Genomic DNA, 114,839 nt, shown 5'->3' with positions numbered 1-114,839 from the left:
CACAAAAATTCCATGTTCTGTGAGCTGAAATACATAAATTTTCGGCTCGCTCGCCCAAATAAGGTAAGAACAAAACGTGATGATGACAATATAATGACAGTGTCTATTGTGTTCACACATATCATCAGTACTGCATGTCATTTTATATTTAGCAGGCAAAAATGTTTCACCGAGCAGCGGCTGCAATTTCATTCGTTCTGAAGCGATCGCCAATTGGATCAGAAGAGGGCGTCAACGGTTTCGAACATACGGGGGGGGGGGGTGCAAAAAAAAGCAAATCAAACAAGATAAGAACAAACGTAATGATGACGCGAAAATATACAAATTTCGGCTCACTCGCTCGTACTAATTTAGAGTATTTTTTTTCAAGTCCTCAGTTTGTTGGTATAAATCGTTATCTATAAGGTCTTCACTATAATTATGAGATTTGATAAGCAAAAACTGACAAGAATTCCATGTTTTGTAAGCTGAAATACAAAAATTTTCGGCTCGCTCGCTGCGCTCGCTCGCCAAAATTTATATATAAAAAAGATAAGAACAATACGTGATGATGACGAGGACATTTACAAATTTCAGCTCACTCGCGCGCACTAATTTAGAGCATTTTTTAAAGTCCTCAGTTTTTTGGTATAAATCGATATCTATAAGGCTGTCACTATATCTTGATTAGAATTGTAAGATTTGGTAAGCAAAAAATGACAAGAATTCCATGTTTGTAAGCTGAAATACAAACATTTTCGGCTCGCTCGCTGCGCTCGCTCGCCAAAATCTATCAAAATTCATTACATTTAAATCACCCTCAAAAGATCCCTTTTAAGTGCTGAAAAAGTATCATGTGGACTGTGTTTAAAGTCCCTACCGGGATGGGGTTGGGGTTGAACACTTTTTCAGAAATTAGGGGCGCAATTTGCGTGCTTGCCCCGGGCGCCGTTTCCCTAGATACGCCACTGCACATTCTACAAGCATTGCCTTTTTAGTGGGTCTCCCCACTTTTCGATATTTTGTGTAATGTTATATCGTCTATATCACTTCAGTCAATTTTCATTACAACATATTTGTTACCCCAAGGTTTCACAATTATGTTTTCTCAATTTACTTTGTTTTGATTATATGCAACCTTATTCTCTGTTACCAAAGAAAGTGAAATGTTTATGTGTTTTTTTTCGAAAATGAAATAAAGTTTGAATGGAATTGAATTGAATACTGTATGCTTCAAAATATTTTTATTTAGATGTGTTATGGTTGCCTACTTACGAAGTGGGGAGAAAAACAGGAAATGACGGCCATTTTCGATTTTGGAAAGTGTTTTACTGGCACTGGTTTGTTTTAACATCTGTAAATAATGTTCTAGTAAATGGTCCGTTGTGACTACAAAAATATTTCAAGACAGTCATTTTGAGTATGCAGTGGCTTGAAAAGTTATGACAAAAACGGAATTTGTACTATTGTGGGGTACCACTTTGGATTTTTGAATTAACTCGAGCGGTTTAATTAGTTACAGTGTTTGGTTTTAAAATTTCTTTAAAAGTAACTTATTAAGCGTATAGACCAAGCGCATGTCTTATAGAGAGCACATCAAGACATTTTTTTTTTTTTTTTAGGGTGTGGACATGGGCATTAGTATCAAAAAGTCTAATCGTGTTTCTGTGGTTTCATTGCACTCCTTTAATACAGATGATCTTTGTTTGACTGACTATATGATCAAAAGGGGACATTTTACCTTTCTGCTCGCAGAGAACCCACTGTTTCATAGGCGATGCCAGGGCGGAGGTTTTCCCTGCTGGTTCTAAAGATGAGTTCTTCGCCACAAGCTGTACGGTGCTTCCATTTACCATTTGTCTTTTGCCGCAGATCGTCATTATCTCTTTGCAGTGCTGCGCGGCTTCTCAGCCATTTAAGACATAATTATGTGAGAACAAATCGCTGTTGTAAAACCAGCAAAGTCGCATATAAGGAAAGAAGTAATGTCTTCGCCGATTGGCACAGATAATAATAAGATTATATACTCAAGACCCTTATCTCGATTGTATTACCATGGCAGTCTTGTTACATAGTGGTACCTTACTACACGTCTGAATTAATTCATTTTCGTTTCATTTACTTATACAGCCTTGTATTTGTAACATATTACATAGTGCATGTCCAGAGATCAAGGAATGGGCTTGACATCTGCACAACAGTACTTGTTCAGATTCATTCTTCATACTGAATGCTGATTTACAAAGAAAAAAAAAGAAGATAAATTGGAAAATCCAAATTCAAATGGCCAATAACTCACCAAATACGCATGCTTCTCATATCATTTAAACTAAAATAATTACAAGCAAATTCTCCATCGTTTGACAAAAGGAAATTTTAAAATCTCCTGCATTATTCCTAATTCTTTCTGTACCGCGGACGTTGGACAATGTGTACTATACTAGAAAAACACACAAAACAAACAAACAGCCAAACACTTGCCCAAATGATATATACCAACTAGATATACTATGTGAGAGATAATCAGCAATAGAAGAGATAATACCTTTCAAAAAATACCAACCTGACTGTAATACTGAAATTCATTCATTCATTTTTATGGTATTCTTCCGGTAAAAGCAAAATAACAAGCATTATATGAACACAACATGTACAGATATGACAATACTGAAAAACTGTTTAGACAATCAATACCGTAAAACTACACTATGCTTTATAATCAAGAATACTGATCAGTGTATCAGTAAAAGGATAATGTTGCTTGACAGGTAGATACACCCGTGGTCCCGTTATGGCATTACAAATGCGATGTGCCGCACAAATTTGCTAATGTCCATCGTGTATAGTGTGTGTGTGTGTGTGTGTGTGTGTATGTGCGTGTGTGTGTAGAGGTGGATATATGAGAGACAAAAGATCAAAATTGTTCTTGGTTTTGAATGAATTCATATTGCTTAACTATTGAGGCAGGGAATTCCACATAACTGGCCCAACAAACCGAGTTGAAAGGGAGTGGGAAGTTGCTAAAATACATTGGTGAAAAAGTTGTCTACTGGATCTGGTTATATCATAGTTGTGTTTATCCAGGTTCAACGAAAACATTTCCGTCCAATAATCCGGTAATGTTTTGGAAAAATAATGATGTACAATCATACAAATATTTTAATTAATTTACATCATACACTTTTAACGTGTTTAAATTGTTAAGTGAAGGCGTGGATGGAGCAAGTAACTGGGTAACTGAACAAAATGCGCACGGCCCTTTTTTTAAGACAACGCAGTTTTGAGAGTTTGTGAACCGGTATGCAGTGGCCCATATAGTGTTGCAACACATAATATAATTATGTAAAAATAAATGCATTACACATGATAGACGTAGATAGAAAATAAATGCTTCATAATATGATGAAGTATACCAATATTTCGGGAAACTTTAAATCGAACTGAAAAATGGGGAATGTGAATATCCAATAGAGAAGGTCTAATATCAAGCCCAATTACGTAACTGTTGAACAATGGTGTCAATGTCAGCATTTATAGGACCTATGCAATAATAATTATGGTCACTCATTGTTTGTGAATGACGAAATACTACATAGTTTGTTTAAAAAAAAAAATTATATGATAATCTATTACAGAGAAGCCAAATATGAACTAAATGTAAGTTTTCATTGATGGGACCAATCAAAGCTATGAAGTTTGAATGAGATATTACAGGAGTAGTGTCATCTGCAAAAAAAAAAAAAAAAAAAATGAAAAAAATGGTGCACATTTCACCTTTGTAATATTATACCTTTGAGCGTTCTGCATCTCTACGAACCGCTGTCACAAAAGTCACCTGTGCATTACTTGTATTGCAATGCAGTATTATTTTGGTTATGAGCTCTCTTAATAAGTACAATATTGTAGAAACTTTGCGAGTATAGCAAACTTTAGGCACGAGTAAAGACTCAATTAGACACAGCGAACGTGTCTTTGTCATGACATCTCCTAGCACTTTATCTACCGTAACAAAATTTTATTAATCACGCCAAATCCTGAAACTCTGTTATTTGTTTGTCCATAAAACCAGATACAAAGCTTTAAACACTTTCGTTTGTATAGCAACAATACTTAATAATAATAATATAGGCTTTTTTTTTACTGTAACAACGACGGAAAGACATGTTGTAAAAAATAAGTATGCCCGCAATAGAGAAAACTATTGAAGAGAGTGCAACGGAAATTTACTTATTTCAGCAAGGAATATGACTCTGCTTCAGAAATTTCTGAAGCAGAAACGTACATTCAATGTACAATACGATTCTTCTCTAATGTTGAAAGTTATCCCTTGTATATGCTTGCCTGAGGAAAAAAAAAACCTAATACGACAACAAAACGCACATTTTAAAAATGTAACTGTACATCACAAAAGCAACAAAAAGTCGCACCCCTTGATTTTACGTGATGACTCAAAACAGGTGAAATGGGTCACCCAGTCAATCTTGAGTTTTTCAGATTTTCTGAAAGAGCTTTCCTTCTACATTTAATTCTTTAATTTGGGATCATAGCATGAATGGGAAAGTGTGTTTTCAGCAGTTTTTCTACAACCCTTTCGGGGGGGGGGGGGTGATCAGGTATGTCTTAGACATACTCTTCACTTTCAATTCTATTTACTTTTAAAGAATAGCGCTACTGCTTTGAAAGTCAGCACTAATAATGGAAAGAATGTGTTAACAGAACATGCTCAATTTCAGCTTAATCTGGAAATCCCTTAATTGTTGTTGCTCCGGTGGTTTACATCCTGTGTTTTGTCCCTTTCATCACACATGAGTTAGCACGGCTTGGAAAGATTAAGCGCTTGAATAGACCCTGTACTTCAGCGCCTCTTTCCTCAGTTCACACTTTTCCAGAGTGTGTGCTTTATTTCCAGTATTTAAATAGGTTAGGGGAGTCCATTACAATTGTGTTATGTATCATTTTAAAGCTTAGAGTCTGCTCTTTTGGAATCTGCCCCTTAACTAAAAATACATGTCTGGCGACTTTTTGTTGGTTTTGTGAAGTACGGTCACAAATGTTCATGATATCCATTTTATTTATGTGGCCCCAAAGAAAAGAGAGTGCGAGGGAAAGTTACTTAATCCCGCAAGGATATGACTCTTCAGAATATTTCTGGAGCAGAAACTTACATTCAAAGTACAATAAGATTCTTCTTTGCTATTGAAAGTTACCCCTTGTATATGTTTGGCTGAGAAAAAAAAAATACCTGTCTAAACAAACAACAAGAACACACATTTTATTTATGTTCATGAGAGAAAAAAATCATATACGCATATGTCACTTATCTACTTCATGGTTTCTATATTTCCATTCTCGAGTCTCTCCCTCTCTCTCTCTCTCTCTCTCCCTCTCCCTCTCTCTCTCTTTCTCTCTCGTGTTGTATCCTAAGGCATAATAACGGTGCGTCATAAATTTTTGTTCCGAGGCTTACAGCAGTAGCGATTTAGGAAGTGAATCCTCCAGACTTTTAATGATTTTACAATACATCCTTCATACCGCAAAAACTTGGGTTTGTTTACTTTCAAAACTTATTACTATCCATTGAATACATCAGATATGTTTAGTATAAACAGTAGTGTTCACCATTATAACAACCTCATAATATGAAATGGTTTTTTTCTTGCGACTGCTTACGGTTTCGAGAAGTCGCACGCGGTTCTCGACCGTATGCGACTTCTCGCGACTTGGAGGCGTCCGTAAGCCTTGCGATCTCCTTGCGGCTGCTGTCAAATTTTGAACATGTTCAAAACCTTGCGATCGTCTGCGGTTGCCTCTGCGATCCCTTGCGACCGGCTGAAATTTCGCAAGCCTTGCGGTCGTTGCGCTCACACTATGCGACTCGATGATTGCGATCTGGCAACCGCAACAGATCGCAAGCACTGCGATCGAAAAAACCGCATAGTGTGAGGCCACCTTAAGATGGGCGTGTCTTGTCCATTCGTTGTAAGTGTTCAGCACTAGAATTGCCCAACTGGTAAAAAAAAATAATAATGATAAAAAATAATGTTTGAAAACCACCAATATCAGCTAATCAACAAAAAAAATCTGAGTGTCGTTTATGATACGATGCCTAATCCTCATCACTATCACAGCATGATCGAGATGCCATGTCTTGTCCACTGATTGTTAGTGCTCAGCACTTCTGCATGCAGAGGAAACAGTACTAGTAGAATAATCTTGCTATGATTCAACCACATCATATGGTGCTCTCGAAGGGTCCATGATTGCTGACACATTTCTCGTATCATTTCCATGATGTTATATGATGGACCTGCAATATTTGCTCGTTTATTGGTTTGTTAGCAGATTTTATTTTGAAGATGTTATATCAAAATAAGAGCGGCAATAATACCTCTTTTTATTTTGTATTTACATATACATCACTATCCACTTGTCACATAATCGAACTGTTTGCAAGTGCCAGACTTTCATCTCATAGAGGATGTTCATAAACTGTATACATATCAGCCTTTTTAGTATAATACGCATGGAAAACATGTGGCGGCCAATTTGGGTACCATTTTTTTTTTTTTTTTTTTTTTTTGGGGGGGGGGGGTATTATTCATTGTTCCATATTCCACATTACCATGAAATTTCCATTCCATTCCATTCCACAACATTTCATTTAATTTCAAGAGGGAGGCATATACAGCACAATGTAGTCGATTTGAGATGGAAATAAACAAATAAATAGGCAAATATGAATAACGTTTAGCATGAGGAACTGATTTAAAGAAAAAGATGCCCGTAGAATAATATGTTCGATAGTAATGATTTAAAACTTATATATATATATATATATATATATATATATATATATATATACTGTCTTATTTATCCAGGGTAACCTCTTCAGTGTTGCCACTGCTCTACCAGAGGGCCCTGCCATTATTATTACCCCAGCGTTGCCAGGTACCAATTTATACACCTGTATGGGTTGAGAGGGACATTGTGGGTAAAACGTCTTGTCCAAGGACGTCAGCGCTGGGCTGGACGGATTCGAACTCGGGTCCTCCGATCGGGAGTCGGGAGTCCACTATGCCACAGCGCCCGCACTCAATATATGTATTATATATAATATATATATATATATATATATATATATATATATATATATATATATATATAAATATATAATGGTATTATTATCCGCTTGTTGGAATAAGAGCATGAAGACGATGAAGACAAACAAGCTGACATAATGCATTAGATTCCAAATTACAAATAAATGAAATTGGAATCATCTAATGCATTATGTCAACTTGTTTGTCTTCATCGTCTTTATATATATATATATATATATATATATATATATATATATATATATATTGTACTATATTAATGGCGAAAACAAATCACGAAATAAACTTAAATTCAAAATATCGATAATGTAATAACGTTACGTTATTTGTGTACTCTTGATGTTAACAAACTTTTAATAACAGAAACACACAGTTTAAGCGAATTCTTTATGAAACCCAAGTCAAGCCAAGAGGACATAGTAGGCCTATAAGCGTTAAGGTTATTTAGAAAAATCGTAGTATTATGACCACTATATACATTATGTTTCATAAAACTGACGCCATGTTTTTAGGCAAAAATATAATGCAAAAAAAAAAAACAAAAACAAAAAAAAAAACAAACGCGCTACCACACAGTATCCACGTATAATAATATAGTACTAATATAGTACTAACAAGCATATATTGCAATTGTCTAATCAAGTTAATTGTTGTAAATAGTGTGATTCTGTATAATTTTTCAATTAAACATAAAAAAAATAAAGCTTTTCAATAAAAAAAAAATCTCCTTCTATAATATGGAAAGATATAAGATAGAAGGATATATCTATATATATAAAAGTCTCGAACTACTGCTGCTGCTGCTGCTGCTGCTGCTCGCACTTGCTCGGTGCACTCAGGCGGAACGCCAAGGGCATTCATAGGTCATTGCATTGAAAAACTGCCTGTGTCATTCCCACTAGGCAGGAGGGATGATGCGTGTATACTCGTGCGAATGTGCACTTAGTTGACACAATACAGCACTAGTTTATGTCAATTTTATGAAAAGAAATAATAAACTGTGAAGGCATAATGAAAAAATATTATGTTTCTGTGTATTTTATTCATAAATCATCTTCATTTCCACCTATCTGTAATCACATCTTACCCACTTGCAAATCGACGTGTCCATAGTGTCCTCGAGCCCCCGAGATAGCGCTGGGACATTCCATTCAATGACGGGGTTTTTGTTTTGCAACGTTATCAACTAACTCTCATGTAAGCAAGTTCTTGCTATGGCTAATCTATTCTATAATGTATCATAATCTATCTATGCTTAGATAGTCTAATTCCATTTTGCAGAGACATAGAAAAAGATTTGTTTTACAATCGTGATACGTTCATCTACTCATTTACCCTGTGCTGGAATCCGCATGTCTGCTCCGCACGTGTTATTGCTATCGCTCAAACTTCGATCGCGATGGCTTGTATGTTGATACACATGGCATGGTACAAACAAATCGGACGTAAGAAGTCGTACATTCAAGAGCTAAAACAGACAAATAGCGAAATCAATGTCCACTGAAAAGGTCTTGACACTGTAATGTATGTTCCAAAATCATGTTTGGCTTAGTTTTGAGAGGATTTTCAAGGTTTTCCTCGCTCGAGATCAGGAATGAGAAGGCTGTACTAGGTACTCATACAACGTGTACTGTAACATGTGCAATGTATGTGACGTGACTGCTGCATGCATCGAGTGCGACAAGAACGCTAGGAATGCACCAGCTACGCGGTGTGCTGCAAATTCTTGGGGCGAAATTAGACTTCATTGTTCAGCCCGTCTAGTATTTATATTTTCATGATAATTCTAATTCTTCATAAAATCACGATTAACATACTTAATATATTCGTTGTATATTTTAGAAGAGTAATATGAAATATTTGGGGGTTTTTTTCAGTCCGAGAGAAAAAGACTTTTGAATAAAAAAGTAATAATAAACAAAAATTCTTAACTCAAGTCTAAATTCCATGCGCCTTCTTGCAGTTCCCCGCAGTTGCCCATGGATACGATGCATAATCAACTGTTTACAGAAGGCGTTTTCACATCAGCCCGATAAAAATCCTAGCTCGAGATATTTGTTTTTATTCCCCAAGTCAGAAAATAGCGCGCTATTTCGAAACATCAGGCTGATGTGAAAACGCCTAGAGTCGTACCTACCCTACTGCTCCTGTTAGATTGTAATTGAGAGCGATTGTGATTTTATCGGTGGTGTTTATAGCTTTATAACCCTAGCCAATAAAAAAAGACAAATTCAGACATCAAATGGTGTGACAGTTTTAGTCAGAATTCCCTATCGATATCACTTGTTGCCACGATAGTTTTCAGATTTCACTTGCTTCATTATCGAAGCTGTTGGACGTTTGTAAGAACTGCTTCACAAGAAATCACCTTTGATTTATCATTCATATATTTCTTTTATTAGTTTAATGTCATAATATTTCATTATGGTATGTGTTCTGTCTTTACATGGCAAGATGGGATTTTTTTTTTTCCATCCAGGGTCAAAGAAGAAAGTGACAGCAAGGAAACAAAAAGGATAGGGAGGAAATGAAGAGGACAGAATGAAATACCTGCTCAGCAGGCTCTTTTTTTTTAATTGATTTAACACAATGGTGAACGCAGTACATCAGATTATAAGTACAATTCTAAATAATTTATCAGTTGAAAAATTAGCAAAGAAAACGGGATTTCATCAAGTTCTAAATGAAAACTAAATAAATTAGCCTCGCCATTTAGATCTAATGTTCACTACAGAATAGACTTAATGCAAACTTATTGTCAAGCTTTTGGTTGAGTTTCTTTAGAGACACAAATTTTGGTAGCACTAAATCCGAGTGAACAAGCAAAATGAAAAAAAAATGATAAAATGCAGGTCTCTAGACCATTCCTGTCTGTGCACGAGCGAGCATCAGCACCGTTTCAGTGTCACTCTCGTCATCGGCCTAGGCTATTCGTGTCATGTCGTACTCGCCATCAACGTCATGCTCATGGTCACACGAAATAAATTGCATCATAAGGGTTCGTACATCAACATCACCAGAATCATGGACATTATCATCATCATCACTATCATCTCAACCACAGCAAATCCCTGAATATCACTCCCATCATCATCTTCATTCTCACAAAACACATCAGCAAACGAGACCTAGCTAGACATTAGTTATACACAAAAATGAAAAGGAGGTGGAAAACAAGTAATGAATACACGAAGACTATCGACAGTGGTATTTTACCGTAGAAAAAAATACACAGAACATCTTGCACCGGAAAAAAAAAATCGAGGTAAAAAACTACGATGAGGAAAACTAGGGTGAAAACCCGATGCCTGGAAGACGAACGATGAAAACACTTTACGGTAAAAATGCAAACTCGAAAACAAACGAGTGGGTACCATACAAAGAACGATGTTCTCGCACACACGCAGATAATCTACATCGTGTTCAATCAAAAAACTCAATAAACACTCGAACAAAAACTCACCTCTAAATTGTTGCAAACGAGATAATCACTTAAAATAATGAACAAAACACTCTCAGAAGTACGATTGTACTCTGAGAATAAAAGATATAGAATGATACGAAAGCAAAAGAGAAAAAAGAGGGAGATATGGACGGGAAACCTAGAGAAGTTACGCAACACTCACTAACGTAGATGGAATTCGACACACACAGATAGCTAGGTAGGTACTAGGTAATCAGATATCCACGCACTCTCTGAGGAGATCGATCGATATCACGATACCGCGCGTAAGAAATCACTGCAGTTGCTGGGGCAACAAAGATACATGCGCGCTGTAAACATGAATATTGATTACTTTCTCAGCAGGCTCGAACCACAGAACTCTGTGTAAGAGTTCTGTGGTCTGAGGTCGTAGGACGCCCTCTTTTGGTCATAAATAATGCAGCCCACGCTGGATGTTTCAGATTTTCGCGAAAAACTGTTCGGTTTTCACCACAATTTGCTTGGTTGTGGTGGCCCTGCCAAGTTTCCAGCGTACTGAACACATTCCCGGTCATAAATTTTTGTTTAGTGTGCTTAACACAATTTTAAGCGGGGTGCGGTATTCGGGCCCCTGACGAGGTGCGGGCACCTCGCTATACTTGACAAGGGACGCCGAGGCGCGTAGCGCCGAGCCTAGCTGCCGAGGCGCGCGCGCAGCGCGCGCCGAGGCAGCTAGTATTATATAATCGCGGCCAAGTCGCGGCCAAGTCACGGAGACTAATTTTATTCGTCAGGTCGCCAGGTCGCCAGGTCGTCAAAGTTTGCGCAACTTCGACATTCTCCACGAAAAACAACTCTTTTTGTGGAACCCTAGAAAAAAAAAATATATATATATATTGCAATTGGAAACAATTATATAATGACATATCAATGCCAAGTTAATATTTACTTTTATTCTAAAATATGCTGGACTATAATCATGTGAACATGCATCACCAACACCCTTCCTCCCCCTCCCCCCGCAAAAAAAAAAAAAAAAAAAAATCGCATGGGATGATATTGCAGTAGGCCTTAAAACATTATATACTTGGGTAAATCCGGCTATTTGGAAACGTGGAAGTACGAGCGACTCAGTGCACGTTTAAAGGCATAATTTACCGTTTGCAGATGAAAGAAAAACCCACCATTAGTGCTTTGAAATAGTTCTAAAATGTGAGTTATGGATAGAAACAACCAATGTAAAAATTTGAATCCGTAAAATCGATGTGAAGTATTGTTAAATATACAAAACGTGAGCAATACTTATAATAAAGATGTTTCCAGACTAAACCGTGTACAATTACGGTTTATTGAGAAAAATATAGATATCTCCTTATATTTTAGGCTTTATCGCAAAAAAAAAAATATATGAAAGGACGTTTTGTGGCACAACAGACCTACACATACGCATTAAATGTCATATCATTATTTCTTTTTTAAATCACTGTTCCCAAAGGTAAACTGGACCTTTAAAGTAATATCATTACAAGTTTCATTTCAATCAGGTATTTCAGTAGCTTGAGATTATTTTGAACATTGCCTTATGTTTTGAATGCCAAGAATTTCAGTGCTTATAATCCTGTCAGTGGTTGGGCCTAACTTTGTGGAGTTCCATCAGCAGATGTTCATGTTTTGGAGATGCAGAGTCACAATAAAACGTGTGAAATTACTTCATGTATGCACTTCATTTTTTTTTTAATAATTCTTATGCCATCGCTTTGAGAGACTGTCTTAATGAGCATACGTTATTCAAAGGAGCAGGCAGGTTTACTTACCAGTGAGATCAAACAACATGAGCACTACGAAGACTCCGCCCTTCATTTTTAAAGGTATAGCCCAGTTCCACAACGAACGAACACAAAGCTTGTGCGTGACTGATTACCCCGTTTAAACTGCTCAAGACTTTAAATAACTTCAGTCTGGCATAAGTTGCGTGAGAGACCGATTAAGTGTTTTGTCAATGCCCCCCCCCCCCTCCCCCACTGCCGCGCTTCTTGCAAGAGCGAAAAATTGTTTATGTTTCACTTAATACGAGTTCGAATTCAGTTCGTTCCGCACACATCACATCGATTTAGTCTAACATTCGATCTAATCGATCGATTTAATCATTTTTATGTAAATCTTTGATTATCTGTCAATAGATACTGGTGCAATTCTGAAGAGCTGCTTATAGAATCACTGCGGTGACCTATTTTAGTACGAGATTACCTACAGAAGTGGTGTCAGGCGGTAGTCGACTACCACACTAATCACAGGCTTAGGCTCAGCTCCTCGGAATCGCGCCATCTATTGACGAGCACTCAAAGAATGTACATTGTATTCTGATGATTGTCGATCTTTGCTGAGACTTTCTTCTCGTAATAAGGATACTAGTAGGCCTACTCGGCCCCCGGGGATTCCCCCTTCCCCACCCCAGGATTCAGTCTGGGCCCCCTGAGCCACTTTTAGCCCATAGGCTGGCGGACCAAAAGCAACTAGGGACATTTTACCATGGGGGGAGGGGGGGGGGGGTTACGTGCTAATACAATGTGATCATGGGGGGGGGGGGGGCAAGGCCCTACTGGGCGAGGGAGCTTTTGCTAGCATTACTTATTAGAATTAAAATAACCGTCTGGTCACACTTTTAGGTAGGATATGCAGCCTACTACTACTACCATAGGCCTACTAGGTTGCAAGTAAAAAAAAACAAAACAAAACAAAACAAAACAGAAAAACCGACCAACAAAATTATGTGTACAGCCTGATGTATCATATCATTTAGGCCTTTTCATTTATAACATCGACTGATTTGAAAATCTCATGTCCAACCGCAGCAATGGATTGTGTGTGTGTGTGGGGAGGGGGGGGGGGGGAGGAGGAGGTTGGGATAGAGGAGGTATCTGAATTCCCTCCTACGCGAATTCTATAGGCCTAAGCTTGTCACATTGAAACTGACTTTTTTTCTAACCTTATTTTATTTCAGCCCCGAGTAACCCTTCCTGTTGGAGGTCTTCAGGCAAATCAACTATAATAGGCCCTACACGGTACAAAAGGTATGTAATTCGTTTCTTTATGTAAGTTCTCATTAACAATTTGATTTATTATAATACACTTTTCATGTTACTATTCATTTTAACTTTGTAAACAAAGCCGGCGGAACGGGGGGGGGTGGCTTTTTTTGTTTGTTTTGTTTTGTTTTGTTTTGTTTTGTTTTTGTTTTTGTTTGTTTGTTGTTGTTTTTTTTTGTTAACCGCAGAAACCCGGAAGGGGTATGGAATCAGAAAGTTGCGCTGCAAAGACTTTTGTTTTTCTTGGTAGGTGATGAATCAAAAGAGACTATCAAACCCGGAAAGTGGCGCCAGAAATGGCCCCATTCGTAAAAGATGTTAGGATGGCAACTCTTACTGGAATGACAACTTCCCATAGCAAACAGCCAATCAGGAAGCTGGATACTTGTCGTTACCATGCCAATTGCCGTTCCGTCAAGAGTTGTTAACATCAATGATCATATCAACCTTTTTATGAAAATAATGGGGCCGATCGGATGATGAAAGTACTAGTAATCAAACAAACACCCCGCCGCTAGCTGTAAACTATGCAATCGCATAAGCGCATATCAGCCCACAGCCCGACATGCGTGCGTTGTGTGCACATTGCGCAGGAAGCTTAGAGCCTAAACGTCGGAGTTGAAAAGTACCGGTACGACGGACCGAGTGTGCCGCCTGGCCGGCCTGCTGCAGTGTTTGCTCTTGGTGCGGGGTATATTTTATAGTAGGGGCCGCTGCCGGGGAAGGAAGGCCTTGTGCATGTCGACTCTCGCTGATCAAAATGAGCTCCAGCTAGAGAGACCACGGCGAAATCGCCGGTTATTCCCTGACACCATGTCTGGAAGTGTACGTGAGAGCAGATGTCCGGCCTACTATGCTCTGATAGTCTTCACAATTTTGACTTCTGTCAATCAACTACACAGGTAGCGTACAGCTGTTTTCTTTGTTTTCATGCAGGATGCACAGTGACACGGTGTTCCGAGAGTTTCTGATTCAATCACGGTGATCAACTCATCTAAGCCACCACTGGCTCTGTAAATCAGGGAGGGAACGACATCTGAAGTGCGACCCTAACTTCGCCGGGATTAGTGCGACCCTACACTGTAGCTAGAGTAGTCTATAGAGTGTTCGAAGTTTTTGAGGCAGCCAATTAATATTAATAATAGGACGGACAGATCAATGCTGAAACATGGGCCCAGAAAGAATGTTTATGAATTCGGATTCCTTGAATTATAAAAGGACATAATGTTCTAGGAGCTAGCTATAGGGTTTCACAAAGATTTTAAGTCGAACTTGAAATTTGAGATTGACTAAAAGTTATGGTAATGGTATGCTGTGTGTGTCTTTAATGTTGCCCAACTTTCTAATAAAACATAAGATTTTGGAGACCTTTTTCATGTAGCCATTGAAAATACAAGATAAACTAAAAATAACAATACTATAGAATTATTCTGTAAACATTGAAGTGGGTGATGTAATAGCCTAATGAAATTGAACAGGGAAACCAGTGGCATTTCGTGAAACACCCACCAGCATATTATTGATTAGGAGGCACAATCTGGAACTGGATGTCAGGTCTGTACAGATCGGGCATAATCAAAAAATTACTCCAAACACATATCACATCTGTGTTCATTGGCTGTCATGTATAAGGCCATGGCATTATTATGTCTGTGACCCTACATTTCATAGTTTCAGATTCCTAATCAAATATTATTACTAAGCCCCACTTAAAGTTCTGGCAATAGACTCGTCCAGCAGGGCCCCATTTCATAAAAAGTTGATACTATAGCAGCGCTTGCTATGCTGAAATGGCAGTTGTCATAGTAACAACAAGAATCTATAGCTTCCTAAGTGGCTGTAAATGGAAAGTTGCCGTTCCAGTAAGTTGCTATCCTAACATCTTTTATGAAATGGGACCCAGCTATTAAAAGACCACAAAAATCCAGCTTCCTGAGTGGCTGTTGCTGTTGCTGTGGGAAGTTGCAGTTTATCCTAACACTGTTATGGAATGGGGCTCAGGGATACTAGTACGTGTTACAATTTGGCATGATGTGCAATTATGATTTAGCTTTTCTGGAAAATTCAAAGCATGAAATATGACTGAAATTCAATTTCAGTTATATTTCAAGCTTTCTGTCATGGCATGTTTTTCTCAACAAATGTGCTACTACACGTGTATATCGTTTGTATACAGTGTAAAAGAATTTTTCATTGTAGGGTGAACTGTTTCCTCGCATGGGGATTACATCAACTAATTCCCTGATATGCACCATGTATACATTCATGTGTAGGCCTACCACTATACCTTAATTGTGGTACCAGTTCTTGTATAGGGATCTTCAGAAGCAAAGGACATGGCCTCATCATGGGCTTAACCAGGAGAAGAAAAAGATCCTGCAATTTTTCAGATACAGTGTTGATACATGTAGCTATAGATCTCTTGACAAACATGATAAGTGGCTGACATGGAATTAATAAAAAATAAAAAAAAGAACCCATGAACAATTTATAGTTCACTGCAGTGTAATGTGTTGAGAAAGCTAGCCTACAAAGTGTCTAGACTGTGATGAAATCATGCTACATCCTTCACATACTGGCAGTAATTTCAAGCATTTTAAACAGGTTTAACAGGAGTGTCTTTTTTTTTTCTTTAAATCCATTCACACAAAGGTCTAGCTATAATCTGTTGGTGAATAGGAAGACTCAATAATCTCAGCTTTGACACAAAGCCCTTTGTGCAAGTCTGGTGCCCTTTCTTTTGACCCATGTGAGCTTCTGCACCATGCTGTTTACCACTGGGAGCAGTGATTTAAAAAACAAAATGTTTGAGTTATCACATTTGATGCACATGCACAAGTGTGTCATGTGTAGGTCAGATGTATCACAAAACATCCATAATTAGCATAAACCATATAAAAAATTTACAGTAAAGCCTAATATATTTATAAGGAGATATCACTGTATTTTCTTGATATTTTAAACCATAACTGTAGATAGTTTATCCTAGAAACAATTTTATAATACTACTTGTGTATCATGGGCATCACACAACTTATGAAATGCATGTCATTCCGTAGAATGTGTATGTGTGTGTGTGTGTGATTCTATCCTATGGGTTTGCCTATCACTTTCACTTTCTGATATTTGTATCTATTTTTCACACACCTTACTTTGTGAAGTATTTCTGCTTTTTTTTTCAATCTTAAACTAGTGCATCTCAAGAAACAATATTCTGTTATCAATAAAGAATGGCAGTATTCAAAGAAATCATTAAATTTTGTATATTTTCTTACATTTCTTTTTATATAGGATATGCATGATGTCTCCCATTTGGAAAAAAGAGTAAAAAAGATGTTGTTTTAAAGGAAAAAAGGAAGAGAGAAAAGGAAGAGATAGAGAAAAAGAGTAAAAAATCATAAGAAATGATCACCATTCACCAGGCAGCAGAGAAAGTAATTCTGTAAGGTTAAAGGTCACATATCCCCTTTTGCAAACATCACAAAATTGTGCATGGTTGAAGAATAATGTTTATAATGACACCCCACATCATGTATGAAATCTTATGTACTGTATCACACCTCAGTGTGTTAACCTGTTGAGGACGAGTCCTGAGTGTACTCAGGCTATGGTCTATGGGAAATGCGTGTTGTAGCAAAATCAGCCCATCCTCAACAGGTTAAAAAAAAAGAAAAGAATTGAACAGCTGGTCTCAGGTCACTGGAGAATATGCTCCCTTTTTGTACTGAGAATAATTAGACTTGAATTTGAGGGTCAGCATGAATTCACTGGAAATCTGTAGTAACCACTCCTTCCCCCCCCCCCCCCCTTACAAAGGAGTATCCAGTTTTATCATTCTGAGGAAGGTCTGAATAACATAAATATACCAGCTGTTGAAAGGAATCTGATATTGCAGTGAACATTGCAAAAGAGACACATAAACAGGGTTCGAAATTAGTGATGGTCCGCTGGCCATTGGCCACCCAAATTCACGTCGGACTAGCTAAAAATCATAAAATTCTGACGTTACTAGTCCGTCTGGCTAGCCAAAATATTGCTTCAGTGTCAAAATTGATTCTAAGTAGTCCGCCTGGCTACGATTATAGTTAAAAAAAAAAAAAAAGTTAAGTGCGACCCCTGATATTAAACTTTAAAGTCAGGACTGATCCAAGAATACACAGAGTTCTGCTTTAAGTGCTCTGTAGACGTTGTTTACTACCCTTGCAAAGAATGTCTATGGTTATTGGATGTACTACAAAGGTGTTTGAACTGAACAAAATAGTAGGAGGAGAGAGTGGCCTATTGTGACCTAAGTCTATTGTCCGAATGTTTATGCTTCGTCTGAGCTTCGTTCTACTGATACACCATCCTGTATGTCTATTATCAGGTGGTACAAGAGTGCAGGCCAAATGTCACACTCTTAATTTCTTTGTGAAAAAGTCATATTTTCAACAAACTTGGCAGGTATTTCTGCAAGTGTAACACAAATTGACACCATCCCCCCCCCCCCCCCCCCCCCGGCACCCCTAAACCTTTCAGGTTTGCTATGTTCATCTTGGGTAACATTCTGCAAGAATGCACAAAAGACAAACTTACAATACTCATGCAAGTGCAAGACCCACTTGGTCTGTTGGATTAGATTTCTTGAGGGGACAATAGTGTGGGAGAAAAAACAAACAAACTTAACCCGTTGAGGACAGTTTAATTTTGCTACAACACTTGTTTCCCATAGACGCTTGCCCTAGTATACTCAGGACTCATCCTCAATGGGTTAAAAAAAAAGGCATAATAAAATGTGATCACATACTGATAGGGAAGAGCATGACACAATGATGTTTGAAAATTATGCAAAAAGAGAGAAGAAAATGATTAGAAAAAGGGAAAAAGGAAGAGAAATCAAAAGCAGAATGGTGGTCCCTGGTAAGCCAAGTAGGCAAGGAATTCTGAGCTGGCCTATCGATTTTATCTTATTTGATGTTCGGCTTATCCTCCTCCTCTCTTGCCCATCCAGATATCTGCTGATAGCCACCATAGAGCCAATGTCCAATGATCTCCAGTTTGGGGACAAGGAATGCATCGTAGACAACGCAACAGAAGTCCAGGCGGTCATCGAAGACATCGGCCTCAATGTGACGGATGAAGAGTTTTGTGCGGCGGACAGCGGTGTCAGGTATAGATGGGATGTATACCCAAAAAGCCAGGTCCGCTCCCACACTTCTTCAGAGAGAACAGATACAGGCAACTCCCATTAAAACAAAGTCCTCTGGGCCGACAGTTTTGTTGTCATTAAATTTTGTTATAGCCAAACAAATTGATTATAATATTAAGATGATAATGGATGATGATTTTGGGACCTGAATTTTTACTTCACTGGATAACAAAATTTAATTATACAAGTGTAACTGTGTTCCTTATAAAGGGAGTACACTGTGCATATTATAAAACATTTTTGATTTGTGATCTTGCATCAACAGAACCAATCAAAAGTTGCCAGTGAGGATTGTTTAGTTCATTTTTGATGCCGGGAGATCTCAGAGTTAAAGTGATCTATAACACATCAAACAGAGTTTTCCAAACCCCAAGCTTTCAGTGATGATAAAGGGGCTGTGCATTTTAGGGGTCTATCCAAGTTCCCTTTGTCCCTCTTTAAATCCTTGAAATATATACAGAAAGGGAATTTAATTCCCTATTGCAGTCACTATGGATGGGATTTTCAGAAACAATTGCAAACCAGTGCAAACACCAAAAACAGGGTTTCACCCTGTGTTTGTGTGTTTCAGGGTGGAGATTTCCCGTGATCTCACCAGAAGCAATAAGGTGACACCCTTGCCCCCACCCCCCCCCCCCCCATTCCTTTGGTCTTCTTTGATCTTGATCTGGTCAGAGCTCAAAATTCCTTACTAAGCGCTTTAGTCACCAGTTGGCACTGGTGTCCTAGAATTAAACTGTCATTGAAAAGGGATTTGCTTAAAACCCCCTCCCCCCCCCCCCAAAAAAAAAAATAGATAAATAGATAAAATTACAACAATAACAAATCCCTGTCCCCGTCTCATTTGTCTGAGGCAGTGCCAAATGCCTCTGATGCAGGCTAGATATCTGCTGCTTATGCACAAAGAAAGTAAAATAAGAGGGAGATAATCCAAATGTTAGCTTGAAAAGCCATGAGAGTTATAACTTACATTTTACATTTTTACAAAATTTACATTTTTTTTTATTTCACATCATGTAGGACTAATATGAATTGATACTGCCATGTTTAGATTTGTAGAATTTATTGTGGTCCTAGCGTAATAAATCCAATACTCTCAAAAACCAAATGCATATTACATTGAACAAGGACAGTGATACCATAGGAGGCTCACATATTCCTCAGGGGGACCATTTCATGAAAGTTGTCAGCCCTGACAAGGTGTCAGTCTCTGACAATTACCATAGTAACAGTCAGTGACAATTACCATAGTAACAGTCAGTGACAAAAGCGTAAGAGCCAATCAAAACCAAGGATTTTACTGAAATTGTCAGAGACTGACAACTTGTCAGCACTGACTTAAATTGATGAAACACCCCCCTGTAATGTAACGATGTAATTCAATTACAATACCACTTGCTTAACAGCTTCACCTGTGTAGAATTGTAAATGCAATCCCATACTGTATCTTTGGTGTGCTTCCTCTAGTACCCAATCATGCATTCTTATGTGGCGCTGCAATGTCATCATCATCATTCATTGTGATGTGTAGTGAATTTTGAAAAACATTTCCTCAACCTAGTCACTATTAATACTTAAACTCTGTTACCTGAATAATCAGTTTAAAGATGTTCAAATGCCCATGATTATCGAGAAATCATGTCTGAAAATCATCCAGAAAGCTTCTCAAGGAATAAAACATATAGGACACTATTCATATGTTGGTGATATTTGATAATAATAATGAATAATAGTGAGACTCCTATAAAGCGCACATTTCTACCTAAAAAAAGATACTCAAGGCGCTATAGAACAGAGTACATATTGTGTCACGTTACAACAGTATCACAGAAACTAAGACAATAAACCAACAAACAATAGGCCTATATACGTACACATACTATACATACAGGTATAGAATATTTGAAAATATATGTCTTGAGATTCTTTTCGAAACCATCAATGGAAGATGCTTCTCTAAGAGATTTTGGTAGGGCATTCCATAGTTTTGGGCCCATATATGAAAAAGCCCGATCCCCCCAATTATGCTTGATTCGAGGTACCTGTAATTTTAGCGAGTTTGATGAACGGAGATTACGTGGTGGTTGGTGAAGATGAAGAGTATTTTGAAAGTAGACAGGGGCAAATTTGTGCAATGTACGGTAAACAAGAAGAAGAATCTTGAAGTTAATACGTTTTTCTACAGGAAGCCAGTGTAGGGACCGAAGTATTGGGGTAGTATGCACAGTTTTCTTCTTGAAAGTAAGTAATCTAGCGGCACAATTCTGAAGACGTTGCAGTTTACTGAGTCCTTTTTGTGGAAGGCTGCAAAACAGAGAATTGCAGAAATCTAGACGAGATGAAATAAAAGCATGCATCAGTTTTTCTGCTGCTGATCTAGTTAAATATCTCCGAATTGAGCCCAGGTTACGCAAATGAAATCTTACAGATTTAGTGACTTTTAGAGAAAACTGTTGTGAGATTTACAGGCGAGTCCCTTTTTTTCTGGGTTAGTGACAAGGCAGTGGCGGAGCCAGGGGGAGTGCACTGGGCGTGTGCCCCCCCCCTTTATTTTTTTTGTAAAAAACAAAAGAAATAAACAAAAAATGGGGGAGGCGTTGCGTACGCCCCCTTTAACTTTGTTAAGGCGCCTTCTTTTTACGGAATTCTTGGATCTGCCCTTGCAAGGCAAATTAATGGTCATACCTTGGCTGGTATTGACAAATTTTTCAGACTATCCACGCAAAAATCTGAAAATCTTTGTCCTTCTGTGATTTTGAGTTACATGTGATTAAATACAGAAATCTTAGTGGTATAGACGCATTTGCTAGGCTGTTGGTTACTTGCATACTATATTCTGTTCAGTGGGTTCCCCGTGCACAATATGTTATTTCATTTCAGTTCAAGTTGTTTCAGCCTACTCTCCCGCCATGTTAAAAGGGCTACATGCATGGCTCATGGAGCACTGGGCATTCAAAAGCCGGTCAAGGCTATGACACCAATCTTTCCGTGATTGCCACACTTTTTTTTGCGGTTGGAACAGGACGCGTGACTGCAGATCAATTGTTACCGCTGTACCCATGTATGTGGAAATACAAACTTGTACCTTTGCACTGTACCCCTATATAACTTTGCGCTGTAACTTACCGTCATGTCTATAATTGCCACAACAGGGACTTTGTCCCTTTCAACGAATATCACAGGCCCAAGTACATTTGTACACAAGGTGAGCGAGAAAGAGAGAGAGAAAAAAAAAATAGACTGAACTCAGATTGTGACAGTGTAATTAGTAAGCCATGCACATTCACGAGTACTATGCAGTTCATCACCCCCCCCCCCCCCGCACACACACACACACACACACCTCTTTCCATGCTCACCCTGCTTTAATCAGCTGATACCACAGTCTTAAGGCTATTTTCACATTTTATTTGGATAGGTTTAATACACTTTGGACTGAAAGAGTTGAACTGAAAGTTACATAAAAGACTAACACCATGAAACAACGAGTTGAAATAGAAAGTGCAATCATTTGAGCAGATCAAATGACTTATGTGACCCATTATCCCATGTTGCCAAGTTGCAATATGGCTATTTTTAAAAACAAAAACAAAAGCATGAAGCTATGAAAGAAATTAGCAAAAACTAAATCACTCTGCTGAAAAGAAAAAAAAAAAAAACAAGATTAAGGGTGGATTTGTGTATATTCATTTGTCTACAAATCAAAAATTTGGTATCTGAACCCTGTAGGTTGCAATCAGAAAGTCAATGCTTGACAACCTTATAGGGTATCACAATGAATTTAAGCTTCAACCAACCTTTCTATCATTTGTACCTCCTATTCAGAGAGTGTCCTCATTCCACTCTGTTTCATATAATCTTACAGAGTACCTTGCCAAGATAATTCAGCCCATTGTATAAGACAAATAGAAAAATACATTTAAGAACCCATGGAAAGTGACTGTATTGAAAGGGTTGTATCATATATCATACAAAAGTTATCATGTATCATGTCTGTACAAAAGTTCTAATGAATGAGAAGCTAGTATTAAGCTATACAGCATGGTGATGTTTAGCGTCCCTGCACAGCAATTAGTCAGTATTGTAAGCCAAGGACTGACGGTGGACTCCTATCTCAGTATTGGGAGCCTGGATCATACCCAAATGAAATAGAGACACTTTAATTCTCAGACCATATTTTTGGGAAAAAATATGGTCTGAGAATGGTCTGAGAACTCATACAATGCTGTCCTGTATCAACAAACCTGTTGCTTGTGAAACACCTATGTACAGTACCATGGGCTCATCCTTCTCCCAAGGGGTGTGCAACATTTATTTGGAATGCTTGGAAGAGGATATGTTCTCTCAATTCCACCCCCCCCCCCCCCCCCCCGATTTGGTGGAGACTATAAACCAGTTCGGAGTTTAGCTCATGGGCACATTGGTCCGAATGACCTTTCTTTTTTCTCAGTCGGTTAAGGGCACTTCACTCATATTAGAGCAACATAATGAGTAAGCTTTGCGCAACAATTTATGGAATTCACTGTTCCTGTTCAAACAAAGAATGAACTTGCATTGATGAGAAATGATCTGTCAATTAAAACTTAGAATAGCATCCATTTCATTATTTTGCATTGAAAGTATGAACAATCTCTTTCTTTTGATATTACCAAATACCACTTTTGCTGTCAGATGGATGGTGGATGTGCTGGTAAGCAACATTTAAAAGAATTACATGAATAGTCATTACATTACAGATGCTCATCCCAGTGAATATAAAAACCAACATGCCTGTTGGTCTGAATGACCTTTCTTCTGCTCATGTGCAGAGTGGGACTGCAAACAGGCTTATTATGCAGATGACACTATTATCATCTTCAGGGATGAGTTCATTGATGGATTCACTGAACTCATTTATCATTCATGAGCCATGCATTACTTTCACCATCGATCAAGAAACAGAGTGATGGTAATTTGTCAATTGAGTCTTGAAAGACGATTCCTCGAGTGGCTGAATTCTTGATCACAACCCAAGGAGACAACCCACCTAAGCAGGGTTCGAAATTGGCGATGGTCCGCTGGCCATTGGCCACCCAAAATCACGTTGTACTAGCTAAAAATCATAAAATTCTGAAGTTACTAGTCCGTCTGGCTAGCCAAAATATTGCTTCAGTGTTAAAATTGATTCTAAGTAGTCCGCCTGGCTAGTTTTAAAAAAAAGTTAAGTGCAACCCCTGCTTAGCATCAATCTGATTGAATTCAACATCAGCAAATTCAAAGAGACATGTAGAGTAGCTTTGTAGAGAAATTTCTAAACCGTACATAAAGGTATGCTCTGTTACAGTCAAAACCACGCTTACTTTGCAGCGTAGCTGTTGAAATGCATGCTTGACATGATTGTTGAAGTCGATCCAATGGAGGAATTGTTCCAAACTTCCTGTGCTTCATGTTTACCTTCTTGTCACACAGAGCTCCTTGTACGTATCCGAATCAGATCTTTAGAAAAGAAAAAATTCTTACAACTATACTGCATATAATGTCACAGTTTCATACACCACTACTGTAAAGCCCCATGTAAACAGAGCTTTTTAAACTACAATTACAGCAGCAACGTCCGGGTACTGTCAGGGTAATCTTTTTCCACCTCTGTTTCAAATAGTCCCGCAAAATGTTGCTTGAACATTGTCACCATAACTTTTGCCAAATTCTATCCAGCATTACCCTGACATTACCATGACGGTACCCTGACAAGTCTTCTATTATGGTAATGATTTGCAGGACATTTCGCCAATACACTCACCCTCCCCCCTTTCCCCCCTTTTTTAATATTTCCAGGATTATAAAGACTTATGAAATCATAAAAATGGAAAAAGTATGTCAAAAGTATGCATGAAATCGCATGAAGACCTACATGGATTGCATGACATACTGAAAATATGAGCCATTTTTTATGTGATTTGCATTACCTGTCTTCTTTCTTTCCCCTTTATGTTGCCAGGACAATGCTTTACTATTCCAAACCCAGATCTGAATGTACATTCTTTAGTCTGAAACACTTTGCCAGCAATCCAAAACCATCTCCTTCATGGCCTAATTAATGCACTGAATCATTATACCCCCGCCAAAGGAAGTTTGAAGGGGGTATAGGAATCAGCGGACGGTCGGGCGGTCGTGCGGTCGGTCGGGCGGTCGGTCGGGCGGTCAGTCCGTTGCAAATTTTGCGTCGCGAACTACTTCCTCAGTTTTCAACCGATTCCCATAAAACTTGGCACAGATGTGTGCCTTGGGTTGTAGATGTGCAAGACGTATTTCTTGACAGTACCCAAAAGTATGTTGCCATGGTAACGGCATATTATGGGCAAAAATGGGTACAAATCTTGCGTCGCGAACTCCTCCCACAGTTTTTGATCAATTTTTATGAAATTAGGTACAGATGTTCATCTGAATATGTTAATGTGCAAGACACATATTTCTGCAGTGGCAAAAAGTGCGATGGCCATGGTAACGGCATGTTATTGGTAAAATATAGGGCAAAATGCTTCATGGCAAAACTGCTTCATCAGTGTTCTTCCAATTCTCATGGAATTCATATTGAATGTTTGTCTTAGGATATAGGTCAGCATGACACATTTCTTGACAGTGACAAAAAGTATGTTGCCATGGTAACAGCTCACCTATTATGAGCCAAAATGATGGAAAATTTTGTGTTGCAAACTACTTCCTCAGTTTTTGCCCAATTTCCATGAAACTTGGTACAGATGTGTGCCTTTGGTTGTAGATGTGCAAGACGCATTTTTCGACAGAACCCGAAAGTATGTTGCCATGGTAACGGCATATTAATGGCAGAAGATCAAGGAAAGATCTTGCGGATTTAACTACTTCCTCAGTTTTTTGACCAAAGCTTATGAAATGTTGTTTGGCGGGGGTATAACCAGTCGCTTTAGCGACATTTCTAGTGTTGATTTGTGTTGATTCATGATACCCTCAACAATGAATATCTACGTAGATACATGTTGTACTCTCCATTCCGTATTTGATAATTTTTCGACAGTTTTTTCTGATTACTTGGATATGCCCACAAAAAAACTTTCCAAACCAATACTCTGCTCATGACCTCATTTGTCAATCATTGCTGAAGTACTAAATGTTTAACAAAAGACATTAGAATGAGTTGAGTTTATTCTATTTATACACAGGTTAAAAGCCTGCTTCAGCTGGACAGCCGTTTTTCAGCATAGCCGTGTTTTACATCAAATAACAAAGCATACACACAGTGAACTTGCAAACATTTACAATGATATGATAAACAAAAACCATGAAACAAGTTACAATTTTTTTTTGAATCCATGAAAAATGGCATTTGTAGATATTTGTAGACATGAAAAGAAAATTGATATGCTTCTATGGACAAATTATTTAGGGGATTTCCACAAGCTTATTTTTATACCCCCGCCAAACGAAGTTTGAAGGGGGTATATAGGAATCAGCGGACGGTCGGGCGGTCGGGCGGTCGGTCCGTTACAAATCTTGCGTCGCGAACTACTTCCTCAGTTTTCAACCGATTCCCATAAAACTTGGCACAGATGTGTGCCTTGGGTTGTAGATGTGCAAGACGTATTTTTTGACAGTACCCAAAAGTACGTTGCCATGGTAACGGCATATTATGGGCAAAAATGGGTACAAATCTTGCGTCGCGAACTCCTCCCACAGTTTTTGATCAATTTTTATGAAATTAGGTACAGATGTTCATCTGAATATGTTAATGTGCAAGACACATATTTCCGCAGTGGCACAAAGTGCGTTGCCATGGTAACGGCATGTTATTGGTAAAATATAGGGCAAAATGCTTCATGGCAAAACTGCTTCATCAGTGTTCTTCCAATTCTCATGGAATTCATATTGAATGTTTGTCTTAGGATATAGGTCAGCATGACACATTTCTTGACAGTGACAAAAAGTATGTTGCCATGGTAACAGCTCACATATTATGAGCCAAAATGATGGAAAATTTTGTGTTGCAAACTACTTCCTCAGTTTTTGCCCAATTTCCATGAAACTTGGTACAGATGTGTGCCTTTAGTTGTAGATGAGCAAGACGCATTTTTTGATAGTACCCCAAAGTACGTTGCCATGGTAACGGCATATTAATGGCAGAAGATCAAGGAAAGATCTTGCGGATTTAACTACTTCCTCAGTTTTTTGACCAAAGCTTATGAAATGTGGCACACACTTTGATCTTGGTGGGAAGATGTGGAAGACATATTTTTGGGACGTGTCGGAAGCTGCGTTGCCATGGTAACGGCATATAAATGGCAGAAGATCAAGGAAAGATCTTGCGGATTGAACTACTTCCTCTGTATTCGACTGAAGCTCATGAAATGTGGCACACACATTGGTCTTGGTGGGAAGATGTGCAAGACATATTTTTTGGATGTGTCGGAAGCTGCGTTGCCATGGTAACGGCATATTTATGGCGGAAGATCAAGGAAAGATCTTGTGGATTGAACTACTTCCTCAGTTTTTGACAAAAGCTTATGAAATGTGGCACACACAATAGTCTTGGTGGGAAGATGTGCAAGACATATTTTTCAGACGTGTCGGAAGCTGCGTTGCCATGGTAACGGCATTTAAATGGCAGAAGATCAAGGAAAGATCATTCCTTGGGTAAGACTGTCGTCATGGGGCGGGGGTATTGATCACCTTCAGTTATATTTTTTTTTTTCTTGAGTAAAACCTTTACTGTCAGTATGTCACTAATAGCTTGGTCATATTCAAAAGAAACATGAATGCACCTTCCACTTGATTGAGCATAACTTGCATGTTTTCGTGTTACTGATGTGACTAACACAAGACATTGCAGGGCAACATTGGTATGCAAGTTATGCTTGGTCTCAGTGAAGGTGCATTCCAATTTCTTTTATAAGTCTTAAGCAGTGATTGACAGATGAGGTCACAAGCAGGATATTGGTTTAGAAGAGTTTTTTTTTTTGGGGTGTATCCAAGTAATCATAAGAAAAATAGTAGAAAAAATATCTAGAATATAATTATGGAACATACACTTGTATTTAGATATATTTATTTTGCCACATAAGTGATGTTTAGGGTGTAGTGAATCAACACAAGTCAACATGTATTTGCACAACATAGGTTCTTCAATCGAAGACATGAATCCTTATCCTCAAAACCACTATATTTTTAAACCTGGTTGGTTCATCAAGATGAAAGGGGAAGAAATGCATACAGCTGACAATCTGATGATTTCGGAACTGCTTTGTTTCATGATATGAAGCCTGAAATATTGCTTGTTCACAAAAGTTTCTATGCAACAAGTCTCTCATATCTCATATTTGCCATACAGTTGTAAATTGAGACTACAACCAGCTCAATCCAGTCATATTTTGACCAAGATATTACCACCTTCTTGTATCATTAATGTGTCAAATAATGCTTGCAGTTAGATCAATAGTCACAGAGATTCGATAGTTCTGGTTTCCTGTCGAGTGACCTAATACAGTCATTTCCTGACATTTTCCAAGTAAAAGCTTAGCAGACGTAGCACAGCCAAACCATAGTCCTCAGACACTCGGATGTCAAAGTTCATCTTCCACCATACATTGTAGGTGGAATTTGCTTGCAGTACATATCAAAAACGTCACTCTGCTATATTTATACAAAGAAACTTGTGTGGTTGATGTGATTTACAAGGATGTTTGGTTGTTTTGGAGAATTTTAAGATCATGAAAGGTGTACAATAATTTTGATTGTAGTACACGACTTCTATTCCTGAAGTGCCCTCACCATTCTGTAGTGGGTACATAGGTAGAGTGTTATGTGATGATTGATCATGCCCTAGCAATCCTATTTTCCAGCAAGCTCCATGTGATTCACTCTAACATAGATGATCAGTGGATACTGCTTTAGCCCGATTTGGCGAATGTCGATAATCGATAAATATTCACTTATTAACCATGATCGCGTATGCTGTGAGATTGTAGTATTTTTTGGGGTAGTAATTTGCATTTTTGTCATTTTTTCCCAACTGAAATCATGTCATTACAATGTTATTTCACACATTTCTAATATATCTAATGTGTATATTTTAGAGCAAAAATTGACAGTTCTGCAGGCATGTGTCTCTCAAGCCTGGTGTCTCTCACTTTAACATTTGCCATTTAGTAATGATTAAAGTAGTTTGAGTGACTTTCATGAAAAGGCAGCATTGTGCTGGCAGTGGTGATCATATGTCAGGCAGATCACATTACACATAGAACATACAAACAGCTCACGGGTTCGAGTGGTCGGTTGAAATTGTGCACACATAGCATCTCTGAACTGTTTGAAACCCATGAGGTGTTGCAGAGAGGGTCTGGAGAATTCATAGTTACTCATACATGTACACAATTCCTACTGACCCTCTCCCCCACAAAAACAGCAACAACAAAAACAAAAACAATAAAGCAAAACAACCTGTAAGCTTGTCATCTAAATTCAAGCATTGCAAGACTGATAAGCTGACACATTTGAATTTGGCAAAATGATATACTGTACATTGTATTAACAAGATGAGACTTTTGAAAGCATGCTAAAGTTAAGTTACAGGTATTATTTATCATTTTGTGAACAATAGTAAGTTACAATATTTTTTTTTTTTTTAAATACACCGTCTACAGTGACGAATTATGGAGAAAAATAGTGATATCTCCTTATACTATATTATGAAAATTTTTACATGGTAGGAATTAGGATGTGTACAACTCACCTATGTACTCATATGCATCAAATGTGATAACTCAAACATTTTTTTAATTACTGCTCCCAATGGTAAACAGAACCTGAATAATCAACAGGAAATACCATCGCAATGATACAAATAGCTGTGGAATGTGATCCATCTTTTATGCCATATTCAGTATGGTGTAGATTGCTGCTGCTGGCTGCCTGCATGCATGCCCGAATGGGTTAGGAACATAAAGGATATTTTAGCTAACCTGAGTGATTGTGTGCTAGTGTTCATTATTCTTTTTTTTTTTAATCTTCTTCCCAAAAATGGGGGGGGGGGGGGGGGAGGGGGCTGAATTTTCACTAAGCTTGACAAGAGCAATCACTGGAGAAGTAGTACAGTAGGAGATCTCAGTCTTTTGATGGTGGTTCTACAGGGCCCAATTCTAATCATCACTACAAAGTGTAAATCAGGATTATAAAAGAGCTGGCTGGACAATAGGCCCAGTGAGGAGAATCCTGTACAGACAATCTGCATTCCATTTTGAAAAGGTCTTGATGAAGGATATGTGGGTTGTCTGATGGTTGCGACCAACTCAAATTTGGCAGAGTTTACAGAGATCTATCAGATTCTTATCAGTACCCTTTGGGTTTATGAGAGTACAAACATGATATAAAATGTATGAGCAATACATAGAAAGTTATACAAATTGCTTGTCTGTTTTCACTGCTCGTGCAACCTACTCAGATTTTAAAGTTCTCCGCCAATGAATAGCACACGCTTTTGAATACTAACTAACCTCAGAAACTGACTTTTACTTGTAGTATCGGTGGGGAACCAGAAGGGTCGATTTCATGACATGAAATCTCTTCTTGAATTGCAGGTGCATCAACCAGACCTCCTTCAACAATGTCACCCTGTGTCGGTGGTACTACACAGGCACCGGTCTGGAGTTTGAGATCCTGGCCGGACCGGTCTTTATCATCGTCCTGGGCCTTCTCGGGGTTCCCGTGACGATCCTCGCCGAGGTGGGCAACATCAACCGCAAGAACGTCGTCGGGGTCATCACCTTTCTCTGGAGCGTCACTATCCTGTGCACCGGCTTCGCCCACACGCTGGTGGAAGTCACTGTGTGGCGCTTCATGCTTGGATTCTTGTAAGCATTGAGCAAACTATGTACTGCATTCTTTCAAAGTCTTTTGGCTCACCCCAAAGGCATTAGTTTATACAGAGACAGAAAATGAATCAATTTGTTATACGGCCAACATTTCTTCCACTATGCCTCGCAAGTAGTCAGATTATTATCATTATTATTATCATTTCTTTTTCAATAATCAATACCAGGTTAAAGATTCGTGCACGTTGAGCTTGTCAGTCATTAAACATTTTGTGAAAAGCAACATGTTAATCAGCTGAATTAATCCGTTAAGATTGTGACATCCCAAGTAAAGCCTCTGTACAAGACTCTCCACGTTCCTGTACAGAATGGAGTGAATAACAACACAAAAGTATGAAGAAAATACTTATATCATAATTGCTGATGGTGGGAGGTGGGGTAGTGGCATTTTGAAATGTTACATAAATTTGTTCACATGCCATTCCCATTCCAAGAGTCATTTCCACATGACATCTGAGGGATGTTGCGATTAAGAGACAGAATTCTTATACCAGAAGGGACATGAGTTGGCAAAACAATGTAGCTACATGCAACCTCTTATCCAGTAAATCATTTCTAAAGTTTTGCAAACACACAGCTGTTTTTGCAGCTTTGTTTGATATTACATATTTTCCTTTAAATATAGAAAGACCAACAGTATCAATACTGCAGTGAATGCACATTGACTTTAGCAGAGACTTTATTTTGGGAATAATTTGCATAAATCAAAACATGCATTGTTTTACCACATGAACCTAGCCAAGCTATTGCTATGGCAAAACAATGTAACTCTCAATCACTACGTAGATCCATAATATCGTATGTTGACAATATGTAATAACTACTTACTGAAGTTAAACTTACCTAAGTATAAACTGAAATTACCTACTAAAAAATATGCTATGAATTCATGATTTCACATGATACAGATGAGTTTATTGCAGAAGTATTATGTTGGTTTAATGATGAAATTTGAGTAAATATATGTGCTAGAGCCTAAACACATTCCAAATTGTGCTGGTTGTATACCCCGCGTCCTGTACAATTGTGCATTTTTATTTGAAACAAGCATAAGCCAACATAATAGTGTATTATAGATTCATTGCAGAGTACAACATGGTAGTTTACAGCTTTGCCCACAAATACATTAATGGACCAAAACACAGTTATATTTGCTATTCACCTGTAGCTATTCACAAGGGAAACAGAACCCTATTCTATGCTTTTCAAAGCCTAGACTCAGAAAACATTTACCGGTATATGGAATGCAAGCAGGCAAGCTTCATGAGTTTTGAATAGATGTCACAGGGGTGGATCCAGGAATTCCGTAAAAAGAGGGGGCGCCTTTACAAAATTAAAGGGGGTGCATGCACCCCTCCCTCAATTTTTTTAAATTTCTTTTGTTTTAACAAAAAAATAAAGGGGGGCTCGCACCCGATGGCTCCCCCCTGTATCCGCCACTGTGTCATCGTGTAGATGATGAAACTATGTCAACAAGTTTGAAAATAACAACCAGTTGTAATATGATTGTCATCCTTGGCCAATTCCAACACTGCTATTTTGAATACAGTGATTATTTATCATAACGATTTGCATCCCCAATCATGCAATAAGTTTCCAGCCATAGTTTTCATATTAGCCCATTGAGGACGGGCTGATTTTGCAACAACACACATTTCCCATACAGTAGATGCTTGCCCGAGTATACGAGTACTCAGGACTCGTCCTCAATGGGTTAACAACTGCAGTAGGGTTAACATAATTTTGCCTGGGAAGGCCAATTTTTTTAATGGAGTGCATTCCCTGAATTATCAGATATCTATCTGCCCCTTTAGTATATTTGTGGTTCAGATTTTAGGGAATCTGCTTCTAAGTACAGATTTGACCAAGTACTAGGTTTGTAGTATTGTGCGTGTAGTGTATTTGCAGGAACTGGTGCTATTTCTAAAATTCTGTTCAAAGCTCACTATGTTTTGTGCTGCACCCATCATGCCACAGGTTGCTGCTTCTCACTTGTAAAGTGCAGTGAATGGTCATAATCTTCTTCTTTTTTTCTTTTTTTTTTTTTAAAGAAAGATGGTTTTCAGCCCTTCCATAGTCAATATAGCTTCTACAAGAGTGTAAACTTCTGAGAGTCATTCCAGTGACTTTTATTTGCCCAAATTAGACAAGTTAAAGGTAAAACATAGTTCTCATACACCTGATGACCACCACCTGATTTCTTGATAGACCCTTACGATGTATTGCAAGCAAATATGAAATAGTGCAAGACAGGTTCTCAAACCCTTACCAGAACTGTTTTAACTTTGAAATACACAATTCCAAGTTTGAAGAATCTACCTGTAATAACTATGTGGAAAACATGATATTCAGTTTCACCAAGTTATTTCACTCTTTGTACTACTGTCAACTTAGACCTGGTGTTGAATTGCAATTTTAACAGGAACTGTTTCTATGTGGACAGAAATAGACCACATGCACTTTACTATTTGGCAAAGTGTCTTAAAAGACATGTCTCTTTATTTAATTTTCAATCCCCCCCCCCCCCAAAAAAAAAAGAGAAGAACGATTTAGGTGAATTAATTGGTAGTCAGTCTACCTAGTTCAATGTATGTCTGTCTTGTCTTGATGCATGAGTTGTTCCTCTTGTTTCATACCACCCTGCAGTTTCAATCTGTTCTTTTCTCATTGATATGTTGATGTTGTTTTTTTTTTCAATCATCAGTCAGGCGCCGTTTAACCCGTTTTCAATCAGCATCTTGGTCTCGTTCTTCCCTCCGGTGAGTGCAAAACGTCACAACTCCAAACCCACAAAAAGTCGCAGATTAGGATTCTCTGCAATGGACTGAAATGAAATATCATTTCGTCAGGGTAGACTGTCTCAAATTTCTTAAAGGGTGTGTACAGTTCTGGTCCAGGTGAGGATTTAGCTTTTAACGTTTTGCGAGATATTCAGAAACCACTCTATGAGATGTCAAAGAGCATGCAGTTCTAAGGGGTATCAAAAGTTTGTTCGATGAAAATCGGTTTTGAAATGGCTGAGATATCCAAAAACAAGGTGAAACAAAGAGATCCTAATAAAGTTGTGGCATGTCGCCTTTTATTATTAGCACTTTTTTTGATATCTCAGCCATTTGAAAACCAATTTTCATCAAATAAACGTGGAATCCTTCTTAAAATTACATGCTCTTTCATATTTCATAAGAGGCTTTTGACTGTCTCACTTATGAATGTTCAAAACATGAATCCCCACCTCAACCAGTACTGTACAGTCCCTTTAAAGTCTGTCTTACCTGGGAGAGTATAATCATTTCTCCACCTACTGTCGAAATTTGGTGGCTTAAATCAAAACCAAAATCAAGTAATTAACAGTTGGTTGGTTGTTGCTGTTGTTGTTTTTTCTAAACCATACTTTTTCAGACCTGCACTAGGCACTGCGAGTATATTTGCATTGATACTTCTGCATAGTATGCCTGAGTGGCCCTGATCTTTTAAACCTCTTTCTCCCTTTTTCTATAAAAGTGCACCTTATAAATCTCTCTTTAATATTGTAATCATCTTTTGAATGGGCTAGGATGGTCTGATTTTAAGAAAGTTACGTAATGTCTTAAAGCTTTTAAGAGTTTACTCTTGTAAACTGTGTAGAAAAGTGACAATTCATTTTGGCCAACTGTTATGGGGTTTGAGCTGGGTGGTCACATTTTATGACTCATAATAATATTGCTCACATGATCAAGGCAGGAATTCTAAGTTTCCGACCACAATCCAAGTCACATGACCAATTGACATTCAAGTTGCCAAAACTTTGTTTTTGCGTTATTTAATTTTTTTTTTCTTTTTTTTTACGTAAGCTGCTTTGTTGTTACCCATTTCATCTCAAAGTTTTCTTCATGCACTTTCCTTTGAATTATTCACATGTCCTCTCACATACTATGAATAGCAACTACATATACTATTTGAATACCAATTTCCATTTTGCATGTTTGTTATCCTAAACATTATTTTACATGGGCCACCTTTGTTTTTTATGTAATCATGGGGGGGGGGAGGGTTGAAAGCAGATATCCTTTATGTTGTATCTTGTCAAACTGTCTTCCTTTTGCTGTAAGTCTTTTATTCATCTTCTTTACCCATTGAGGATGGGCTGATTTTGCTACAACATGCATTTCCCGTAGACACTTGCCCGAGTATACTCTGGACTTGTCCTCAACAGGTTCAAAGCATAAAGCTGGTTCTAAAGCAATCATCGTGTGAGTTTAAAGGACAAATCCACCTTCATAGACATGTGGATTGAGTGAATGCAGCAATATTAGTAGAACACATCAGTGAGAGTTTGAGGAAAATTGGACAACCCGTTCAAATGTTATGAATTTTATATAAAGTCACTGCTGGATGAGAAGACTACTACAGTGTATGATGTCACATGCGTGCAATGATATAAGGAAAATAAAAAGAGAATTTCACAAACCTTTATTTTTTTAATAAAGTGCACATTTCTTCGACTTGTCACTGACGTATGTTAAAGGTATTATTCCTTCTGCTTTCTGGAAGAGAGAAGTTGAATGTTCTTTTGTTGAGCAAGAAAGTGAAAATGTGTTGAATTTTCTTTATTATTTCTTTATATCGTTGTACATATGTGACATCACAAGCTATAGTAGTCTTCTCACCCAGCTTTGACTGAGTAGAGACTTCAAAAATTCATAACTTTTGAATGGATTGTCCGATTTTCCTCAAACTCTCACTGATGTGTTCTACTAATATTGCTGCATTCACAAAACCCACATGTCTATGATGATGGATTTGTCCTTTAAGTAACCTCTTCAGAGTTAGCTTTACTCTGCCTGAGCAACCAGCTATCAATATTGATGCAGCATTATTAATGACCCTTTCTTGTACCTTGATTCAAAAGAGACATGTTAATCAGCTGGTCAGTGGATGTGCAGTGACATGTAAGCTCTTGGCAGGATTTGAACCCTGAATTGTATATTTTAAAGTCCGAAAACCCCATCCAATAAACCGCAATGCATTTACTCTCTGATTGCATTCACAGACTCAACGCGGGCTCGCAATAGGTCTTGCCTCTAGCGGATCGTATGCCGGATATGGCCTCTCGTACGCATTCATTGCACTTGTGGAGTTGATAGGATGGAGGTGGTCCTACATCAGTGCTGGCATAGGGGGCGCTGTACTGGGTATTCTCACCCTGTTGACAGTCAAAAATCCACCAGCAACAAACGATGTAAGCCCTTGCTAGTCCGTTATTGATGCATCACATCTGTGCTGATGTGTGATTTTTAAGTAGAAGTATAGTGCATTCCCGTTATAACGAACACAGTTATAACGAAATATAAAGTATGGTGGCAACATTACTGGCTCTACATTGTATGTATTTTCATTATTTATTTGTTCAGTTGTAAGGAAATTGTGACATAACAAAAGGAAACTGCCAATCCCGAGCACTTTGTTATAACGAGAGTCCACTGTACAGTATTAAACACCAAAATTAAATGTTATTATCTTTAGAAGCTTTATGGTACCGAGTGTAGATTTTTTGTTTTGTTTTGTGTTTTTGGCATGCTGTTATTTTGTGTGAAGCAAGTGACAAAGACACAGCACATTTCTGTATGTTACTGTATGTACAACTCATAGTCCATATTTAGTGCTAGACTTTTAGTAAGTCTGCTGCTGTTAATGATTGAAGTTCACATTTTGGAACAAAAGCAAGCTGCTTTTAATAAATATACAAATGTGTCTGTCACAAGTGTGATGACTGCTAAAGACTATAATGCTACATCCTTCTTTTTTTTTCTTTCTTTTTTTGCAGTCGTGTTTTTGTAGGCAAGGTGGATGTGATTGTGTACATCCTTAAAATCCCATGTGCACTTGTAATTATCTTGTATTTTCCAAGTTGTCATTTGTAAACTGAAAGCATGACCAGATGATTAGTGATAGAGTGATAGCCGAACATGTCCAACCTTTATGAATAGAACTGAAACTGCGTTGTCACATTTCTTCTTTTCATTGAGGGCATCAATTACATTTCCTGACAAGTTGTTTTGCTTTTGTTGTTACCTCTGCCAAGGGAGGAGATGATGTTTTCATCAGTGTTGGTTGTTATTTTGTTTGGTTGTTTGTTTGTTTGTTTGTTTATCTGTGTGCAAAATAACTAAAAAAGTTGTGCACGGATTTCGATGAAACTTGCTGGAAAGGTTGAGAATGACACAAGGAACAGATAATCAAATTTTGGTAGTGATCCAGAAAAATGTTATGGATTTTGTGAAGGATTTTCAATATTTTGGCAGGTAGGGTCACTGAACTTGGGAGTTCAAACTGCGCATTTTTGAGGTTTTTATACATGCACTATAAAAGTGTGTGCTCTAGTTTGTGAGCTGAGGGTGAGGCGCGCCACGCAGCTGAGGGTTTTTGACATAACAAAGGCTTCTACATTGGGAAATTGAACGATTTTTCAGCATGCATAGGCCTACGTATGGTTAGCAATCACTGATCTCTATGGAAGAGCAAGATCATCAGTGGAAAGTACAGAATGTAGTTGCTTGGCGGAGGTCTGCGCTCTCAGAGTGCCTTTCTAGTTGATGTTGTTGTTTTTTTTACATGTTTTAAATCTCCCACATAGGATCATGTGGATGCTGGGCTTCAGTAGTGTTCCCCGCCACAGTGGCAGCATCATATTCCTTGTGTCCATTCTAATAGCATCACTTCTAAACAGATACCCATTTGAGTTGATTGAGGAGTTGTATCAATCCAGCCACTTTTAGTTTTGGTGACAGTGCCCTCACTGTTGTGACTTTCAGACCCCAGATAAAGAATGTCTCAGATGCCCCATCTGTCTTTATGTAGTGGATGCATTTGTTTTGTGCAGAAGTGAACAATTTCATCATGTGGGATAGAAAGTGCTTGATAATACAATCTTATTCTGCAGTTATTGTTTTTTCTTTTCTTTTCTTATTTTGGAGAATGGATTTGTTGAGCTGCAAACTAGTATCTTCTTGCAAAATCAAGTATGATTTTCTTTTAATCACCTAAAATATGAAAATATCTTTTTTAAGATTAAGAATATGTGTTTTTATCAGATTATTAAAGCTTGTATGATTTGTGAAATATTCCCCACTTTAGTTTTTGATCTTTGCATTAAATGTATGTTTTTGTTTTTGTTTTTTTTCACTGTGCATCAATCTGCTGTATTATATATTTTGCATAGTAAAGCTTCAGATGTTGGTGGCTTTTCAAATGATATCAAAATTGTCAGACTTTATTTATCTTTATGTTTCAGTGGTGTTGGTTTACATGCCCATCAAGGTGATATCAAGCATGTATTGATGTTGAATTTGATTACTTACCAAGAGTTAGGGGTTTAACGATGAATCTTTGGCATTTATTATTGTCCATTTATCTTGTCTTCAAACAGAAAGATGGAGTGGCAGCTCTTCCTGGGTCTTTCAAGGACATCTGGAAGGCGCTGACCCCTCAGCCATGGATCGTTCTCTTGCCTATATTCCTTGCCTTCGCCTGCAAGATGGGCTACCAGTACACGCTGAGCTACAACCTCAACAACTACTTCGGGGAGTACTACCCGACCTTCCAGACAGACGTCATCCTGAGCTGGATGCTTCCCGTCGCCGGCATCGCCTCCTACATGATGGGAGGCTTCCTGAGCGACCTTGTTGGGAGGCGTTTCGGAGCCAGGGGAAGACTGTGGGTCATTGTCATTCTGGAGGTGGGTGGTTGGAGGTGTAAGGGTTCATGGTGGGATGAATAGTATGAATGTTTATGAGTGAAATGGACAGAATATTACTTGAGGTAAAAGATGAAATGATTCATTTAAGGAGGCGCAGCCGAGTTGAATGGATCAATAATTTCATCTTTCACTGAATGAATATTCTTTGCCTTGCACACACACACACACACACACACACAAATATGATATTATTTGTTTTAAGTAACACCTAACAATAGATTCTTGTCATTTCATGTCTATGAATTAAGAAACAAGAGAGTTGAAGGTATGTGGGAGATCTGAGATCGAGAGAGCGTTCACTAAGCGCTACGATACGCTGGCACGCTGCTTGAGCTTATTATAAAGCGCATGCACACTGCAAACGCAAGCATATTACGTACGCAGTGTGCCAGGCTCGTGGCGTATGTGCAATAGGAGCAAATCGCATGGATCACGATTGCACGGTAAATGAAGCCACACAAATGATCAATATCAAACGACCAATAAAATGGCAAGGATCTACTTGGGTGTTGTAATAATCTGGACCAGTGGATAACACAGTCCTCCCAGTGCTAATTCTGTCTCTTCTTTTTTCAGTCATTGCTGGTCATACTAGAGGAAGCCTTTCTCCATTGAGATGTACTGCATTCATAATTCCATGCCCACTCACTCCATTACCTGTGCCCATTCCTTGTAGAAAGAAAAAAAAAATACTCATCATCACATGTTATGTGAAGAAGCATTGCCTGACATTGCAGCAGGGGACAAAAGTAAAGGATGATAGATTTAATATGTTCGTGTAACCAATAAGACATACCAAATTTTTGGCAAATGCAGACATAATGGACAGGCAATAGAAAAGTGCTGGAAGCATCATCTGCAAATGAGGTGCAAGTTGTGCCCTTTATAAGGATCACACTGAGTATTCTTTCTTTTTAGATGTCATAATGACTCAGTTCAAACATGATACAACAGAAACTACAAATATTTCAATTAGTTCCATGTGTTTTTCATGCATATGAAGTTGATTTGGGGGTCTTGTTTTTTAAATCTATGTGTGAATTAAAGATGGCACAACAGCCTTGTAAGCTACAGAATAACTTATCACTCAGCACAACTCCTTTTTCTTAAAGCTAAAACATAGTTCTCAAAGGGGCTAAAAATCAATCTTCCACCATTTATAGAATTTACTTGCAATATATCAAAAGGATCTACTCAGAAAATTATCTGGCTGATGAAATGTGCAAGGATGATAATTTGGAGTATTTTGAAATAAAATGTGTGAAATAATAAAAGTCGGTCAACCTGACTTTTATTCCTGAAGCGCCCTTCCCATTCAGAAGTGGGTAGGTAGAATTTCAAATGTACATGATGATTGTAGCGTGCCCAAGCAGTGGTACTGAATGGCATGCAGCTAACAAGCTTTGAGTCAAATTTACTCTGTTGTGATGGATAATACTCTATATGACTTGATAAATTAAAACTGATATCTGTAATTTCTCTTAATTTTATCTTTACCTGCGCCCACATTTATTTCTGAAACTCTGCAGTATTTGGTCTGCTATGGAAACAGGCTTCATCCCATTTCCTCTGAAATGTGATATCCAATGTTTGCTTGTTTGTTCATTTTCTGTTTGTTTGTGTTGTGTTTACAGATATTCCAGATTCCACTTTACATCCTCTTCCTCATACTGGACCTCCCCTTTAATCTCATCACCGGCGGTTTATCCATTATCGCCGGAGACGGCTGGTTGGGCATCGGCTTGTCCGCCATGGCGGAAATTGTCTCCCAGAACATCCGGACGGTGGTCTACGCCCTCTTCTTCTGCGTCATGGACGTGCTCGGGGGCAGCGTCATGGTGGCCATCACACCCATCACGGAGGCCATCGGGTTCCGGGGCGCCCTCCTGTGGTTCGGCACGGGCATGGTGGTCGGGGGAACACTGATGATCCTCCTGGCCATCCTGGCACTGACCATCAAGCAGAGGAGGGGAGGGATCGACCCCGAAGAGCCCCTTCGAGTTCACCAGGAATCTGAAAGATCTCCGCTCATCGACAAGGAAACAACAAGCTTGTCTTAGTGACACAATTATTTGATACACTTATATGTACCTAAATAATATCTTCCTATCCTTGTCTGTGTTTGTCATATATTTGCAAAAGGGCATAATTTAAAATGTCATATACAACAGCTTGGTGAATTAATTGTGTGCAATGAGAATTACAATTCTGATATCTGTACTTAGTTTTGGCATCTCATGTTCTAGTTGTAATTCACATGCGTCCATTATAAAGGAACATTGTTTACAACTCTACAAAAACCAAAAGACACTTAAAAAATCAAAGCATCAGAGTGATAAAACTTGCAAGAGAAAGCCTTTCACTTGAGAAGCAAAAGGGCATTAATGCTGTTATATATTTCAATGACGTATTATTTCTAAAGTGTCCACTTATGACATTGTGCAGTGTTATTGGTGCATTTCTGTCTGTGAACCGATAACTTTGTGATCATGGAGCTAATTTTGCATTGTCCTCTTTAATACACATACATGTACATATCCCTGTCTTGGTATTCCTGTTTGTGCCAATCCTCTCAAATCAGGTGGGGGCGCCCTCATGTGTTTTGTTATGGATATGGTGGTGGGGGAGGAGCAGTGACGGTCCTGCTGACAGGGAAGGGGAGGACATGGTTTCAAGGACCTTAACCCGTTGAAGACGCACTGATTTTGTTACAACATCCATTTCCCATAGACACCTGCCCGAGTATACTCGGGACTCGTCCTCAACGGGTTAAACCTCCTCCTTCCTTGGTGGAGGTAATCATCACAGACAGCAAACGGCAATACCAGTGTGCCACGTTTCGGGAGAAATCTCATGATCCCCCGGGGGATAGGTTCGTAGGCTCAGGAAATATTCCAAGTGTGTTTCAAAACCAGAGGCTGTGTCCTAAAAAATCCTTCCCATCACTTGCATGTATTCCACTGAAGAATGGAAACACAAGCAGGCCAGAGAGATCTCAGGTTGAAGCAATGCGAGCAATGCAGTTTGTCACCAAATCTTTAATCTGGCCGTATGAATAATGGGCAATCACACATTCTTTTTCACAGGTAGGTACTTACCTCATGTAGTACGTTCCAATAAGGAGCTGGAGCAGGAAATCTCAATTTTCTCTCGAGGTATAAAATCTTCATACTACACAGGCAAAAGAGAGGGACTGTAGACTTTTTCTTTTCTTTTTCTTTCTCAAAACCTCTATCATCAAAAACTGCTTGAAAGTTTAAAAAATTTGCTGCCTGGACGTTCAAAATATTTAGAGCATCGTCACGTCCTTGAGTACCAGAAGCACAAAGTATGCATTATTCTGCCAATAAATATTGCTGCTTTTTGTGTCTGTGAAAATGTATTTTTATAATGCTATGCCGTATGATAGTAAATCAATACTGAGTGCAATAATCATTAATACTAAATGTTCACAGAACTTCTTTTTTTTTCATGTACATGTATCCAATATGATTGGTGTAAATGCTGCCAGAAATGATGTATGGTCATTCTATACATAATTATTTAGTCACTTTTCTTTATTTGGTTGAAAACATGTGCTCTAGTCAAAGAGTGGAAATGCTTACATTGCTTGAATCGATCTGTTAGCAAATGGCTGTATTAGTATTTTGTGCCCTGTACAAAGTGCAGTTTTCAAAAATATTAGTCATTGGAAGACATCTCTGAATGCAGAGGGACACTCTTGTTCACATTTCCTTCATAGTTTCACAATAAGATATTGGGGGAATGCTATTTAGTAATTATTCACCCAGAAATCTATCAGAGTCAGCAACTACCTGACATAATTTCATTTTATTTTTCTTTTAATCAGAATACACATAGTTATTGTTCTGATGTCTTTTATTATTAGGGAAACAGACCAAGGATTCAAAAGGGCGTTGTTGCAATTGCCATGTTCCAAAAATCGTAATAAAACTGATTTATACAATGAGTACATCAATAATGACCAAAATAATGTCAATCTCAGTTTGTCTCTTGATTTGGGATGATTATGAAGGAATCATAAAGCCTGTCGGAGACAATAGAAAGAGGACACATTTTTGTCGTCAACTTTGATTATCAGTTAAAACCAGTTTTGCATTGTTCTTTGTAGTGAAGATGACTGTGATCATCACGCTATCTAACAACATCCTTTTGAATCTCTGGTCCTCGTGCCTTTAGATAAGGTACAGGTCATACAAACTCCAGTATTTTTCCTTGTGAGTCAGCACTGCCAGTTGCAGACCTGCATATTTGAATGTAAACAAAGTCTTTTGATTTGTTTCATTGTTTTTACATGTATGTGCTTTTTGTTGGGGAGGGTATGGTTTTTGCTCTGAAGGTGTATAAAATACCCATGAGCAAAATGTAATTGTTCGTTTATTAATGATCCATATCGTCGCTGGGGTGACAAGACCTTGTATCTGCAATTTTGGTGAAAATGATTTTTTTGGATTAATGGTCAAATAATAACTGACTTACTCCAAAAATGAAGCCGCTACGGCATGTCAAAGGAAAGGCTCTCCCATTGGCTATAATGCTTTGGCCGCCATGTTTTTTTGACTCTCCTGAACATTTTACATTTTGTAGATACGAGGTCTTGTTGCCCCAGTAACGATATGCGGTGATGGGGAATTAGACTCTGGTATCCTTGACGGCAGTATGGACGGTATGTCTCTGTGTCTGTGTAAAAAGAAAAAAAAAATGTAACCCATGCACTTTTGTGATAACATTATATTTGTCATGTTATGGTATGCATTTTATTCTGTCCTGACATTTGCAAGTGCAGATGTAGAAAATGAGTTACAGGTTGTATATTCGTGTAGCAGATACATAATGTATTTTACTATGGTGGCAGCATAATCCTCAGCAAGTACAGCTGTAATAGATTATAGTGTGTATGGAAATCTTCAGGTGAATAAATTTAACCATGCTCTTTATATACAAAGTAAATCCTTAAAGGTTTTGTTTAACTTTGGGAGCAGTGATTTAAAAAAATGTTCAAGATATCACATTTGATGCATATGTGTAGGTCTGTTGTATCACAAAACATCCTACCATATAAATTTTTTTTGCAATAAGGCCTCAAGTTCAAGGAGATATCTGCATTATTCTCAATAAACCATAACTGTAGACGGTTTAGTCTGGAAACATTTTTATTATAACTATTGTTCACATTTTGAATATTTAACGATACTTAACATCGATTTTACCGATTCAAATTTTTACAGTTGTTGTTTCTATTCCTAACTCACATTTTAGAACTATTCTAAAGCACTAGTGCTGGGTTTTCATTTTATCTGCAAATGATAAAATACTCGGATCACCTAATTATGCCTTTAACCACATGGAAGCCAGTGGGGCGTGTAGAAAGTCATTTGAGAATTTACAAATCATTTTGATTGGGTTAAAGGGATGGTATTGTTTTGGATTGAATGAGATTTCAGCTTTGTAACGTTTTTAAAGATCATTATAAACCCATCCACACATAGTGTGTATGGGGGTATACATGTATATTATATATATATTACTTTCATTATTATTATTTTTTTAATTTTTTTTTTAGATAATGAGGACCTTGTATGGAATATGAAAGAGCATACAGTATAATGCCAAGGGGAATTCAACAAAAATTGGCCATTTTTTGAAATGGCCGAGATATCCAAAATGGTGAGATGTTAATAAAAGGTGGGGCTCAACTTTATTTAGGATAGCTTTGCTTTAATTTATTTTTGGATACCTCAGTCATTTCAAAACTGATTTTCATTGAATAAAATTTGAATCCCACATAGAATTGGATGCTCTTAACATTTCTTAAAGTGGTTTCTATTGTAAAGTATCTTGTGAAAAAAAAGAGAAAAAAATAGATAAAAGCTGAATCCTCATCTCAACCAATACTATACCATCCCTGTAGTATTATTGCATTCAAAGTTCATTTGATATGCGTGTATAGGAAGATATGGTTCAATTTCATACTTTGTATGTGTGTTTCAAAATATTTGTTAATCATTGTGCAGGTCACAGGATTATTATGCAATAATAGTCAGTGTGCAGAGGTGTATGGAATGAGTAGACATTAATTACTAGCTTAATGACACATTGAACCATGAGACAAAGTGAGAATGCTGAACCCATCTGTACTGTTGGTTTTCTGTATTGTTTTGTTGTTTTTTTGCAGCGTTAAAGGCGCATATTCCCAGTAGTGTAGAGGGCGCTGTTGATGATACTGCTGATCACCGTTAGCATTGATACAAAGATTGCCGAAGTCGAGAGCTGTCATCAAGAGTAAAGCGCATAGGTGTTGCTAGGTAACGTTGCCTTCGTTGTCTTCTCTGCGCATCATGCAGTCTGTAGTAATGCCAGGGTGCGTGCATATGTGCTTCTTATTATGACATCACAAAGGAAGTTTGCTAAAGCTGTCATCCAACTCAGCCGAATCATGAGCCGAGCTGTGATCGGACCACTGACCACAGTGGATTGGACTTCTTCGGACTCGGGGAAATGGGTCACAGTGTAAGCGCTAAAGAGGAGTCGATAGCATAGGTCTCTATAGGAAACTTGCGCCGTGTGTCCGCGTACGCATTTGACTAAACCACTAAAGAAAAGTGTGATTTTTTTACAACATATTTTGAATAGGTTGCAATAGACAAATTGATCATTGCTGTGAGTTCATGGAGGTTTAGGCCGAGTAAAGCACAAAAATATACTGTAAGCCAGTCATTAACACACTCAGACACATACAGATGTTCTGCGGATGCAGCATACAGGGAATTTTATGAGGGGAGACCTTATTGCAATGAACTAAATGAATGAAATCAACAAAATAATAAAAAAAAAAATGTAAGTCTAACCCACATAGAGATACTCATTAGTATAATTTATTCATTTGATAGATGGTCAGCAGCAATTTGCCCTTTCAGGCCTCTAGTGAAGTTTTCTCCATGTCAATGCACTGTGTGAAATGGGGGGGGGGGGGCGTGGCATTCAAATCTGTGCCAGATAAGGTGGTATCGATCAGTTTTTATGAAAATTCTTGCCTATGTGTTTCAAAAAGAAATATCCGAACCAACAATATCATCACAGTGGTCTGTAGTGTACCACTGTGATGTGAGGAAGTCATGTATGTAACTCTTTGCCAAAGTGATGCTACAGTGGCCTTGTGAGGTGTGTTACTGTGTGTCAGGCATGCATTTGAGTTTCTCCAATATGGAATTCCTTACACATTGACTGTATGAACAATAATCTACATCAGTTTTCTTCCTTCTGTTGTCCATAGGACCTTTTCTGCTTGCACTCGATTATCTGGTAGCTGGTGTGGATCTTTTTTCCAGGCGTAAGGTATCCTCCACTACCGACCAGCTTTTCCACAGGAACTGTAGATAATGCCATATTCCTTTCTCCAGTGTAAGTCATTGTGATGGGCTTGTATCAACAATCTTTGAACTGAACACCCCTAGTTTCCTTTTCAAAAAAAACAAAAACAAAAACAAAAAAACACAGCACTGAGATTCAGTGGACTCGCTAGTTTCACATGCAGGACTGACCCGCATTCTGCTCTGTCCGAGTAGTCATCACCAAAACTCACCCATCCTCGTGGAGACTTCCTTCCTCTGAAAGTCCCTCTTTCCCTGGTTTTACCTCCATGAAGCTTAGGATGATCTGCACCAATTAGCAAGTCAATCTGTTCGGTATTTCTATGCAATTCAGTCTACTACGAATGAACCAATTGTACATTTAAAAAAGATAAAAATAAAAATCTGAGATATATTTTTTCTGCAATTTGATGTAACGAGAAGTTGAACTCATAATCAGCAACAAAACAGTACTAATAAGTATGCACGTGTGAATAGTCAGAATTTAAATGCCTTGTAATTGTTTGTCTTTCTTGTTTCATTCTTTAGAAGGGAAATGAAATTTAAAACGGTGTAATATGTAATTTGACTTCTATTTACTTATTTTTTGTCTTTCTGTTCGTAAATGGTTTCCTGCTGTTGCTATGAGCTGAAAGATATTATGGAAATGTCGCAGATCGTGGAACAAGTCTGATATAAAATGTTTGATTTGTGATTGATCATCACCACGAGAGAAAAAAAAAATTATGTGTATTTCCATTGAGTGACTTGTCTTTAAAGACAACAGAGTTTAATCCCATCGTGGTAGGACTAACATGCTGCTTTGTACAAGTTTAAAAAATATCATTCAAAAATGGTAGGACTAACATGCTGCCTTGTACAAGTTTAAAAAATATCATTCAAAAAGACAAAGTGCCACAGTAGCTAATGGTAATGACCTGCTTTTTAACAGAATTGCTTGTATATTTCTATTTAAAACATCTCAATGATAATAATTATTGACAAGAAATATATTTTGAAAAGTATCATTTCATATGATTTTTGTATGTCTTATCAAAACTATTTTTGATTTGCGCAATTCATCAATATTGATGACTACTTTATAAATAAAAGAACAAAACTGGAGGAAGTTTATTCTATCAACTGATCCGTGTCCCAGTGTGTGATGTAAATCAGATTGTTGGTGATGGCATGATGGTTTCTCCCGTTTACGAAACACAATTTTCCGATGTATGATTATGTCCTGTGCGTGAGGCTTACAAGTAATTCCACCTCCACTTGCTTGGTAGGGTCTTCGTCCTTTCTCTTTTCTTCTGTATTATCTCCTTGGTCTGTACATGTGTACGCGCTCCTCTCTCCTTCCGTTCGGTCGCTATATACCGTTATGTCTCCCTGATAATTATCTCTTTCTTTTCTGTTTGTCTGTCTGTCTGTCTGTTTCTGACTTTCTGTCCCCCCCCCCCCCCCCCAATCTCTTCTTCGAGCATCCTGCTAGATTGCTATCTCGTAACTCGGTTAAGATTAAATGTCATGAAGTGATTTGATTGGCCCCATTGCAATACACTCCTGAGACAACTAATTACTTTTAATGAACGCCAAGATACAAAGCTTTGTCTCATATATTGGTTGTTCCATAAAGGCATACACACACACGCACACACACACACACAGACACACACACGCACGCATGAGCACATAGAAATAGCATGTAAAGAATTGCAACCAGTGCATGTACTTGCAAATTACATATTATTCGTTCCACATTTTGTACAAAATACATAAAATTCCAACTCCCAAACATACATTGCTGAGAGAAATAGGACGAAGTTATTCAATAGACATGAAAAATTTATACTTATGCATTTACACATGTAACTTCATCTTCAATAATCGTATAATTCTGAAGCAAACCTTTGTACATCATAAAACTCTCCCGTTTTCACAGTAATCACATTTTCCTCCCTTGTTCACAGAAATCTCAAGTGTTCGGTCCCCCATCTATACATGGTTTTGGTTTGAAAGTGTGTGTGTGTCTGTTTGTTTGTTTGTGTGTTTTTTGTTTGTTTGTTTGCTTGCTTGCTTGTTTTTGGTATACATTGATACACTCGTTTTTGGCATACATACATACACTCGTGATACTTCGCCCAAAAGATCAATATGAAGACATCACTTACTCTTCATGAAACTCAATGGAAAAAAAAAATAAGGAAAAGTGCGTTCGATTATTCACCTCATGTGAATAGATTGTAAAACTTAAGATTTGATGTGTTCAGAGCCATCGATCAGAAGATGGCAATCAGTCACAGAATTACCAATTATTTTATGTTTTATTACAAAGGCCAACACACCGGTGTGTTCATATTTCATTGTTGTTATGTAATCACGGCGTGGGTAGAAATCTCTTCTATCTTGTGAATTCGTGACCTCTTGACCCCGTACCCTATATAGGCAATCAACGACATTGCACAGTGAGATCTGAATTTAAAGAAGATACGGACATCTTGTTAAATCAGACCTACAATTTCAACATAAGTTACAAGTACAAAGATAATAATTTGACTTGAATGACACACCAGTACCACATTGTGCCATACGCTTGAATGAATGAATCACTTAAGAAAATTAAAAATATGTAGGACTTAATGTGGACCTCTCTGACACCATGCAATTTCGTCAAAACTTAGTGATGAGCTGTCAAGAGTGTTTTTAAAACTATGCTCATAGAAATGTAGATCTAGCTAAATGAGCAGTGAGGGTTCAATAGATATACAGAAAGAGATAGATAGATAGATAGATAGATAGATAGATAGATAGATAGATAGATAGATAGAGAGATACATACATACATACATACATACATACATACATACATACATAAATAGATATATAGATAGATAAATAGAGATAGAGATAGTTATAGGTAGATAGGTAGATAGATAGGTACATTAGATAGATAGGTAGATAGATAGATAGAAAGAGATAGATAGATAGATAGACAGACAGACAAACAGACAGACAGAAGAGAGAGAACAGAGAGAGATGAGAAGAAAAAAGTAAAAAAAAAAAGAAAAAAAAAAGAAAAAGGACGAGGAAAGATATCGAGACAAATTTTCGTAATGATGATTAAACTTTAACAATATCAGCTTCAGAGGGCGATATTCATAAGCAGGGAAGCAGTATGAGTCCATAGCCAACCAAAAGATATCCTAATTTAATGAAGTTTGCCGTGAGCCATCCGACAAAAATCTGTGATGTTTGCCGGGAGAAAAAAAAATGCAAGTGAAAATACAACTCGATGATTTTCCACGTACACTGTTTTGTGTTGACTGTCGGCTATTTTTTTTAGCTGGAGGCAATGTTGACAAATTTGAGAGAAGAGTTCAAAAGGCGACCCAGTCTCTTCCAGATTGCTATCTGTAATATGACGGTAAAAAACTACATACAGGATGCTCGTCGTTCGCATTTTTTTAAGTTTCTAAGATATGAGTGCCGACTATAATGTAAGGTAACCCACCCGAGGGCCTTCCTCTTCTAAAGATATCGTTTTTCCTCCAAAATCAGAATGCCAGACCGATCACGGTGCGACGAAGGCCTGTAGGCCGAGGGCTGCCGCATGCTGTCGTGCCTTCAGCCGGAGATCGGCGATGCTCGAACTCTTGCTCGAGCTGCTGACCGCGGCTCCCCTGGCCAGCATCGTGCCCATCAACGTGGCGAGCGGGAAAGCGTACGGAGGTGGCGGGAAGAACATGAAGGAAGGTGTGTGGGCGAGGAGGGACGGAGCGGACGGGACACTGGCAGCCGCCGCTGCCGCCGCCGCAGCAGCCACGGGCAGGGCCCGCGGAGGTGAGAGCGGAGAGCTGGCCGATGGCGACGAAGACGACGTCGGGGAGGGTTTGATGTTGAGTTGGAGTTGCTCCTGGACTCGTTCAAAGGGCATGCGCAGTGAACCCATACTCAGATAGGGCGCCACTCGACAGGTGTCCACAGACGCCGAGCTTCCCACTGGTGTGCCTGGACAGGGGGCAAAAGGGACAGAGTGGACGGTAGTGGTAGATGTATTGCTTTGAATTGTAGCAAAGAAGTTATTATTCAAAGTTCAATTGGATTCATGAATTTCCTGAGATCGGTTGTCGTATTCTATAAATCACCAAAGCATGCCTAAGTCAGGAAATATATCTAATTGTGTCACTGATAGTCCTTTACTGCTTAATCTTTTTATTTGGAAATTTAGAAATCAGTAAGTGTATTTTTTTTTCTATCATGGCAAATTGCTAAATATTTCCGCTCAGATCTGAGAAAACGGACTATGTTATTCAATGAATTCCGCCACAGACTCCTTCCATTGTTGATAGCTCATTCCTTCACAATACAGACCGAAAGATATGTGTATTGCGTTTATCATTTCATCACGACATTTTAAATGATGGCAAGGGTGCCAGCTGGATTATAGTCGAAGCTTTCGACACTTAATTGGCATTCTTCATTTGTCACGATTGTATTACGCTCCCAAGATGGCAAAAGCGTATTATAAAAGCCTACATAATTGTTTCATAATCATAATTATCACCAATCCAGTAAACAAAATGTACGAAGTTGAAAGCCAATATGTAGACAAGAATAGCCTCAATTATTGACAACATTATTCAGAGGTCAGAATGTCCATATTATATTCATGCACATAATCATACGAACAGCCCTAAATGCCATTCTTTTTTTTTTTTTAGTTCTATTCGCAGTGGAGCTACCCTCTTTCGGATCGTGTTTTTCGTAGATAATACACACACGCATAATATATACGCCCACATGAAATACATACTTCATGGTGTTGATAGTGAGACGACAGGCAAGCGTTGATTCTATCTAATACCTTCTAATTAGAAACTCAAATGCAGTCGGCATTCTATTATGTATTTGCGGTCTTATCCATACCGCTAAAATTGCAACAAATTCATCCAAAACTACCAGTCCTTTCACCTCAGGGTAGAGTCAGCTTGCGAAAATGATGATGGAATTAGTTTCGAATGCCTCATCTCAATATTCCCACGTCACCATACCCTAGCTTCCTGTTTTTGTTTTGTTTGTGTGCTTGTTTTTTTTTACCACGTCAACCTCTTCGCGAAGTTATTCTAGCCAAGTCCAGCGTCACGATCCCAGCTTCATGCTTGCTGATTCGATTAGGCACGACTCATGGCAGCCATAGAACGGAATTTCATCGATTCAGCCCACTTTCAAGACGAGCTGAACTCAAATTATCTCGACCTTCAACCCTTAATCGTTCTTCCATTTTTCTCCCTAGTGACACTTGGTCACCATCATCATTGTTGTATTACGAGAGGCTGAGACGGGCTACAATTACTCTTGAATCATCCTCATCAAATTAGTAGGCTAGATACAAAGACTCCTGGAATTCTTTACAAAGTAGAGACCTCATTTTCGAAGATCAATGGGTGCCTTCAACGCATTGAAATCTGCGGCTGGAAATAAATATTGGATCGTTTTGTTTTAATGAAACACATCAAATTACCAAATAAAATCTCGACATTGACTCTTTGATAATACCAAGGAAGGTCCCAACCACCCGTTGATGTCGAGGGTGAATGACAATAAAAGTATCTATTATAGCACATCCAGGTTTATTATTATTATGATTAATTAGTAATACATGTGTTTTACATTAACCACATCAGCTTTCTACATACCGGAGAAGTGCAATTTCTAGATTGTAGGAATAATTTATCTTCCTGTTTGATCTTGGCAAAAAGTTTCCAAGTAAAGCAAACAAAAACCAGTCCTTTTATCCAAACATTCAGTGTTCACAAGCATATCATAAGTGAGTTACGATCGTGACGATAGAAGTGATTCTACAAAGAGAAATCAGCACCAACCGTGTCACCTGTACAATTTTTGATTTGATACTTTCAGTGTTTTGCTTCTTACATCATAAATGTGGCTTTATTAGTCGTGATCTTTTTTTTCCTCTCTCCCTCTCTGTAATCTAGATCTTCCTTAAAGAAAAACCAAGAGTACATTTCCTCGCATTTTTGTTATGCAAGAACTATTCAAGATGATTATCCGTTCATATTGATGGGCTTTTTTCGCATAAGAAATGTCAAATGAGAGAAACAAAATAACAAGAATATACCGAAAAGCACGAAATGTAGAATTTCTCCCGGCATGAATGATAATTATTTACCAGTAACCTACTTACTTGTTCGGAAAAATGAATAAAAAATGCATACGTTCTTTCAGCTTTTGTTTTTGAACGTAATCTTACCTGCCAAAATGGTACCAGGCAATAAAGCAGCAAAAAAGGGAGATTTTGCCAGTTTCCACATTGAAAGAAAGACCATATGAAACCATTCGCAAATGTATAAGCTTTCTTTTAATCACAAGGACTTGCATTTAGAATTTTAAAAAAATCCATAAAGCAATAATAATAGTAATGAAATTGAACGAAATGTCTATGTTTGACTGTCGTTTGTCGTCTACAGATATTTCATGAAATCCAGTCTTTGTCATCTGAAGCTATACAGCATCGTTTTTAAACTTATTTCTCAAGAAGCAATTATTTATAGTCATGGACTGGTCGCCCGTTTCCAAACAAGTTTGTTGACAGGTCGATAACAAAACAACAGCTATACTGTAATTACAGGATTTCATATGAATTATGAAGATAAGGACAATTATGATTGCACTATAGATATCCTTGATGATTGCACTGTAGATATCCTTGATACTCTCGTGTAACATAACTGAGCTCTTTTGTCTTTCAAATTAGATTTAATGAAATCATAAAAATGGATATCCATCGCATCAATTATTGTAGAGAGGTTATACTTGACAATGATGACTTTGAAGTGGAAATGTTTGTTTGTTTGTTGGTTAGTTTTGCTGCATCTTCGCCAGTTTGAGAAGAAGTGACGCGAGCATGGAGGGAACTCGAAGTTACAAAATAAAGTCCGCTCGCCTTGTACAGAGACTATCACTGCGCTCAAAGGCTATGGATTAAAACCAAGTCTAAGTGTGTCATCCTCTTCACTTAGATGTAATCTAAGGATTTAAGGTTGTCGCCCACCATCCGGTATTAGGAGATTTCTCACTGCTCTTAATGGAGTGGATCGCGCCTATATGAGCGGAAAAGATTCGCGTCCATAATTCGTGCGTTATGCGCAACGATGACCACGAAACCCCGGCGGAGCTTGAGAGGGAGTGCTTGAGAGTCCGTTGGAGAAATTTAGCCTACAGCAATGCATCAGGATAAAGAGTATTGAATGCTGATGACGTAATGACGCGCCATCTAAACGTCGCGTCGACATTGGTTACTACTTGCACCGTGATGAAATAAGAGTGAAATTTTGTATGTTCAAGTTATTAAATAAGTTATTAAATACAGTAAAATTAAGCAAACAGAACAGTAAAAGTTTCATTGAAATGGCAAAAAGGTTATGGAATTGCGGCTTTATAATGTTTCCATACCCCATGTAGTATAGTCACAACCACATTAAATGGTGAAGTGTGGTAAAGGTGAATTGATAATGGAAATGATGTTATGATGTCATAAGATTCTCTATTGAATTGAGATATAGAGTCTTCATGCATCTGCATCTTCATCTATAGATAAGTACAATATTCTATTAATCATAGGCCTATAATTATACATTTTTTTCCTCTACAAAATATCAGCAAAACTCATATAAATGCTTTCCACTCTAAAAGCTTCCTTTTTCATCTTCGGGGAAATGTCTGTTTCTTGAAATGTATGGCAGATACATTCTTATAATCATTGTGTAAGTTGCTGATCTATGCAATGAACACTTTGATTACATACTTATAAATAAGAAAGTATACATTAACTTGGATTTTGCTAATCTAAGGAAATTTGGCTAGCATCTATGAAGCATTAAACATTCTCATTTTTGCTTTCATTGAAGAGCAGGTGGTTCGTCACACAAAGAAGTGAGTTTTGATAAATGATGATAAACAATTTCCATATACATACACTCAAATAAAGACGTGTGGAAAATAGGTAGCTGAATTGGGCAGGATTAGAATTGATGGAATTCAGCGAATATCAGGGTTACAAAGACTAGGAGCTTAGTCTGAAGGGAAACACTTTTTCAATACGCACTACATATCTACGTATTCTTCTATCTATACATACACATCTTTATACCGTTATTTCTCTCTATCTATGTAGGCCTACGTTTCTATCTATCTTAATATCTGCCTTTCTGTTTATCGATCTTCCTTTCTGTCTATTTATCTATCTATCTATCTATCTATCTATCTATCTATCTATCTATCTATCTTTCTATCTACCAACCTATCTATCTATCTATCTATCTATCTACCTACCTATCTACCTATCTACCTATCTATCTATCTACCTATATCTATCTTTATATCTATCTACCAACCTATCTATCTATCTATCTATCTATCTACCTATCTACCTATCTATCCATCTTTCTACCTATCCATCTTCTTATCTATCTACCAATCTATCTGTCTATCTATCTATCTATCTATCTATCTACCTACCTACCTATCTTTATATCTGTCTGTCTGTCTATTCATCTAAAGGTGCATTTATCTTGATTTTTCTCTTTTTCACCCTTTCTCTCTATCTCTCTTCTATCGATCTCTCTATCCGTGTGTATTATTTTCTCCCCCTCCCCTTCCTCCATCTCTTCCACTCTCTCTGTGATGGAGACATGCAGGCACATACAGAGCAGCAGACAAGCTGGATGGACAGATGGTGTACAGAGGCGGCAAGAATTCATTGCCTTTCCTGCGTCCAATAATTTTACGACTTATACTGGCTTTACTGGAGTGTGTGTGTATGAGTGTGTGTGTGCGTGTGTGTGTGTGTGCGTGTGTGTGTGTTTGTGTCTGTGTGTGATGGTGTCTGTGTCTGTGTGTCCGTGTTTGTTACTGTATGTGTGTGTGTGTGAGCGAGTGTGTATGTGTGTGATGATGTCTGTGTCTGTATGTGTGTATGTCCGTGTTTGTATCTGTACGTGTGTGTGTGTATGTGTCATGGTGTGTGCATGTGTTTGATGTGTAGTAAATTTGTACACAAAATTTCAGTTTTAATAGTGTGAAAATTACTCTCCCCTATCTTTAACTAATTCTGGGGTACATTTTCGCATTCAATGTCTGTTTCGTTATCTACTGATGATGTTGAACACCTAAGTAGTAATTTTGGTCCAGTGTGCAGTACATGGTCACGTACATTACACTTAAGTCGAATGCAATGAATGTTTGAATATTCTACTTACATATTATGTAATCATTGTGTATGTATGGCCTTTATGTTATGATATCTACATCTGGAATTGTATTTATGGTTATATAAACTACTGATACAAATGGCGCCCGTGTGTGTGTATTCAGTTTCGAGTTTGTACGTTCGTACGAGTTTCTACATGTACTCTATTTGGAATCAATCTTGATAACTATAAGTATATCTGGATATCGATTATGGCCAAGGGTCATATGTATTCGATATAGGTTAGAAATTGAGAAAGGTGAAAAATATTTCCAGAAAGACGTGAAAAATGAGAAAATTGCAAACGCTATTTGACATAATCATTATGGATTATTAAAAGGTCAATTATCACTCAGTTTTGAAAATCGCGAGAGACAAAGTGAATAAGTTCATTGGAATCTTCTTGGATACTAGAATAAGAGAAGTTTATGGAGGCTGATTGATTTATCTTTCCTGGGTTGGATCGTATCATGAGAATTGTTCTTCCAAATCAATCGCTCTCATTTTAAGACGTAAACAATTCCGCTCCCCATATGAAATGAATAGCGGTGGTATTGATGTGGATTTCACGATTATCAAATCAAATGTAATTTTCTGTGCTCAAAAGAGGTACTAACTTGTGAGAGTGAAATAAGATAGAGAGAGAAAAAAATGTTGACACCAAGGTTTACAGCACTGAAAAGTTTGCAGAGATAAGAAGAACTGAGAAAAAAAAAGTTGCATATTTCTTTGAAGGGTAAACGATACGACTGAGAGGGTGTCGTATTTTACCCCCAGAAGAGATATGCTTAAATAGACATTAATCTAACCAACAAATAATAATGTGCGAAAACGCTGCACTGCCTCGAATTCCATTAAAACAAAACGAAGAGAAAATCACTTCGAATCAATGCTCGTCTGCCCCCGAGGGATATACCTGCAGGGACCGCTGAATCCAATCCTCGAAAACAATACGGAATTTCCACCGATTATCGTATTAGCAAACCCTCTAATCTGAACTTAATAGTGACCAAATTGAGGTCCTTTTTCGGTTTGTCAAATTGTATAATCTCGTTACAGTCCCGCGATAATCTTATTGGGAGAATCCAGCGAGTATAGTGTTTCGTGAGGAGGAAGAGATAAAGGAATGGGAATGCGAGGACTGGGTGAGAGCCGTAAAATGGTTTCATTTCATCCAGCATGGATTATTTAACCGCCTTGATTCTATCAATTTGCGCTCTGCCCCAACGATTAAGTGAGTTTTGTGTCAATTAAGACACCATTATATCACCATTAAATTTGCGCGTAATCCAATTACGGCCCCGCGCTCCCCCCACATCCCCCCGGTTCAGAGCGTCGAGCTCTTCAGCAGCCGCCTGCCTTGCCCGGGCCAGGGCCGACCAGCGGCCAACAGAAGGACGCCTAACTAGATTATCGTGTCAGCATTCGACTCCTCTGTCTCTGCTTCGCATGCCTCCTTATTCACCTCTTCACTTTTAATTTGTTTTTCTTCGTCCTCCTTGTCGTAATCTACATTTAAACAGTAATCCTTTTATTTCTTCAATATCAGCGGCGCACATTTTCGTTATTCTCTTTCCTCCGCAGTGCTCTTCTTCATAAGTTCCCTGTCCCCATGACCATTATAGAAATCGTTAATTTGTTAACACCTTGTGAAGTTGTATTTCGGTTTCTGGGTAAAGTGTCTTTAATCCCACTCTAATTTTAATTCCAAGACACTCTGGTTAACTGTAACATGGCATCGATCTTATATCGACATATTCTTCCTCATCATTGTTCAATACTCTGTCCCTTTGGGTCTCTTGGAATTGATATTGTGCTGTAAGATGGTATTTCGGGATGACAGCTTTAATGATCGAACTATCTGAAAGCAAGGAGAACAGAATAGTCCTGCTATAGTGTATAACATTCCCTGGAGATCTGAGAGATATTCGAATTACAGAGGCAAATATATAGCGAGAATAAACTAAAAGAAAACTTCCAAAGTTTAAACAAACTTTACCTTTAAGATGCACTGATCATGATTCAAAGAATACTAACGATTTTAAAGACACGCTGTACTGGCCGGCGTGGATATCATCTCAACAGTGAAACAACATGAAAACAATCCGTCACACACTACATGTATCAGCAATACTTTGTACCTCTTTTCAACAGATACACTCTTCCTTGACTGTGTTTGCGAAATCGCTGGTGTACGATTGTCGTGTGTGTGTGTGTGTGTGTGTGTGAATGTGTGTGTGTGGGTGTATTTACTCAACTTTAGCAGGATTCAGTCCCCGAGTGTCAGCCCCTTTCGAAGATAACAGCTACAATTAGTTTTGTTTGGTGATGTCCCTCGTTATAAAACATATTGTTTTCATATGTCTCTCAAGCCACTCATATACAGTGTTCGCCAGTCTACAAGGTATTTTACAAGACATGCCTCCTAGCCGTGAAAAATACTCCTGACAATACCCGGCCTGGTTGGTTTGACCGCCAGCGGGCGCAGTAAAGAAAAGGCAAGCGCGTGCGCGCAAGACGTCACCAGCGGGGGTCTCCGTCGCTCGCCAGAGCGTACGCGGGGCACGCGCCTGTTTATACAATCACGTTTCAAGTAGCCCCTTTATTTGTTCAAGCTGCCTCGCTCTGACTCTTTTTTTTTTTTTCTTTTTTTTTTTTTGGGGGGGGGGGGAACTAATGCCCCCATTTAAGTAGTGGTCTACTCTACTTTTACCCCTCAAACCACTTTCAAAATCAACCTCGTTCTGCTTTCCAATCAATTTGCCTTGAATTCACCATCCAAAGGCTATTATTCGTTGATGAATTGGATCGAGGACGGAAGGGTGAATAGGGTCTGTCATAACTGCCGTTAAAAGTGGCAAATTGCTCCCCTTCTCAATTTTCGCGACTGCGAACATAGAGATTGTTTGGGCGTGTAAGACGAGGTTCGATGAGACTTAAAGATAAGCCCTTCTGATATTAAATCTTGTTGATTTTTATATATCATTATGATGTCAGCAATGTTACCGAGTTTTTGTAATAGAGCAAAATAAGTAACAGGAAGAATAAAAAAGAAATGCTGAAATGCTGTTATTGCATGGCAACTGTTATAGAAAACCTTCAACGATGTTTAATAGTTATAGCAACGGTTGTAGTAGAAGCATGACAATAGCAATGATAGCAGTAGCCGCATCAAAGACAATTAGAGTTGCCGGTGGTTGCAAACTATATACTTATGTATTCAGCTCAGAGGTCGTCATCAAAATATAGCTTCCTCTTAACAAAGGTGACAGTCTCCAGAATTTTGTTTTTATATTGACTGAATAATAAATGATTTTCCAAATGAATTAGTCGTGTATTATTGCAATTTACGTATATTATATTTTATGATTGGTACATAAACATGTTCATGTATATCATTGTTTTTTGTTCAATGTCTGATTATTTTTGGAAAATTGTTTGACGTTATATTTTCTTTGTGAACAAAGAGATATCAAATCAAATCAAACTCTGGATTTAACACCTTTTCAACGAGATTCTGAAATCTCTATGGACTTCTATACAGGATCGACAGATTACAGATGACTATTTGGATTGACAAAAGTTATCATCATAGAGCCTTCATGGTATTTAGGGCCTACATGAAATTTACATCTCACCGAAGAGTTCACGAGTTCACACTGTAAAGACAGATAAAATTTGGGATCATCTATTTCGAACCTCTGAGAGCGGGTATATTTGAAAAAAAGAAAGAAAGAAAGAGCAAATCCATATACTTTAATGACACTGTATCTTAACAGGTATACTCTGGTTAAATAAAGTATCTCGTCGTTATGCTGTGATGCAAGTAATGACTTAGAGAGGAAAGAATGAAAGATATGAACAGTGGAGAGATTTATTATTATGGTAAAGAGAGGACAACATCCACAGAAAATATAACAGACTACGGAAGTTCGCTCATCTGTTTTGTTTTTGTTTTTGTTTTTTTGTTTTTTTAATTCATCAAAAGGCTGTGAAAGGGTGACAAAATATATAATAAACATCGATTGCAATTGTATAATGCCATATCGAAAGAAATAATGTATCAGCATACTCTTATACACAGGTGAAAGCCCAAATTTCAAGCTGAAGCATAATACATTTTATACATGCAACCAGCAGCAAACATGATAACTCTCTTTACAAACTCTACACACATTATTGACCTGGGGGAAAATTGATAATGGTTATTGTTATTTCCAAAGGAGCAGAGCTGAAGTAATATCAGGAAAAGGAATATAGATTGAAATGTGCTATACTTTCATGCAAAGTATGCATCGAGCTAGTACTAAAGTTAGTTTTATGGCAGTAAGGTGGCAAGACGAAAATGAGTTATACTGAGTCTAAAGCAGAAGTGTTCATTGAAATCACAGATATACTATTTTTCTCCAGCAAATCTGTGAATAATATGTGAAATATTGTGGGAGCCGGGCACTTTTTTAATTATGATTTATTAATAAACTCATATACTTTGTATTCTTGTATTACTGTTGGATGAGAATGACAGCTCAATTGAATTGAATCAGGTTGAATTGAAAGTTCCACAGATAAATTGTGCAATATAGAATCAATGCTGTTCCTCATCACCATCATCACCATCATCATCATCATCATCATCATCATCATCATCATCATCATCATCATCATCATCATCATTGTCGTCACCATCATCATCATCATACTTTGCACAAGCAATGATAAGAATCAACATTTCGAAACATGAATCTCTCTCGCTTACTGGTTCTATCTATAGCTGTGATGATAATTATCATCATCGTTGGGTTCGATAACTTCTTCTATGAAATCTGTAGGGATTCTACACGGGTATAGGTCCTACGCGTATTTTGTCTTTTTACTGTATTACGAGGAATTTCTCACACAATCACTGAAATGTCGTGAAAGGATATGTTACTATTTTCTGCGCAAACAATAATCTCACCATAAATGTTTTTTTTTTAAGTTTGTGATTGTTGTTTGTGTCACGGGTAGTCATGAAATAATGACCTATTTCGTACTCGTAGAAAAATGACAGGTGATCTGGTCTGTATAGTTATTAAATGCAAATATATTTGTACATCATAAAGTAATATTAAAGTTGCTGAAATTACAGCGAGCCCAGTGGCCCGTTGCATAAAAGTTACTATTATGGTAACTTTGCCATCCAATGGTAACTTCCATGGAATTCTTGATTTTGATTGGCTGTTGAGTATTGTTGCCATGGTAGTTACCATTGGATGGCAAAGTTACCACAATTGTAACTTTTATGCAACGGGCTTCAGATCTGCTTGTTCGTTGCCTTCTGAGAGCCATCTCAGGAAATTCGAACCTCGAATCTAACGCTGTTTGACTGGGTTGCTGACATTTCTTTTTTCTGAGGGGGAGTGTAATATACAAGCTAAGCTTTTTAGCAGTCCATTTCATTTCTTATTAAAATTATTAAATTACTTATGATTTAATACAACGTAAATTTATTCTATACGACTTTGTTTAAGGTTTGTTACCTCACCTTAAACATTTGAAATACTTCGTATTCACGCGATTACGTTGTGTTTATGAATATAACATTCTTTGCTGGAATTGGAAAATAAATGAAATTGAATCAATTGGTTTGCTCCAAGATTTCGATTAGCAGAAGTCGCGATGATCCAAACTATCGGCATTCATAATCTGCTAGAATTTTTTGTTGCTATTGTTGTTTTGCTGTAGCAGAGGTGTTTGATATTTTGTTGTATTTTTTTTTTATTCTTCCTCATGCATGCATTGTTATGTATAACTTTCAGACGTACAACATCAATAAAAACAGTTTTCATATTGGTTCCGAGTTCGCTGTATAAGCTCATGGCGCACTGCTCACAATGTCACAACATGCTCTGTAAAGAATAAAGTGTTTCTTCAATAAACTTTCAATGTTTATCCCCTGTCTCGAGGCAAATCTGGGTGATGATAATATCCTCGAAAAGGACATAACACAAGATTGCTCCAGCATGTTTCTTGTACATGTTGTAGGAGTAACAGACAATGCTTTGCTTGTGTTTTGTGGTTATTTCCATTAAAATCATACCTAATAATAATAATAATAATAGCTGGTTTTTATATAGCGCATTTCACACACTTCAGGGTTTCAATGCGCTTTACAGACTATTATTACCCCGGTCACTGGATACATTATCAACCAGCACTAACAGTGCACTAACAACCTATAGAGAGATTTACAAGAGATCAAAGTACGTATTATGATAAAATGTGTGATGGATACACATTCCAATTTCGACTGTGTCCAAAATAATATGCTTGACACAGCTGGTCTTCCCAGGGGCTCTATACAGAAATGAGGAGGGGGAGGTAGGGCGAGACAGACGGAGTGGTGGAAGAATGTATACATCTTATAATCATCTGCTGCGTTTACTCACTATACTGCACACACACACACACACACACACACACACACACACACACACACACACAAAGTATGCATTTATGTGAGCCGTTGACTAAAAAAAAAAAATGCAAACCTTCATGAGATCAATAGATGGTAAACCTGATCCTTGCGTTCAAGGGGGTTATTGTGCTTTTACTCAGATCCATCGCATATCCACCTATGTAGGCGTGTGGGTGTGGTTACTGTGTAGTATCCGTGTAGGGTTGAAGGCAATGATTGTCACGCTTACTTTTCTGCTAAGTTTCACTCTTGAAACTCCTTACTGCAGTACAACAACTTAGACCAAGTACATCGCGGCACAGTGGATAAGCCTCTGGACCTCCAATCGGAGGTCCCGAGTTCGACTCTCGTCAAGCGCCTACGTCCTTGACAAGATGTTTTACACCTACCATTACCATTGTTTTATGTCTCTCTCTGCCCAGGTGTGTAAATAGGTATCTGGCAACGCTATATACGGTGATAATAATGGGATGATCCTCTGGTAGAGCAGTGGCAACCCCGAAGAGGTTTTTTCAATACCCTAGATTAAGAAGACCATGTAATTATCACTATTATCATCAACTAACGAAAAAGGAAATGAACTGACCTTTGTTGTTGTGGTTTTCCTGCTTGCGACACTTCGCTCTCCGATTCTGGAACCAAACCTAGAAGAGGACACAGCACACAACAATTATTGTAAGAACACGACAGAGTAGACGTCATCTCATTTTTCATCTATAATTTCTGCTGTCACACATCAAGGTACCATTTCATGAAAGTTGTCAGCCCTGATATGTTGTCAGTCTCTGACAATTTCAGTAAAATCCTTGGTTTTGATTGGCTGACAAGCTCTAGTCATTAACTGTTACTACGGTGTAAGAGACTGACAATTTGTCAGGGCTGACAACTTTCATGAAACGGTGCGAAAGGATAGCAGGTTGCATAGATTTCGGTGCAATTGAATGGTGGGCTATCATCGATGATATTGGTGAATTTTCACGAGGGATGAAATTGGTTACCAGACTCATAAATTCGTGTTGAAATATCAGTCTATACATTTGATTACATCCTCTACTTTTGCCTTTCAGAGTTCATTAATCTGCTTATTGACAACTGTTATAATTCATATATCGTTCAGCCACGTGTGTCATCGCTTCTAAAATTACATTGCCTTAATCACGAATTCTGTAAAAGTTAGAAGTGAAATAGAAGTGCAAAGGCTCAGCTCTGTTGCCTTTTGAAGAGGTCAAGTAGTAGCTACTTTTACAAGCGAGCATGGGTCAACGTACAGGATATAAGTTCATTCTCTCCAAATTGTCAAAAGTGCCCATTTTTTTTTTCATTTGCCCACTCAATTCGTCTCCTTTTCTTTTCCAAGACGATCTTAGCATAATTATTTACTTGGTTGTTTGTTTATTTCTTTGTTTTGTTTGTTTCTTTGTTTGTTTCTTGCTTATTTCTTTGTTTGCTTGTGTGTTTGTTTCTTTGTTTGTTTGTTTTCTTAAGTTTTCAAGGGAACTTGCAACATTGAGTGATCCTGACCTGAACCCTGGCCTCGGACAGGCCCAACTTCCGGCTCAGTTCCTCCCTCATGAAGGCGTCCGGGTAGTGCGTCTCGTCGAATAGTTTCTCCAGCTCGCTCAGCTGCTCGGCTGTAAAATTGGTCCTACTCCGTCTCTGCTTCAGCTTTCCCGCCGCAGACGACGCCGTGACACCCGATAGCCCGCCCACGCCCGCAGACATATCCGCGCACTGCTGGGTCGGCGACGACGACACGTGAATCGACTCACGTCCGCTGAGAGACGTCGACGAGTCGCATCCCGGGCTGACATCATCGCCAACGGCGCCAGGCAGCGTCACGGCGGCGTTGTCGTTGACGTCCACCACGACGGGAACAGACAGGTCGTCGAGACTCGATATGTAATTAGGTGATCGCCGATTTATCGACAATGATGTCGACGGATCGGACCTGGGGTCTTTGCTAGACTTGGGAAGACCCGGGGACAGAGAGTTAGCGGGAACTGACGCGTGGTTGAACTCACGTTCTCTATCTTTCTTTGCCTCTGTCTCCGCTACCATGGCAACGTTGTCGTCTCCCGAGGAAGTCTGGTGTTTCTGCTGCAGTTTGTGTGAATTTTCAGCCTCTGTCGGCAGAGATGGGTAATGTGAAATGCAAAGAAAAACTAATGCAGGGCATATCTCTATCTGCACTCTTACAATGAGCGCATTCTAACATTGATACCATAATTTAAAAAGCGAATATTATTTGCAAAAGTCTACCTAACGTAAGTCAGAAGTGAACTAAAAAACGCTGCAACTTTTGAGGAAATTCTAACTATAATCCCCTTTTAATCTAGCTTCTTGATTCGTCCTGCTTTTTTCATTCTACTTATCTTCATGTGTTTGTAATGTTTTACATGGATCTACTAACTTGTATCCATAGAAACTGGTCAATGGTGTCTAAAAAGGACTTATAAAAGGCAGGGGAGAATTTGAAATGAAGAAAACATGCGGAAACAATTTTTTGATATACAGGAATAAAATTTCAAGACTTTTCAAGTCTTCACAAAGTTCAGAATACGTCATAGATCTTAATGAGGGACACGACCGTAGAATATAGGGACACTGTGGCGTAGTGGTCAAGACCCTTAACAACCCGAGACGTAAGATCTCGAGATCGAACTCTGCCCGGTGCACACGTCCTCGGACAGATATATAACACACACACTATGTCAACCTGCCAATACTATACGGTAAGATGATAACGGCAGGGCCCTCTGGTAGATCAATGCCAAACCCAAAGGGGCTATTTTAGCGAAGTACATGGTTGTGCATTGTTGAAAATTTTTGTGATAATTTTGCACCAAAAAAGAAAAAAGAAGAAGTTGTATAGACTTCACTCTATACGTTTGCAACAATTTTTTTACGTCAATTTCTTGATGCCATCTAAAGGCAACTGGTATGTTTTTGTGACAGACAACATAAGAACAAAACATTTCATTTGTGAATACATAATTATTATCATAATGATAAACTTCAGGTGCAGGCCACCAAAACCACACCGATAAATAGTAATAATTGCATTAGTTATCAGATTGGTGAGTGGAGTTCTCATTCAAAGTACAATAAATAAAACAAAGTATAGAGACTTGTTAGAATGAGAATGATTGTTAACTTCGAAAGCTCGAAAGAAGGATACAAGAATATTCAGTCTGTGGGTGATATTGCTGCACTTTTCTTAAAAACAAGTTTGATAGTATATCATCTTCAGCAATAAAGGAAAAAAAAAACTTCACATATAGGTGTGTGTCTGTGTGTGTGTGTGTGTGTGTGTGTGTGTGCATTCGCTTATGTGTATGAATTACACCTATAGATGAAAAGAAGTCCTACAAAATTTTTTTTAGTCATGGATCACGTGTGTTAAATACGACTCTTTAAAATAAATGCAAAGCAAAAAAGAGGTAAAAATTTGATAATGACAAATAGTATACGTCGTCATGTCTTATTGACACGATGCATGCGAGGGATGGTGTCATTGATTGCTTCTTAGACAGACACATTGTTTTCAACAAAGCGTAGAAAATGTTTAGTAATTTGCAAATTTTTCATAAAACGATAACATATCTTAACGTTTCCCCGTTTTTTTTTTCTATCCTATCTCTTTGGGTTTATATAGAAAAGGCGATATAAAACATTATGATGACTAGTATTATACCATTACCATCATTACTATTATTATTAATGTTTATGAGATATTGACAACTTATCATTATGTGAGTCACACTTCTTTTCGGATACGAATACGAGGGATACAGTAGGGGTGTAGGGATGTAGAAACTTTAACGTGTGGTACAATGCATACTCAGCATCGACATCGTCAACATTTAGATATTTGCAGATCTGATGGAATCTTCCAAACCTTGTTAAGCAAGGACGGATCTTTAATGAAGCATATAGTACATACTGTTGTGACATCATATTGTCTGGTATTATTCTATTTTCATTTCACAGGAATAGTTTACCCCTAAAATTTACATCTACATTCAAATTGATGATTAGGTGATTTGCAGAGAAACTAAAGGAAAATATTTTGAAATAAAGATGGAGTAACAGATTAATCTTTGCAGCAATCATTCCAGTACATTTGCAAGAGATAGAATTTGAATTAACAAATGTGTACATCTTTGAATACCTGAGAAATAATGAACAAAACTTGCAGTTATCGTGACCGGGTGAATATCACCATTGCACCAAACTGAAGAGTTCCCCGAATACATCGTTGCTTTACATTAAATCTATCGAGCAACCTCAAATGAAAACAAATCACTCTCCTGCTAATTAGTCATCATCGCTTCAGAAAGTCACGAGTATCTCCCCTCGCATTGTATTCGAAAGAAACCTTTAAAAACTACAGCAAACGGATGTTAACTTGTTATAAACTCATTGCCACTCGATACTTTCTGTGAACAGGAAATTATTCGTTGTATGAACACCTAAATTATTTCTCACGATATGCCACCATCCTTAGAAATTTATGAACTTTGTTTTATTGTAGCTTGTCACCTGCGTATTGATTTATTCTTAATCTAACCAAATATTGACAATTGATTCTTCATTGATTGTTATTCAATGTAGATGTCGGCTTCCTCCATCTCCTTAAATCCTAGTTTACGAGTTGAAGAAGAATTGGAAAGGAATGTTTATATCTTTACACATTATTGCTCAGTCTGCACAGTCCGAAAAATGATTACATCATTAGCAATGATTACAAACAGCAAATTGAGTACTGCTGAAGCAAGTATATTACTCTTTATACCAAACAGTGAGTAAAATGTGGTTTGCATAAACACTACGTTAAGGAATGAAGTATCAAACTTTACCAGTTTCGATCGTTTTCGACCTTTTCGAGGGCGGGACATCTGTCATCTTGTCCTCGTGTCGTTTCCGTGCGGTCAGCGGCTGCGGCTTGAAGCACTGGTCGGCTCGCTCCCCGGCATGGCCCCTGATCGCGGCCAAGTCACTCAGCGCGATTCCTTGTCGAGGAGAACAGAGTTTCGATGGGCATCCTAGGACTCCTTGACCGAGCGAGCCCCCGCCGCGGCTCCGAGGTACAAATGGTGCAAGCGCCTCGGACGTGCTAAGGCCAGCTGCGGCTGCCGATGTTGTTCGTCCTTTACGCTGACCTGATCCCGAGCCCGAAGACGCGGCCAAGGTACATGCGGGATTCCCGATCAGGCTCAGCCATGCGCTGCACTTTTGGATGCTAGCTAGCGGCCTGCTGCGAACCGACGTCGATGATATCGAGCTGGCCGACGATGTCGATTTTGTCACGAAAACATCATCACGGCCTTCGAAAGATTTCGCGACGAAAGCCTGCAAACCTTCCATCTTGATGAGAACCTACACAAACAATGTTTTTCCTCAAGTTAATTAGTGAAATTAGTGGGTATTTGAAAAATATGTTTTATCAACTCACACCTCCATGGATGTCGCTTTATCACCAGCATATACTATACGAGCTGCTGTTAAAATAATTTCATTTCTCAGGCTAAAAGTGGTCCTTTCCTCGTTGCGAGAAATAAACTGAGTTTCTCAAGATTAAAGGCGATTAATAGGCGCGGAATAGGTGTGATGGATGCAGGCAAGGTGTTTGCGGTGTCTTCAGGAATTTGTTTTCCAGCAGCAAAATCGGAAAGGTGAGGAGTTTGTAAAAACCTCTGAATGGTGCGTGTTTCCCAGAGGTCGACGGACAGTCAAGTGGCGCGGTGTGAAAACTGCAAGGAGTTCTTAAATGTTTGCGATCAGGTCTGTAATTACTTGAATAAATGGAATTTACGCTGCCATTAGCGCATGATCCGAAATAAATCGAATTATCGCCGTCTTCATCTGCGGTCCCGCACCAAATTCTGACCTTTGTGCCTGCATTAGTGGAAAGCCTAGACGAAATATTGAGAGACAGAAGACAGAGGGAAAAAAAAACTGGATGGAGAACACAAGGAAATTTCCGATATTAAACAGTTGGATTGTATTTTCCCCCCTTCCGTTTTTTTTTTTTCTTCTTCTTCTTCTTTCGGATGTCCTCCTTCTTAACGTCGGAATTGAAATTTATCAGAAATTCTAATTCCGGGATGAAAAAATAAAGCCCCGAGTTCGGTTACTGTGATTTGTCGTTGAATTTGCCGTTTGTCCCGTAGGATTAGCGCGTTGTTTAAATGGCAATTGAAGAGGCATTATATAGGGCTGTAATGGGTACACATTACAAGGCGAAGCCCCAGGCTGTTATGGCGAAGTGCTATGATTCAATCAATTAGAAGCTGTTTCAAGCTTAGATGACGCACGAGGCAGATCACCTTCGCGGCGACCAATGAAAAAACTCGGCGCGAAAATATGACAAGTAGCAGAAAGAGAGCGAGGGAGAGAGAGAAGGAGAGAGAAATCTCGGATACTGAGAGGGGAATGCTCTGATCATTTATAAAAGAGCATGGAAGGAAAACGGGGAGGGAAGGGGTCCATGATAAAGGCATAAGGACACCAAAAGAGAAGAAGTAAATTTGATAGATAAGTGAAGAGGGTACCTTGTGGAAAAGTAGAGACTTGGAGAGTGACAGTTAAAGGGAGACGTTTTCTTGGAAGAAAAGATGCACGAAGGAAGAAGGGTGAGAGAAAAAGTGAGAAGAGAGAGAGGGGGAGAGGTTGGAAAAGAGAAAGATTTCAAGTAGATGGAAACAGCAAATAGCGATCAATCCACTTAGAGCATATTCGGTCAAACCAACAGCGAATTTAAGAGCGACTGAAGGGAGCCCCCTGGGGACGTGATTGCGTATCACTTTCCGCGCGTCATATTTGCTTTTTATTGTGCCTGCTTGAAGCTACCGTCGCAGCGAAATTTGGTTAAGCGGTCGGACGAGCGCATGATTGGGTTTTAATGTGGTTTCTCAAAAAGCATAGGCAAATTGATTCCCCCAAATTCAATTATCGGATCGGCCGCCGGTAATGTCTCTTCTCCCATCATTTGCAGGTTTATGAGATTTCGCGAGAATGTTATTTTTGCCGTCGTTCTCCAGTCCAGACCTTATGTTATTCCTGACGAATTGCTGAACACTCAGACAATATTGGGTCATCTCTTCTTCTGTCTTTGCCTTGGTTGACATCAATTAATCAGAGGCTTCGATTTGTGTCTGTTTCCCCCTTGAATAACCCTCCTCCTTAACACCTCTATGTGATATACTGTCTCCCCATTCGTCTCATGACGACCCCATCCCGCCATTGCCTACACTCGGGTCGCGAATTTCCAAATTTTGTAAAATATTTCATGGGTAAAGAAAGTAAACCGAGTCAATAAAAATAATAATGATAAATCACCCTTCTACACCACTCTTGTATTGATTGAACAAATGACCAACAAACGCGCATATATGGGTAGATTGAAGTGAATTTCACCAAACACATTATGTGAAAAGAGGATTGTTGTCGATAAGATATAGATTAAAAAACTTATCTTAAAAAGGAACTTGAAATGGACACTCAGAAATGAGTAAATTGAAAATGCAACCACTACACCAAATCACTTCTCTTTTGCAAAATATCAGCAAATATTTTAATGTAAAAGAAAAAACCACTGTTTGTTGAAATTATTATACTACAGTGTAATTACTCTTATCATTTACGTCACTATTACGTTTATAAATACCTTTATCATCACCATCATCATCATTGCAATAATGATAATGATTTTGTGAAGATTTTCATATCTAGTATGGTAGCAGTAGTAGTAGTAATTAAGCAGCAGCAGTAGTAGTAGTAGTAGTGGTAGGAGTATAGTAGTAGTAGTAGTAGTAGTAGTAGTAGTTATAGTAGTAGTAGTAGTAGTAGTAGTAGTAGTAGTAGTAGTAGTAGTAGTAGTAGTAGAAGTAGTTACATCTAGTAGCAGTAGAAGTAATAGCTGTTGTAGTTGTAAAAGTAGAAGTAGAAGTAGTAGTAGTAGTAGTAGTAGTAGTAGTAGTAGTAGTAGTAGTTGTTGTTGTTGTTGTTGTTGTTGTTGTGGTCTTCTTATCAATATTAGTATCATTGTTGTTATCATTATCATTATTATTACTATTCATTTATTCATCTACGTTACCATTGTGTGGAAAACGTCCACCTTTCATTTCACAGATGTATGAATGTATATCTGTTTATTGTACATGGTTTATGATCAGTTTAGTCTGTGTTGATAACCCAAGTGGATATGCTGATGGCTTGAACCCTCTTTTTCCTTAAAAAAAATGCATTTTCACATTTAAAAAAGGTGTATTAATTGTTCAGGTTTTACTCTTTTAAATACATGTTAATGTAGTGAATAACGTTTCAAACATCAATATCACTATAATTGCTTATCGTGGAACACTTATCAAAACATTATCATGCTACATTCTGTCTGTGATTTAGTGAAATACAATGAATATTTATACGATCGATTTTATACGATGTTGAAGAATTAAAAGATATGATTCAATATACAAATAAGTGAATATTCCCTTCTCTGTGAAGTGGATCATCGCCTTTACAGCTTGGTCGCTTCGCTCTCTCAATTATCGATTGACCCTTGACACCGATTCTCCCCATTCATGACATCACAATGACACCTTATGCTTTCTTCGAGAAGAAATAGAACTCATTGTTCTTGGAATGTATACAAACTGTACTATGATTATAGACAATGTGAGTTGATCGAATCAAGTCTTACTGCTGCACGCTCTCTCTCTCTCTCTCTCTCTCTCTCTCTCTCTCTTTACCCGCCCTAATTGCATATTTTGCGCTCCCTTGCTTTAAAGAAACAACTTTAGAAAAAATAAGATTAAAAATGACACAGACATAATTTGCATGTAAATTTTAAGTAGGCCCTATCTTCATTCAAGCTAACAAACCTGCGGTACAGAAAAAAAAGTCACTTTTCACCCTACATTATTCCATGCATTACTATGCTTGGCCCCTGAGATTGATGTTCATGATCGTCACGCACATAATCTGTAACTAATATTTAAGTAAGAACTTATCTACACTCAAAATACCGCCGTGAAGGATAAATGTTCAAGAGCATCTTGGAAAACGACTCCAAATAACAACCTTTTATGACTGAATGATATGTTCTGATGCATTCACAGCCATGGCTCCTATGAAATCATACTAGGCCGTTGCCGAAGAAGCAACATTGGATGGAGGTCTGCAGTTCTTACCAGCAGAGAAGAAAATAATAATGATTTGTTGCCGATACGCTCGCCTTGGGCATTAACCAAAGATATATGTATATATGTATATAAATATATATATATATATATATATATATATATATATATATATATATATATATATATATATATTTCTTTTCTTTTTTTTTGTGCATCAACAAACATTAAGGCAAGCGTTTCGTAAAACTAAAAAAAAAACCCAAATGAAAGACTTTGCTACACCAATAATCATTTGATAATATTTGTAGCTAGGGCAAAAAGCATGAAAAGGGTTCCCATGAGTCAAATTTCGTACAAACCGGCATGATTATTGACTAATTCAAAGCTTAATGGTGGCTGTTTAGTGGGTCCTTTAATTTTCGTACTCGATCTACCTTTTTACAGTATTGTTAGGGAATTTTCTTTTTACGTTGGAAGCTAAGTGGTTTTCCTTTCAATTGCCTCGCAAAGATTCAAAGATTTTTTTTTTTTTATTCCGTCGAAGGAGTTGAAGAGGACTTAGAAAACTGAGTTGCTGTATTATAATGATGATCTTTCCAAAGAATCGAAAAATCAAAGGAACAACTTGATATTTTGCACCGGCTGATCATACCATTGACCTTAGTCACAAATTGATGTACGTTTTTCTTTTTTTTTCCATCCATTATATCCACCCCGCAACTTATGTAGAAAATGTAAAAGATATTAAGTGAAGTAGATATAAACGAAAACGTCATTTCGATATCAATGCATATCATTGCACTGATCGATTTTGTGTCTGTTTCCTTTTGAAAGAATCTCTTAAAGTAAATCTTTACAGTTTTTCATTGAAAGAGAATGTCAATTCCAAGTGCATTTTCAACCATCCCTTCGCTCTTGTCTGACCGTTGCATAAATTCATTGAGATTGTGAAGAAAGTTGAAGAACAACAAAGAAATACATGAACTTGAAATTGTTGTCTCCCAATCCCTTTGTGTGTGTGTTGTGATTTAAAAAAAAAAACAAAAAAACCCCCAAAATATATTGTACTGTATGTTAAACAAATAATAATTTAGCAGCACAAAAGAGAAGAATATAGCTGCTTATTTTTATTCATATTAATTTCATTGTTAACATGAACCTGATATCGAACAAGAGAGAATACAGCTGCTTATATTTGTTCATATTAATTTCATTGTTAATATGAACCTGATATCGAATGAAATTCAAATAAAGAATATCATAAAACAAAAAGTGTGTGCGTGTGTGTGTGTATGTGTGTAGTTTCTTTTTTTTAAACCGCTTTTTAAACAGAGAATGTTGATAGAAAAACGGTTGTTTGACACAAAGACAACATGGAAAATTTATACGTAAATTAAGCAGATTAATTCTAAATGACTCCTTGACAGGCAAATAAACGAACAGAAGATGGAAAGTAAAATAAGACCAATAAATCATATAAATTTCATGAAAGACGGTGCAATGATGGAAGGATGCCTGTAAAAGCAATGAATACAATGTACAACGAAACACATAACACGTGAATCTCTTGCTGGTTGTGGTCATATGTTTGCTTGTATGTGTATATGTGTGGGGCTGTGCGTTTTAGTGCTCCTCTTGCTTATACTGTTTTGTTTTGACTGTACTTGGTCGGATCTCCTTTTCTGATTCTGTCTGTTTATACTGAGCTGCAAGGCTGTTCGAGGCTGCTATAGGAGGTTTCAGAACCTCCCTTTTTGCTTTAGCATAAACGGGGTACTAGTTACGCTGTTTAGTATGCTTGCTTATGTTTTTGAGTTATTGTCTGAACATTTTTTTTTTTAATTCTGAGGGGGCACTGATGCAAGATATAGGCAGTTGCAGCTTATGACATGCTATTTGTAATATTATTGTCCGCTACTGAATGTGCCATTCTACGTACAATCGCCTGTTCTTAACCCGCATCGCTAGGTGGCGCAATGCCTGAAAATACTGATCTATAAAAATGTTGTCGTACTCCTTCTCCCTCTCTCTTCTTTCACAAGCATTTAAGCGCGAGTTCGTTGATTCACAAGCCAGTCACTAGCTCTACACTTGATTGACGTCACCTGGTGAACGTTGGGTTCGGGTTTGCCGGATCATAATATACAGAATCTGCCGTGCGCGTGACTGAAAGTCTACACCTGTCAAAAATGGGGTCATCAGGTGTAGTGCGGCTCGGGTGTCTCCTGGTCTTCTTGAGTCCACTCTTCACCGGGGGCGCTCTGGGGGAAGGTTTGGCGTCTAACCTGTGTAAGTGAAGTTCGACTCACTTATCTACCCAACTTTGCTTTAAAAATCATAATATTTATAGATTTATACTCGGTTCACCAGTCCTACTACACAATGGACGCATTGGACCAGTATTGACGTGAACGTGCGTTGATTGTTTTGTTTTTTCTTCTGCCCTAAAACTCTGGAAGTCTCCCGGCAAACTTACTTCATGCAAAAACTCTATGTAGTTTCAAGACTGAGACAATACCAACATATAGAAACAAACACAGAAATAAATGACCCCGTCCCATCGAATTAGCTTTTAGAGTGGTTAAGACATTAAATCACTCATTGGAGTAATAAAGGAAATGATATCTATTACTGACAACGGTGTCATCTAACATTGTCAGTATAACAACCTGACCCGCATATGTTTTTTATAATGCAATGTGAAAACTCGTGATCACTCATCTCATAATAATATGGTGGAAAATTGTGTGTAGAGCAGTGGCGTATCTAGGGGGGGGGGGGCAAGGGGGGCACGTGCCCCGGGCGCCACTCCTTGGGGGCGCAAAAAACGAAAAAAAAAAAAAAACGAAGAAGAAGAAGAAAAAAAAACGAAAAAAAAAACCGAAGAAGAAGAAAAAAAAACCAAAAAAGAAAAAAATCGCCCGGAAGGGGGAGGGAGAATTTGGGGGGGGGGGGGCAGAAAACCAAATTAAACAAGATAAAAACAAAGCATGATGATGACGCGGACAAAATGACAATGTTTATTGTGTTCACACAAAAATTCCATGTTCTGTGAGCTGAAATACAAAAATTTTCGGCTCGCTCGCTGCGCTCGCTCGCCAAAATTTATACAAAAAAGAAGGTAAGAACAAAACGTGATGATGACAAAATGACAGTGTCTATTGTGTTCACACATGTCATTTTATATTTAGCAGGCAAAATGTTTCACGGAGCAGCGACTGCAATTTCATTCGTTCTGAAGCGATCGGCGATTGGATCAAAAGAGGATGCCAACGGTTTCGAACATACGGGGGAGGGGGGCGCAAAAAAAAAAATCAAAAAAGAGAAGAAAAACCGTAATGATGACGCAGAAATATACAAATTTCGGCTCACTCGCTCGTACTAATTTAGAGTATTTTTTCAAGTCCTCAGTTTGTTGGTATCGTCATCTATAAGGTTGTCACTATAATTGTGAGATTTAATAAGCAAAAAATGACAAGAATTCCATGTTTTGTAAGCTGAAATACAAAAATTTTTGGCTCGCTCGCTGCGCTCGCTCGCCAAAATCTATCAAAATTCATTACATTTAAATCACCCTCAAAAGATCCCTTTTAAGTGCTTGAAAAAGCATCATGTGGACTTTGTTTAAAGTCCCTACCGGGATGGGGTTGGGGTTGAACACTTTTTCAGAAATTAGGGGCGCAATTTTCGTGCTTGCCCCGGGCGCCGTTTTTCCTAGATACGCCACTGGTGTAGAGGGCTACTATCCCAGAGATGATACACAACAATTCTAAGGTTTCTTTAAATTGTTTGTGTGTTTTCCTGTGTTTTTGTATGTCAGTGCGTGGGTCTGCATGTGCCCTTTATACACAGGCTTCCTAGTCGGGGTCAGGGAACAATACATTATAATAGGTGGCTTTGTTAGCGTCAAGGTTGTGGGTTACGCATGCAGGTTAACGATACAAACAAATCTTAGAATGTAATGCACGTCTGCGCAACGATTGTAGCCCTAAATGCAAACAGAATCCTATTATACTTGTGGAGTAGGTATAAACATGATCCTCCCACTCAGTTGGACTAAACAAAATATGCTTTTTCTTTTATCTGTTTATCTCATCAACACCACCACCACCTGATTCGCGCATAATGCATCATGAGTACATTTATACGTTTTAATAAGCCAGTTCGTAATTACCTTATATCCACATTGATACAAATGACCGTTCTTTTTTCTCAGTTGGATAGGCCCTTGACTTGTTCTTAAAGCAGCTATTTGATCATTATGCATGAGTTCGCTGCGATTTCTAGAAACACGTTCAAACACTCAGAGAATGAACTCGCGCATAGCAGGTGACCGGAATGATCTATCAATTGACACCTAGGGAAGCTTCTTTTTTTAATATTTTCTATTTTCCCCTGAATGCTCATGTACATATTTATGTACATGAGCATTCAGGGGAATGCTCATGCATTTCAAAATCAAAATCAATACAAATATATATATATATATATATATATATATATATATATATATATATATATATATATTAATCTATACTACCGAATACTAGGCTTAAGGGGCGATCACACATCGCCGGTTTAGATGGCGGTTCATGGCGGTTCTCAAACCGCCGTGAACCGTGTCCCAACGATGACGGAATACACTTAAACGTGATTTGACTACGTTCTCTACATGTTTTGAACACGTCGCTAACGCGGATTGGCGCGGTAGTAACACGGATCTCCCCGAAAGGTGGAGGAGTCCATACCAAGCCCCTAAAGTTGGATGCAATCAGAGCCCTTTCACTCGTATTCTATGGGCTACAACAAGGAGCGTATCGCTTTGTTAGGTAATCACAATCTAAAAGAAATTACGAAACGTTGTAACCCCCTGTGTATTTACAGGTTGACATAAGTGATGCAATAAGCAATTGTCTTCAAATTTCAATATACTTTTTTTTATGGCAAAGCAGAATCCAACATAGTTTACAACGTTTCCTGTTCCTTTGCAGGTTGTATATCAAGTGGTGTACAAGTAGGCCTACTTGCTTGTTTCAACACCTCTTTTTTCTCTTTCTTTATTAAGTTCTCACATATCTTTAAGGTGCGATCACACATCGCCGATTTAGATGGCGGTTCATGGCGGCTCGGTAATTCGCGGTGCTCCGCCAAAGATCGTGTTCACACCGTACACAAACCTTGGTCATCCGTCACTCATCCGCCATAAACCCCGAGAACCGAGAACCGCCAGAAAAATTAAACATGTTTAATAAATGGCGGTCTTGGCGATTTGAAATGGACCGTGTTCAAACGCCGTCCACCGTGTAAAGAACGGCTCCTCCGTGTTTGCACCGCAAGATCCTTGATAATACCGTGTTAACACCGCCATAACTTTTCATGCAAAAACAAATGTTGAACTAAAAAGAGAATAACTCCTCCGGCAAATGGGGAAAAAAGCAAAGATGAACCCCTAATACTAGGAGGGGTAAATATTACATTGAATGCTAAAGTTTCATTACTTTTTTATTTTAACACATAGAGTAAAACAGAAAATTTAATATTAAAAAAAAAGGTTTGTTGAATAGTACATCAGTTAATTTAAAAGGCGTGTTCATCATTTTGTTAAAGCTTGATAGCTTAAAAGATAGCCAGCTGCGTGAACCTGTAAGTTATACAAAGAAGACTTATGTAAATAATCTCTGCTTTCGTGATTATGTATGCCTTTTTGTAAGAGTACATGTTGATACAGATATGTTGAAACTTAAGGGAGTAGAGGGAAAAGCGATATTGAAACTTGACAACAAAAAAAAATCATTATGTTACATGAACCTGTAAATGAACAGGAAACTATGTAGATATTCGTCTTTGATATGTAAGTCTTTTTATTGACTGTTGTTAAATGACAAGTTCACCTTCATAGACATGTGGGTTGAGTGAATGCAGCAATATTAGTAGAACACATCAATGAGAGTTTGAGGAAAATCGGACAATCCGTTCAAAAGTTATGAATTTTTGAAGTTTCTGATCAGTCACGGCTGGATGAGAAGACTATTATAGCTTGTGATGTCATAGGAGTACAACGGTATAAAGAAAATATAAAGAAAATTCAAGATGTTCTCACTTTTCTCCCATGATAAATGAACACTCGACTTCTCTCTTTCAGAAGTCAGGGGAATAATATTACCCCTAACAGTCATAAGTCAGTAACAAGTCGAAGAAATGTGCACTTTATTCAAAAAGTAAAGTTTTGTAAAATTCTCTTTTTACTTTCCTTATATCGTTGTTCGCATGTGACATCATACACTGTATTAGTCTTCTCCTCCAGCAGTGATTGCACAGATATTCTAAAAATTCATAACTTTTGAATGGATTGTCGGATTTTCCCCAAACTTTCACTGATGTGTTCTACTATATATAATATTGTTGCCTTCACTCAATCCACATGTATATGAAGGTGAACTTGTCCTTTAAAGATATGTGAAGACTTAAGAAAGGAAAAAAAAAGAGATGTTGAAACAAGCAAGTACTTCTATATATAAACCTGCAAGTGAACAGGAAATTCGGTCTGTAAACTATGTTGGATTCTGCTTCGACATGTATGTATCTTTATCAACAGTTAATACAGATATTATAAAAGTTAAAAGAGAAAAAAAAAAACAACATGTTGAAACTTGAAGACGATAATTGCTTATTGCATCACTTTTGTCAATCTGTAAATACACAGGTTGTTACAACGTTTCGCAATTTCTTTTGATTGTGTGTACCTAAAAAAGCAATACCTCCTTGTTGTAACCCATTGAAGACGAGTGAAAGAGCTCTGATTACATCCAACTACAAGGGCTTGGTATGGACTCCTCCACCTTTCGGGGGGATCCGTGTTACTACCGCGCCAATCCGCGTTAGCGACGTGTCAAAACGTGTTGCGAACGTAGTCACATCGCGTTAAAAGTGCTTTCCGCCATCGTTGGGACACGGTTCACGGTGGTTTGAGAACCGCCATGAACCGCCAACTAAACTGGCGATGTGTGATCGCCCCTTTAGCAAGCACCATTTATAAGGATCACATGTTATCACCTCACAGATGCTTATCTCAATGAATTTACAAATCAACATGCCTGCTGGTATAGAAATTAACTTTTTCTGCTCATACGTAAAGTGGAGTGAGGAATGGCTAACTGGTCTTTTTGGTCTAATTTGGATGAGACCCCTTTTTGGACTCCTTTGAAATCAACTTCCTTTGAATAAACGCCACAGATGGGGAGCAGCAAACCTCAAGAAATGAGAAATCTTGTGTCACAAAATAAGTAGTTACGAGTACTAGTGGACACTTGTGAAAACGCGTATGAACGTTGCTTAAAATAATGATATTTTGAAGGCATACAGCTGTAGATGTCGTCTACAGTTACTGTCCAATTTCACTCTGAAATAATGTGCGTACGATGGGAAACATTTACCTTACAAATCACAAGCAATCACGTGCTAGCAAAATATTTCCTTTCTCTCGTTAAAGGACATGCATTTCGCAAATGAAATTGCTTGAGCGATGATTTTGAATATACATTACAACTGTGAAATGCATTTTTCGTGATACTAGAGAGTGATTGTCGTCTACGCATGAATTTTTTTTTTTTTATTTCTCAAAGCACCGTCGTGTTTTTTTTTTTTCGGCGGTAATTACGATATCAAAGCAAGAAAGTAAAGCTTAATGTCCCCCCCCCTTGTTGACACCAGCTAATGGCGTATTTCGTTAATGTTTAATGTACAAACCTATTAGTCCAATGGCATAGCCCAATACATCAGACCATTTGTTCAAATATGTCTAAAAGCACCAAATTTAGCACACATGTATTTCATTTCATTAATCGATCATCTATAGAATGGAAAATCTTCATAAATCAAGTGGAACACATAATTACACTGCATACCAGCACACATTAAAAAATGAAGCACAAAAGGTAATAAAAAACCACATTTCATTAATTCATCATAAAATCCACACTTAAATTTTTATACCTAATAACAAAAAGTCCATCCACCACATAGAATATTGCACTTGTTTCTTTTACAACCCACATACATTGGCCTAAATAAGTATAAAACGAATGTACCCAACTGTATATTGCCTATATATCTGTATGCTCATGTGAGTTTATGTTTATAAAAATATTCAAACCTACATGGTATAAGTATAAAATATACCACCATGAATAAATAAACACAGTAAAATCAATAATGAATACCAACAACCCTCCGCTATCCCTCAGACTTAGTTCGCAGACACATAAAATTCAGAATTTTCACAATGATTTTAACGTCGTTTCCCGTTGTCATGGTAACGATTAAAAATACAGTACAAAGTGACACGTACTATCAAGTAATAAGAAAGACTATATTTATAGATTTAGAATTACACGTTTAATTGCAATCAAAGATCGAACTATTCTCTGATGTCTTTTTCCTTTGCCATGGTATCGAACTAATTTGGAAAAATGACACACATTTCTCATTATGAACTTTCATTACTTCATATTATGTCGTCAACATAATGAGACGTCTTATTTTTCCTATTCTAAAGCGCAAAAAAATGATACTACACTAAAAACAAACGTTAGAGCGAGTTGATAGCTAAAACCAGAGTGTCGCAATGTTTGGGCAATTGTGATCTATTGCAAAATTAATTCCGATTCAATTAATTTGTAATCATAATGTCAATACAAACCAACGATTAATCAAAATATCTATAAAAAAAAAATCTGCCTCATTTCACCAGTGTCTATATGTAGAAAAGACAGTCGACTTCAATTCACATCGTGGTTAAATGCGACTCTGGATACTCAAAGCTCTTTTTGAAGTAAAGTCAGTATATAAGTGTATATAAGCTTACTATAAGGACGTGTCCCTCCCCCCCCCCCCCCCCAAAAAAAAAAAAAAAAAATAACAGCAACAGTCGAAAACTCTCATCTCATTTCTAATTGCCTTTGTGTACCAGGTATCCATCTCCTCTCGACTTTGCCATTTCTAAGTGGACCACCATCGGTATAACCTTCCGTGTGTCACTTCATTACCTGTCTATTCATTCATTTCATTCATTCATTCATTTCACACATGCATGTTCACATGCATGTTTTTTTTTTTAATTTTCATTTCCAATCAAACACAGGTAATACACTTTGACATGATTACATATATTGGAACATAAGAATACATATTGGTTCTTAAAAGAAGTTCATGGAAATGAAAATTGAGGGGCTGCTAAAAAGCGAACTTGTAGATTGCAGTCCCCTCACTTACGTTACATTACTACAATACATTAATTATATATGACTTTATAACACAATACAACGATACATTAATGTACCGTACAAGCTAATCATTGAAAGTATACAGTTTTCATTCAATGGAATCGGATGGTTACATGAAGTATACGCTTTCACATGTATACACATACACACACACACACACACACACACACACACACACAAGCACACACACATACACACACATACACATTCGCATACACACGCACGTACACACATACACATACGCACACACACGCACGTACACACACATGTTTGCATCCACATACATTGTGCACACACAGAAGAGAGTAGGGAAAGAGAGAGAGGGAGGGAGAGAGGGTGGAGTAGAGAGAGCGAAGGGCAGGTCAGCATTCTCGATGCAGGGTGAAGAAAAAAGAACAACAATTCCAAACAGTCAAACTAATCATGGGGTACATATGAGCTAATCAAATATTTCTTTAAATTACTAGAGAATGATTTCAAACTAATGGAATCTATTATATTTTTCCCAAGGGAATTCCAAAATTTTGGGCCACTGTAAATAAACGTGGATTTTGTAAATAGAGTTCGGGTAAGGGGCAAATGATACTCATCTGTTTGACGAGTGGGGTATTTATGAATATTTTTATTCTTATTAAACATATTTTCAAAAACTAAAGGAAGTGAATTGTTATACAAACTGTACATAAATTGACCAAGGTAATAATAATACAAATCCCTTACTTTCAAAACCTTATTCTCCACAAATAATTCGTTCAGTACGGGAATATTTGGAGGTATTACATATTACTCGAAGTGCTTTTTTTTTGTAAAAAAAATAATCTATCCAAATAAGTTGAATGTGTATTTCCCCATACTATAATTCCATACGTTAAATAAGGTAAAATTAACGTTGAATATAACATTAGCAACTTTTTAACATTGAGGAAAACAAAACTTTACTTTATTAATCACACCTATGTTACTGGAAATTGTGCGGCATATACAATCTATATGCTGTTTCCAAGAAAGCTTACTGTCTACAGTTACACCAAGAAATCTAACGGAATAAACCTGTTTTATCACTTCATTTTCAAAAATTATATCATGTGGCAATTTTTCAAGGGTATTACTAAGCAACATCACATTTGTTTTCTGTAAATTAAGCGATAATCTATTTGCTCTTAGCCATTGCATTATCTTGTTCAATTCTATATTCATGACATCAACTAATGTATGAGGATTTGAATGAGAAAAGAAAAGATTGGAATCATCTGCAAATAATATAAAAGAAAGAACATTTGAAGATTTTGGAAAATCGTTGATGTAGATAATAAGAAGTAACGGCCCTAGTATACTTCCTTGTGGAACTCCACAATCAACTGAGCGCAAAGAAGATTTTTCATTGTTTATACAAACAAATTGTTTTCTGTCTTTCAAATAGCTTCTGAACCACTCCAAGGCCTTCCCACGTATACCATAATGATTAAGTTTATAAAGAAGAATGTCGTGGTTAATCGTGTCGAAGGCCTTGGAGAGGTCCAGGAAGATTCCTGCAGTATGTTGAAACTTATCAATTGCTCGAGATACTTTTTCAGTGAAAGATAATACTGCATGTGCTGTGCTATGTTTCTTGCGAAATCCAAATGATATTTTGACAAAATATCATTTCTACTTAAGAAATCTATAACTCGAGAATATATTATCTTTTCTAATATTTTAGATATATTAGGCAAAAGTGAAATAGGTCTGTAATTATTCAATTTCTTCCCTATTACCCTTTTTAAAAATTGGAACTATTTTTGATATTTTCATAACATCTGGTACCTGCCCTTGTGATATTAATAAATTAAAAATATGAAACAAAGGATCAACAATATAAGGTATTATATTTTTTAACAGTATATTATCAATATCATCATAACCAGAACTTCTTTTAGAAGGTAAATTATGAGCAATATCTAAAATCTCATATACTGTTACAGGGGGAAAAAAGATTGAATTTTGATTACCTACGTCCAGGTAATCGTAAAATTCTTTAGTAGACAACAGAATATTTGCACAAAGATTCCGACCAACAGTTGAAAAATGTGAATTAAATATTTCTGCTATCATACGTAAATCTTTTATTTCAAATCCATCATTCTTAATTTTAGAAATAACATTTCTTTCCTTATGCTTATTCAATGTTTCATTTATCAATTTCCAAGTATTACGTATATCATTTTTAAACAAATCTAATTTTCTCATATAATAATTCCTTTTTTCTTTACGCAATACCATAGTGAGAGTATTTTTATATGCAGTATACTTATCACGGGATTGCTGTGTTTTTTTAGCCTTACTTACATGATAAAAATTATTTTTACGATTAATTGAACGTAATAATGACTTTGACACCCATGGCAATCTTGGATCACGTTTATAACTACCCAACTTCTTTTTAACTAATGGAATGTGTACCTAACAAAGTAGCAATCTTATTTATAAAAAAGCATAAGCTACTGATTCGTATCTAGCACCACATATAAGTCAGACCAGTCAATTTCCATCAAAGATTCTTGAAACCGGGCTATATTCTGAGGTGTAAACTTACGCCTTCTTTCATAATTCTGAGCTATTTTATTCTTTAACTGTAAGGATGAACACATATAAATAGCATAATGATCAGATATATCCGTAAGTATAATAGCAGAATCAGGAAGAGGGTTTACATTACAAAAAAAAAAAAATATTATCTATTCTGTTACACGGGTTGGTTTTGATATCAAGGGTGAGAAATATGCAGAGAGCATAATATTGAGAAATTCCTCGGGATAGTAAAAATCATTGCATTCACTTAAATCAATGTTGGTTTTTTGTGAGATTCGTGCGCATTGATTGACTCACTGGCACAGGGAGAGTTAATGTTTCAAACTATTGTAAGCGCGGCTTGCTCCTCGTCCCTTGAAAACCGTCGTAAAATTGAATTGCACAAATCGAATATGTGGTGGTATCGTCCATGCTTTCATCTCATTATGGACACCGAAAAAAAGAAAGACCAACGCAACAAAACAGACAGAAGCAAAGTATATGAGCCAAGACTGGTTATTAAGTGCTTTATTTACTCCTACGCTTTCATCCCATTCTGTGATTCCCAAGTGAAATCTATGCTTCGTTAGATGTCCGTGATATTTTAGAGTGGTGGACCGAGAGTGTCAAGCAGGGCGACCTTAAACCTGGATAATGTCATCAATTATTTGAAAGGTGATGACCATGCAAGGTATCTACTCAGTAATAAATCTTGTATAAACACGCCTCACGATCCTGTTCTCAGCATAATATACAAAAAGCCAGTCCGGAATAAGCTCTCGTGCACATTTTTTTTTCTCTCGATTGGTTAGGCACTTCACTCGTTTTAACAGTGACATCATAGGCGTACCCAGGATTTTTTAGAGGGGGGTGTTCAGTGGCGTACCGTGGGTCAAGACATCGGGGGGGGGGGGTGCACCTCATGGAAGCAACATCAGAATTGCATAACTGTACAATTAAATGCGAGCGAGCGGAGTGAGCGAGCTTGAAAATTTTGACATTTTACAGTCCCCAAACTGCCGTTTTTATATGTATATACATATATATATATATATATATATGTATTTGCTTTGGAAATTAAAGGGTGTGTACAGTTCTGGTCGAGGTGAGGATTTAGCTTTTAACGTTTTGCGAGATATTCAGAAACCACTTTATGAGATGTCAAAGAGCATGCAGTTCTAAGGGGGTATCAAAAGTTTATTCGATGAAAATCGGTTTTGAAATGGCCGAGATATCCAAAAACAAGGTGAAACAAAGAGATCCTAATAAAGTTGTGGCATGTCGCCTTTTATTCTTAGCACTTTTTGGGATATCTCAGCCATTTGAAAACTAATTTTCATCAAATAAACGTTGAATCCTTCTTAAAATTACATGCTCTTTCATATTTCATAAGAGGCTTTTCATTATCTCACATAGGAATGCTCAAAACATAAATCCCCACCTCAACCAGTACTGTACAGTCCCTTTAAGGGGGTTGCACCGGGTGCAACTGCTGGCAGTTGCTGGCAGTAACATCAGGAGAATGGCATAACGATTAAATGCGAGCGAGCGAAGCGAGCGAGCTTGAAAATTTTGACATTTTAAGTCCCCAAACTGCCGTTGGCAGCTATATTTTTTCGCTTTAGAAATTAAGGGGAGGGGGTGCACCGGGCGCAACTGCTGGCAATTACTGACAACAACATCAGGAGAATTGCATAACGATTAAATGCGAGCGAGCGAAGCGAGCGAGCTTGAAAATTTTGACATTTTACAGTCCCAAAAACTGCCGTTTGTAGCTATATATAATAATACATGTATATATGTATATATATATATATATATATATATATATATATATATATATATATACATATATATATATTTGCTTTGGAAATTAAGGGGGTTGCACCGGGTGCAACTGGGGGCAGTTGCTGGCAGTGACATCAGGAGAATGGCATAACGATTAACCAAAAATAGAATAATTGATACGGAACATGTAAATATATGTATTGCAGGCACTACTATTCCCATTGTACATTCAGCTAGATTCTTAGGAGTAATACTAGATGATCATTTGACTTGGAAGAATCACGTAGATGAAGTTTGCTGTAAGATATCTAGAGCTGCTGGTGCAATCAATAGAATAAGTGGAATAGTACCTTCAAATGTTCTTTTAAATTTGTATTATACTATGATTTTACCTCATATTTTGTATTGTAACATTATTTGGGGAAATTGTGCCAATTATCTACTTAAACGTATTTATGTTCTTCAAAAACGTGCAATCAGAATTATTACAAAATCTCAACCCTTAACTCATACACAGCCCATTTTTAAAAAGTTTAGGTTATTAACAGTGTATGATATTAATAAATTTGCTGTTTGTATTTTTATGTACTCTTATCTTAATAATATTTTCCCCAAATTTCTCGGTAATTATTTTACTTTTACTCAGGCTAGAAATACATACAATACTCGGCAATTTTATCATTTGTATATCCCAAATTATAGATATAATCACTCCAGACGAACAATATGTTATGCTGGTCCTTCTTTATGGAATGCTTTGCCAAATGACTTAAAGTGTATCCACAGTTTGAATTTATTTAAGAAAAGATATAAAATACATTTATTAAGTCAATAATTTTTCTGCTTTTGTATGATTTTTAATCAAATTATTATGTATAAGGATTAACATATTATGCTAACTTGCCTTGTTGTTTTGTTTCTTGTCAGTTTTGTACTTTGTAATGTCTTCTGTTTAAGTTTTTATGATGTGTGTTTTTTCTTGTCAATGTATCATTGAATGTATATTTCTTGGGGATTGACCTTGAAAGGCTGGTTTAAGCCTATGTTGATTCCTCCACTTCTCTTGATATAACGCCTATGTTTTTTATGTTTTTGTTTTTTTTTTTTTGCCTTTATGATGTCCTTTGTATGCTGTCATGTACAATGTAATTGCCTCTTTTATCAGATTTGTGGAAATAAATTGAATTGAATTGAATTGAATGCGAGCGAGCGAAGCGAGCGAGCTTGAAAATTTTGACATTTTAAGTCCCCAAACTGCCGTTGGCAGCTATATTTTTTAGCTTTAGAAATTAAGGGGAGGGGGTGCACCGGGCGCAACTGCTGGCAATTACTGACAGCAACATCAGGAGAATTGCATAACGTTAAATGCAAACGAGCGAAGCGAGCGAGCTTGAAAATTTTGACATTTTACAGTCCCAAAACTGCCGTTTGTAGCTATATTTTTTCGCCTTAGAAATTAAGGGGAGGGGGCGCACCGGGCGCAACTGCTGGCAATTACTGACAGCAACATCAGGAGAATTGCATAACGATAAAATGCGAGCGAGAGAAGCGAATTGCATAACGATAAAATGCGAGCGAGAGAAGCGAGCGAGCTTGAAAATTTTGACATTACCCCAAACTGCCGTTTGTAGCTATATTTTTTCGCTTTAGAAATTAAGGGGAGGGGGCGCACCGGGCGCAACTGCTGGCAATTACTGACAGCAACATCAGGAGAATTGCATAACGATTAAATGCGAGCGAGCGAAGCGAGCGAGCTTGAAAATTTTGACATTTTACAGTTCCCAAACTGCCGTTTGTAGCTATATTTTTTCGCTTTGGAAATTCGGGGGGGGGGGGGGGGGGCGCACCGGGCGCAACTGCTGGCAATTACTGGCAGTAACATCACGAGAATGGCATAACGGTTAAAATGCGAGCGAGCGAAGCGAGCGAGCTTGAAAATTTTGACCACCGTCCAAAAACTGTCGTTTATAGCTACATGTATATTTTTTTTCGCATTGGAGGGAGGGGACACCCGGTGCGTCCCCTGGATCCGCCACTGGTAGTCAAGGGTGTCGGTTTATGTTCATGATTGGGGGAGGTATGACCAGCGAGGGGGCGTCGAAGTGACCAAGCGGGAGAAGGATGTCCAAAATCTGCACTTTATATAGAGCATCCCCTAATTTGTTTGTGTTTGTGAGTGTGTGTGTTTCATATAGATGGAAAAGTTAGGAAATAGCCAAGGTCAAGTCTTATTATTGGCAATGCAAGGCATAGACTAGTATATAAAGCAACACTGCAAAATCAATGATCAAGCTTTGATAGCATAGTATTGTGTACAACCTATCAAACATTGCGCAACATTGCAGCGACTCTTTTTGCCATTCCGATATTCTGAGTACACTGCGCACATCCTGCTTGTATTCAAAATGCCAACCAGGAATCACGCTGAATCACAATCTTTTGTCGTTTCCGGGCTTTTTGAACAATGTTATACCTCTTTAATTATATGGTTAAAAGAAATCTTAGAAAAATATCTTTTTTTTCTTGATCATCCTTTCATATCGATTTCAAAAGCAGTTTACTAACCCTTGAATTACCATTTTCGTAGGTTTTCTTTCTTTCTTTTTTTCTTTTTTTCTTAATCAGCGGATGGGGGGGGGGGGGAGGGGGCACGTGCCCCCCCCCCATGCCCCCGTAGTTACGCCACTGTTCCTAAACCTAGATATCTAATGAATTTTAGGCGCAATAAAGTCACCCAACCACAATTTGTAGACTCACACTTTTAACTTTTAACTTTCAGTCATTGAAAAGATTCATATCTACTATTACTACAGGTTAGCCAAGTCCATGTGCTATTACTAATTACATTGAGTAGCAAGTAACTTGCTACTCCCAGAGCTTCCAGAGCTTGCTGCTTCCAGTAGGCTACTATACTGACTGTACTTGGTAGTCAGTGGCGTATCTAGGGAAAACGGCGCCCCGTGGCAAGCGCGAAAATTGCGCCCAAATTAATTTCTGAAAAAGTATTCAACCCAACCCCATCCCGGTAGGGACTTTAAAAAGTCCTCATAATAAATGCTTTGAAGCACTTAAGAGGGGTCTTTTGAGGGTGATTTAAATGTATAGGCACCCTTAAATTTTGATATATTTTGGCGAGCGAGCGCAGCAAGCGAGCCGAAATTTTTATATTTCAGCTTTATACATAACATGGAATTCTTGTCATTTTGGTTATTAAATCTTCGAATTACAATTCTATCATAGTGACGGCCTTATAGATAACGATTGTACCAACAGTGTCCAACCCCATCCCGTAGTGACTTAAAAAAGTCCACATGATGTGTCTTTTCAAGCACTTATATAGAAGGGGTCTTTTGAGGGTGTTTTAAATGTTATAGATATTGAAGAATTTTGGCGAGCGAGTGCAGCGAGCAAGCGAAGATTTTTGTATTTCAGCTTACAAAACATGGAATTCTTGTCATTTTTGGTTAATTAAATCTTCGAAAGACAATTCTAATCAAGATATAGTGACGGTCTTATAAATAACGATTTATACCAACAGTGTTCAACCCAATCCCATCCCGGTAGGGACTTAAAAAAAGTCACTTGATATGCTTTTTCGAGCACTTAAAAGGGTTTTTTTTTTAGGGTGATATAAAATCTGATAAATTTTGATAAATTTTGGCGAGCGAGCGCAGCGAGCGAGCCGACAATTTTGTATTTCACCTTACAAAACATGGAATTCTTGTCATTTTTTTGGTTATTAAATCTTACAATATTCTAATCAAGATGTAGTGACGGCTTCATAGATAACCATTTATGCCAACAAACTAAGGACTTGGAAAAATACTCTGAATTACTACGAGTGAGTGAGCCGAAATTTTTATATTTCCACGTCATCATTACGTTTTGTTCTTCTTGTTTTGTTTTGTTTTTTGATAAATTTTGGCGAGCGGGCGCAGCGAGCGAGCCGAAAATTTTATATTTCAGCGTTACAAAACATGGAATTCATGTTTGTTTTTATCTTGTTTGATTTGGTTTTGCCCCCCCCCCCCATTCTCCTTCCCCCCGTCCGGGCGAGATTTTTCATTTTCTCTTCTTTTTTTTTTTCTCGTTTTTTTTTTCACGTGCCCCCTTGCCCCCCCCCCCCCCCCGATACGCCACTGTTGGTAGTTGATACTACTGACTTAGCATGCATGTACACACATAATATGTGACCCTGCACCTCAAAACAAACAAAAAGTCGCCAGACATGAATTTTTAGTTAAGACCATATTCCTGAAAGAGCAGACTTTAAGCTTTAAAATGATGTTAACTCAAATCAAATGGACTCTCCTACCTACTAAATATTGGAAAGAAAGCACAAACTCAGAAAAGTGTGAACTGAGAAAAGAGGCTCTGAGTACAGTGTCTATTCAAGCGCTTAATCTTTACCAAACCGTGCTGGCTGTGCGAATGGGACAAAAAGCAGAAAGTAAACCCCAGAGTAACAACAATGAAGGATTATCAGATTAAACTGAAATTAAGCATGTCCTCATTACACATATTGTCCATAACTAATGCCAACTTTCAAAGCAGTAGCATTATCCTTTCAAAAGTTATTAGAGTTGAAGTGAGAGAGTGTGGACAAGGTTTTTCAGAAATGAAAAAGGGATTCTAAAGACACACCTAATCACACAATTCTACCAAAAATGTTCGACATAAACTGCTAAAAAAACACCCTTTCCTGCCCGTTTTATGATACCAAATTTTAGCATAATGTAAAAGAAGACCCACTCTTTCAGAAAATATGAAAAAGTCAAAGTTCGGCTAGGTTGACCCATTTCACTTATTTCAGTCCTCACGCAAAACCAGTGTGTGCGACTTTATGTTCGTTTGAGGTGCACGGTCACCTATTATGCATCATACACAATTTACGGTACCGCGTACGGTATAGGGTGGTATAGGGTAAACGGTGATTATTATGAGCAATGTATCTTCGCGATTCGGTCAGAAAGCAAAGCGGGATCGGTATGTCTACTGTTTGTGCGTCAGCTTCGCGCGCGGTGCAGTAACGTATTCGCGCGCGGTGCAGTAACGTAGTATTAACACGTACTGTACACGAGTTCTTTAGTGCGTATGATATTATGTAACTCCATAATGTATCATCATCCACTCAAACATTAAAACAAGGAAGAGAGAGAGAGAGAAAGAGAGAGAGAGAATAAACGCAAAAGAAAGGAAAGGCGGAATTCAAAACGGAAATAAAAGCGGTAAAGACAGCTTTTGTTTCATTATTTTGTCAACATCTAAGCATTGCTGAAGAGGGGTGTTGAATAGCTCAAACACCTCCCTTTTGCCCAAGGGGGGTGTTTGAACACCTTAAACACCCCCCTTTTGGCAAAGGGGGGTGTTTGAACACCCAAAACACCCCCCCTCGGTACGCCCTTGAGTGACATAATGCATATAAGCTTGTCCGACGTAACAAATGTATAATGATGGACTTAATGTTCGAACAAAATGAACTTCCGTGAACCAGGTGACCAAATTGGTTGGTCACTCAGCATTTGGGGAAGCGTCTATTTTAGTATTTTCTCATTACATGCATTAACAAACTTCTTAAATAGAAAAAAAAAAACAACTGTCAAAATACCAAAAGGTCTGCTGTCAAGTAGATGTGCTGGCAGCACCATTTGTAGGGATAATATTAATTAAAATTATACCTTAGATGCTTATCTCAGTGAATTTAAAAACACCGCCATGCCTGTTGGTACAAAAATGACCTTTTTGTGCCCACGCGCAAAGTGCAACTATTACATGTACGAAGTATAGCTTATAGAGGGGCCGCGAGACGTTTTTTTTTTTTGGTTTTTTTTTTTGGTTTTTTTTTTAATGAATGCATGGGGGGGGGGGGGTGCAGTGGCCCAGGGCGTCAAGGATGCTGCTCGTGATTAAGCCAAGGGTTTGGTACCCCATGGGCGTTGTTTTTATGATCTCCGAGGTGATCTGTCACGATTTTTTTTTTCTGATTTTGTTCTGATTTTTTTTTTTCTGATTCTTTTCTTTTTTCGGGGGGGGGCCTTTTTTGGCAAGAGCAAGAGGCAGGTTGTGAGTGTGTGCATGTGGAAAGGGGGATGGGGCAGCACCCCTCCTCCCTCCTTCCGGTTTAAAGGCCCATGTAATACTGATCAGCTTTCCATAGTCGTCTGTGATTGATTAGTTTGAACTCTATATCGAACTCTTTATCGAACAATCACTGTTTTAAATTCCAACACTTTTTTCCCTCTGAGAGCAAGACGTCCGCCAACTTTCAACATGAGAGAAGTTATTGTTATTGTTGCTGTTGTTGTGTTGTTTTTATTGTTGTTGTTTCTTTGTTTAAGCCACGATTGCAGAATCTGATTGAATGTAGTCCATTGCAAAAAAAAAAAAAAAAAAAAGAAGAGAGAATACATTTTTTTCAATATTTTATGCTTTAATAACTGCAGCCAGGAGAAAATACACACATCTGTGTCTAAATTACCAGATCCGTAATCATACTTGTCACTGTCCCAAGTCATCTTGTGTCATTTTAGTATTCGACTATGAATATACTCTTTTCTTCCATTATGACCCCTCCCCATCCCGAAAAAAAAAAACAACAACTAGTCATTACAGTCACAACAGCGAAGTACTATGATCTGTCAATTGTTTACCAAATCCAAATACCAATTGCTTTCCACATATAACAGTTAATTGCGTTTATGAAAAATCCTCCATATTTTTAATTGTCCTTGAGCTTGTGTCGCGTGTCCACAGACCTCTTCCATTCCTTTTCTCTTCCTTTTCTTTCTCCATTCTTCCCTGCTCCTCTTTCATCGTTCTTCGTTGTCCAGTAACTGTGTGTGCCGGTTTTTTTTCATTTCTGTTATTTCTGTGTTTTGTTGTTGTTGTTATTATTGTTGTCGTCGTTATTGTTTTGTGTATGTGTTTGGTGTATATCTTCTCTTTTGGTCACATTCTCCTGGTATGCACCGGCAAACAGTGTCTGTGCCAAATTTTGCTATGTTATAATGTATTTTTATATGTATGTATTCTAAAATCGTATATAGCAGTATTTTGTTTAGTATGTTTGTATTATCAGCATCTATATCAATAAGCAAAAATATACAATAGTAGATATCTATGATGAATTTTATTGGTATATTGGTGCTGTCGTTGTTTTCATTCCAGTGTTCCACGTCCTTCAAGCTTGGCTTTTTAGTGGAACACTCTTTCCCGTCTTTGATTACTTACTTTTTTTGTTACCATGACAAAGTGTGCATTGTTTATTTATGATATCATTCGTGCATGTACATTATATTGTATTCGATGAACTGTACTATCAGATGAATGAAAGTCAAATTGACAATTTGTACCTCTTTGAATGTTTTGGGTTTTTTTTTTTTCTGTGATGGAAATAAATAAACTATTGAATTGAATAAACTATTGAATTGGATCCCGGAATTTCCCAGGTCGAAAAACCAGTAGAAACCAGTAGAAACCAGTAAGCATTTTTAACTGGTCTTTACTGGTTTTAACTGGTCTTAACTGGTTTCAACTGGTACCAGTTGAAATCAGAGGGTAACTCCAAATTTCCAGTAACAAAATAAACAATTTTTACTGAAACCAGTTGATACCAGTTGAAGATGTACTGGTTCCAGTTGATACCAGTTTAATCATACTGGTACCAGTTTGTACCAGTTGAAGTTGCACTGCTTACCAGTTGAAACCAGTACAAGTCTACTGGTACCAGTTGAAGTCTTACTGGTACCAGTTTATACCAGTTGAAGTTGCACTGCCTACCAGTTGAAACCAGTACAAGTCTACTGGTACCAGTTGAAGTCTTACTGGTACCAGTTTATACCAGTTGAAGTTGCACTGCTTACCAGTTGAAACCAGTACAAGTCTACTGGTACCAGTTGAAGTCTTACTGGTACCAGTTTATACCAGTTGAAGTTGCACTGCTTACCAGTTGAAACCAGTACAAGTCTACTGATATCAGTTGTAGTCTAGCCAGTTTATACCAGTTGAAGTTGCACTGCTTACCGGCAGTTGAAACCATTACAAGTCTACTGGTACCAGTTGAAGTCTTACTGGTACCAGTTTATACCAGTTGAAAAGTTGCACTGCTTACCAGTTGAAACCAGTACAAGTCTACTGGTACCAGTTTATACCAGTTGAAGTTGCACTGCTTACCAGTTGAAACCAGCACAAGTCTACTGGTACCAGTTGAAGTCTTAATGGTACCAGTTTTATACCAGTTGAAGTTGCACTGCTTATCAGTTGAAACCAGTACAAGTCTACGGGTACCAGTTGATACCAGTTCATATCTCATTGTGTACCAGTTGACACAAGCTGAAGTCTACTATTTTAATTCCATTAGTTCATCAATTAAAACTGAATTAAAAGGTTATAACAAAACTTAGTTATAACATTAAATTAAAAAGTAAGCAAAACACAATTAAACAAAACATTTGACGTGATTGAACTAGATAGATTGGACTCATAATGACTTCAACTAAATGAAACTGGAACCAATTAAGACAGTTGACACTTCAACTGACAGACTGTATTTTGACCAGTTTGTGCGTGTGTGTATGTGTGCGTGTGTGCGTACGTGTGTGTGTTTCGGTGTGTGTGCAAATTAGTTTACACAATTTGATACCCATGTAACAGACTGGACTTGCTTATAACTTCATTCCACATTAACACCCACCAAATCATTGAAATTCTAATACCAGTTGGTTTCTATTGGTTTTCACTGGTCCTTTTGCTTGTGAATATTCATAAGCTATTCAAATTATCTTCGTGAAAATGAGAAAATATTGTTAAATTGATCTTTTTTTATGATATGAATAAACTCAGAAATGTCTGAAATGCATTAGAAATTTATCTAATATTATTGCCGTACATATTCACAATTTCAACTTGTCTCTCTGATGAGGTATTTTCATATTTTTATAATAAAAGTTCAATCTACTTGGTAACCATGTCTTAAATCATTACAGCAGTATAGCCCTATATATATGAATGAAACATCCCTGGTACTAACTAGGTCTAGGATGTAGGCTAAGCCTAAATATAGTTGTAGGTATAGACTTTAAGACTAGCTGTAGGATAATATTAGGTTAGATATTAACAATGTTCTGACATACACCAAACACCCATACACCAAATAATTCAACACCAAATTAATTTTGTCAACTGGATCCCAGTTGATTCCAGTTGATACCAGTTGACAACTGGTACCAGTTGATACCAGTTGACAACTGGTACCAGTTGATTCCAGTTGGACAAATACCAGTTGATACCAGTTGATTTCTAGTCACTCATTCCAATTTCCATATTGAAACCAGTTGCCTTAACTGGAATCAACTGGTACCAGTACCAGTTGTCAACTGGTACCAGTACCAGTTGTCCCAGTACCAGTTGTCAACTGGTACCAGTACCAGTTGTCAACTGGTTTTTCGACCTGGGTTTGTTTGGAAGGAAGAAAGGAAAATATACTCCATGGCTGTTGTGATGTTGTGTTTTTGCTTTTGCTTTTTATTATTTTTTTTTGTTCTTATTCATAGCCGCGACAACTGTCAATGCAATGAGTTGTTATGGGAGCAATGTGACATATGGCACCGAAGACGTTTGTGACCGCATCGTCCAGTGTCCTTTCTTTGACGACGAGGCTTCGTGTGGTGAGTTCCAGTCTATATTTTTTTTTTTTTCAGGGGGGAGGATGAGGGGTGCTTGTTTATCCATTTGTTTGTTTTCTCTCTCTTTTTTTTTTGGGGGGGGAGGGGGTTGTTTGCCTTTTGGCAATTTCTCATCTCGGCTATTTCACTGTAATCTTGTATATGTAACACACACAAAAAAAAAACACACACACACACGTATACATACATACACACATATGTATATAGGCCTATATATATATATATATATATATATATATATATATATTACGTGCACGTTGGTGATTGCAGTTTTTCAATCGCTTGATGGATCATTAGTAATTCAAACGCCTTTTTCCTCTTTTTTTTTCTACTACGCCATTAAACAATGTTAAATATCTACTGATGAATATGACCACTATAGAATATCGTCCACTAGCTTTCCATCGATATTCATAACTCTCTTGCATCCTTGCCCGAAAACTACTTTCACGCGGTGAGCAGGCGAGACTGCAGTCATGAATATTTCACATTATCCAAAAGTTGTATCAGTTTCATTTTACAGATAATGCATCACCTGATTACAACAAGCATAATCTGTTTTGCAACCAGATAACCGCCTCTCCATATATATGCCGTAATGCATTCAGGTACAATTCACATTTCATTTTTTTTTCAGACGAATAAAACCTCAGTACCATATCTTACCATATAAAAGATCATCAAAATGATTGTGTCTGTATAATCATACATCAAAATGGGTACTCAATGATTTTGGTGGACAAATTAAATTCTCACATTTTGCATTGTTATTCGTCAGATTGTGCTTGTTTGCTGTGCAGTTGTGGTGTCCTCCTTCCACGGCTTCAATTGGCATCACGCTTGATGTTGATGTTTCGTAGAATACACATGACATGCCTGACGAAGAATATTCTAATTGTGATCTATTATTCCTTTTAATCTTATATATACATTTTGCGTGATTTATGGAGGACACATCTTTGTTGTTGTTTTGTTTTTTCTTGTTGGGGAATTGCATGGTATCAATGTAGTGAAATATAAGTGATGGATTGCCGAATTTGAAGATAGTCGGATCAAAAACAAAACGCCACTTAAAAGTAAGATAACCATCTGCTAAGGTGTTCCGTGAGCCGCCCCCCTCCCCATGAAAATCTTTCAAGGGAAAAAGCGGCTTTTTTTCTTACTTTATCTCTTCTGCTTGTCACGTTCAGAAATTGCTTTTTATGTCAAAGATAATATCTCACACAAAACATTGCAAAAATCAGAACGGGAAAGCGCACGTTTCACTCTTTTGATTCACACCAAAATATAAACGATTATGTCTGCCTGATTAAGACTATTTTTATATTTTTTTTTTCTCGAAATTCTGTGCTTAATGACTTTGATACACTGATTTCTATAGAACTCTGAACTTCTTGAAGTTGGTCCAACCTTGAGCGAATTGATTAATTCATCTGAATGTCTTCGTATAATAATCTGTCCCGATACGATATGTCACACAAACTTGTGGATCTGAAGAATCTTGCAGTTATTAATGCTACCTTGTCCTACATCCTCACGCCTTTACTTTCCCATAATCGTTGTTAGCACATTCTTTTATAGCAATTATTTATTTTCCCTGACGTTTTGTCCGCCATGTTGCGCTGTTCACTTTTTCTCATGCCCTTTAATCGTCCGTAGTCTTGTGGCATTCCATGTTTTAAATCTATCAATTATGTTAATGTCACTTCAGTCAGTCAGTATAACATTATTTTGCTCAGTCCATTCGTGGCTTTTTTTAAAAACTTTATTGTTTAATCTAAACAGCCTATTTTTTTTTCTGTAGTTCATTTCTAATTTCTTTGATGCCATGATACGTTCGCTGATGACAGCATACACCTTGCAAGGTAGTGTCTATCCATTGGTTCCATGACATTTGCTCCTGCGACAATTGCTCCCATGAAATATCTGTAGGCTAAGCCCAACATAAAACCTACTCAAACACATAACCCTCACCCTAATCCTAATCCTCACATCAAAATAAACCTGAAACCCTATCACAACCCTAACCCTAACCCTAAGTCCTTGGAGAAAATAAGACCGGAGCAATTGTCGCAGGAGCAAATGTCGTGTCACCCTATCCATTACGTGTTCATTTGTTAATCAAAATCTAAAGAGGAAAAGATATGACTACCTGCCTTTTCAGTTTAGATCTGTTAGTCTAACCGTGCTTGTCAAGATAACAACATGCAGTCGATATATCAATAAGATTACAGTAATATATGCTACAGCATTGCATTGCATTATTATTATTATCATCATTATCATCATCATCATCATCATCATATAGTAGTGAAAGTAATAATAATAATAATAGTAATAATACTTATTATTATCATTATTATTACTATTATATTAATAATAATAATAATAATAATAATAATTGTTATTATTATTATTATTATTATTATTATTATTATTATTATTATTATTATCAGTATCACTATGAGAAAAAAATACTGTCTGTCTTTACTAAACACAGAACCACAAAACTGTTCCTCCCAGTGCTCCTGCACGCTGTTTGAGGCATATTGCAGCGGGCAAAATGTTGTTGCAGACAATGAACTGAGTCGTTGGACAGGGATATTGTAAGTAGACATTACATCGTATATAACCTCATGTCTACAAACGTATGTCTCTATTCTCATAACTCATACTACAGGCATTGGTGTGTGTTGTTTAAATGTTAATATTGTATAGGGTATCGTGTACATTGTAAGCCGGTGTACAATTAGCTCATTTGAACATGGTACAAAATTTAACGACATCATTTCATTGTTTTGTATTGAATGAATTAACGACTTTTTTTTCTTCTAATATCGCCAAATACCAGGCGTGATGTCAAATGGATATGCTAGCAAGCATGTCATCATTTACAAGGTTAAATTTACAAGGTTAACATTAATAATCGTTACGTCACAAATGCTTATATCTCAGCCAATCTAAAAATCAACGTAGCCTTTTTCTGATCATTAAAAAAAAAGTGGAACTGTGAAATGGCTTTTTATGTGTTGTCTAATATAGTTATTTGTGTTAACCACAAAAAAAATAGTTATTTTTTTGTGGTTTGCTCTGTTGACAATTAGATATTTAAAGTTATCCGTTTTGTCACTGTACAAACAGCTTTTACAAACAGCTTTTCCTTCACGCAGCACAGGAACAAAACTAACTAATTCATTCCGTCTTCTCTAAGGGAGGGATCGACTTTGGGGCTTGGATCCCAAACTGTTTAGATTAAAAGCTTCCCCATCCGATATCTTTTATCTCCTCTTTCTTTCTTTCTTTTTTTAAATCACAGTGTTTTATGAATTTTATTCTGTCTTTTTTATTCGTGATGAAAGACGATTAACTGTGTAGTAATATTCCATAACTGAGATCGAGCCTTGGTGAAAGAAATTTCTGCATGCTATCATGAGTATAATCGGTCTGAATCAAACCGCACAAACAGTGAAAGGAATATCACAGAAACAAGAGCAGCGAGGAACACTATAACAGTGCTGAGAGCGTGCTTGTCTAGTTGTCCATGGTCGACATAATAATTGTGTTAGGCGTATCAAAATCCTATACTGATGCTAATTAAGTTCTGATAGATGCATTTTAACATGTAACATACAAAGCTTTACCATTTTATTTTTGTCTATAAGAAAATGCATTAAGCACCAAGCGTGAGCCAAGGTCCCAAGTCATTTTTGTAGTCTCCTACACGCGAAATGTGATTTACATCGGTGGCCGCGGTCATGTAATATTCATGATCACAAACGGGGCTGAATCGAGTAAATGCGTTGAGATAAGCGACAATCGTCATGTTGGAACTAAACCTATCCCGAGATGACAGCGTCATGAATACTCATTAGATGTTGCAACCGTACAGGGACAGAATATCATAATTGTGATAAAGCCGTATCACACACACACACACACACACATGCGAAATGGTGATATAATTGTGTCTTTTTGACTCGTTAATCTCCCCCCCCCCCCATGTTGGCGATATCGTCAGCATTTTCCACCTCTATTCATCTACAAGTCCGTCAATATTTACCCACTTGTCTGTCGCTGGGCATTACCGTCACTTGTTTGAATTACAGCTGCATTTCCTATTAACAACTGTACATGACATTGTGAAATCATAAAGGGCTTTGGTCGTTATTCAGCTGGTCCATCTGATGACGGTATTGAACATGTAGACTCATTTTCGTGTTTCTTTCAATATCTTTTCTCGTCAGTAATGTATTACTGATACTGTTGAATCATGTGGCTTCTTTTTGCCCTGTATAAATGCTAAATTAGTTGTGTGTGTGTGTTTGCTTGTTAAGTCATTTTCCCTCGGTTATATGATCTAAATAGATATCCATGATCCGTATTTCTTTATCAGAGTACTTGATTTTAACCTGGGAGCTACGACTATTAAACAAGCCTCCTGTTCATAACAGGCCCCATCATTGTTACTTGTAGTTATGTATATATGAAGAGTTTGTTTGCAAAAACCGATAAGTCCATATTTGCCAAATGGAGATATTTGCGATTAAAGGTCAAGAAAAATAGAGAGAATAATAAGAAATTTTTTGCTTCGTTTGACCATAACTTCAAAAATGTACCTTTATTTGTAGTGACCAATATATCATTTAAAAGGTAATATTTTGTACTTTATGGCAGAGACAGCACTTCAAAATCTTCAAAAATGGACTCATCGGTTTTTGCAAACAAACTCTTCATATATATATATATATATATATATATATATATATACATATATAGTTCAATACTACCGTAAACAGATCGTCATATTTATTTCAATATCGAGACAGTTGTACATTCACTGTCATGACTGTTTCATATTGCATAGTAGTTTGTTCTTTGTAACTTTCATGTTGTTACTCTATGATTGTATTTTGCTGTTATTGCTGTTGTTTTGTTTTTCTGCTGTCAAAGATTCTTTCTAGGGGGTCTAATCGAGGGCATACAATTACCACGCGAGGTTCCCTTTAACCTGACGGCGTACCCCAAGCTGGTAGAGTTGTAAGCAATATCAAATTTCTTATGATGATACGTAACTGTAAATTGCACTGGAATTAGGGTCCGATTTATCATCAATCTCTAATTATTGAAATTCGTCCTGAAATTGACATGTGGGTCTGCGTGTATTAGGTTATATATACAACAGTCTAATGAGTAGTTGTACGAAAAATCACTCGACAATTGTACCGTTTTCCCTTCGTTTGCAAAAATTATGAATTAATGTTCATTTTTGCTGGGATATTGAAGCTACATGATCGATTTCTTAAAAATTATCTAAGTAAGATTAATCTGAGTGGGCTTTATATAAAATTGTGCTACAAAACTTTAATTTGCGTGTATTTACTCACAACATTTCTATACTACCTATGTATAAAGACGAAAATCAGGGTAAAGATATTTTCTTTAATCGTATGCAAATATGCACTCAAGAATGTCAATATCCATTTTGGGGGTCGTCATATACTTGAATTGTCTTTTTCTCACAATTAGGACAATAACGTATACTGGCATAACTGTCATTCGAGGCACAACGTGGAGTCGAAACACCCTACCGTCACTGCTGCCAGTGTAAGTTTCGTTTAAGCTGTTGAGTGTTAGAGTTGAATTTACATTCACTCTTGTTTATATCTAATAGAATAAACTATCAAATGAAACATAAATGTCAAGGCTACAGGTAGCAATCAGCATGAAATAACAATTTTGTGAGTAGATTTTAGTTATTTCAATATAGATTTTGCACAACACTAACAATATAAAAAAACAGTATAGGCAGGAGTATTTTGTAATTATTTTGACATGTTTGATAGCTTTACTGGCATCCCACAAGTGCGGATTGTTGTACATCTATATTTCTCGAGTGAATTTATATAGCTGTCGATATTCTCGTGGCAAAAACATGCACTATAATACCATTTCCTATCGATCTGAGTATTCGAGAGTAATGTTACGTACTGATTGTTACAAAGATGTCACCTCAAAGGTTAGAATATTTAGAAGCTGAAGAAAGTTAATGTATAATTATGCAAACTATTGTATACATTTGCATGAAATTGTGTCTTAATAGCAAGTAACGACTTTATTGCAAGCACCATGATAGAAAACAGGGCAGGATGTATGTGCCTTTGTGATTGCATATATGTATATATGTGTGTGTGTATGTGTGTGTCTGTCTGTGTGTGTGTGTGTGTGTGTGTCTGTGTGTGTTATGATTGTGCATACATGAAAGCAGATTCTCCTTTGAGATTTTGCCCATATCTATGTTGAGTCGAGAGACATAATTATAGTATTCACTCTTGGTCGTTCATTTTAAGAGGTTTTAGAGAGTAGTGTAGTTTACATATCAGACCAACTTCATCAGCGTTCGAGGTCAAGGATATTTTGAAGGGTAGTGTAAGTTTCATAGACCAGGTTTATCAGCGGTCGATTTCGATCAATCGCCAAGATCGAAAAGTCACAACACACCTGATAGTGAATTTCTTCCTTTACAAAATGATACGTTGGATTGGGTTGACATAATAAAAATGCACGAATACGGCAAATGTCTCACGTGAATCACATGCCTCCGTCGTCAAGTTTGTCGACCATCAAAACATTCGCTTCAAACACAGGTTTATAGATCTAGAAGTTCAATTCAACATTCAATTCAACCTGACTGCCTGTTATAAATAGCGAGGCTTCAAGCGAATGGAATAGGTAATGGTTGCATCACAGTCCAAGTTTAAGTAATCAGTGGAGTAATGGAATTGTGAGTTTCACATGTTTCCATGCACAAAATTGTGATCGGCCTATCGGTCGTGACCAAATTCATAAATTAACTGAGAGGATACCAATATTAGCTCACAATTTTCCCACTGACTTGTGTACGAAGAAAAACAATCACCCTAGGATATCTCAACCAACTTATCAGTAAAGATACGAAGGATTTCACGTCAAAAAAAAAAATGACATTTATTACAAATTGTATCAAGTATTAGTCCAAGGCGCACGTCCACAGGCCGAGTTCGTGACGTCATCACCCCCCCCCCCCCCGAGCGTGTAGCGATTGTCAATGATACCATTACATCGTGAAAACACTTTGAACGTTAAATGTTATTTTGATAACCTTGTTTTAGGACCGATTTTATATTCCTTCAGACCTCAGCCATTCTGTTTGTCTGATTTCACTATGTGTATGTACCAAAGTCAACGTCAACACAATGTGTAATGCGCACTTTAACTCATGTAAAGAAACAATGATATCGGCATGGTTATATCAGTGTGCATTACATCCGGGAAAAACGCCGTTTTATAGTCTTGTTTTCGGTCTGAAGTGTAATAGATATATACCTATAAACATGGTTCATGTTATGACATTCTATTTCGTATCTACTCTGTTCTTGTTATACAGGGATCTGTCTCATAACCTCCTTACTGCTGTCACCAGGGATACATTTGCTGGCTTGGCGAGTCTGACATCGCTGTAAGATAATTCTTGTGAAGTGTTTCAAACAACGACTGGCTTAATATCATACAATTTGAAAGCAAGAGATTATTAAGCAAACGGGTGAAGGTTGAGGTGTGAGTTTTTCTTCATTTTTTCTTCAATCGTCACTGCCGACAACCAGCGATAGCCTGGTGGTAGTGTCGCTGCCCGGAAAGCAGTAGATGACAGGTTCGAGTCCCGTGGTTCCTTTTTTGACATGTTTGTTAAAATCATAGATTTATAAGCTGTTGCGATCTTACAAATTTCATTTGTAGAAGGATACAAAACTTCAGAAAACTTGCACCTCGTCACCCATTTTATCAATCATTTCATTGTTTAAAACTACATACGTTGAGATCAAATCACATTTGTTTATGATTTTAGTTGTATTGAATTCGACATCTCTGTGGTATTGAAGTATTTTGATATAATACATTGTATCATCATACAACTGTATTCAGCATCTACAATGGTCGTAAGTACTAATGTAACAAGTACATTATACTGTAGCGATGTAATAATGATTTGATGATGATTGATATGTTTCCTGAGCCTTTGTTAATTTTCATTGGTTTTATACCATGGCGTTTACAAAGAATGGTGTATCAGGGTTTTTGTTAGAATGTTTTTGCACTGTAGGCTACACTTCATTCAATGTCAACATTGACGAGTGTTTAGAATGATCTTCGTGGTCTTTGTGGTGAATTGGGTCAAGAAAACATCAAACTGAGAGTGTGGTATTCGCTGCATTATTTACCTTTTTTCCCATTTGGTTTAAAGGGACCGTACAGTTTCGGTTGAGACCTAATTTCAGGTTTCTAACATTTTTGGTGAGATAATGAAAAACCTCTTATAAAATATGAAAGAACATGTAATTCTATGTGGAATTCAACGTTTATTTGATGAAAATTGGTTTTGAAATGGCTGAGAAATCCAAAAAAGAGCGATTCCAAGTGTGGGACCCACACTTTATTGCGATCGCTTTGTTTTACTTTGTTTTTGGATGTTTCAGTCATTCCAAACCCGATTTTCATCAAATAAACTTTGCATTCCACTTAAAATGGTATGCTCTGTACTATATCATAAGTGTTTTCTTGGTATCTCGCAAAAAGTTAAAAGCCCAATTCTCATCTCCACCAAAACTGTACCATCCCTTTAAGTTGTACACCTTGCAAACAAAGGATGTCATCATAACTGCTACTTTCGCCGCTGCTCCAAGTACTGTAGGGCTTTACATCCTAAATCATGTTACTAAAACAATTGTCAATATTCAGAGTGTTGGTAGTGGTGATGGTTAATAGCTGCGACTTTAAATGATTCTGTTAAAGCAAAATGTTGACATGATGGTGAAATCAACATCATCATTTTTGTGTGCGAAAGCCAAACAAAGTTACTCCTGTATTCCTGAAAACGAAAGAGAGAGAACAGGGTTGAAACACTGTCTAAGAGTGAACATGAAATCCACATGGTTATCATGAACGCATAACCGTTGATAGACCATCAAACCTTGAGAAGATTTTTCTCCTTTTTTTTTCGATTTTAACTAACCTATAGTCCAGCGTCCTCGTCACAGTCGTAATGATCCTGATGGATTCTATCATGTATTTCTCAATTCCAGGGACTTGTCGTACAATCGCATTGTGCCCTTAGAACATTCATCGTTTGCCGGGAGCCCGAACCTTACCTCGATGTGAGTATGTGGTTCCACTGTTATTTACACTGAATAGATCGCGATTACACCACAAACAGTATAGTTAGTAGTTAACAAAGGGACATAAGCCCCTGCATAGGGAATTATTTGGACCAGGATCGTGAAAAGCTGTTGTTGTCAAAAGCTCCAATGACAACCTGTAATCGCGCAGATGATAGAGTGTGACTTGAATCGTCTCAGTTCGTCAGATAAGGAGAATAGACAGATTCAGTGGAAAACTCTTCAAAATTTTATTTGCTTGTTTGCTTTTTATTACTATCTGGAAGCCATGGATGACATGACCTGTTTCGGATCTATTTGGTATACCAATGAATTTCAACAGAAATTGCGTCGCTCTTGGTTCTGTTTGCCGCGTTTGCTACCGCTGATTCTTTACGAATTCAAAAGCGTTAGCGTGTGATCGTTTCAAAATGTACTAAAGATTTTTCTGTTGTTGTTCTTTTTTTTTGTTGTTACCTGAATAGATTCTCTTGTTGGTATACAAAACATACACACACACACACACACACACACACACACACATAATCACACACACACATTTTTTTTTTTTTTTTTTGCTCATTTATGTAGCTTAGATTGCTTTGGGGTTTAAAGGAGACCTCCAGATGATTTCAGATTTGTACATTTGAACAACTATAAATTAGTTATACTGAGGACAGAGTTTAAGAATTTGTGATAATTGGGATGAAGAATAAGAATATTTTCAAAATTTAGAACAAATTGCAATGAACAAGGATGATGACATGGCAGAGTCACATAAAAATGCATGAGTTGGGGCTCAAGGAAGCAGAACAAAAGAAGAAGGCATGCATAGATTATACACTGGTGAACTCGCAAGCAAGCAGTATTGTAATGAATTACACTGCTACATTTCTGAAATATGTGAACCTCCTATGTCATCATCCTTGTTCAGTGTAATTTGTTTAAGGTTTTTCAAACTATTGCTTCTCTGCTCAAGAACCGCAATGAATTCCACAAATCTATATACATGGAGTTGGCGATTTATGTACTACATGATGTGAAATTATGAAAATCGTCTGGAATGTCCCTTTAGCAGTTGTTGGCCGATGTTCATCCTCCCGTATGTATAGGAACTTACTCGAATTTGGTTCAACAATTTTGTGCTACAATTATAATTTTGTCAAAACACAGTGCTAAGATTGCAATTTAAAATTACTGTAATGATGTGCGGAAAGTATTAAAAAATGCATGGTAATGGCTCTGACTGTTGATTGCATAACTGCTGAATAGACATTGGACAAGATCCAGTCCTAAGCCGAGCCGATAACTTTGCAAGATCATAAGAGTGCGCAACTCCAAGGTTCATTCACAATGTGCATATTGGGACAGTATTATGTCGGTGTTTGATAGGATATCAATTTTTTCTCGGGCAAATTCTTGTTTTAACACTTTCAAGATCATTTAAAGGGGATGGCTAGTAACTGATCAGTGGGAAACAGTGGGAATGCTGAGGGATGATTGTTCCAATCCTTGTGGGATTCATTTAAGAGTACATTATTTATATATTGTTGTGTGAAAATTATTTGCTTCAGAATGGTCTCATATTCAAGTAATGTGCAGTTTAATGTTTCCAGGTTAGCGTGCCTGGTCAGTGACGGGGCATTAAACTGCACATTACTTGAATATGAGACCATTCTGAAGCAAATAATTTTCACACAACAATAGATATGTAATGTAATCTTAAATGAATCCCACAAGAATTGGAACAATCATCCCCCAGCATTCCCACTGTTTCCCACTGATCAGTTACTAGTCATCCCCTTTAAGTTTTGATTGAAGAGTTGCTCTTTGCCCCGTTCACTTTCTCTGTAACCACGTCTTCATCAAGCTGTCTGTTTGTCTGTCTCATTCTTGTCTCTTCCTCTTCCCCTTCTCTGTCATCCATATATATCCTTGTGAAAATAAAGGAAACAAACAATCAGTATATGGTATCAGCCTTATTCCTATGTGCCTTTTGATATCTTCATTTCATTAGAGATCTTCGAGGGAATTCAATTTCAGCTCTCGTCAGTGGAGTATTTAGTAACCTGTCTCTCAACCACCTGTAAGTTGATGATTTCATTACATAGTTTTTATTCATTTCTTTTCTCTCTTTTTTTTCCCTCTTCATGAGGTCAAACTGACAATGCACGGGAACATGTTTTTTAAGTTATGCATTCCCAAGACGTGATGTCTTTTTCCTCCCTGCACCGGAGAACTGAGGTTTACTGGCTGACGAAACAAGCATGCGATGTTTTCAAGTGCTGTCCGAGTTGAAAATGATTATGTAGATAAAAATACGTTAACAACTCTTCAATGACAACACATTATTGGCCATAGTAATTATTGTTATTAATTTTAAGTTTTTGCCGTTGTTGATATTGCTGCTGTCCTTATTTCAGTAATAAATCATTTATCATCGTTATTGCTACCATCATTACCATAATCATTGTTACAATGATTGCTGATATGACCAATACAAAAAAAAATAACACGATATAAAACAATATTCCCCTTTATAGTTTAATGATTTGATCACGATAAATTCATGATATGCGAATTAATATAGCCATTCTTCTCTCTTCAGTTGAGATTTGCAGGAATTCCTCCTCTTTTCTCTGAAGTTTGCTAAAATATAAGCAATATTCTTAAAACAATGTGCTTGTATCCACGATGTAATTAGAGTAAGCCGCTAGCCTTGATCAATTAAATGTTAGATGCTGATGAACACTACAATCCTGTACAGATTAATAATTACTCTGTAAGACATTGTTTTGAATTCATTGCTTCAATGAACTTTACAATGACAATACGTTTATACTGCTCAAGGACTACACACAGATGTTGTATTCACCAGTCTTTGCATGTAATAGCTGGTATATCTTTGTATACACATATTTAGTATTTCATGATGAAAATTGCCTACTGAAAAATGTGAAATGTTCATGTACAGCATCTATGCATGATTCATTCTCAATTATTTTACAGTGACGTAAGAGAAAACCCGATACAAATTATACATCCTGGAGCGTTTATCGGAGCGTCGATGGTTACAGATCTGTAAGTACGAGGGTTATTGTTCGTTATTCCGAGGGATCAAAAAATTGGGTTTTAATTCCGAAGGTTGGTTATTGTATGCACATATGTATATCAAGACAGTCGTATTTTGAATTTGATAAATACTATTAAGTTTTCAAATGGAAATATCATAAAATGAATAAAGGAATGAATGAAAGGATGAATGAATGAATAGATAAATAAATGAATAAATGAATAACCAAATGAGAGAAAATCAGAAAATAATGACACAATATCTGTCTTCCTGTCCTGAGAGAATCAAATATTCATTGAGAATTCGGGAACATGACACCATATGATGTTTATTTAAAAACGTGTTCAAAATTCTAACATTTCAGACTTTTTTCTTGCTTTCAACTGATTTTTTTTTTCTTCCGAGGGTCCAACATCCTACAAGCTTTGTCTTTTTAGAGGGTCCCTCCATTTTTCGAATTTTGCATATTGTTTACTTACTTCTAATCACTTGAGTTTTATGATAATGTATAATCATTGTAAGGTGCTACAATCACTGTACATTCTTTTCATCCTACATAGTTTTAAGCACTTTTTTTTTGTTACCAAAAAAGTGATGTCTATCAAAATGTTCTTGTTGAAAAACGAAATGAAAGATTGAAATAAAAAAAAAACAACTGAGAAAAATAAACATGCATAATAAAATAGTTCAAAGAAATGATTAGCCGCTTCTCTCTTGAGCTACGCCTTATTTACGAAATTGCAATTTCTTTTCTACCTGAGAATTTCAGACCATATTTCAGTGTGAATTGTTTGGTTTTATGTTTTGTTTTGTTTTGTTTTGTCATGTTTGAAACCCTAGTGATCTGTCTAGACAATACCACCTCGATAGGATTGAGGAAGGTGTCTTCCAGGGACTCGATTCGCTCACTAACATGTAAGTATCTCCTTGCCGGTCTTGGCTTCTACTTTCCAATGACAACGGCCAGGTGCAAAGTGAGACATGAAGTGATTTATGACTGTCTTAAGTGGAAATTATACTCTGTACAGTTTCATCTGTTATTCTCATTTGGATCAGATGAATAAGGAGTCATTATCACGATCGAAGCAGATGTGTTTAGGTATTATATTCATTATTATCATGCATGGAGATTCGAATGTTTGTGTAATATCCGTATTGTTCTGCTAATAGAAATCAATTTGATTTCTTTTCAACTCTCAGATTCCTGTATAAGACATCTGTGACAGAGCTTTCGCCGAGAGCGTTCCGGGGAGGCGAAAAAGCAACGTACCTGTGCGTATAACAAGATTCCCATTTGACGATTTGACCTTCCATTAAAAATGAAATAATGATGATAATAATAATAATAATAATAATAATAATAATAATATACACACTTATATACATATTTGTATATATGTGTATATATATATATATATATATATATATATACGTATATACATTATATTTGGGAGTAAGAAGAGCTGGTGGCAGACGTTGCAGTAGTTCACTTTACCTTTTATTGTTACAAAGCTTTCAACCCTGTTACAGGTCTTTTTCAAGGGCTTGGGACGTAAACAAAAAAGCCTCCGTCTTCCTCCGTCACAACTTTACTTAATATGCGGCACCAATCGCGTACGAGGCCGAGCCCACTTAACGTGTACATATTGATATATATATATATACGTGTATATATATATATATATATATATATATATATATATGAAGAGTTTGTTTGCAAAAACCGATAAGTCCATATTTGTCAAATGGAGATATTTGCGATTAAAGGAAACAAGAAAATAAAGAGAATAATAAGAAAATTTTTGCTTCTTTTGACCATAACTTCAAAAATGTACCTTTATGTGTAGTGACCAATATATCATTTAAAAGGTATTATTTTGTATTTTATGACAGATACCGTACTTCAAAATCTTCAAAAATGGACTTATCGGTTTTTGCAAACAAACTCTTCATCATTGAATAGGGTAGTTCTGTCAACAACAACAACAACAAAAAAAAAATTCCGGGACATTATACACATCCTCTGTTTAGAATTAGAATATAACCTAGAAATGCTCCGGTTAGTCATGTTATAATCAGCCCAAAAGACGATAATATAATATAAACCATTGCCGATTTATTTCATAATGATGTGACACTTCATGCTGTCAGTGTTTTAGTTTCCCCAAAATGGGTCCCAAACCCCATGAAAAAGAAAAAAAAATTATATTATTTGCATCATGCAACTTACATAGCATTCCTATACGACACAAACATTCGGTTTTCAAGACAATGAACTGTTACTTAAACATACACTTCGTGTTTGTACACGGGAATGACATCATAATGCAAGGGGTCCAAGCAGTTGGAAGCATTTTAGCGTCGTGTTTAATGACTCACTAGAAAGAAACCTTACATCATAAGCGCTTTTAGCAATGCTTTTTTTGCTTGGTTTTAATGGCGTTTTACGCAAGTGTTTGTTGATTTATATTCAAACGTCTACACCCTGCTGGAGAGAGCATAGTGTCTCACAGTGTGTTCACAATTATGTTCACATAGTTCACTGTGTGAAAACGCTCGAATCTAACAGTGTGAAGATTATTTCACACTGTGTCGTGGTTTTCACAGAGAATTCACATAGTAATTTTCTGTTTCACAGTGTGAATTGATACTTCACAATGTGTTCACAATGTTATCACGCTCGAATTTAACAGTTTGAAGAGAGTTCAGACTGTATTCACAATGTGTTCACACTGTGGGACACTGTGTTCTTCCCAGTAGGGCAGATATGGCAGTTCGGCAGCTGTCCCGATAATCCATTTGTCTTCGGACCTTTCTTGCTTCCGGATGAATTTCACCCTCTTAATCAAAATTGTTCGTATAGCATCCAGGATTTTTGCCTACAGAGAGAATAATAATTAATTGATGATAGACTATGATGACAATTATAGCAGTCTTGACATAATATAGTTTAGTATGTTTTCCCTTCTCAATTAATCAGGTACGTTTTTTTTTTTTCTTACACAAAAAATAAAGAATATGAAAGGAAACATTTAAGGTTCATGAAATTGTTGTTTCCGTGTCACAATGTCCTCTTTATTGCATTACTAACAGGCATTTCTTCGATGGTAATGTCTCCAAGATTGCTGTCGGGGCATTTGAGGATCTGCGCATGCTCGAACACCTGTAAGCCATCTTACGTGCACTCCAGACTTTTCATTCAACGGCGATGTCACAAGATATTGTCCGTATTATTTGGAATGAAAATGATGTAGCAGAATAACCCCGGTAGAAGATAAAGTATTACAACGAAAAATAATGAAGTTTGTCGCAAACACATGGTTCGCCACCAGCGCGCCTCAAATCAGAAAACGTTTTAATCACTGCTCATCGGAACTCGTGCTGGTTTGTGTTGCGTATCGTGATTGGTTTCCTTGTTTGGTTTTTTTTTTTTTTTTTTTTTTTTTTTTTTTTTTTTTTTTTTTTTTTTTTTTTACTGCAGTTTACCATCTTAACGTTAGGCTACTTTTTCTTTTGGTTTTGTTTCTTTTTCTCATTTTACTCAGTACAAGTTCAGCACAATGACATTTTTCCATTTCATTTCCAATTTTGAAAACCAATTTTCAATTTGGGCGATAATATGACATAAGATGTGATAAGAAAATGATAGTGGTTTGATATCATGTTGTGTTTTCTTATTGTATTTTTTAATCATAATCTAGGGATATGACCAATAATAGCATTTCTGAACTTCGGAAAGGAATGCTGACCGGCCTCACCAGCGTAAGTTGGATGTGAGTATGATGGTTTTTGATCACTACCTGTAGCTGTTCTTACCTTGCTTCGTCTCAATTGCTTCTCTCTAATCTCTTCTAGCCTTGATATTTCTTTTTCTTCTTTTTTTTTTACTCTAATTCTCTACTCATTATTAATTGGCATGATTTCACACTACCCCCATATATATATATATATATATATATATATATATATGTTGCGAATTCACGTATTGGCTCCAATATAGCGAAGAATCAAGAAATAAACTAGTACGAATGTAATGCATTATTTCGCCAATTCTTATTGGCGAAATAATGCATTACTAGCTTATTTCTTGATTCTTCGCTATATATATATATATATATATATATATATATATATATATATATATATTATATTGTGGAAGGCGGTCATACAGAGCGTTTTCAACACCCAACAAAGAGGGGTTTTTGTTTGATTTTCATTAAATTTAATTTATATTAATTGGTTTTGTTAGAGAGAAACGAGACAAAGTATACATGGGTGAAAACTAATGGAGTGCATTACACTGACATGAACTTAACTGTTGGTGATACGATCATTGCAAAGATGATGATAGTAGTGTTGGTAGTAGTAGTAGTAGTAGTATTAATATTAGTATGAGTAGTAGTAGTAGTATTAGTAGTAGTAGTAGTGATAGTAATAGTATGTGGTAGTAGTAGTAGTATTAGTAGTGGTGGTAGTAGTAGTAGTAGTAGTAGTAGTAGTAGTAGTAGTAGTAGAGATTGTAGTAGTGGTAGCATAGAAATGATATCAATGCTTGATGGTGATAGAAGTGATAATAAAAATACCTCTTTTGGGATCTCTTTTATTTTCAGATCTTTCTCGGATAATCCCTTGACGTACATCGAACCTGGAACATTTGATAACATGACGAGTGTAAGATACATGTAAGCACATCACATCAACAAGATACATTACGAAAAATTTGATAATAACAATACTGATGATGATAATAATGATGATGATGTTAATTGTAATAATAATAATAATAATAATGATACATGTAACAACAACAATAATAATAACAATAATAATAATAATAATAATAATACATGTAACAACAGCAATAATATACAATATGTAAACCTAAATAGTGCTTATTACCAAAATTTTTTTAGCTCTTTACAAGAGCCCTGAAAGAGAATTAAGCATGTAAATCGACTACAAGTGCGATATGATAAAAAATACATAATCATTTGTTCTGTTCTTAAAATAAAATTGGGTTTTGAGTTTGTTTTGTTTTTTTAATGATGATAAAAGAATCTTTTTTTTGACAAGGATCGATGATAAAATTCATGTATGTGTAAAAGCAAAGTCGACGTTGCATTTTGATCATAGGGAATTAATCTTTGCTTTCCTTGATAAATGCGATTCTAGCACTGTTTGATTTGTAAGATGCAGAATTGCATGCCCATCTAGTCAAACGTGACTCTGACAATACGGTATCAAAATCGCAGAGTATCCAGTAAAAAAAAAAAAAAAAAAAAAAAAAAAAATCGCTTTAGATTCAAACATTTAAACAATTGTGACCCCTGTTATTCTGATTAATGCCGTGATAACAATATCGATGACATATTCTTCATACTACTTGACATTGATTGATGAGATTTAGTCGTCACTGTGTGCGTCGATCAGTTTCTAAAGAGATATCCAAATACGCCCTCTGTTCCCAGTGCTTACGCCCAAGTGATATAATTAAAGGGACGTGATTCCTAAATGAGGTATTAGTTGATTTTCTTTTTAATCATTTGCTTCAGAAATTTGGTGAATGTCCAGTTGAATAATCTGCAGCCAGACACATATAGAGGCCTGGACTCACTGGAGGGACTGTAAGTGTGACCGTATAGTGTTTCCTATCAGCAAGTGCTTAAAGGGATAGTTTAGTATTGGTGGAGATGAGAATTTGGCTTTTATTTTATTTTATTTTTTTGGAGATACCAGGAAAACACTTATGAAATAGAACAGAGGATACAATTCTAGGAGGAATTCAAAGTTTATTTGATGAAAATCGGTTTTAGTATGGCTGAGGCACCCCAAAACAGAGTAAAACAATGCGATCGTAATAAAAGTTGGGTCCCACCTTTTATTAGGATCGCTCTTTTTTTGAATATCTCAGCCATTTCAAACACGTGAAAACTAATTTTCATCAAATAAACACTGAATTCCTCTTAAAATTACATGCTCTTTAATATTTCATAAAAAGTTTCTCATTATCTCACCAAAAATGTTAGAAATCTGAAGTTAGGCCTCAACCGAAACTGCACAATCCCTTTAATAACATTACTGTACGAGATAAATATGATTTCGTCAACTCATGTAAACAACGATGAACATGCAAGTGGTAGTATTTGAATAGTTCTACCTTACTTCTTTCATCTGATATTATCGCAATTATTCTAATGTCTGCAGATATTTTACAATGAATTATGTGAGTTCTGTTCTTGTTATTATTTTCAGCTAAAAATACAAAAAGGAAGCCCATATAGATTGATGGTGCTGAACATTGATGTTGTTGCTCGGTTGAAATGATTATGAACATGATAAATATAAACATATAAACATACAAACATATATAAATAAAAAATAGATTAGGAATATGAACTTATCATATTTTATGGATGGTAATTTGTTATAGTTTCACACAAGATCTTTGCAACTAATCTTGCTTTCAGTTAAAAGTTTCACATGTCATAATCTGCTCATTGATGTTGATAAAAGTGGGTTAAATTGTACCGAGAAGTGTTGGTGAGATTGACTGTCCCTGGATGGCGAGCAAGAGGAACATTGTGGGGTTCCACCTTACGTTTAGTTTAGTTTTATCAGCCACTATAGGGGTAAAGTTGGCATGGGAGTATTCAGAATTTTATTCTCCAACAAGTAGGGCCTATACCTATTGATGGTTTGTGTGTTGTTTCAATGTCTTTATATGTCTTTGTGTGTGTATTTCTTTATTTGAACAATTTGTTAGAAGGTGATTTTTGTCTGAACAGATACAAATCTTAGGTGTACCTTCTCAAACTAGGAGTTTATGTGTTTGTTTTTTTTTTTGTTTTTTTTTGTTTGTTTGTTTTTTTTGGGGGGGGGGGGCTTTTTTGTTTTGTTTTTGTTTTTGTTTTTGTTTTTTTTTTGTTTTTTTATCAAAATGATTTTAAATTGTTCAAGTGTTTCAACGCCCCACCACTTGTCCCATCCCATTACAGGTCCACGGATGACTACCGCCTGTGCTGCTTGTTTGAGCAAGCAGAGCTCTGCACTACGGCCTCCTCGTACTTCTTGGACTCGTGCTCCCGTCTCATGCCCAACACTGTTCTCAGAGTCGCACTGTGGCTCATCGGCTTCGGAGCACTGGTCGGCAACGCGATCGTCCTCGGCTTGCGAGCCCGCAAGGATCCCTCGCCGAGGGCCTCGACGCAGGGACTCTTTATCACCAATCTGGCCATCGCTGACTTCCTGATGGGCGTCTACATGATCACCATCGCCTCGGCCGACACATATTACGGCGACTACTTTTACCTCTACGCCGCGAAATGGCGGGAGTCGTGGATGTGCAATCTAGCCGGCTTCCTCGCCGTGGTGTCGAGCGAAACCTCCGTGTTCATGTTGGCGATCATCACGCTAGACAGGTTTCTTTGCGTCGTCTTTCCCTTCGGCAAGGTCAAGTTCCATTCCACTTCCTCCCGCTGTGGTGTAGCTGTGGTTTGGATGGTATCATTTGCACTCAGTATAGTGCCTATAATACTAGGTTCCCATCTCGAAGGAATATACGGTCGCACTAACATTTGCATAGGATTACCTCTTAATTTGGACGAAACCCAGTCGGGAGAACTTGTGTTTTCTCACGAAAAGCGAGTGTTTGAGTTTGTCCCGTTCGACGAGGAAAAGACAACGTCCTGGCTTTATGCTATCATCCTCTTTCTCGGTATCAATCTTGTCGTGTTCATCCTCATCCTCATCTATTACGTAATCATCTTCATCTTCGTGCAGAGGTCCTCGAAGACCGCCTCGAAGTACGGGAAACAGTCGTCGGCGAGCAGTCGCGACGTCAAGCTGGCGACGCGCATGGCCATCATCGTCATGACGGACTTCTTTTGCTGGGTGCCCGTCATCATCATGGGCATCTTATCCCAGTCCAGAGCGGTGGCACTTCCTGTGTCCCTCTACGCGTGGAGCGTCGTTTTCATCTTGCCAATCAACGCCTCGGTGAATCCTTACCTCTACACCTTCATCGCCTATAGAGGGCGCTCACGATTTCACGCGGCCACAGGCACAGTCAAAACTGTATCACTTAACATAACAACACCGGAACGCCATGGCAACGGGAAAGCAACAACTAATAATTGAAAAAAAAAATGTCCATGATGTGCTTAAGCAATGCATTCAGTAGATAAAGACTAAAGAAACATTGAGTGGATTTTAATCAGAAAGATGATTCATGTCAGGATAATGTATATTGAATTCTTTCCCAAGCATGAGGGTATAACCTTGATTCGAACATTGATATACGTATGTGCATCTATTTATATAACTATATCATCATACACTTTATTACATACATATATATACATATATATATATATGATTTTTTCAACAGTTAAAAGTAAGTTGCCATTATTAGAAATAGCGTAAATTATTAATGAAGAGTCTGAGCAAAACGTTTTGACAAGAGTGTTTCTACACTTAAAGCTAGCTCGCAGTTACAATCAAAGCATGTGCAGACAAAATTATTGTAGGCCTTTTCTTGAAATTTACTCATACCTAAAGGTATTTATAACGTGTATAGGTCTTAGCGAATCTATGTTTTAAATATACACGTACGAACCAGGTGCATACCAGA

At 37.4% G+C, this 114,839-nt stretch overlaps 3 protein-coding genes across 3 annotated transcripts; 2 read left to right on the top strand and 1 right to left on the bottom strand.

Annotated features, from left to right (window-relative positions):
- The first annotated feature begins 14,420 nt into the window (after positions 1-14,420).
- Positions 14,421-40,466, top strand: LOC140244872 (MFS-type efflux pump MSMEG_3705-like). Its single transcript, XM_072324481.1, has 7 exons — positions 14,421-14,509; positions 18,598-18,756; positions 30,378-30,650; positions 33,376-33,430; positions 35,701-35,893; positions 38,093-38,385; positions 40,041-40,466. Exons 1-7 carry the CDS (start codon positions 14,421-14,423, stop codon positions 40,464-40,466), a joined length of 1,488 nt encoding a protein of 495 aa, XP_072180582.1.
- An 8,884-nt stretch (positions 40,467-49,350) lies between these two features.
- On the bottom strand, positions 49,351-66,871 carry LOC140244871 (uncharacterized). The gene is made up of 4 exons (XM_072324480.1): positions 66,364-66,871; positions 63,026-63,627; positions 62,091-62,148; positions 49,351-49,787 (listed from the first exon to the last, which is right to left on the bottom strand). The coding sequence occupies exons 1-4, from the start codon at positions 66,869-66,871 to the stop codon at positions 49,351-49,353; spliced, it is 1,605 nt and encodes a 534-aa protein (XP_072180581.1).
- Positions 66,872-72,839: 5,968 nt separating this feature from the next.
- Positions 72,840-114,346, top strand: LOC140244870 (uncharacterized). The gene is made up of 11 exons (XM_072324479.1): positions 72,840-72,921; positions 93,818-93,931; positions 98,911-98,986; positions 101,373-101,444; positions 103,066-103,137; positions 107,411-107,482; positions 109,304-109,375; positions 109,912-109,983; positions 110,821-110,892; positions 111,763-111,834; positions 113,206-114,346. Exons 1-11 carry the CDS (start codon positions 72,840-72,842, stop codon positions 114,344-114,346), a joined length of 1,917 nt encoding a protein of 638 aa, XP_072180580.1.
- Positions 114,347-114,839: the final 493 nt, after the last annotated feature.

The sequence above is a fragment of the Diadema setosum genome, chromosome 21 (genome assembly GCF_964275005.1).
Source record: "Diadema setosum chromosome 21, eeDiaSeto1, whole genome shotgun sequence".
Lineage (NCBI taxonomy): Eukaryota > Metazoa > Echinodermata > Echinoidea > Diadematoida > Diadematidae > Diadema > Diadema setosum.
Note: the sequence above shows the minus strand (reverse complement) of the source record. Positions and strands in the feature narration are given on the sequence as shown.

Bases quoted from the DNA above. Each gene is read 5' to 3' on its own strand.
- LOC140244871 (XM_072324480.1), bottom strand. From the start codon at position 66,871: ATGGAAGGTTTGCAGGCTTTCGTCGCGAAATCTTTCGAAGGCCGTGAT. The intron at 63,628-66,363 runs GTAAAGTTTGAT...CTCTGCCGACAG, and splicing joins GTCGAAAACGATCGAAACTG to AGGCTGAAAATTCACACAAA. The intron at 62,149-63,025 runs GTCAGGATCACT...GTCCTCTTCTAG, and splicing joins TGTCCGAGGCCAGGGTTCAG to GTTTGGTTCCAGAATCGGAG.
- LOC140244870 (XM_072324479.1), top strand. From the start codon at position 72,840: ATGGGGTCATCAGGTGTAGTGCGGCTCGGGTGTCTCCTGGTCTTCTTG. The intron at 98,987-101,372 runs GTAAGCAATATC...CTTGTTATACAG, and splicing joins TACCCCAAGCTGGTAGAGTT to GGATCTGTCTCATAACCTCC. The intron at 107,483-109,303 runs GTGCGTATAACA...CATTACTAACAG, and splicing joins GGCGAAAAAGCAACGTACCT to GCATTTCTTCGATGGTAATG.
- LOC140244872 (XM_072324481.1), top strand. From the start codon at position 14,421: ATGTCTGGAAGTGTACGTGAGAGCAGATGTCCGGCCTACTATGCTCTG. The intron at 18,757-30,377 runs GTATAGATGGGA...CTTGAATTGCAG, and splicing joins GCGGCGGACAGCGGTGTCAG to GTGCATCAACCAGACCTCCT. The intron at 35,894-38,092 runs GCCCTTGCTAGT...ATGGAGTGGCAG, and splicing joins ACCAGCAACAAACGATGTAA to CTCTTCCTGGGTCTTTCAAG.